Below are 128,940 nucleotides of genomic sequence, written 5' to 3'. Positions count from 1 at the left end.
TTGCAAATATGACTCTACAAAAAGATACAGGATTTTTTTAAAGAATACTTTTAAAAAACTGTTTTGAAAAGTCCCTGAAAATGAAATTGAGTTACACCGGTTCTTTGTAATTACACAAATAATAAATATCTTTGTAATAATCATGTTGGGTACATTCTGCCCCCTCAGCTTTCACTATAGGTAATGCTCTTTGGAAAGGGTGGAAAAAAACAGTGCAAACCACAGAGAAGTATATCTGTTAATCACAAGCCAATCTGTGCTGCTGTTTTTCAACCTGATTTTCCAACATACAATTTAGCATTTCTGGAAATGTCACATAGCAATGTGGCAAATAGATGGAACAAACTTTCAGATAGAGTGGGCATAATCTGATGGGATATCTCTTTTGGTTTTGGTTTTCTCTTCTCAGACTTTTGATTATACATCTACACCTTCAGACATGATCAGAATCAACAACACCCAATACTTCCACTTCCTGGAGCAGGCAGATGCCTTACGCCGCTCAGGGTCACTCTGTGATGCTATAATTTCAGTAAAGAGTCAAACTTTCAGGGCTCATCGTCTAGTACTAGCCTGTGCTAGCAGAACTTTAGCACAGCAGCTAGCCCGCGGAGACATAGACAGCCCTGTATGCTGCACTCTAGAGTATTTTTCACCTCACACCTTCCAGCAAGTTCTGGATTTCACCTACACGCAAGCTCTTGAGGTCTCTGTGGATGATCTGCAACTACTGTTGAAAGCTGCACAACTGCTGGAGATGCAGCCACTGGAGGATCAGTGCAGGAAGCAGCTGGACACTCTTGACTGCAGAGCAGAAAAGCAGGAAAAAAGAGACAAAACCACTGATGTCAAAGTAGAAAAGGAGACTCCAGAGGGACAAGATCAACATTCAAACGCAAGTCCATTTAATGAGGATAAACTGCTTATGAGGTCCTTCCCTGGGAATGAGGCAGGCACTGCCATGGAAAACCTTTCACCCTCTACTCCTACTAAGACCCACAGCAGTCCATCACCCCCAAGAAAGAAGGCCAAACTGTCCCCTATTTCAGAGCCAATTCACAGCAGAAACAGTGCTGTTGCCAAGCCTGCTAGTAGCAATTCCTCTTTCTCTTATCCATGGACTTTCTCTACAAACATGTGGGACTCTGTGAGCACCTTGCGGCGAATAGCAGAAAACTATCCAAGCTTACTTGCAGCTCACCCTCTTCAGTCACCCAACCAGTCCTCTATACCCTACCCATACTCTCTCTCCAGTCCCCAAATGTTCCCCCTACTAAGTTCTCATTTTCAAACCCCAGGTCAGAACCCCATAATGGGCTACTCAGGCTTCCACCCCCGCTATGCACAAAACATTTACACTGGTCCAACTCGAATGGGAAACATAATCAAACAGAGCCTTTTAAAAAGAAAAAGATCTAGCCAGAAAGCATTTCCTGGGACTGTTCAACCTGGTGAACCAAGGTAAGACACAGTTCGGACATGATTTTGGAAACTTGGTTGTTTTTTTTTCTAGTCATTATCTCCAAATTTTTCCTCTAATAGAGTAATTTAGAATCCCCCGATTTGCTCAATTTTTCCTTTGTGACAGCTACCACACCTGACTCACTGCTTTTTGGGTAGATATGTGTTAACAAGCCTCCTGCATTTTCCAGCTACATCAGTTTCACCTGTTAACCCTTCCTTGCCAGTCCAGGTCTGTGAAATTCATTTTTGAGAAGTTATCATCCTAGCTTACACTGCGCAAAAGGGCTAAAAAAGATATATATATATATATATATATATATATATATATATATATATATATATATATATATATATATATATAAATATATATATATATTTATATATATATATATATATATATATATATATATAGTAAGTTTCATTTATCATCAAAGTAATAACCCACTTCACCTTGTTTTGTTTTTATGTGATAATTTAGCGTATACACATTGCGCACTGTTCCTCACAGCAAAACCAAATAGAACATAACGGGGAGCCCCCTAAATTTCTCCCCTCCTTTGCAAATTCGAGAGTTTCCACACACTGAAATCTTCCTTTACTGTTTAGTCTGGTCTACCTCTTTTCAGTCTTTTCTTTAGCATTGAGCATGTACTAAACATATAAGTATATTGTGGTTGAAATTTGAGAGGAAGGAAGTTTTAAGTGTCTAAGGGACGTAATTTGTGATAACACGTAAAGCAGTAAAACGTATGCAGACTGACTTTTTTCCATGTGCCATTTTGAAGGTGTGCCTTAGAAGTCGGCACACAGAAACCTTTTTTTATATATATATATATATTTGTGGTTTGTGACTTTGGGAGACAAATGAAGGTTTACATTTTAAATTAAAGGTATAATTAGTACATTTGTTTTTTTGCAACTGTTAATTTGTGTGTCCTCAGTTACCCCGAAGTGTCCAAAACCAGCAAAGACAGAGGTCAAGACTGCCAACATTGCAGTCTACGCAATGATCCGGTGCTGCGGGAGTCAGTCTCCACACAGTTAGGTAATGATATGAGAAACACAAAACACACACTTTCAATAATCAAAACACGCTGAAGCTACATTATTATTGTAAAAGTGATCATCCTGTGTAAAAATGATAATTTTAACAAGATAAAAGTAAAAAGTTATTTTCATGACCCCTAACCTCTGCAGACTCCAGCTGTGTAGCAACGCAATGGAAAGTGATAAAAAGAGTTGTGGTTTTTGAAAGCAGGGTGCAGCAGGAGCAGTAGTGTGGTTACTAGATACAGCTAGATACATGCAGTACAGTATGTACTGCATCGCAACAGTGGTTTGTCCCATGCCAAAAAAGTCAAACATATTGATTTATTATGTCGTTCTAATATTCATTTCATCCACACAAAAATGAGTTACACCATCTGTGCGTTTGCATGTTTGTGTGGGTGAGTGTGTGCACATGAAAGTGTACAATCAGCCTGATAAATATTTTATCAGATGTTGAATATCTTTGCTCAATGGAACATTATAATCATGCTTAAACAGATTAGGCAATGGTAAAACTGTCTTACCAGCAGTTGCATCTTAAATAAAATTCAGAGTTTTCTTGCTGCTGCATAGAGTAAGGATAACAGTAAAACAATCTTTATTAGCATTATTATTTTGTAAAAGTCAACCGAGAAACACCCATATTATTTCTAGATCTTTACAAAACAGACGTGTTCAAACCTTATATGAGGTTAGGTATTTTTTAGCAAGAAGTGATATATTGGACAGGAAATGCACTAATGACAACAGGTCTCAGTAGCTTGTGTTTAGAGTGGTAAGTGTTCGATTGTTGTGGTTTATTCTTTCAATTTCCCCTACTACAGTACACCCCCTTCTCCTTTCAGCATCCTGTCTAAAACTATGAGGCCCATGTTTTTACTTGATAGACCCTAAAAAATATAAGGTAGTGTAAAGCTTCAGTGGTGCTACCTTAACCTCAAAAATCACACCTTTATAATTTTTAGAGGTGATATGCGTGCATAGTGACAGGAAGGTAAGCTTGTACCAACTGAATTTATTGTCTCGCAACAGGATGCTTAACAAAAATAGACGTGCCTTAGAAATGCAAGTGAAATGCTGTATGTCTAATGCTGTGCGACTAAAATCGGTTTTTAAAGGTCTGGCAAAAACTGTGGTTATTTATTTTGAAACAGCTGGTTGAGTTAGCAAGTCAGAGCAAGAGACTCTGCGAGCATGACTACTAACATCAGCTAAGGCGGGATTATCACTAACAGTTATCTGACAGTTATTTATCAAGAAATCGATTAACACACAATTTTGCAGAGCCAGCTGTGAACCCGTTAGATCTTCTCTTTTTTGCAAGATACAAACATGCCAGCATTAATCAAATTGTTTTCAAAATTATTTTCAGATACATTTCCTGGTTATCCACTACCTGATTGTTCAGCGTCGCAGCTCTACTATAGATTCAGCCACATTTATGCAATATCTTGTTGTTGTGTAGTTCCATTCCAGCAAGCAATGCAAGCAGCTTCTATCTGACAACATACAACTTACAACAGAAAAGGTCACCACAATATTCGCACCAAGATCTGTTTTTTATATTAAAATCTGATTGTTTTCAAAGGCAAAACCTGCACAGGATGTCGGTTCTGCGGACGAGGAGACGTTACACCGCATGAATCAGAGACCAGAGGAGACCACAGAGGAGAAAAACCCTATCAGTGCCAACATTGCCCTAAGAAGTTTAGTCTGAAACATCAGCTGGACACACACCACCGAGTACACACTGGTAAGCGCATCTCTTCAACAGCAGTGCATCAGCGTATCAGATTATTTACTTTTTTTTCAAAGATAGCTGTGAGAATTTTCGACTTATAGTGCAGCAAAGAATCCTCTGGCTTGACACTGATGGAAAATGATTACCCACAGCAATGACTAATAATTTAGAAAAAAAAAAAGAAATTAAATAAAATCTATAAACATAGGTCACAAGTGTTAACCTAGTTACAAAATGACGTCTGATAAATCTGCCCAGTATGTATTTACCAACTCTGACTTTGAAAAGCATGTTTAAAAATAACAACAGCAACAAAGGTCTAACGTTGTTTTAGTCAGTGGGACTTGGAAAATCATATCAGAGACAAGGCATGGCAGGCTACAGCCAAATTAAGGAATTTATGAATAACTGTCACAGTTATACCATTTTTAAGTATCCTCATTATAATAACTAAGAAGTTTTTGTGTTTTTCAGTACATTTAAAAAGTGTCTGCACTTTTTAAATGTACAACCGGGCCCATGTGCATTACTGCAGAACATCTTCGGTAGTAGAGAGTTTTCCACTCATTCTAATACTATGAAGTTAACCTTGCAGAATATGAAACTTGCAGACTTGAAACTTGCACGCAACAGAGAACCTAGTCAACAAAGGGCATCATGTCTGTATTTAACTGCAAAGCAATTCTATACATTGAGAAAATACTAAATAGTAAAGAAAATACATTTCCAAAACACTCCTTAAAGCTTTATTATTAAGATTACTTTGGAGACACTGACATTAGAAATATTCACCATGATGAATGTCTAGCATTTGCTCTGCATATTGGGTTTTTGGGAGTGTAGGATTCAGAAGCTTAAAGCAAAAGAAGAGAATTTAAAAATGATTTGCACTGATGGAAAGGACATGAGCTAATTTGCTTAAGTTGAGGTCTGTTTAGCTACAGAAATGGTAATGAACATGAGTCGGTCTTTCAGATAGGCCAGTGTGTTCTAGGATAGATCTGCTTCATAATAACATCTTTTAAGAGCAATTTTGATGTCTCACAAATCAACGAGTATCTGAAAGACTGAAAGAAGACACTAAAAAGAAATTCCCGGGTATATTACTTCATAAATAAGTCACTTCTTTTTCAGGCGTTCACATACTTAGATGTTTAAAAGCTCTTTGGAAAGGATTTTGTTTTAAACTTTTAACACTACCTGTTAAACCAGTAGACTTTTTTAATAAGCACAGATTTTGTCAGCACATTTTATTAATATGAAAATGTAAGTTTTTTTTCTCAGAATGACTAAGCTGATATTTATCTATTTCATTTTGTGTTGCTTTGACCTACAATCAAATAGAAAAACCGACTTAGTGGAAAGCAGATGCAAGTGGTGCAAAGCTGGATGATTTGCATAAAAGTGCCCCAGTTTACTCTACTCATGTTTACTCATTTAAGAAGTGTGTCTGTTGAGAGCGAAAGAAAAATTGACCCAATAAACAGTTTTAGGATTTGACTAAATATTAAACATTGCATGTATACCAGAATTTATGCCAATCAGTAAATTTATATGTGCAACCAGAATAGAACCAATTCAGTATTCAAATTGTGAGATGTGTTCTCACGATCTATAGTACAGACAGTCTCTTGGTCATGGCATTTAATAGTGATCAGGGGGGAAATTTTTTTTTTACAGAAAATGATAATGGCACAGTAAAATTGACCTTTGACCTTACAGATATAAAATGTAATTTTACCCTAACAGACATTTGTACAAAATATTTTATTTATCTGATGAATTCTTCAAGTAGGGCTAAAATAGGTACTTTGAGAGTTCACCGTGTGAAACTGACTTTGACAATCAAATTCATCAGTGCGTTCTTGATAACAAGTGAATGTTTGTGCAAATTATGAAGAAGGAAAAAAAATCCCTTGAGGCTTTCAAGGTCGTATGTAGCCTACATAAATACAGACAACCCAAAAAAACATAACCCCACATACTACATCTACTGGCACAGAGGCCCGTGCTAAATAGATCGTAAAACGCTGAAAATAAATATGTTTTAAACACCCTTTCTCAAGTGAGCGCTCCTCTCTTCCACCTCCTTTCTCTTCCTTCCTGTGCCCCCTACCCTGCTCTTTCTTCTCTCTGCTTCAAGGCGAAAAACCATTCGAGTGTCGCCTCTGTGGTCAACGTTCACGGGACTACTCGGCCATGATCAAGCACCTGCGGACTCACGGCGGGGCCGCACCGTACCAGTGCACAGTGTGCCTGGAGTTCTGCAGCAGCCTGGTCGCCATGCAAAGACACATCAAGAGCCACGCAGTGCAAGACTTCCCCCCTGACTGGAGCATCAACAGCACCTACCTGTATATCTCCCACATCTGAGCCACGCCTCACAATCCAACTGCCTCCATCGACGCGAAGTTCTCAAGAGTGTAGCTGTAATGTGCCCCTCTCAGCTATAATCATTACATAGCCTACACACAGCTAAGCATCAATTATATTTCTAAAGATAAAATTTAAAAAAAAAAGTATGTATGGTAATGTTTGAGAAATCTAGAGGGCCATTAAACACTTACCCCTAAGTGAAATGCAAGATTACAAACTGGAGTGTAGCAATAACTTGTATACAAACTGCAACTGTTCTGTATTCGCCGTCAAAACTACAGATCAGATCAATACAGCACTAATTTCCAGTGATATGTCAGAAAAAGATATTGAAAGTGTTTACCATGCATTAAAGCCACATCAACAGCTTATCCTCATCGAATGACGCAGGCATCTTCTCTCCGACTTTCATTATCACTTGACTGTTGTATACCGTAATCTTTGTGTGTCTGACTTAGGTTTACAGCACCCTCTTGAGGAGAACCACAGTAACATTATGACAAATTTCAACTGAAATATGCAACATAGTGTCCACATCTATCTTATTCTGGACAGAAAGAAAGGCGATTTCTCCAGAAACAATTAAGATGAGTTTAAGCTGTAGCAGTACTGGTGAGAGAACTGGCAGCAAAAATGTTAATATACAAAAAACAGTTTAAAGGAGGCTAAAATTTAGCAAAGATGACACCTGTCCTCTCATTAATAATGACTAGTTAGCTTATATCATCAGTATTATCACAGAGCTTTTGCATCTATCCCAAGCTTGATAGTGAGAATAGTTGAGCGCTTTCTTTTCTTTATTTGGACGTGCTGTAGTAAAAGTCACTCAGAGGTAGGCCTGCCAACTTAAATACCTCCATAAAAGCTCCATACAAGGTTCAGGATTGAAATTATTACATACATATTATGTATGTTTGCACACTGCTTCCTGGAATGAGCTTTCAGTGAAACTCTTGGGTCTGTTTCCATCAAAATGTATTTGTTGATTTGTACAGCATTATCCTAAATGTGTATTAGCTGTGAAATAAATAAATAAACATTATTCATCTTTCACTCTAATTTTTTTTCATACAGATGTTGATGTAAATACACATAGATATAAACATAAAATGCAAAGTGCAAAATCTTTACATTAATTACACATAGCAAGTATCCTTATTTTTCACCTTATTTTTTAAAAATACATAAATACATATGTTGACGTAAATACACATAGATATGAAGAAAAAAGGCAAAGTGCATATATATATATATATATATGTGTGTGTGTGTGTGTGTGTGTGTATATATATACACGTGTGAGTGAGAGTGTACATAGCTTTGAAGTCACTATAATAAGATGAGAGGTCCCATTAACTAAACACATCAGAATCTGAGAATTTGTGTCACATTATTTTATGATATAATGTGATTATATTATAGTATAATTTAGATATAATATATTTAAATGTTCAGTTAGCCATTAGAACCTCACACAGGATGCGTCCAATTGTGATCAATGCGGTGGTAGTACATGTTATAAAGACAAGCAGTTGTTTTCCTGGTCCCCTTTTCAAGGTTTGGTTCCAATCGGTCTGTTTGGTATTGGTTAAAGTCAATATAATGGCCTTATAAGTCACATATTGTGTGTTTGTGTGGCGGTGTGTTCCGTGTCCTCTTATATTTAGTACATGTACGGTGCATCTCACAAAGGCTGTAATTCATCCAAAACAGCGGTGCAGCACCTCGCAGCAAAAAAAAAAAGATTACGTTTGTTAAAAGTCGCGCCGCTTAGTTCCGTCCTTGCACGGTTTCACAGAGGGCGTAATAGAAGACGTCTGCACGTACAAAAGTGGTCGGATTCTCGGCGCCGCTCCTGTGTCTGACTTCCTTCACTGCTCGGTGCAGCTTCACGCTGCTTCCGTTAAAAAAAAAGAGAGGGGGGACTATTTTAAGCGATACGAGGCGGAGATACACTAGTACGCTTCTGAAACGCGTTGCGGCGCGTCTGGTTATTTTTTTTTTTTTTTTTTTTTGTGAGTGGGCGCTATCAGCTCCGACTGCTGCGTAGGAGCCGGAAAGTGACGCAGTCGCAAGTGGGTATTCCCGGGCAATTGGAGGGCGGTGGGGATGGGGGGGGGGGGGTACGAGAACCAAGTCCGTAGGTACAATAGCAGTCACAGATCAGTGACATGTCGAATTTCGTTTGTGTAAATAAAACGTACCAAAATAACACAACCGCTGTGAAATTTGACATTTTGATGTACTCATTTACATTTATGCATCATATTCTTACCAAGCTCGTTTTTCCCAACCACTTTTACAAAACTACTTTTTTCTTTAAAGGGAAATGCGTGAACCATACTACTGAGTATTCATATGCTGCAGATTTTTGTGCCAAATTACAACAAAAGAATTTGAAACATGTTGCAAGCCCGACTCTTTTGGGCCTCTGTCGAAGCCAGTGGCTGAAACTGTAATAATGGGCCAATTGTAGCAGTAAAAGCACAAAAGTAGAAATATGTTGCATGTGTCATGTTAGCAAAGTACCTTGGCTAACTATGCACAGTACAAGAGCAGAATTATTAGGGAGGCTGGCTAAGGCCTTATTGGCTCCCTGCTCTAATCTGCTATCTTAAAAGCTCCATTTACCACTTGCATAGTACAGTCTGCTGTAATGTTCCCTCTAAGCTGCGCACGTGCGCAATTGCGCACTGCTGGCACGGTCTCTGCGCACAAAAAAAATCCAACCTGAATTAAAATTAAAACTTTAACAATTCTGTTTTGCAGTGTTAGTCAGTAAGTGACTGGCTGCTCCCGTATGGAATTAGAACGATCCCATCTTATCCCACAATCCAGCCAATAATGCGATTCACATTCGTATATATGGAGCTAATCAACGTCCTTATGTGCCGACACCAGTGTTAGCTAGCAAAGCGGCGTGGCTGATGTGGAGTGAAGCCACGTTAATGACAATGTGTACAACCATTGGAGATGTGAGCAGGACAGTCGGAAAAATTGATGGAAAAAGTGTGGACTTTATACCAGTTTTTAAATTGTGTTGATAGGTCACGTAAAACCAGAGTTATGATAAAAATAAATTTGAATTTGAATATATGCAATGTTTGGTTTTCTTCCTGAATACTATTGTTGTTTATATTTACTGCGGGAAGAAACGGTAAAAACTGCATTTTATAAGGAAAGCGCTCGAAAGCACTCTCCGCCTGTGAGCATAGCTGGAGTGGCCATCGGCCCACCAGGCAAATGGTAATGTTTCGTTTTAAATGGGCCGATGTTTTTTTTGTTGTTGTCTTTTTTCCCGTAACGGTGTAAACAGTGAAAGGTGGCGGATTGGACAGATGCTGGCAGACGTGTAAAAATAACTCAATTGTTTGGTAGTGGCTATGGTGGAGCTTTCACAGATTCAGTAAAATTAGCAAGTGGTGGAGGCCAGCAGATAGATGAGGGAAAGGGGAGGCGGAGGAGGAGAGACACAAGGCGGCCGCCGGTCCGACTGTCAGGTGAACTGAGCTTCGGGTGAGAAGTTATGACCTGCAGTCTATCTGGGTCAGATATAAACCAAGTTTAGGTGTAGTTTATTTTCGTTGTGCTAACTTTTTACAGTCAGTTACAATAACTCGTACTGCGTGCTAGTACGAGTTATACACCCACCCACCCTATACAGCTGGGTGGGTGCTATGATGTGACTGGTGAACTTATTCACTTATTCATAAGCTTAGTAGAGTCAGTGTTGCCAACTCCTCAGTAAGGAAAATCGCTATTGGTTGTCCTAAAAGTCGCTACCAGTCGCTAAATGACGTCATTGCCTAATTTGCATAATTGGTCATGCTAATCTAATTGTAACCTATGTTGTTGGAGAGAGAAATAACATCGTGGAAGAGACATAAAGTGAGTAAAAACGTCCTAAATGCATTTAGAGTTTATTTAGATCTACAAATTAAATTTCTTTTAGCAATTATTGTTTTTTTTAATGTCACAATTCCAACCCTGCTCCTTTACCCGGGCTTGGACCGGCAAAAGTGACCCGAAATAGGCACTCTGGTGGAGTTACTTTGTGTGTGTGTTTATAAGTAGTTTTAAACCTTGTGATCCACAAAACAGCATAAGAGTAAAAGAGTAAAAGAAGAACTGACTGCGTCACAGCACCCGCTGCTTGTTGAGAGTAAAAGCGATAGAGCTTTCACGTCTTTTTTTAGGGGTCTGAAAACTCGCTAAATATAGCGACAAAGTCGCTAAGTTGGCAACACTGAGTAGAGTTGCCTACCGTCCTGTAAAAAACGGAATCCTCTGGTATTCAGAGTCAGGGGCGATTTTAGCCCATTTTTGGGGGTGCTGAAATGAATCAAAGCACCCCCAAAGATTTCTTACTTTTTTTGACAATATTTGTTGTTTGTGTGACACACTACTAAAAATATAAAAAGCGTTCAGTACTTGTTTGAGATGGAACATTTTAACAACAAAAGTATAGATACCCCCCCCCCCCCCCCCCCCTCCCAAAATGGTTTGTTCGAGCTCGCCTCTCCCCTGCTGCTCTGACTCTAGTGCTGTTGCTGCCAGAGCGATAGTAGCTGAGACGCAGCAGAGCGGAGGTGTAAGTGCCTGGTTTAAAACAGGACATATTAGCTGCGTTTAACCTTCAGTTACTCTTTATATAGTTAGGTAGGAGTCAGGCCATGTTTGTTTTTAGCTGAAAAACATTACACCCAGGTAACCTGCTGTGTCGAAAACGCGTTTCTCGAGTGTGTTTGCTACCCTACAATCCGTCCTGCTCTGTAGTAAAATCAGCGATTTTTGACCGTTCTGTTGCTCCCATTGAAATGTATACAGCCTATTTAAAATATATAACTTAACATTATCCATAGCCTGCTGTTGTTACCACTGTCCTGTTTGAAATGTAATGAGAGAAACTGGTTATTTTGTCATATGTGCCGATATTGAACCCAAGGTACTAACTAGCTGACTGGATGCCCATTAACCTTATAACGGTTAGTTATGTCTATAACTTCTGTTCCCTGAAGGAGAGGAACGAGGTACAACACATAAGTATGGGATATCACGCCCTCGCGTGTCCTGGCTGAAGAAACCTTTATTCACGCCTTTACGGCAGATGACGTGTGATGACACGCGCAAGGCCCCGCCCGCACATATAGCCGCTGCCATCACCGTCATCCCTCAGTTCGATAGCCGCTCTTCACCGAGCCAACTGCTCAGTGGGGCCACCCTGTGTTGTACCTCGTTCCTCTCCTTCAGGGAACAGAAGTTATAGACATAACTAACCGTTCCCTTTCAGTCGATTCACTCGGTACAACACATAAGTATGGGACCTATATACACGCCCCGCAGAGCAGCCACCGAACCGGAACGGGACCACCACATCCTCAGTGAGTGGTAGACCCAGCAGAAAGGACAGCATGAGCCACCGAAGGGGCTGTAACGTCCAACCGATAAAACCGCACAAAAGTGTGCGGCGACGCCCAATTAGCCGCTGCACAAATATCAGCCACAGGCACCCCTCTAAAAAGAGCCCATGAGGTCGCCATCCCCCTGGTGGAATGAGCTCCCACCCCGTGGGGCAACGCAAAACCTCCGGTGCTGTATGCCAGCGAGATAGCTTCTACAATCCAGTGGGACAGCCTCTGTCTGGACAGAGCTCTACCTCTATTCGGATTAGCGAAGCAGACAAACAACTGGTCACACAAACGCACATCCCGAGTGCGCTCAATGTAGGTGCGTAGCGCACGCACCGGACAAAGAGAATGCACCCTCCTCTGCTCCTCAGATTCAAAAGGAGGGGAGCAAAAGCTCAGCAACTCAAACTCCATTGAACTATAAGATGCAGGCATGACCTTGGGAAGATAGGCGGCATTCGGACGCAATACGACCTTGCGGCCATCAGGAGAAAACTGTGTGCAGGCAGGATGCACAGACAGCGCATGAAGGTCCCCCACTCGCTTCGCCGAGGCCAAAGCGAGAAGTAATGCGGTCTTATACGAAAGAAGTTTCATATCTACCGACTCAACGGGTTCAAACGGAGGGCCACAAAGGGCCTCCAGCACCAAAGACAAGTCCCAAGCAGGGACACTGGACTTAAGCACGGGCCTCAGCCGGCGAACCCCTTTCAGAAAACGCACGGCGAGGGGATGCGCACCTGGTGTCACCCCGTCAAAACCGATATGACAAGCAGATATAGCCGCTAAATAAACCTTGATCGTCGAAAACGAAAGGCCTTTATCCAACAGCTCCTGCAGGAATGTCAAAACATCCACAATAGAGCACTGAAATGGGAGAGTGTGGCGGTCCTGGCACCATCGCTCGAAGGCTCGCCATTCGTAAGCGTACAAGCCTCTAGTAGACGAGGCCCTGGCGCTCAGAATCGTCGCTACCACACTAGGTGGCAGACCCTTAGCAACCAAGTTTAACCTCTCAGCAGGTAAGCATGAAGGTGCCACAGATCCGGGCGCGGATGAAACACTTCCCCCCCCGCCTGAGAGAGGAGATCCCTGCGGAGAGGAAGCTGCCAAGGACTTGCTGCAAGCAGGCTGATTATCTCTGCATACCACGACTTCGCGGGCCACCAAGGGGCCACCAGGATCAGAGAGAGGGAATGCCGACGCACCCTCTCCAGAATTGGAGATATCATTTCCACTGGGGGAAATGCATACAGGAGCACGTCTGGCCATTGGTGCGCTAGCGCGTCCAAGCCCAAGGGTGCATCGTGGTCGATTATGGAGAAGTACAGGGGGCAGTGAGCATTCACCCTGGAAGCAAAAAGATCTATTTGCGCCTCGCCAAATAGATCCCAAATCTGAGCCACTATTGAAGGGTGTAACCTCCATTCTCTCACCAGAGGACCCCCCCTGGAGAGAAGGTCCGGCCCCAGGTTCAGGTGGCCCGGGACATGGGTGGCTCTTAGAGTCAGAAAATGAACACTGCACCATAACAGCAGAGAGCGAGACAGCTGCAACAGGGGAAGAGAGCGTGTTCCTCCCTGCCTGTTTATATAAGACACCACTGTTGAATTGTCCGTCCTGACTAAGACATGCTGGCCCTGCAGGACTGGACGGAAACGCTTTAGAGCTAAGAACACTGCTAACAGCTCTAAGTGGTTGATGTGCAGCTGGCGCTGAGCCGCGGACCAGATCCCTCTCACTGACGCACCCTCGCACAGTGCTCCCCACCCACTTAGGGAAGCATCTGTGGACACCACCTTGCGAAACAACACCCTCCCAATCCGAGAGCCCTGGTGCAGTAGCCCGGGCTCCCTCCAAGGACGGAGAGCTAGCATGCAAGACGCAGTTACCGGCAGCCTCCTCCGGAGGTGACGCGAAGCACACAAACGGTGAGAGAGAGTCCAGCGTTGAAACGCTCTCATTTTCAACAGCCCAAGCGGCACTACGGCGATCATAGATGCCATCATGCCCAACAAGCGCAATATCGTCTGGAAACGCAGTCTGCGTCCCAGCTGAAATTGAGCGAGGCAGCGATGAAACGCGGCCACTCTGTGCTCTGACAACCGTGCGCGGCTGGAAAGAGAGCATATTTCCAGACCGAGAAAAGCGATCTGTTGACCTGGGATTAGCGAGCTCTTCTGAAAGTTCACAGAGAACCCCAGTGTCTGAATGTGTGACAGAACCCGCGACAGCTGCGTCTCCGCCTGTTCTCTGGAGCAAGCCACGAGAGCCCAGTCGTCCAGGTAGGCCAAGATGCGGATGCCCCTCTTCCTGAGGGGCGCTAGCGCTGCCTCGGCACATTTCGTAAAGGTGCGGGGAGCGAGCGACAGCCCGAACGGCAGCACTAGGTATTCGTAGGCTACGCCCTCGAATGCAAACCTCAGAAACTGCCTGTGTTTCGGGTGTATAGCGACATGAAAATAAGCATCTGTTAGATCGATTGTCGCAAACCAATCTCCCGGGCCGACTGCACTCAGGAGCTGTCTGAGTGTTAGCATCTTGAACCTGTACGTTCGCAGGTACGTGTTCAAGACTCGCAGGTCGAGGATGGGACGAAGCCCTCCCCCTTTCTTCGGAATGACAAAATAACGGCTGTACCAACCTTTATCCGTCTCCGAAGCGGGGACCACCCGTATTGCTCTCTTCTGTAATAGCGCCTGTATTTCCTCTCTGAGTACCAAGGCTGCCTCGGGGTTGACAATCGTGTTCACGACTCTTTGGAAACGAGGCGGCTTGACCCGGAACTGCAACCGGTAACCCATGGCAACGGTTTGCAGCACCCACGGAGAGGGGGCGCAAGCGCGCCACTGAGGGAAGTGAGCAGCCAGCCGGCTGGCCTGCAGCACTGACGGCGGGGCGCCGTCGCCCCCCAGTGTGTCTGCAGGGGACTGCATCCCCTGCCTGACCTGGCTCATTTCGCCTGCAGGTTGAGCATTTGAGATTGTTTGAGAGTAAACCACACTCTTTATTGATTGCAACATGGGAACATGTACATTTATACATTTTGTTGGGTGCACCTTTTCCGGGGCATAACAATGAAAAACAGCGGGAACACTCGATGTGGTCGCTTGAACATTCAACACATCTGAACCGTGTGCAGGGGTTATGTGCTTGGGAGACCGCGATAGGGAAGTGCAGCGCCTTCTGGGGCTGACAACCTGAACAGAACTTAAGCGGCACCTCTTGTGCGGCAACAGAGGGGTAAGAGCAGCGTCTCCCTGCTGCCGGATCCCTTCCCCACTCGCAATCACAGCTAGGAGGGCTGAGGCTTCTTCCTCCTGGGCGTCGGGTCCCGTCGGGGGCCCGGGGGAGGGCCTTTGCCCCAGGCCGACTGGCGTGGAGCTCGGGCCGGAGTACGTGCTCTCGCCGGCGGCCCTCCCACTCCAGCAGTGGGCGCCGGTCTCTTGCCAGCTGTCAGAGGAGCGGCGGGCCTGTGAGAGCTAGCAGTGGGCTTGGGCTGGGGCTGGCGTCTGGGGATGATGTCGCGCAGAGCTTCCGTCTGCTTCTTCCTCAGATCGAATCTAGCCTGAATGGCTTCAAGTGAATGTCCGAATAACCCAGCCGCAGACACTGGTGCGTCCAGATACACAGCTCTGTCTCTATCAGGGACGTCGGAGAGGGTCAGCCACAGGTGCCTCTGCGCCACCACTGTCGAAGCCATCCCTCTGCCCAGGGAGAGCGCTGCACAGCGAGACGCACGGAGGATGTAATCCGTGGTGACTCTAACCTCGTTAAGAAGAGGTGACAGCGGGCTGTCCTCCGGAACCAGCGATCCAAGCTCCGCCAGGCACATTGCTTGGTACGTCTGGAGCATGGTGATGGAGCTCATGGCTCGAGCGGTGCCGGCCTGAGCCTGATAAATCTTCTCCAGCTGCGAGGCCGAGAATCTGCAGTGCTTGGACGGCAGAGTTGCGGGGCCACCGACACCATGGTTATGGGACGGGGCCAGATAAGCAGCCAGAGACGGCTCCATAGGGGGTGGGTTAGCTAAACCAGCTCCCTCGGCGCCGTCCAATTCTATGTACTGTCCATAGCCGGGCACAGTGACGCGGGTAGACAGAGGTTTGTCCCATGACGCTGTTAGCTCGCAGAGAAAGTCTGGGAACATGGGGAGGCAGTTTTTGGCCGTTGCGGGCTCCGGTGGAAGGAAAAAACCTGCAAACCGCGACGGCTTCCGAGCTGGTGGAGGAGAGGGCCAGTCCACCTGCAGCTTCTCAGCGGCACGGCGAAACAGGGAGAAAAGAGAGGTGTCATCGTGGCCGACCGGCGCAGCAGCGGCGGCATATTGGGTCGACAATGAGCTCTCCTGCTCATCCTCCGACAAACCATGGATGTCCAGGCCGATGTCCAGCACGTCATCGTCTTCCTGGGGAGCGCTGGCGGGCTTCAACCCAGGCTGAAGCGCTCCTGCATGGTTCCGGTCCGTCATCGGCTAACCCGTCAACGTATTCCATGTGGTCAGCCCAGCTAATCGCGGGGACATCGACCTGAAAATTTTCGTCTTCGGACTCGGACGAAGCCGGGGCTCCAGACTCGGAAAAAAGAGGGTCATGCCGTGCGACAGCCGAGCGTCCCAGCACTCTTTCCACAAACGTCACCCGTCTTTCCAGGGTCGAGCGTCGGAGCTGGCGACAAAACGCACAAGCTTCGGGCTCCGTCAACGCTCTCCTAGCGTGGACGATCCCCAGGCAGACAGGGCAGGCATCGTGCTGGTCGCTGTCGTGCAAAGAGAAACCACATCCCTGAGGACAGGGGCGAACAGAAGATTTCTGCTTTGCTCGCTTCGGTTTGGAGTCCATTCCCAAAACGCAAAGCGAAACGCTGCACAAGAAAAACTTGAAAATAGCGCTCCGCGGGCAGCCTACGCACCAGCTGGGCGGTGGAGGCTAACACCAACAGGGGCAGTTAAGCTAGGTTCAAGTTGGCAGACAACGGAGCTAACTAGCAGTAGCTAGCTAGCCCAACTCAGCAGAGGTGTTCTCAGCGAGGTGAAGAGCGTAAGAACTGAGGGATGACGGTGATGGCAGCGGCTATATGTGCGGGCGGGGCCTTGCGCGTGTCATCACACGTCATCTGCCGTAAAGGCGTGAATAAAGGTTTCTTCAGCCAGGACACGCGAGGGCGTGATATCCCATACTTATGTGTTGTACCGAGTGAATCGACTGAAAGGGAACTCCTGTTGTGTGTGTGTGTGTGTGTGTGTGTGTGTGTGTGTGTGTGTGTGTGTGTTTGTGTACAGAGAGACAGCCAGGTTCATAATGGATATAAGGAATTTTTTTCAAAAAAAGGAGCAACATTCAGGTAAAAGTGTAAGATCAAATGATCCATCAATAAAGGATAATTTTGGATCAGTGTTTCAATATTTATATCCTTTATTAGATGTACATGTGGCTTGGTTATTTGCCCTTTGGTTGAAAGTACACTGAGATAGGACTTTTTTATTAGTGCTCTTAATAGTATTTTTTTTTAATCTAATTGAATACAATCTATTTATGTATGAATGTCAGTACAAAGAGGGAGAGAGGAAAGAGGGGAATATGAGGAGAAAGTACATGATCAGGAAGAACCAGGTAAGAAAACAGACAGGGAGTACTAACAGGCAAAACAGAAACTGTTAAACTAATTTTACTCGTACAATCTGGAAGTTGTGTTCTCCCTATATTAAAGCTGCTGTACAGAATCTGCAAAACAAACTGGGTTGTCAGCCCTGGCACTGCATTACCATATTGAGCTTTAGTCAGAGGAAGTCACGGTTGCCAAAAACTTTTTGAAGCTCAAGAATGAGGCTGGTGCCATCCCAGATATGTTTACATTGTACAATCTTCTGGATAATCAGATCGTCCCCACACTGAAAACTGTTATTCAGGTTGCCCTAACAAACCCAGCTAGCAGCTGTAGCTGTGAAAGGTCTTTTAGTGTCTTGAGTCAGCTCCATACCTGGCTGAGAAGGACCATGGGTCAAAGCAAACTCCAGCACCTGGCTGTGATGTCAGTTGAGAAATGCTTGAGCAGACAGAACACCAAAATGTGATAGACAGATTTACCAACCTCAAGGTGAGGCGACATAGGATAAAAGAAAAGAACAAATCTGCAGAGCCATAGTAGTATCTGCAGTAAAGATCTTTTCATACATTGTATACATTGTACCAGAGGCCAAGGTGTCTCAATTTTTCTAATTTTGTAATAATATTTTGTACATTTCAAGGACTCATCTATTTTTGGAGTTACAGACTTTTCAAAAAAGTGTTTTGCTTTTCTTTCACAAATGTGGGGATTCAATTGTGTTAAAATGTACAAAACAGTGATGTCATGTTTTTTGACGAGGACCCAGGGACAGAGAGACTTGATGAATTTAAGAATCTTATGATTTAATAAAGAAATTTGCAGACTTGCACAGAGAGGGTACAATTATGATGAGTGATAATGGAGATGAAGACAACAGACGATGAGGACAGGGAGGAACAGGGGTTTAAATGCACCAAGGAGACAGTCAGAGGGAACTCGGGACAACTGGAGACATTTAAGGATGCAGGGACTGACAGAGACGGGGAAGAAGTCTCATTATGACGAGTAAAGTTTACCTTGCCTGGCAGGGCAGCTCTCTGGGTGCTCAGCACCCCCAAAGCTCTGATCCTAGAATTGCCCCTGTTCAGAGTTACTATTATGCGTTTCGTATTAAGCTGAAAATAAACGCGATTTGTCCCGTACTTCAGCTACAAAAAAAAAAAAAAAAAAAGACAAAAAGCTGGAGTTATTCTGCGTCTTTATGCTGTCAGCTGCCTCTTCTTCTCTCATTCTCCTCCCACCCTATCATGCTGCTACTTTAATCACGAAACTGATCAATGATCAGCTGATCGGCATTTCTGCCGCAAGTCCCGTCTCTCTTGTTTGTTTATCTCCCACTTTGCGCCAGAAAGAGGAAACTAGCGGAGGTCGCATTAAACAGCAGAAGCGCTGTTGTTAGAATTTATTTAATATTACTTTCTAGGATCAGCTGATGTTTGCTGGAGCCACAGCTGTAAAGCTGCTGGTCATGATATCGGTTTGGTTTTCTGGTGAGAGGGAAACATGAAGATGAAACCAGGAGATGTCCTTACTGAATCATCAGAGCTGAACAGGTGATGGAGAAACAGGTTTACCCTTTAGGTGACATGAATGAGTTGAAGGAAAGTTATGAACTGTTTCTGAGAGACAAATAACACCAAATTTCTAGCTTTTAACAAATAATTATCCGAATCTTACAAAGTTTTCATCTGATGTCAAATGTATAGAAATCCATTATTGTACATAGTAATTTTTTTCAGGGTCCCAACATAATTCCTTCAGGAGAAAATACTGTACACGATGCCAGTATTTTCCCACATTTTCTAGATACTGTACCAGTACTTTGTGTAAAATGCCATCAAAAAGTCAATTAAGTTTTATTCTTTCTCACCTGTTTTTCTGTCTCCTTTCACTTTTTAAAGGTTCCCATGTTAGAAAAAATATTTTGTCCTGCCATGCTGTTTATTGATGTGGTAAATAGTTTATGAAAATGTCACTAAATCTGTCATTTATTATTTTTAATATTCAGTAATGATCATGTCTCACCTCTAGTCTTCTCTGTCTTAATTTCAGGTTTCCACCATATGTTGTAGATAGTTCAGGAGGTTAACTCAACCAAGCAGTCTTTGGGTTTCAGCTAAGTACTGTTTAGAATACCAGAATAGGGAGGATGGTGTAGGTTTAAGTTTATTAGTTTGATACACATATACCAACAAGACAGTGTACATCACTGTGACAACAGCGTTTGTTTTCATTCAAAGGCTTTATGGTTTTTCCTGTCCGGTTGTTCAGTGATGACGCGACGAATCCTACTTCCGGGCCTAAAGTAGTCTGCGTTTACAGTTTTTTACAGTCGCTAACAAGCGCCTACCCATACTTCAGATACTTTTTCTAAACTCTTAACACAGACCCACACCTACAAAACACAATTGGCCAAATGGATAATATCCTTCCCAAAAATACACTTTGTTAAATATATACTAACTCCTCATTTCAAAATTAGAACACATCTTTCTCTGCACACACTAACTGTACAAAAACACTATAAATCTGACTCAAAATGAAATTAGTCTGTCAAAGAATAACACTTGTTTTCACTTCACAAGGTACATGCAGTCAATCAAAGTACACCAGGTTTCAAAATACTGGCTATTATTGACATTACAAAAACTGCATAGACGTTTATGTTTCAGTTTCACAGGTATTTGCATGCGAAACATGCAATCCACCATATTGACACCAGAAATGTCTTGGTTGGTAACTGTATGTCCACATGTACAGTAATGTTCACATTCAAAAGCATTCCAGTAAAAAGCAAACAAGTTTATGTTTCTTTACTGTTTACTACAGGAGGTACAGTAGAAACACGGTATGATAGGACAGAGAAAGTTTTACAGTATTGCTTACAGTGAACAAAATATCCATGAAACACACAAGAGCATTCTGAACAAAAAAACAACAGCAAAAAGCCAAGATAAAAAGGGGGGGAGGGGGGCTAAAAAAAGGCAAAAAATTTGCATCTAATCTCTGCGATCTTCAGGGTTAGGCCACATGTTTTCATCAACATCACATCTGATGTCAGCCAAGTCGATGCACCTGGGATAAAACCGCCTGGTATGTCGGATCCACCCTTGGCAATCGTCAACTGTGATGTCCCTGGAGCCAGCATCCATGGCTTCAAGGAGGGACATCTGGTCATGTGGCTGATGGTCATAAACCTTCCACCGCCATGCAGAAAAGAACTCCTCTATGGGGTTGAGGAAAGGTGAATAGGGTGGAAGGAAGAGACTCACCAGTCTTGGGTGGACTTCAAACCATGTTGTTATTGCTTGCGAGTGATGGAAAGCCACATTGTCCCAGGTAATTACAAAGGTCCTCATGTTTTCACCCTCCTGACCCTGCTCTGGAACCAGGCGCTGGTGGAGATCATTGAGAAAGGCAAGCAAGCGCTCTGTATTATAGGGTCCAACCTGACATCTGTGAAGGAGTAATCCTGCATTTGCAATTGCTGCACACATGGTAATGTTTGCCCCTCTCTGTCCTGGCACATCAACTGTGGCCCTTTTTCCAATTACATTCCGTCCACGTCGACGCCTTTTGGCCAGATTGAATCCTGCCTCATCGATGTATATGAATTCATGAGGGGCCTGGTTGGCCTCCAATTCCATAACTCTCTGAAACAAAGTTTATGTAAGTCATGTTAGTACTGTATACCATACTGTACTGTAACCTAGTATTGTGTAGGTTACCTACTTGCAAAGTGCAAAGCTTATAGAACTGGACATTGGATTGAATATACACTGTACCTGGACATATTGTTGTCGTAGCTCCTTGACCCTCTCACTGTTCCTCTCAAAGGGAACAGTGTAGAGCTGCTTCATCCGCACTCTATGTTTGGACAATGTCCGCGAAATGGTTGTGAGGCTGATTCTATCGATATTGTCAAATATCTCATGGTCCGCCACAATTCTGGTTTGTATTTCACGCAGTTTTATTGCATTATTTGCAGTAACCATTTCCACAATGGCAAGCTCCTGATCATTACTGAGGAGCTTTCCTCTTCCCCCAGAGGGTGGAAGACGTTGCATTCTTTAGAAAGACAGACAATTCAACATATGCATTACTGTATGACCATATTGACATGTCAAGTGAGAATAGAAACAATCCATGTAAAATGCAATACTTACCTGTTGGTTTGTTGAAAGATGTGTATAATGGAGGCAACCGTTGACCGCCTCAAATTGGGCTGCACTCTTTCACCAGCCTCTCTTAGTGAAAGACCATGGTTGATTACATGGTCAATGATAGTGGCACGAATTTCATCACTGACTACTGTTCTTGCAGCCCTTGGAATGCCACCACCACGCATTCTTACACCTCTACCTTGCCCTCTCCTTGGGCCTGCTCTTCTCCCTGGGCCCCTTGCTCTTACTCCTCCTCGACCAGACATTACAGTGTTTGTCTTTTTTTTGTTTCCAAAAACATCACTCCTCAAGGTCTTGCCTTATGAACCCCACTGAGTCTAAGCCAGAATGGAAGAAGGTGTGGTTGGCCCAATTTACCCAACATAAATCAGCTGTGTCTCAATTATTCAGTTGTTTGTTTGTTTACAGCTGAGATATATTTTTGATATTGATATTGTTTTTGTACTGATATCATTGCAGGGGCAGAGGTTTTTATACTGTATCTAAGGTTTGGAATATTGTTTTTGCTATTGTGGGATGTTGTGTGTTAACATTCGTAGATACTACAAGAACAGTCCATAGTTTTGTTGGGAGGTATAACTTGTCTGTTAAGAAAATGTAAGCATTGTGGAAATGTGTTCACTGACTGCATATTGGGTGAACACGACATGAAATGTGTGAATGGTATGGCCACAACAGACCGATCCTGTGCTAATTGTGTTTAGAGTTTTGCAAATGTGACAACTGTTTGGACAAACGCTTGTTAGCGACTGTAAAAAACTGTAATATGGCTTTTGTGTTGTTAACATTTTCAATGTTATGTATTTTCTTCTATTTGATCTCAAAAAGCTCCTAAAACAGTCAGTGATCACTGTTGACCTCCCTCGGCTTTTATTACCGCTAATCATTTATTTAAGCTCAGTTTTTAAAACCTTAGGATGTAACTACAGCCCAGCCCATGCAGCAGTATATGAATGACTAACCTCGTATTGTGGATGGATTATCTCAGTTGTTCTCCTGGCTGAAGTTTGGTCCTTTTACAGCATCCAGCCATGCGATTACATTTGTTCCTGACCACAGAGAACACTCACGTTAACTTTTATTGAGTGGAAAAAAGTTAGCTTGTTTATATTATGCTAACATAGCTGTGTCGCTAGCGGTCACGTAGCACATCATTATGTACCAGCTAGCCCAACTTCAGTAACCCTACAAACGTCACTGCTGTTTAGTTTTCTGTCTTCATTTATGCTGGAAGTGATAACAGAGCTGTACGTTTTAATTTGTTTCCAAAACCCTGCAGTCAGGACATATTATATTGTATTTAGATAGAAGCTAGCAAGCTAACTCCCTGCTAACTTCTAACTCCGTTAAATGTCATAAATTCCGTTTTCATGGATGCCTGGATGTTAAACTCAGTTGTTACACCTGGTAGAGCAGAACGCTGATCATTTTATTAAAGATGAAAGACTTTAGACAGTTTTTCAACTCTCAGTAATGCCATAGTGATCGTTTGATATATGGACCTGTAGCAGAGTTTAGGTCCAGACACGGCTAGTGACGTCAGACTGAACAACCGGATAATACCTGGTGGGCCGGTCTCTAGTCAAAATGCCCGGGCTGATTTTTTTGTCCACGTCCAGCCCTGCCTGTGAGCAAAAACAAACCAAAAAAACCCCCCACCCTTTCGTATTGGTGGAAAAATGTACCATGTCGACCAATCAGAAATGATATGGCAACATGCCATTTAGTTGTTTAGGAAGAGGGAAGTTTTAGGAGTGACAGCGGTGTTTTGAGATGTGAGAGATTTGCGACATTTAGCGCAAATCTTGTGTAGTTAGTGTGTAGTGTAGTCAATAGTTTTGTTGTGTGCGTCAGAACAATGAGGTGACTAAATGTTACAGGTGTTACAGGAGTGATACATCTCCTGTTGTCAGGCCTGCAGGTATCAGGCTGTTGTTCTCCTTTATCTCATAGTGGACAGAAATTATTTTTTGGAGTGGCACAAATAATTTGTGTGGCATCAAATTGACTATGTGCACGTTAGCATATGCTACTTCCGGTGCGGAAACTCCTGTGGGGAGCTTTGTTTCCGGTGTCCTATTTGCGCCCTGTTTACGGTCCAAAACAAGTTAAGCAAATGAATGCATCAAGCGGCGATTTACATTTCTATAGATGTCTTGGGCATTTACCCAATATATCTGTAAATGATGTTCATCGACTTGTCAATATTTTTTCCCCGCGCCTCAGGGCAAAAGAGAAAATGGATTCAAATGTTATATTTCTCAGCTGTCCCTCGTTTATCGCGGGTGTTATGTTCTAGAAATAACCAGCGATAGGTGAAATCAAGTAGCCAATTTTATCTTTTGACGGTGCAAAACGTTTCGTGGACATCGTGGACATACAGTACTGCACTTCAGAGTCACACTGCTAGCGATCGATGCAGCGATTCTGTACTGTACAGGAGAGACGTCACGGAGGAGATCGTCTGCAGCGATCAGGACGCAGGACACAATGTGACGTAAGAAATAAAAAAAAACATGCAAACTTGCACTAAAAAATCTGCGAAACAGCGAGGTGAAAGGTGAACCGCGTTATAGCGAGGGACCACTGTAATTTTTAAGGTAAGTCACAACGTACGCTTCGTACATACTAATGTATAGAAACCGTTACCAGCAGTCATTAATTTTTTGTGTGGCTTTTTTTCACGGTTTGTTAACATGCTGTGTGGGTGTGTACTTGACTAGCTGATATCGACATAACAGGAAACATCTGGTTTGACTATTCTTCACCTGTAGTTTGAATGCTGAACATTTGCCTGTTTAAATCATAAGACCAGTCACTATACAGAGATGTGCTTCTGAATGTGGACGAGGTGTCTTCTGCATGCAGTAATGCAGTTCTGCTTGTGTTGAGTGATGTAAACAACTGATCGATCTAAACTCTTTAAACGTCAAAATTGATCATTAGATTTTTTATGACACAACAGTAGTGAGTGTTCCCACCGTTTTCGGTGGATCTTTCCGTTTTCGAGTTTTGGACATGATTTTGGAGTATATCTTCGCAGTAGCGATTGACCGCAAAGTAAAGCTACCGGAAATGTATAACCCCACATCCGGTCTCAAACCAGGAAGTTAGCATTTTCTCGTGCACAGGGTCAATTTGATGCAGAACATCTGATTGTTCTGTAAATAGTTTGAAATGTTTATTTAAAAAACGCCTTGGCTGCATTTTTAGGTACACAGCTGCAAAAAACTTTGTTTGAATTACTCAGTTACTTTTTTGATGAAGTAACTATATAATTAATTGCCCAGCATTGCTCATTATATACTGTATTTTGCAGACAGAGAGTTACAGGACTCTCTCCCAGACCACAGACTCATAATACAAGTCAGAGCTTTATTAAAAATTAAAAAAAATTGGAGTTCAAGTTATTTTTACTTCCAATAACAAGGTCATGAACAAGATTTTTTTTTTAAAATTTTCATAAGCAGTTAATTAAAAGTAGTCTAACATAAATGTAAATGCTGTAATTTTAATAAACCATGTAACTTGCACAGTGCACACGTCTAATTTTGCTCACAGTGGTCCAAGGGACCGCTGAGGGAGTTTGTGTGTTCTCTCAGACACATGAAAAATTAGAGGGAACATTGGTCTGCTCTTGCCCTTTCCTCCGAAACCACAGGGAGTGATTAACACAACATTGCAATGCTGAAATACAGTGCTGCTATTTATTTAGTTGCATGAGATTAAACGCAGGTTTGTTTTGGACATGCCATAGACGAGGAAAAAAGACATTTTGGTAACAACTAAAATCAAGAATCTGCTGGTACTTCAACTTTACTAAGAATAGTAAATCTGCAAGCATTTATGCTGTAAAATTCTATGTGTATTGCTATAGTTTAAAGCTGGACCTGTGTGCCAACAATACTTTGGGATAAAGTTTAGCAAATAGTCAATTCAAAATATTTATTATGTATATTTACACCTGCCCTTCTTCTACAGTGAAATGCTGGTATCATCTTTTAAAAAAAAGAAAAAAAGCTTCATACTGAGAAAGTGTTTATGACCAATTCAGCTTTAAAAAAGTTAAAATGTCTTATGGCGTGCTTTTTTCGGTACCCTCTTCACTTTCATTGCCTTCTGATGCTCTCTCCTCCTGAATGTTAGCAATAGTGAATCCTCCATGGGATGGTTGCTTGTCTTTGTCTTCTTCGGTCATTCCCTCTGCCCAGCTTTCCCAGTTTTGGCTGGTTCTGTGGTTTTGGACTTTGCAGTCAGCCAGAGCCATTAGCTGGTGTGCCTGGCTGGCACTGCAGTTAGGTAGTGGTACCTTGTAGGTGGTGTGGAACCGACGCAGGTCCACTCTGAATGAGCCCTTCTCCAGCGTCATGCATGGTTCAAAGCGAGCGCCCCACTCAATCTCTGTTTCAATATAGGATGTTTTGGCTTGGCACATCATCCCTGTGTTTAAAATAATGACATGGAAGTGCCTGTTAGTTTTGAAGTGAAGTGAAATCACCGTCTTAAACTGAAGTACGCATCATTTGCCACAAGATGTCTCTGGTGTGTTTGAATCCATTCGAACTTACCAAAATAAGAAAGTAGGAACTTGTCATTAAAAGTATCAACTGGCCAAATTTAGATGAGTGATACTGATTTTTTTTTTTTTTTTTTTTGCAATAATTTTTTTTTAATTCTTGAGCTTTATTTTGACATTGACATTAACAATTTCCAACAGCAAAAGTATTGGGGGGAAAAGGAAGGTTTTGATTTTACTAGAAATATCTATGTACAAATTATTTAGTTTGTTTGTTGTTCCTAAAGAGTTTCACCATAAGAAATTATATTTTCTTTTAAACTGAGATTGGAAACACTTTAGCCGGAAGAACAGTTTCTATTTGAACTTGATGCTATCTTGTAAAGATAGCATCACTGAAAGGTTTGAATACCTACTGTACAGTCATGTGAAAAAGAAAGCACACTTTCTTTCAAGTCTAAGGTTTGACACATTATAATTAGAAAAATGGTCTATTCCTTCCAGAATAAAGGAAAATATGATGATTTATTGCAGTGTGTCATTATTTATGTGACAAAAAATGAGCCAAAATGCAGAAGTAGTGGGTGAAAAATATAGTACCAGCTGTCTGACAGCTAAAGCTTTACCCATATTAGGTAATGCAAGAAGATCAGGGTGTTAAGCCCAGCAGCCAAATCTGAAACAGAATAGAAAAAAAAAAAACCCACAGTATTGCAGTGGCCCTTCACTATGCAACTTATTTTGTCTGGACCTTAACATGTTTGAAATGTTGTGCTTGAGCTCTGCAAGAGCTGTGTTTAAACACGTACCTGCAGTCCTAGCTTCAATTTTTCACACACTGCTTCTAGATTTTGCTTCAGTTTTTGTTAAATAAACAATGACACAGCATGATACCATGTGATATGTGTCTGTTGTTATTCGTCTTAATTGATTGATTTTTATTATGGACTAGTATATAAAAAGAGCGGGCACTTTATTTTTCACAGTTGCTGAAGAATGTATGAAACAAACCACAAGGTCATAATTTGCTGCAAGAAAACTATCTAGAATCTTTAGGAACCACGTCAAAAAAAAGCAGTATCAGAAGTTTGGGTTTTTGGTGTGTTATTTTTCACTTTTTTCCACAACGGAAAGTCTAAAATTAAGAAGAAAAAAAAGGGTTTCAAAAAAACCAATAGAAATAAAACTTTTTTTGTTTTTTGTTTTTTAAAAAGCCTAAAAAACATCTGTGGTGACAATACCAGATATTGTCACCACTCTAATAGTTTCAGAATGATGCAGTTGAGCTTGAGCACTACATGGGAAAGGAAACTCAGATGTAGATATGTGATTTTTTTTTTCTATAAAAAACCTTCTGCAAGGTTTGTTTTCCTGCTTTCCATACCAAAAAGATGCCAAATAAGCTGTTAAATATTTACATTCTGACTGCATTGTGGAAAGACAGTTTTCCCATCATTTACCCAGGAAACTGAATGACTTGTTGGCCTTCTCATAAATATAAATATTCCAAGATTTAGAACTTGGCAGACAGACTTGCTCTTGATAAACAATCATAGTTTTAGGGAATTGCACAGTTTACTCATCAGATGCTTCATCAAAGTCTGTTATCTTTTGTGACACTCAACCTCGGTGTGCTTTTACAGCTCAGAAGGCTGGAAATTAAATAAGGGAAAGCTTGTTGTTGCTGTTTCAGTGGAAATTGCTTTTTAAAAACCTTTTAACCTATAAATAAACCTTCTTAATACTTACTAACTCTTAACCATTTATACACAGCAAACCATGACCCAAATGAAGAGTTCTTTAAACATTATAACATTTATCTATTTGACCTGATTATCCACATTCAATAACAACTGTGCAGCCAGCACCAAGGACATTTTTGTGGAGAAACAGTAAACAAAGAATAAGAAACATCTGCAAGTGTTTAACTTCCAGAGGAGGAGGAAACGAACACTATCGCAAATAACCCTCACATGGGCCCCTGAAGTTTCTGCAGCAACATTCTAGGCTGTGTCTGCAAAATCGTAGGGGTATCCAAGGTTTCTGTGTGTCAAAGAGTGCACACAGTATGTGAATACACAGCAAAAGAGCAGGGTAAAACTGAACTGTAATGACTGCATGAGAACCATGGGGTTGGGTGTAGTCAACAGCTGTAAATAATGAGCATAAACCTTAGTTATAGCCAAGTTCAAGTATTACAGAATTTTACCAAGCCCTCTTCCAGAAAAAGTGGTGGGTGAGATTTTTTCAGGTGTGGTTTTTTTGGCAACCATTAAATGTCTGGTCCACAAAAAAAAATCCTTCTTCTGTAGCCCTACAGTGAAGGGAAAAAATCAATGACTGAGAGAATATTGCATCCCAGTTTCCTAATTCTTGAAAACTATTATTAATGAGGCTACTAACTGGCAGTGCAGGGGTAAATGGTTAGCACTGCAGCCTCAGATTGAGAGGGTTGCTCTGGATGGAGTTTTAATAATTTCTCTGTACTTGCACAGCTTTTATGTGGAAATCCCATGCTTCCTCTCACTGAACATGCTTTCTCTCACCTCCTATGACATTCTTGCAAAAAAAAACCCATCTTATTCTCAAAAACAAAGTCAAAGTAAAGTTTTTTGCAGTTGTTTTATATTAAAATGAGACTTTTGGAGGTACGAGTAGTTTCTTTTTGAATGTCAATTACTCACCTGTGGCCTCAACAATTCCTTCTAAAATAACGATGATCTCAAACTGCTGTCTTCTGAGTTGCTCTGGACCCAGCTCCCACAGCGGACTGTCGCAGTCAATATTGTGCCGAATGACTTGAGGCTCCACCAGGAAAAGTCGGTCTCAGCCAGTTTCATAACCAAGGTTAATCTCTGTCTGCTCGAGAGGCAAGAACTCTCCCTCTGCTGTTTTCCGGGACTTGATTAACTTTGCACGAACCTTTGCGTCCACCATGTGACTTTCTCTGAGGTCTCCCAGGCGGAACATCAAGCAGAGCTGGTCATCCCGGTTAGCAATGACACAAGTGCGACTAAAAAGAAGTGTCTCCGCTTGCTTCTTGGGTCGGGATATTTTAACAAACATGCAGCCTACCATGAGAGCATCTATCATGGACCCAACAATGCATTGCGTCATGACCAGCACCACACCCTCGTGGCAGCTGGGAGACACTGTGCTGGGAGACACCATTGATACATAACCAATGGTGCGCTGTGTCTCCACTGAGAAAAGAAGAGCAGAGATAAAATCATCTACACCCAAATAGCAGGGTGCGTGGTCTATGAGGTTTTCTTCAGGGGTGGTGAGTGGCTTCTCCTTTTCTAGGTCACCTCTAAAGAAAGCATTCAAGAAGTAGAGCACAGCAAAGAAAAACCAGGTGACAATGTAGCACATCATGAAGACAAATAAGAACCATCTGTACTGGAGGTCCACAAAAGAAGTAAAGATATCAGACAGGAAACGGCCCCTTTCTGAAATATGACAAAGGTTGACTCGGCACTTTCCATCTTTGGCGACATAGCGAAGTTGTTCTCTTGTTTCTGGAGTGATGGTAGGGGTTTGGTTACTTTCACTCTCTAGAAGTTTACTCCTGGCCTTTGCAAGCTTCTCCATCTCTCTAGCAGGGCTGGATATGTTGCTTTTTGCCGGTGAGAGCGACGTGCTGTGGAGCGGACTGTGGGTAATGACATGAAGGGGACTAATGCAGCCGATTTCAGGCACGCTGAGGGCATGGCGAGGGTAGCGTGAAAGACTCTTGGTCTCCCCGAGTGAGCAACGACGCAAGAGGTCTTGTTCTCTATCTATAAGACAATGAGTATAAGAGGGAAGCAAAGAAATGTTGCTTTGGTGAGGAAAGTCTGTTGTGCTTTTGTGGCGTTGCCTTGCTGTTTTAAGGTCAGAAAAAGTCCCTAGCATGATATCTGAGAGGAAGCATCATGTCTGTATCTGGCTGGAAGGGGAAAGAAAAGTGCATTTTTAGTGTGCTTGCAAATTCATGAAGGTCATTTCAGTTCACTGGGATAGACTCCAGCTTCACTGAGGCTAAATTAGGTCATGGCTGAATGGTGGGAAAAACACAGGAGGAAAAGCAGCTACATGGTAAATCTTGGGGGAGCAAACATTTTTTTGAACTTGTTGACTTAGCTTTTAGTGACTTTTGTTGACTAAAAGCTTACATGACATTTTTTATTTCACCATTCATTAACCGCACAGAGAAGGCATTGTTTAAATATGTTAACGTTTTCTTTAAGCAAACAGTATTATTAAAGTTCTTCATGACTGGGCCAAGTGTCCTTTTTTTTGGAAATCAAAATATGAATCACCCTATTAAATCAGTACTTCGTAATACAGCCCACAAGTACAGGGATAATGTAAATATGGTCTCCTGAGAACTGAGAAAAAACTTTCAGTTTAACTAACTTTTGTGATTCCCTGCCTCACTGGGGCTAAAAGAGACCACCAAAACACATGAGACATCATTGGAAAGGCCACATCAGGACTTAGTCAAAATAAGAATACGGTTGATTGGTCAAAGACTATTTTGTTCTGGGAGTAAGTGCTCGGAAAAATGTCACATTCATAATATTATCACACAAGGGCAGACTGGAAAAGACTGTGTGTGACCAACTTGTAAGATTTTTTTTATCACAAAACTTTCAGGTTTGACTTTACAAAGACATTTGGGGGGGAAAAAGTTTGGAAAACAAAACTCACTGTCTTAAATTTATTGAATAACTCTTGCACCTAACCTCGTCCCCCGAAGGTGTGGAATGGACAACCATGACAGATTTCCGTTGACAGGGCATAGATGTTCGCCGTCCCCTCGTCTCATTCTGGGTGGTTGTGGGAGGTCCCATGGCTACCGTACTAATTTATGTTAACTTGGAGCCAGGACAGCATGTCCTCTTCAGATTATAGTCTTTTCTTCCAGTAGATCACATCAAAGAAATCCAAAAGCAAAAAACACTTGCAGCAGATAATTGTGATCGAGTGCAAAGTCTTCCCATTGATTGTAAATACTAGAACAAAAGACCAGATTTTCAACAGGGTTTGAACTTTTAAACATGCAATAATAGAGTTAACACTATTATTCTTGCTAGCACCATCGTGACTGGCAATAAAATTCCGAGGTATTTCTGGATGACTCACAGAGTAAATTAATCCAGTGCTTACTTCCAGAATGAGCTATTCTCTGAGTCACTCTGTGGCGGCCAGATTCAAAGCATTTCCCTTTAAAGCAATGTTTCTAAAGAAAAAAAAGGAACACTGACGAGCAAAACACACTCAAACAGAAAGCATTAGCTAGATAAGCTGGACTAAGCCTAATCATGCTGTCTCAGCCTTCTGCAGAGTAGGGTAGAGTGGACTCAGCTACTGTCTAGTTCAAATAATCCTAAAAAGGCTAAAAATCTAAAAATGACTAACGCGACAGAAAGTTTGGAAATGTGCCGGAGGTCACATAGGCCTATAGGCCTATGTGACCTCCTTTATATATAACTTAATATATATATATTATATATATTAAGTTACCAGGGCGGCGGGGGATTCTGTGGCTGGCTGGAGCAGCATCTAATAACCAACTCAAAAAATAAAACAAAATAAAAACAAACCAACAAACACGAAAACACGAGACCTTATGAGACAGACTTATAATTTGCACCGATGTTTTTTCGAAATTCTATACGCGAAAAGTGAGCGCGAGAGCCCTCGGTGCCCCTGCGCGCTGCTGAAGTCAAAGTAAACTTTATTGTCATCTCCGCTACATACAGTCCAGTATATAGAGAGACGAGACGACGAGGCTCCAGTTACAGCAGTGCAAGTAAACAAACAACAAATATAAGAAGAGTAAGAAAATAAATACACACTTTAGGACTCGGGGTAAAGGGATCAATAACAATTTAAAATTTATAATTTACAGTTTGATGATCTCACACACAACCTGTCGACAGGGGAGGGAGGCCGGCTGCTTCCAGATAGAGCACATTTCATTCATAATGATGTAAATCCAAGCCCATTATGTATTCATGATCTGAATCCTGGCTTGTGTGAAATCCCAGAAATGACCCTAGAGAAAGTGAATCTGTGAACTAGGTGTAGGTCTATTAGGTTATGTTGTGGTGATCTTCGAGTTGGGGGATTTGTGTTCATACTGGAGTGCAAAATTAAAATCAATGGAAGATGGACAAGAAAAGTTCAAAGCCAGGTGCTCAGTTTAGAAAAAAGAGAAAAGAAGAGGAGGAGAAACGAGCAAAAGATGCAGGTAAGCAGATGTGTCATTGGATAATGGCAGGTATCCTGAAAGAATCAGAATACTTCATTAATCCCTAGGGAAATAATGTGGGTTACAGTTGCTCCAAAGAGAAATGGTAAAAAACAGTAACAGTAACAGACTAAACTCCAAACAATACATTATGTTACAGATTTTAATATTAATTAGTCAGTGTCAATTGTTGATTTGTCCTGTTCTCATTGTATGACGAATTATGATGGGTGTTTGGTAGCCGTTTGCATACAATGCATACTCTCTTCATATGTGTGTTTGTGTCTCTGGTGAAATTCAGTATGGTTCTGACAACAGTTTTATGTTAATGTACAATCCTTAATATGTTTTGTGTGTGTGTGGGGGGGCGCCAGAGGGAGTGTTCGCCCGGGGCGCCAAACAGGCTAGGACCGCCACTGCTCACACAAGTGAGTTACATGTCACACCGTGACAAGTCACTTACCATTGCAACACACAAAGGTAGTCATTTGGCTGTCAGCAGTTGTGAAAGTCATCTGACCTTGTATAAAAAATTCCTTAAAATGTTTTTTTTTTCTCTCCCCACTGACTCATCCCTGGCCAGGGTACTCCAGTCAGATTAGTACACCACCTGCTTTGTCTCACAAAGGGAGGAAGGGAGGCGCATCCGTGATATCGGTTCCAAAGCAAACACGCAGACAGGCGACCCCCTAAGAAAACAACTCCCCTACCTTTACTTTGCCTCAGTAAAGGGTAAGGGCATTTTAAACTCTACACCATGGCTATTCAACTACGAAGTTAGTTGGGCCAGATTTTCAAACCGAGGAATTTATCTGGGCCAGATTTTTTTTTTTTTTTTTTTTGAAGCCAGTAAGCAGCAGATCATGATCAATTTCAAACCCACACAACTGTATTGAAAAACAAGTATTTTTTTTTATTCCTTTTCCCCTGTAAATCTGGTGACCTCTCACAAATGCACACCAAAAGGTCCGTTGAAAAAAAGGGAGCTATAACTAAACTATTTTTTGCACATTTGAAATAATAATAATAATAATAACAAAAAACATTTTGATAATTCCTTTTCAAATTAAAATAAATATTTCGCTGACCACTCGCTTTTCCTGCCATGGATGGAGCCCCATCCGTCACAAGTATACAGACACGCTTCATATCCAGACCATTTTCCTCAAAAAGAGCTTAAATCTTCTCAAACATTATTTCGCCAGCTGTGTGTCCCTCTAAGCCGAGCAATTTCCCATCCAAAAAACGGACATATACGCACAACTGTGCATTATCAGTTCTGTCTGTGATCTCCTGCTATAGACATTACATCAGTTTTCTTCAGGTCATCTAACAGCATTTCAAACTCGTCTGACGCCAGAGCTTCAACTCTACGAATATTTGAACTGTCCTACAGGGGTACGTTTTTAATAGCAGATGTCACACTCACTTTTCACCGCATCCACCACGACCAGCATGCAGTATTTCACTGTTTCAGAATCTGTGAAAGGCCTTTTCTTCTTCGCCAAGAAGCAAACACGAAGGGAAGATGCTGCAGCTCTCTCTTGGGCTGTACAGGACCCTCACCATGGTCGTACAACTCCGGTTGTAAGATTATTAAACTCGGTAAAATGAATAAGTATTTGTCAGTCCAGGCAGGGTTAAACCGACAGTTTTCATTGTCAATTTTGCGCTTTTGGAGTGAGAAAGACATGCTGTTGTTGCATCATATATTACGATGATTGTTTAATATGTTTACATCACGGTGCATTGTGGGTTAAATATTGCTAGGCTACTAGGAGTGTTGCATTCACAGTCTACACTACGCTGTAGGAATTTTTTAATTTTTTTAAAATTAATTAATGAATTAATTTTTTGCGTTTTCTCTGTGTTTCTGCCAGGACCACGGGCAGGGCCACTCGCAGGTTGCTTCTGGGCCGCATTTGGCCCGCGGGCCGCCATTTGAATAGGCTTGCTCTACACCGTCACTTTATAGCCCAATAACGGAGTGAGTTTAAATATTTCGATTTCGCTCCGAAATAGTTTGTATGATTTGTCCCTTGCTTGCATATTAAACTGGTCTAACATTTGACCAGCTTTCATTAAAAGAACAAACAAACAAACAAAAGCATATCAGAACATTTGGGTCAGCGAGAAAGAAGAAACGATGACATGTACTACGGAACTCTAACCGCACTTATGTAGAAGAAGGGGTGGTGCTATGGGGCTGTTATAGAGACAGAATCTTTGCTCTAAAGCTCAGTTCAGTAACGATGAGTAACACTGGACACTCAGTAAAATGCCACGATCTAACAACCATCTGGGATAAGGCGCAACAAACATGCATCCCGTGTGCGAAAACCCCTATAAAGCCAGGTAGGTCAAATATTATATTATATTATATTATATTATATTATATTATATTATATTATATTATATTATATTATATTATATTATATTATTATTCATGTAGGTCATGAAATTACCCCCAACTGTGGGTTTGATGATGACGGAGGGCGACACGAGGCACCAACAAAACCGTGCAAGACAAACACTTTTAACAATGGCAGCAGCTTCCACTGCACACTCTGTAGCCTGTGTCCGTTTCAGACTGAGAGACCTTGCAACACAACAGCTGACACCGTTTGCGGCAAGGTGCCTGTTACGCAAAGGTAAGACAACAAGCACATCACCGTGAGAAACAGGTAAACAGCTGAGGGGATGTGATGGTCTCTCTGAACCGCAGGGGATTTTCATCAAAGTGTGTGTGTGTGTGTTTCACTATCTCTTTTAAGGCTTAATAAGCAGGCACAATAAGAGCGCTTTCCTCTTAAAACTCTCGCTGTTTTATCTACAGACTTTCATTCCTCCCCACCCCTTTTCTGTTTTTCTGCAGAATCCCGACAACAGATTTCCCTGTCACAGTGAGTAGGCTTTTTGCATTTAGTGTAAATTGTAAATTTTACCAGTAATAAATAAATATATAGGGGTTGCCTGTCTGTGGCAGTAGTGGTACTAAAAATATGAAACACAACAGAAAGAAGCAACAGAAGATATTTGTGGAGAGCTGGTTAAGAAGGAGTTTCTTCCTCATCAGCAACAGCCAAAACATCCATTCTGTTTTCATTCCAGACTCTGGCATATCAAGGACCTAACTTGACACCAACCTCACCACCATCACGTTCTCACAATGTGTCAAGGGCAGCCTGTAAGTTACGCGTGCACTTCACTGTACACCTGAGACACCTTTCTTGACAGTTACATTTAAATGTAACCTTGACTTTTTCCTGTGTCTGCAGGGGCAGTACCATTAGCCATTTTAATTTCCATTGTGCTCGTTGCCTTGTCTGCTTATGTGTTTGGTCTTAAACGGAAAAGAGGTATGTATACCGAAACTAGACGATCGAAGATAAACAAATGTGCACACATCAAGGTCTTGGGAACTTAAGAAACGACATAAAAGCTGACCACTGGGTTTATAAAGAGAAGTTGCCATAAAATGTTACAGAATGTAATTTTACAACCAATATAGTAGGGTTATTTTTAAAATAACTTTAAAATACCCTCTAGCTTCAAGCTGGTGAATATGATTCTGACACTCTCTCTCCTCTGCCTTATGTAAACAGCAAAGGCTTTTTGCAGGCAACCCTCATATATAAATGACGGATTCGCCCCCCTGACAGGTTCATCTAATGGCAGTGACGTAGAGGACATACTTTGTGAGTCGAACTTAATGTTATCTCAAAATATACAACACCTATCCAAACCACTGTCTAGTGAGGGATAAAAGTGGGCGGAAACTGCCATTTTGTGTTCCTGTTGACGAATGAAAGTCTGTTTCATTAACCTACTGACATCATTCATTGATGCTCTTTTTCCCCTTTCAAAATGCAGGTGCAGACATCCTGTCTGCACCTCTACAGACCGTGCTGGACAACTTGGATGTTTTGGAAGAGCTGGTGATTTTGCTGGATCCAGAGAGCCATGTAAGAAAGAGCACAAAACATCTGGCGTCGCACTGCGCCTTCCCCTCCACCTGGATTACTTACACCTACTCTATGAAGGACAGCAAAAGCCCCCTAAAAGCTGTGCTGGAGGGGGTGACCTGCAAGAACCCCGACTGGACTGTAGGGCACCTGGCTAAACTGCTCAAACAAATGGAGCGTAATGACGCCATAGCTGCTCTTGCAAAACTTAAAACAAATAAGACTGAAGTGTAGCGACTGTTTAGCCCGACTCCCAAAAAGGCTGCTACGAGCACGGAGAGAAGCGGAGCGATAAAAGGCATGCCTTATGCGTCCAAGTTGATGACGGGGGAAGTCAAGCATTCCATAAAAAATTAAATAGCTTCTTCCATATTTGCAGCTTCATTTGTTATTACGTTTGAATAATTAATGTATTATTACCTACCTCCTGGAAAACATTTAACCTCGACTGCTGTATCCCATATAAACTGCTTAACACGTGCATGAAGGACAAAGCACAGAATCAGAATTTTAGCCAGGCTTTATCTTTACCCATCCAGCTAACGAGATGCCTTTTCCTCCAGTGAACTCAACCAAAATTCCACAGTTCCTGTTTTCCCCACCATCATATTTACCGCGACAGTATTCTTGTCAAAATAGAACAAATGAGTAATGTTTTTTTTAAATGTTAATCTGTTTCCAATTGTTGTTGCCTTTATAATACTATTGACCTATGCAAATAAAATCATTCACTCAGTCATTTCATCAAACATCTTAACATCTTTATTAAGCAAATAACATTATAAATAAAAAAAGTGCATAGAAAAATTAAACAGGTTTAGAAATATGTATACAAATATTTACAAACTCAGGGTTTATTTGTACATGGTAACAAAGACGTAAATTTAAAGAGCACATATTTTCTCATTTTGATGTCTTTTACACTTACGTTAAAATAACCCTACTATATATATATTTATATGTATATTTATATATATGTGTATATAGAACATACAGCTTTCTTAACAGATTCTGGGCGAGATGGTCATGATAACTTCAGGTTTTGACTAGTGCCTTGCATCCTTCATGGCACGCACGCACGCACACATACATAGAAATGACAAACATTTCCAAATACACACACACACACACACACACCTGGATATTAAAACCAAGCTATTTTTTTTAAATCATCATCCTCTCTTTTTGCATCAGTATTCCCAAACATCTGTCTAAACAGCTGAGGTAGAATCCTTGCAAGGAGTTGGGAGTGACTCTGCTCTTGTTATCAGCTAGGTGATTGACACAAGTTAACCTGGGCTCCATCCCAGTGATTGGACATGCAAGGTGGGGGGAGGGGTGGGTGGGTGATAAAAGACAAAACATGACATAATTTTGGAAAACATAATTATGGGCTTGAGTAGGCAAACAGTGCTCACTTTACTCCTGTGGCTGATTCTAAGACCATCAGTAATCTACATTAAAAAAAATAAAAGTAAAATAAAATAAAGATTCTTTAAAAATACCTGCTTTAGAACAATCTGTCATAAAGGCTTAATCGCACACCACAACTGCCCCAAAGAGAGAAAAAAAATTCAAGTAAGTTAGTGAAACAAAAGACATGATGTGTAAACAAAGCATACATATGGGAAAGGGGAAAGGGGAAGGGGGGGTTCACTAGACCGCCACCAATTTATACACAGCACAACCTTTAACCATTTAAAATAGAAATCAAAACATGAATAAATATAACTACCAATTTGAACAGTGTGTGAATTCAATTAGCCTCACCAATGACACCACTGAACATCCACCTACAACAATCATTATTTTAAAGGCAGCAATACCTAGAAAAGTCACGCACCTACACTGTCTTCTCGACCATCGCGGTGCAGGAGCTCAATGTACATGCTCAGTAGCAATGCCTTACACCAGTGCCCTCCCTGATCAAGAGAAACTGCAGAAGATTTCACGAAGATGAAGATAATTTGGATGTTTGATGGGTAATTATGTGCAACTGCAGGGCAGCAAAGTCTTATTGCAATAGGTAACAATGAGCATCTGCCATGAGAGTATTAAAATATATATATTTTTAAAAAAAGAAAGAAAGAAAGAAAAAGGAAGGAAATCTTCAATTTTGGCTTGGGTAGTGTTTTGCTACATACACTTTACATGAAAAAAAAAAACAACCAAAGAAAGAAAGAAAAAAAAAATACCAAGAGGACGTTTCTATGACACTGTTTTTCTGCTCTGAAACCAGACACTAATTTTACACTCAAGACAGGAAGAAAGTGGGTGACGAATAGCAGGTTTTGAATGTGAGATTTTACAGATAACAACAGGAGGACTTATAAGAGTGCATAAATTTAAGATCTCAGCAGGGTAAAGAAAGAGCTAAACAATTCCTGATTCGCAAGACATCTTAGTCCAACTAAAGACAAAGCTTTTAAAAAGCTTAGCACCATGTTTTTGTTTTGATTTTCTGTTATTCACAAAAAAGACAGAAAAAGGAAAAAAAAAGGGAAAGCGTTAACATAAGAAGTACTGAATCGTACAAATAAAGGTCTGGGTGATGTATGGCTTGAGAACTGACTTCACAACTACAGGGATGGAGCTGTAATGTAATGTGACAGATAAGGCTTGATCTGAGGTTATCTGCTCAAATCCAGAAACTCTCCACACTTTGAAATCTCCAGTTGTCACGAGCACCCAAAACTACTTCCTCTGATTTAATTACAGCTGCAATTACATTATTCGGGGAGCCATACCTTTTAGTACACTGTGAGGCAAGAAACTCTGCAAAGTTTGTTTTTTGTGCTGGTTCTCATCCTCTTCCGCTTGAACCCCCCCCCCAAAAACAAAAAAAAACCAAAAAATGTCCTCACTTCTCACTAGCCATGTTTCTGGCCAGTCTCATAGTGGCTTAATCCCCCTGCTGGGCAGACTGACCGCAGCCTCCTCAAGCCCCAATCCAGTGTCACCACAATTTAAGGCTTACTAGTAAACAGGATCCTCCCCCTTTTTGTATCCAAGAGATTTCTTAGTTGAGGAAACGACGACATCTCCGGGCCCCACAGTTACAGTTGAGTTTGTTGCTGGCGTCTTCGATGGGGAACTTGTAGTCGTAGGTGAGCTCCTCCCCCCTGTAGATTTTCCTAAGAGCGAAGATGACGATGTGCTTCCGACCTTCCACGTTGATCACTCGAGAGTAGCAGTTAGGTTCACATGAGTGGTTGATAAACCTCGCCGCGTTGCCATGCATAGTCGCATCCACTACGTCGAAGTCATCGATGCGGAACATGTAACAACCGATACCCTGCAGGGAGCAGAAATGAAACCTGTTGGTGTTTTTCATGAAATCTCTCAGCATGAACCGCCAGTTGCTATGAAATACCTGACCAAAACTAGAATGACAATGATGAAGATGCACAAACCTTCCCATCATAGTACTTCTCCCTTTTATCAGTGAGCACGGAGCGAATGACGATGCCCGCGTATTCGATAACCATCTCTCCTGCTTCAATGTTCCTCTTGCAGAAAAGACCACGGCCGTGGATAGCAGACCTACAGGAAGTGTTATCAAGATGAAAACTGATTGTAAAGCAATAGGAAGATATTTAAAAAAATCTATACAATAACACATTTGTATATTATATTGCTGATACAGGCCAAACTTTAATGTGTCCACTTTTTTAGTTTACAATCTTTTACCTTTGCATGAATGTTGGCACACAAGCACTAACATGGTAAATACAGGAGCTAGGGCTATACCCAAAATATATACCCAAATTCAGCCACTTTGATGTTTTTTCATTTTATTGGGTTTTTTTTTTGTCTTATTTTAATATAAATGGTAAATGGACCAGCTCTTATATAGCTTTTGCTACTCAAGCACTCAAAGCACATTATGTGCCTCATTCACCAATTCACATACATTCTTACAAGCACTTTTCTCTATGCTTTGTCTACTTAAGTACTTTCTATCTAACATTCACACAAATTCAAACTCCAGTGGATGCACCGGAGGCAAGTTCCTGTTGCATGTGATGAACTCAGACATCTAATTGTTTCATCGTGTGTCTCTTTAAAACCAACACAGGATATGACTTGTCTCTCTTTGGAATCTTATCATTTCCACACTTCGTTTGATTCCCAAAAAAATCCCATATTTTTGGAAAATACGGTACACTTAAAATCAATCCTTTGATCTTTCTAAAAATCAACAGTGCCCCTTATAACCCCGTGTGCCTTATGTATGAATTCTGGTTGTGTTTACTGACCTCGAAACGATTTTATGTGCTACACGGCGCTCGAAAATCTATCAAATGTTTTAGTACGACTTTGCTGAGCTACGAATCCGCACCGCTTGATGGATTGTCGGAGCATTACGGCTATCATAGTCAGGAGCCTCGTGGAGTGATACGTACTGTGCTTTAACATAATATTACCGTATTGTGTGTGTATAACCTCTGTGGATATTATACATGGTTATGCTGAGGATATGTTATTGTTATCGCAAATTTTCTAATGTATATCGTGATAAATATTTTTGGTCATATCGCCCTGCTCTACCCTACATGCTCTTTGTCACTAGATTTTGACACTTTTCTCAGGATTGCCCCCACCCCTACCACTTCTCCTTTTGTGCTTCCTGGGTAGCAGTGACATTACAGAGTGACAAAGCTGTATTGTGCAGTGAAAAAAAAGTTTTCTGTTTAACAAGACCTTCTTTCTTAGAAATTGAGTGAGGTCACAGTGCAGCCAATGTCTTGCAGAAGTACTTGCAAAACGTGTTAAATGCGGCCAAAGTATAAACAAAGAGTGGGAATGTTTTTGTAGTTTTTTAAAAAAGCTCTCGTTGAACAGGCTGTCTCCGTAATGTCTGGCCAAGGCACTGTTTCATTTCCCAACGGCTGCTTTTTCTTCAGCCTCACTAGGATTAACATGAAACAGATGTTTGAACAGCTGTTAGCAAAAGCAGAATTGTTGTGCATGTATGCTAGCTATGATTCATTGTGTGGAATAATGGTTTTGTGTGACTCTGTTGTCTGGCTAGCAATAATGACACATTACTGCCAAAGAGCTGTTACTTGCATTCAAATGACTATCTATGTATCACCCTTGTTTTATGAAAGCTAATGCCATTTAAGTCATGTGGTTCTCATCACCACAGGATGGTAAGAGCTTTATATTGTAAGGAAAAGACCCTACAATAATAGAGAGGAAACCCCACTTGGTGACAGGGGGAAAGAAAAACTCCTTTTTAATATACCTCTGGTAGAGCTAAAGGCTAAAATGTTTTCTCCAACTTGTTTTTCCATTAACATGATCACAGATACAATTCTATACTACACTGTAAAAAATAGTCATACATATTAAACTTAGACAGGTAAACTGAACAGAAAATGTTTTAAAGAGTCATCCATACTGGAACAAAATAAAACAAACTGGACTTCAATGCTGAATATTCATTGAACATCACTGAAGGATGCTTTTTTCAGTTTTGAATCCTCCTGCTCACGCTGCTCTTGACAGGGAATGCTTTGGTTTTCTCTGTTAATCTTATAAATAGGCAAACCAAAGTGTGAAAATGATAAAAGATTCCAAAGAGAGACAAGTCATATCCTGTGTTGGTTTTAAAGAGATGGAAGATGACACAGTTAGAGCTCTGAGTTCATTACATGCAACAGGAACTTAAATGCCATGCTGGCATTAAGATTAAGAAGTGAACCCAATTCTGAGGTTTTTTTTTAAATATTTGTGGCTTTTGCAGCCAAGGCTATGAACTTTAAAAGCCTTAAAACTATGATGTTGTCAACTGAGTATTTTAAGCATCGTATAGCAATGCATTTTACTATTTCATGTAGCAATGATGAATTGCAAATGTAACTCGCCTGTACACTCCTACTGCCTCCTTGGAAGTCTTTTTCAGATGTCTGAAGCGCATGGCCATGGGCAACTCCAAACTGGTGGCTCGTCTGATAAAGGGAGCAGAAATTAATTGACCCAAAACTTCAACAACACTGTTTTGCAACATACTAAAAAAAATGACAATAGTCAATATATTTATGAAAAAGTATATTTTAGTTTTGAAAAAAAAGTGGTGTGCAGTTACAATATGAAGCTGCACAACATATTTCAGAGAAAAGCAGTTTGAAAGTCCTAATATGGCATTACAATCCAGGAAATATAAACTAAAGCCTGACCTCGTGGACTTCAAAAGAACCTCGTCTTCCTCATCGTCGTAAGGCCCAATGTCAGGAAGCTGTCTGTGCTGAGAAGCCAGGAAGTTGAACATATCAAATGTAGACTTCCTGTTGGAGCAAATAAACTGCTGTTAGTTCTAGAAGAGTTATATCTTTCTGACTCACTCTCTCCAGGATGAATCCAACAACCCTTTTCCATTAGTACCTACTCTGGGTGGCTTTACATGAGGTGACAGTACCAGTACTGTCAATTGAAGTGACAGTACCAGTACCTGGTACTGTCACCCACCTAATTGATAGTACTGGTACCCTGAGTTTGGATTCTTCTTCCAAAAATCAAAACCGCCATTTTTGAAACCCGGCGATGAGGGAAATGGCACAGAAACAACACCATGGTGCCACAGGCTGAGCAGCAGGAATTGCATCGCCTTGACGTCCATCTTTGTTGTAGCGTTTGTGTTGCATACAAATGACGCCACAGGAGGGCCGGGCGTGTTGCTATAACAACCCCACGCACATTGGTGCTGCTCAACTGTAATGGAAAATGAGTCAAGCCGAGTTGTACTGCCTCAAGTCACAAGCAGGTACTAACGGAAAAAAGGCTAAAGGGCAAACATACCTAAGGTAAAGCTCCGAACGGGCACAGCCACTGGGGTTGACGGGCAGATCATCCTCCTGGCTGAACTGTTTGAAGAAACGGAAACTATGGCGCTGGCAACGGTGAGCTCCTTCAAGCTGCTCCAGCAAGAACACTAATGCGTCATGGACCAGACCCAGCATACGGGGACCGCTGAGCCACTGAAACGTCAGTGGCCTCAACCTTGCAATTGCTCGAGCCTCCTGCACCCCATCTGTGACTGCTTTCCAAGCCACTGAAGGAAGAGTTGACAATTAGATGGGATTAGCACAAAGCAATGAGCATAAAAAACGAGAACATTACGATGCTAATTTTTTAAAATGTAACACTGGCCTTACCTTCAATGGTGTCTGCCTCTACACTAAAGCCGTCATCGCTGGTTATCTCGAATCGTAAGTGTGGCTGGTCTCTATTCGTTGGACATCCCTCATCATCAGATGGAGGTGGTTCGTCATCTGAGGCAGAAGCAGCGCCTAACAAAACACAATCCGTAGAGCTCCTTTTTCACATTGTTCTTAAACAATTCAACACATTTAAAGGACGCAGAAGCGAAAAGGTACCATTTATTAATCAGTGATATATTAAATGTGGCTGGTATTTTTAAACTCTTGAAATTACACAGTTTTAACTCAAGAATACCAGAATATTTCTTCCAGTCAGTCAGTGTGCTGTGTCCCACTGGTTCCCAGGCCTGCTGTTTGCCTTGTTCACTCACAGACATGAAACTCCAAGGCTCTGATCTGGGAAAAGCAAGTGGAAACAATTATTTTGTTTTTAAAAATGACTTCATATACATAAATATTTGTTTCTCAGGCTCTCTGACGCAAAATCATTGTTTTTCTATGAGAGAGAAGAACAATCATCAGACCTATTATCCACAAACTCCATGAAAGCCATAATTTGAGATAGTACAAGGCCTCATTAGTACTAACTGCGTGGGTAAATTGCACATCTACGAAGGCACCCTTTAAAGCTGAATAAAATACTGCATAAGGTATACAGGATTTGTAGGTTTTGTCTTTGGGCTGCTGAAATACGGTATCAAGCAAGATTGTGAAAACATTTCACTTTCAAAACTACAGCAATGTGGTCTCAGTTTCCAAACGCTACTTCAAAGAACAGGTGACGCGGCACAGTGATAAACTCACTGCTGTCCCAGATATTTCAAACATGCTGGTGGCAAAGAATTCAGAATGAGCCTGTGTAAAACAATGAACATTTCATGACTCCTTTGTACTTTTTTTCAGTTAAGCAATGGACTGAAATAATTTAAAAGTCACTGAAATGCTTTATTTACATTTTACACAACGTTCCAACTTCTTTGAAGTGGACTGTATTTAAAAATCGAAAAGACATCAATTCGTTGAGTAATGGAAACATATACCACCAATAGCCAATAGCCACCAATTGCTTGACTACGTGAATTTTTCTTTCTTTTGTCAGCCTAAATGATCACTGACACAATAACCAGCAGGGCAGCTAAAAAAATGAATTCAGATAGGTAAAAACTTACCCTGAGCTATCAGAATCACTTAGATGCTCCTCTTTTAACTCGTCCAAGTTCAGTACTCCTTTCACTGTGGGGGTCTTGATTCGGACTCCTGAGGCCCTGCTGGAGATGCTTGGAAAAGCTGGTTTGCGACGCTCCTCATCCTCGATGACGGGCTCTGGTTGCAGGAAGTCAACCTTAGATTTCTTTGTGACGATGCGGTCTGAAAGTGAAGACACTCTTTTCATGCGGACATGGGTGCGAGGGCGGGGTGGGGGAACTGGTTTAGGTTGTGGTGATGGAGAGCGGGGTGACTCTGGAGGATCTGGTTCAATTAACAGGCCGGGTGGCAAAACTAGTGAGGAAGGGCTCATTGTTCGAAGCCCACTCCACTTGGGGGTGTAGTTACTCGCCATTGCTTGATTAATAATTGCTTGGGCACTTTCAGCAGGACTCATGGGAGGATTCTCAGATGGCAGAGCAGGCTGCCCTGAGGCCGTGGAGGACTTAGATTTCTTTGACGCGCTGGAATCCTTCTTCTTCTTTGGTTTTCTTGAATCTGGAGCAGTTTCATCTTTTGGTGTTTTTGAAGTTTTTCTTGATTTCTTCACATTGGACATTACCATTGTGTCATTGTTTTTGTGTGTGAGCAGTTGTGTGACAGCAGATGGATTCTGAACTGCAGGCGTGACTAGTGGAGGAGGTACTGTCGTCACATTGGCCACAGATGGTGGTGCAGTCATATTACCAGCTGCAGCTAGTGTGGCTGACAGTGCGTTGCTCTGCAAAAGGCTAGCAATCTGAGTGACACAGTTGTAGGATGGGGAGTTGGGAGTAGGCAGCTGGAAAGTGTTGCTTTCAGGGTTTTTCACAAAGATCTGCCCAAGGCGGTTCACCAGTAGTACATGTGGTGTAGGGTCTACATTTGGACCTCCCACCTCCTTCACAGTAAGAATGGCATGACCCGGTAATGCCTGGGGTACCACTGGTTGCTGAGGTTCGATAGTTGGCCTGGGTGTAGCGAAATTGATGGAGATTGTATGGCCAGCTGTAGCTTCCTTCTGGACAGAAGAACTGTAACCATTTAGGATCATCGGAGCTGAGGTGGTTTGTACCTGTGTGGGAGCAGCTGAACAGTGTGTTGACAGTCCAGACAGAGGCGATATTGCTGCAGAGGAGGAAACAATGCTGACAGCTGTAGAGCCTAGTGGCTGTGTTTGTGTGGCATACACCGGTAGAGAAACAGTAGCTGATAAGCTTGGATCATTCTGAGGCACGACATTTAGTAGTGTCTGTGTCATATCTCCAACGGGACTAAGAGTTGTCAGTTTAGCAGGTTCCAGGGACGGTAAAGTTGTTGACTCTTGTACAGCGGTCACTGGTTGCAATGTAATACTTGTTAAGGGAGGCTGACTGAAAGTAGGCAAAGAATACATCTGGAGAGGGTCTACTAGTCCTTGAGAGGGGTTTGGTACATCTGTTGACATTAAAGGGGAAGGCTGAAGAAGACTCAACAGAGAGCATTGACTGTTATCAGCAGAACCTGCTACTGGGGCCTCTGTTGCAGTAGATGATAAGTCATTCATCAACACACTAGCCCCCTCAGCTGGTGATATAAACCTGCTGCAGTCAGGTGATGAGTTCAGGGCTTTACAAGGTTCGGGGGTCTCAAGTGGTGTGTCTTGCAGCACGGGAAGCATTTCGGTGAACTGTGGGTTAGTGTCACATCTCTCAAGAAGAAGAGGTGTTTCAGAGGACAACCCTGAACTGGAACCTGGCAATAACCCCTCTGAATATGGGATTTCAGGCACATTTGTAGTTAGGTTAGGCAGAATGTTATCAACTGGAGAAGAAAGCATGGGCTCTTGGTTTACTAAAGGGGTTTCAGAGGTTTGACTGGTATCAAAAGATTTAGGTGCATCTTGGGTTGAACCATCAGCGGGATCTTTTGTGGCTTCTGAAATCGTGACTGGAGAAGAATCTGTTCGCTTATCATCAGATGATTCTTTGGAAGGTTGTGTGCTGCTAGCGGTTTCAAAGTCGGGAAGATTTTTATCATTTAGTTTTTTGGCTTGTATCTGAGTTTGACTGTTAACTTTTTGAGCATCATCACTGGTTGCTATACTTGCATCACTCTCTGTGCCGTCATCTACCCCATCCAGTTGAGCCATAGGTCGAGAGGAAGGCGAGGATGGAGACTTCGAGTGATCTTTTGATCCCGGGCAGCTGACTATTGTGCGAGAGAAGTCAAAATAGTGCTCCATATCTTCATCTGAGGATGTGTTACCCAGGTCATCCCTGGCTGAGGCTGCAGACCGTGGCAAACTGGCAACAAGGGTCTTCTTCTTCTGTACTTCTTGGGCTGCTCCCCAAAATTCCTCTTGATCATCACCTTCCACCACTATTTGCTCCCCACAATTCATTGCCACCCCCTCATTTAAGAGGGTTTCTTCAATTTCAAGTTCTGTCCGCATCTCTTGGCCCAGACTCAAGTTGGGGTCCTTGTGGAATGAACTGTAGGGAAACTCTTCTTCATCTTTCTGTTGGTCCAAGTCCTCCTGGGGTGATGTACCATTTGCTGGAGAGACATCCTCTGGCTCTGGTGAAGCTAAGAAGTTGTGTGGCACCTCGACTGAGTCCGACTGGCTTAGATCAAACGACAGTCGACTTCTGGGTAAATGTTGTACAGGTGAAGAGAAGGGTAGACTTTGAGAGGGAAAATTTCCAGCACCTTCCTGCCAGGGAGACTGGGGAAAGAATAACGAGTTACAGTGGGCTGTATTCCCAGAGGATCGTACAGAGGAAGAACCTCTACTTCCAACTGGGCGGGATGACGTAGAATTTATCAGGCTGTCTGTTGCACCAAGTGGGAACAAGGGGGAGGTAGGGAGGGAATTTTTTCCAGTGCGGAGAGTGACTGGTCCAGTTACAGGACCCAGAGGAGGGGGGGACCTGTGACTGCGCAGACCTGTTGTCTGTGAGTGTGGGCCGTGGCGACGAACTCCTCGAGTCTCTTCTAGATCACTAATGGTCAGTATGTGGTGGGGCTGGGCTACTCCTAAGAGGAAAACAGAAATAATCAGTTATATTTACATTCTGTGATGGCTTATTTATTATGTTTCTAAATAAGAACAGGTTACAATTTCTATCATACCTGGGGAAGGCAGAGGTCTTGACATTCCTCCAGCTGGTCTCCTGGGTTGGGGAATCTTTGGCCTTGCACCGTGATCTGACTTTGGGTGGATACCTGGAATCGAGGTTTCCTCCATTGTGGGGTGGCACTCTGATATATAAGTGTCTTGAGTTTTTGATACTGAAGAGTGATAGAAATGATTTATGAATACAGCGAATCACTTGTTAAGGCAATCTAGTTTTCAGAAGTAAAGAAAACCCCCAAAACAAACAAACAAATCAACACACCAGGTATTGGACGGGGGCTGTGAGCAATGGTGTGATTATCTCCCTGGTTCGGCATCTCCTCAACTGGCTTCTCTGGGACAATTGGCCGGACCTCTCGGACTGTACATGTGTATTTGCACCGCCGCAATGGGTTAACCGTACTCCAATACCACCGAGAACACCTTATTATGGAAGAGGGAAATTCATTCAATGTTGCAAATATAATTTCTTTATATAATCAAGTGTTATCAAGTATAATTAATGTTAAAAGCAGAATATACAACTCACTGAAAACCAACAGGAAACAATTTTCCTTTGTTCGCTGAAAGTTCTGTCAGCACACCTAGATTTTCAATCTGTAGGGAACCTGTGCCGTAACAATGTGGAGACCAATTCTGAGTTTAACAAAAGCAGATTCTAATGAACACCTTTAAGGGCCCAAACAAGCAACCAACTAAAACAAAACAGCTTACCGATCATCACGTTGATAAGGTCTGGCTCCAACCCAGTCAAGAACTTTCTGCGGAGACTGATCCCCTCAAAATCAACATACACTCTGCGGTTTACTTCAAATTCCTGACCAGTTATCATCTGTAAAACAAAGGTACATAACTAAAATTAGGGTTTAAATAAAAATATTCTTTTTTCTTTTTTTTAAAATGTACTTCAAACTTGTTTAAATCCTGAAAGAGGCGAGGTGGGAGAGGAGAATTTACCCTGCCACTGATGAGATGTCGGTGTTTATAGCAGTAGACCTTTTTATCATCCTGGAAGACACACTGACGGGAGCGGGCGCACATGAAGTGGTAGTTGCTTTGACAAGATGTCAGACAGCAGCCCACAGTGGCACCCGACTGATTGCAACGTTCACATCGCTGAAGACGATTGGGGTTAATGACAGTGAAGAGTGAAGAATAAAGTTTGGGTTAACGTAATTACAATAAAAAGACTGATCTGGTTCAACTCTACAGATTTTAAGCAATTTTCAGTTTATCAGGGTGATAACAACTAACCATCAAACGTCCCCTTGTGACAGCGCTGTGTACATGCAGCAGAGAGCCATTGTCCTCTTCAAAAACTTCTGCAGACCACAGGCAGCAGTTGACATGAGCCCATTCATTCTGGCCCAAATACAGTAACCTGCCTGCTTCCTGAGAAAGGAAACAACACAATCCAACATGAAATTAATCAAAGAGAATGGAGAATTTACAAAAATAAGTGAATTGTGTTTGCATTCTTCTGTGAACCACTCAATTTTAATGTTTTGGGAATTATTTACATTCGATTTGAGGTCTCCATATTTTTGACACAAAGAGCACTGTCTCTCATCATCTTTAGACCATCCAGTGTCTAGATCAGCTTTTGAAAGCCGACCTCTTTTTCCTAAGTAAACACACAAAAGTAAATATTTAGTGGAAGAGAAAAAACAGAAAAAAAAAGAACATTTTCTCATAAACTAAATCCGTCACCTTTGAATTTGAGTCTGCTGCTTTTAAAATGGTTCAGGCTTGAAGATTCCCTAGACATTGGAGAAAGAGCCTCTTCTTCCTTTATATCCAAGCTTTGTCCATTGTCTTCCTGCAGGAGTCCCAGTGGAGTTCTAGATGAAAGATCCTCTCTCTCCTGCCACTGAGCATAAACATGCTCTGTTGTAGGAGGATGAACAGCCTGGGACAACATCCCCCTGAAGAGAGAGTTCAGAAGTTCAAAAATTGAAGCAGCACAAAAACAGAATGGTGCTTTCCCTTTTCATTATACAGCATGCATCAGAAGTGAAGAAACCCACATAAATTTACCTACTTGATAAAAATATTTAACACTTAAAATATTTACAGTTCTATATAATGTCTTGTATCTCAATAACTGCAGGCTTAAACTAATAATAAAGCCTCAAAATTAGAAACTAAAGCAAATACTCTAGCGATGAAGTTAGAAAACCTATTGTCATTGAAACAAATTTAGCAGAGCTGTGATTTCCAGACAGTTATTAAATGAACACCAGACATTTCACAGGGTTGGACATACATGTAAAAGAACTGAAAGACTATGATCCAATCACTTGACATGAATCTAACAGAAGACGTTTGGATCATTTTATGAAGAAAGAAAGAAAAATGCACCATCTCTAGCCAAGAGCACCGCCCGAGTAGAGACATATTTTCTGACCAAAGACAGATTGTCTTTCTGCTGTGCAACACTAGCAGTGAAGATGCTGACAAAGTATGCCATCAAAGAAAGGTGGACATATTGATTAAAAAAAAAAATCAAAGATTTCAGTTTTGGTTAAAAAAAACCCTCAGTGGTTGTAGGATATTCCTACATTCCTATTCACAATAGTTGAAATGTGCAATTCCCTGGTATTCCTATTCCTATTTATCCCTATTATATACTCTGTATTTATATAGGTCTCTGTATTTATATATAAATATATATGGTATATTTCTGCTCATATTCTGCAACTTCTGTTGGTGCAGTGCTACCAGAAACTGAATTTCCCGGAGGAACCCATCCGAGGGATTAATAATATCTAATCAACAGTGAAGTCTGTACTTCTAATATAGTAAATCTAAACTGTTTGTTTTTTGTTTTGTATTTTACTGTAAGGAGACATGACTTTAGCTAATTTTATAGTTAGTTATAGTGATGCTTTACACAGATGTGCTCATTTCTGTTGTATCTATTGTGAAAAGGGGTGCTTGAGGGAAATGTGATTATGGACTCGTGTTTTTATATTTTCACTGTAGGTAGCGAAGATTAGAGAGCTACATGTAAATTTAGGATTTTGTTTGTAGTGCTGAGGTGGGGAAGACCGGAGGCAGGACAGCTCAAGGGGACGGTACAATGGGCGGGACACCGAACCCATAAGATTGTGTTGATTTCCAGTTGTGAGCCAGACCTCGCTAGACGTAGCGGAAGTAGGCTAGGTCTCCGGATGCATCTGTATTTTATTGTAAAGCGCAAATAAAAAGATGTCTGATTTTGGAAGTAAGAGTCTCCGCCTGATCACTACCATTAAAATAATCAGTGAAATCGGTGTACTTCAACACTATCTAGGTACATAACTTTAATGGAGTATTTCTTAAACTTATAAAATGTTAAAAATGTAATACTCACACTGGCAAGTCTTTGGTACAAGGGTCCCACACCTTTGGGTCTTGGCTGTTGAACCAATTAAATACCTCCTCGAGCAGCTAAAAGAGAAAAATCACTCAATAATTATAAATGTTATAAAACTGAAAACAAACAAACAAAAAGATAAATCATGCTTAAAGCCAATCATGCATAACTTCAGGAGACTTTGTGTTTTCAGCCATACAGCACCTTTAAGTAGTAGGATCGTGCCAAGGCAGTAGGTCTCCGCTCCTCTGGAAGATCTTCTTCTTGCTCTAGCCTCTTTCGCACCACCTGGACCACATCCTCATGGAACATTTTCTATTAAAAAAAAGAAAGAAAAAATATTTTGGTGTCCTTGAGATGTTCAATCTTGTGCTGATAGGGCAGCTGCATTTCCAACAAAAGAATGTAACTACAGTAGTCCCTCGTTTATCGCGGTAGTTGCGTTCTAAAAATAACCATAACCGATATGTGAAATCCACAAAGTAGTCAACTTTATGTTTTACAATTATTATAGATGTTTTATGGCTTTAAATGCCGTGACTACACACTTTATACACTTTTCTCTGACAGGCTTGAACATTTTACACTTATCTCTCTTGTTTAAACACCCTCAAAGTTCAATCCTTTGTAGAAAAAAAAGTCCAGTATTACAGAATAAAACCAAAGGCACCTGCGGTTTCCTTTGATGGTGCAAAACGTTTCATCGACATTACAGGATGACACACGGCACGATATTGATTGACAATAGTCTACAGCCAATCAGAACGCAGAACACAATGCGCTGTAAAAAACAAACAAACACAAAAAAAAAGCATGCAAAATTGCACCAAAAAAATCTGCCAAACAGCGAGACCGAAAGGTGAACTGCGTTATAGTGAGGGACCACTGTACCATTCTATATCACATAATAGGGCTGTACATTCATTGAATTTGAATCTAGACGACAATTTTGGCATTACACAATTAAATTGAGCAATATTTAAAATGCATGTTTTGCTAATTAAAATGCAAAAGCAAATGAAGCGTTTCTTTTTTTTTTTTTTTGCCTGTCCCGTTTGGCTCTTTTGCCATCAGAATTATTGTCTAAAGGCGAAGAAAGATGCCCAACAGATTTACTTTACCAAATTGACCATCCCAGCCTTGCCGTAATGGTCTATTTGATTCACCTTTTATTGTTTATTTTATTTTATTTTTACTTGCTAAATACGGGACAGATTTGACTGGGGTAAAGGAAGGGGAGAAAGAAAGAGGGAAAGAAAAACAGCGGGGAAGAGGGACGGGGATAAAGGGCAAAAAACAAAAACCAACAAAATAAGCAGAAAAAAAATACATATATCAATCACCTGGATCACATGTTGAGAAAGAAAAAAGAAAACAAGCAGAAGAAAAAAAAAGAGCAACATAATAAACAACATCACGATGATATATGGGAATATAACAGTAAATACTAAATATTAAACATTATTGTGCAGCACGCAAGATCGACAGCGCACAGCGTGTGTCGTTTGTGTGTGTGTGAGCACCCGTGTGTACAACTGTCAGCATGAACGCGCTTGTATTAAAAGGTTCCTTCATGTAATGATCTGCTAGAGGGTGTGGGGGAGCCACAGCCCCGTCCTCAAGGGCATGAAGCAGGGCATGAGATCAAAACTCCAGACATCCAGAGGCCCTCAAAACACAAGAGACCAAGGAAGACCAACAGAGGGGCAGCCGCGCCACTGTCCCAGAAAGAGCTGAGGAGAGCCCTGCGGAGCAGAAGCCAGGGGGGGTTGCAGTGACGTGCCCGTGAGCTCAGCCAGCTGTGCCAGAGTGACCGAGCCCCAGGCCGAGAGGCCGAGGGCACCCCACCCCTGAAGGGGCCCGAGCGAGCCCCAGGCTCCAGACCCCAACAAGCAGCCACCAAGGAGTGAGCCGGTGTGTACCTGGACGCCCACCCCCGGACACAAAGACCCACCAACGCACCGATGTCTGAGGGCGTCTGCCACTGGCAGGGAAAGTGGTGGTAGGGGGAGATAAGCCTCCATACCTTGGAGGGCCTGAGATGTCCCCAGAGAGGTGGCGTCTGATACCCAACCTGACATATAGACACAGACAAACAGGCACACACAGATACAGACATCCATTCCCACCCTCTGCTCTCATATGCACTTACTCAACACTCACCCAACGTGGAGACAGACACAAAGAGACACTGTACACACGATCACACTTCCCAAGCGTACTCTATACCCCAGGTCAAGGTACCCTTGCCCCTGGAGGGGGAAACTGCACCCAGACCCAGGTGTTACCCTTTTCCCTGGGGTGGAGAGAAGCAGACCGCCCCGACTCGGCAGCAGCAGGGAGGCCCCACATTCCAGACCCCAGTCGGACGGCCAACTCCTCCTCCTAGCCCCCCCCCCCCCCCCGCTCCAGCAGGCTGCAGAGAACGGGCGTGTGTGAAGACTCCGAACCTCCCTCCGCCCGCTCATAATGTAGTGTTGATGCATGTGTGTTCTAAGGTGCATTTAAAACCCAGGAGGGCATGGAGCTACCTGCCAGAGAGCAGCAGGTAAGCACATAGCCCCTCCTGCTAGCCCTCAATGTCTACGTGTATTTAAAATTGAGAGGTGGGCAACGACGCCAGGGGTGAGGTGCACACCCTGATGGTAATTTGGATTCCGTGTATCGTGCCCACCCCCAAGATCCTATATGTATGTGTAATGGGTGTGAGTAATGTGAATGTCTAAGTTGTGAGATAAAATTGAGGCACAGGCAGCCAGAAGGGGACGGGGGATGGGGGTAGCAAGGCCCTGCACGTTTGGGTGATTGTGGTGGAGCGGGAAGAGGGAGGCAGCTGGAGATGGGGAGGCAAAGAAGGGAGGGGCAAATGACCCCTCCCTGGGGCCAGCTCCCCCGCTGACCCCAGTAGGCACCCCCATACTCTGCAACCTGCCAGGGAAAGGGGGCCCAGGCCCATTAGGACCGGGGCCCAGTTCGGCAGCGCCGCCTGGCCCCAAAGAGACCGGGACAGCCCACCCGACCCCACCACAGAGAAACCGGCACCCACCCCACCATCCACTCATCTTCCAGATTACACAAGACAATAGACACCCAGGCTGAGATCTTCCTCTCCTGTATCTCCCTCTCCTGCAGAGTGAGTTCCTGAAGAGAGGAGACCCCCTGCAAGATGTAACAGCCTCCCCGAACAGTTGAAGAGCCCCCCAGGTGGCTCGATGCACTGGCGGCACCCTGCGCCAGGGCTGGGCCCCCATACACCCACAACCCCGGCAACACACCAACCAGGACCCAAGCCCCCAAGGCCCAGCCAGGGGCCCAGCCCAGAGATGGAGCACCCCCAGAACCCCACGCCCGTCCCAGACCCACCCAGGGGCAGCCAGGCTACCAGGTCAGTAACCCACGTCCGTCAACGAAGGCTTCATGAAAATGGTCAACATATTAGACAAACACAGGTCGAGCTCGAGCAATTCTTTATCAAAAGTGGCAAAACTTGCACTGTTTTATTTGCATACATCATACAGGTATAAAGAAAGGAGTGAAAAACATAAGGAGAATAAAGAAGACCGATTTAACTTTCACTTATATTTTCGTACATATATGAAAATGTGAAAGCAATGTTCGGTTTACAATTTGCAATAAAAACTGAACGATCATGATCATCATTTTTACTATGATGGTACAGACCTAATGTTTAAATGGAAGCACAATGTTTTATACCAGTTAATCTACTTGAGCTGATTATGTGACATTAAATAAGGGGCCGTGTACTCACCAGTGTAGTATAAAGGCCTTTGTCAAACTTCTTTCCTACAGCTCGGAGGTCACAGGCTGGCTTTCCTTCTATGCCACTGTCAGGGTCGACCGATCTTTCACACTACAACAGAAGTCGAAGAAAATTAAACATCATGCAATTTGAGTGGTTTACTAAAATAAAATAATAATAATACAGTAAACGGAAATATTTTGTTAGCTATATTCAATGATATGTAGCATAAAAACCAACATTTGAGTCATAAAAATTAGAGATGAACCGACTGCAATGTGTGACCAGCCTATACCGATTTTTCCTGGTTATGATTTTTTTTCTAAGAACTACAATTGACAGCATATACAAACAAGAATCATGTATTTTATGTTCATAATAAAAAAAAAACAACTTATTAAACTTCACAATTTATCCCAATATGCAGTAAGTTACAGGAACTTCTCTCACTTTAACAACTGAAAATAAAGTGCTCTACTGCTGTAAAGAGGAACACATACATGAAAACGTGTTTCTGTGCACCCACCTTTAACTGACATATTTCACCTTACCTTTAGCAAACAAAAGCAAGTGCAGCATATTCATATAACAAAAAAACAAACAAAAACGAGTCAGGGACTTGCATCATTTTCCAGTATGTGTAGAACTTCAACAGATAACAGGACATTGATTCTTTTTTCTTTTTCACTTGTCTCCATAAGTTTTCCTGTAACTGCTTTGATCTTTTGCTCATGCCAAGGCTTCTTTAAGCTTTAGTTATCTTTACCACTTTTCTTTTGTTAGCTTCTGTAAAAATGTCCATGTTCAGCTGGATAAGTTTGAGTTAAGCATCTGATTAAGTTTTCGGCAAAAGTTTTCGTAGTGCTTTCCCTTGCAGGTTACTTTACCAAACTTTACTCACAACATGTTAACATATGGCTGTGAGTGGGTGCATGAGTACTTGTGCATGTTGTGCATGCATGAAATGGACCAGCTCATAACGGCACATATATCAGGCTGGTCACCGGTTGGTGTTGAGAACACCGAAAATCATCCGATTCCAGTCCCTGGCAAGTCAATCATTGCATCACTAATAAAAATAGAAGCAAAGTCTCCTACCTGTGAGCAGGTAACAAGGTGCTGGGTGAGGGTGGATGAAAGCAAGCATGCTAGCACCTTCTCCACCCCAGCCCTGAGCTCAATGTAGAGAAGCTCTCTCCAGGCACTGGGTTGGGTCACACTACATGGTCGACATGAATACACTACACTCTCTGGCAGGCTGGACAGGATCTCATACAGCTCATCTGAAATTATTTTACAGGAGAGATATTTTGGATGGAGGCAGAGAAATCCACTCATAATCAAAATTCACAAATGCAATCTAAGAAAAATATTCATGCTCAGCTGACAGTAGCAGATAACATTTAAGTTTGATAATGCTGTTCCAGTATTAAGAAGCTTCAAAACTGTATACCATCAATGTTTACAGAGTCAATAATAAAAATCACCTGTTAGATCCTCACACTTGGCATGAACCCAATGGTTGCAGGTGCCACACTGCATCATTTGACTATCATAGTCATTGTCCTCATAACACTTGAAGCAGATTGGACAGTAGTTACCTAAAAAAAGAGACATTCAGACAAGTTAAAGAAGCTGAAAATTCACCAAATGATAAACGTATTGTTAAGGTTAAACTGTCGCCTCACCCTGGTCATAGAGTTTTGAACAATCTGGACATAGTCCTTTGTCATGGTTCCACTCAGTGTCCCAACTCTTCCCTGGTGTGACGCCACAACTTTTGCACCTAGTGCATGTCATACACACCTGCACAAAATATTACTATGAGAAATCGGCAGGTTGTAGTAAATATCCCTAAAATTGTGTTTTTTTGAGTAACCTACCCAGGCTTTCCTCTTCTTGTTTTGTTTTGGGTAGTTTGGTCCCAAACAGGAGGCATGATAGCAGTTCTGGCATCGTTCACACTCTAATAAAGGCTGAGGAAGACATGGAAGCAAACAGATTAAGTACATACCAATAAGAAAGCTAAACAAGACAAATAAAATGTTTTAACCTTTGAGAGCCTGTTTTTCCTTCCGCACACATGGCAAAACTTGCAGCGTCTGCAGCACCAGTTTTCTTTGTTCTCCTCTGAGGGGCGCTCCGCTGGCTCAAGGCAAAATTTGTGGAAAGGTTCACAGCACACTTGGCAATACAGCATCTGTAAAATGAGGGTCAGAGAAAAAAAAAAAGAACATGTAAATAACAAAAAAGGACACTTTGATATCTGAATCATGTAGTGTTTAATGTTTATCTAAACTTGTTGAAAATACAAGGTGGTAAGCAGGAGACTGAATATTTAAATTAAAATTGAGTAGAAATTATCAGTTACCTCATGTTGCCCTTTACTGGCACAAAGGAAGCAGACATAGGGTGGCATGGGAGGCGCAGAGGTCAGTATACTTAATCCACTCATATTCCAGACATTCTCCAAAGCACAGTCCTCCTGAAAATGAGACAAAAATTGAAAAAGATAAATAAATTAAAAAAAATTAAAGATTTTCACAGTAGTTACCATTACCCTACTCTTTCCATTAATCAATGCCCATATAGATATTTACACTATGTTGTTGATTGAACTGTGGATTAACTTTGTGTATTAAATTTAATGCAAGTTGTAATTTGCATTTTCACACATGTAAAACTTTCATTCATAGATTAAAAAAAATAATTCGACAGATCAGAAGGAACAAAACTCTAATGAATGATGTATGGAACGCTGCACATGTGGGAACTTAGATTAACACCGACCCCTGCTGGGCAAAACATTATACTAACGTGAAAACATGAAATGCATTTTAAATTATTACAGGTGTTAGCTGTGTGTACATCTTCTGTGGAGTAAATAATATTTGAGGAAGGCAAATAAGAAACCAAGTATGTCTCCAAATACATAACTCTAGTTATTACTTTCCGACAGGGAATACAACTCTGGAATTTAGGAATATATGAAACAAAGACAAAACAAACAAAAAAACCCTACCTTAAAATCAACCCTGATTTTGTGAGTAGGTTTAGAAGATTCGACAGTTCGCTGCTCAAATCCATGGGCCAATGCAGCCAGGACACTGGGAGGAGTCTGCTCCAAAGGACCCTGAGACTGGAGACCCTGAGAGACCACCGCAACCTACAGACATGCATAATAGTTAATTAAACTGCTGATTGCTAAAATTCACTGCATTAAATTAGCAAAAGAAAGGGAATGTAAGAAAATCCTGAGACAGTTTGTGCAGAAACGTCTGGTTTGTTTGATCAGTAACAGTAACGAGTGTGATGTTAAGCACAGCGTGCCAGAGCTGGACATTTTTTTGTCCTTGTTGGCCAAACATCAATATACTTCTATACAATTGCCACAAATTTCCATTATATAAGTTAAGTACAGTTTAAGCACCAATTAAATCCAGAATTACCCACCTTCTCAGGTTTACGTCGAGCTGACGGCACACGGTGAGAACTGGACTTTCGATGCCTGACCTCATCATCTGATATGTCTCCCAAGAATCCTTCCAGCGACACAAAGTCTTGAGAACATCATGGAAAAAACAATTTACTTTATTACAGGCTTTGTAATCATAATAGTACACAATATCCAAACTTAAATGACTACACAGCTACTTGCTATTCTTAAAAAACAAAACAAGCAACTAGACTGTGTCAAGCAGTCGCTGAGTATTAATTTACCTTGACTGAAACGGGGTCCGACACCTCTTCTCCTTGCTGGTGAGGCAGAGCTCGAGAGAGCTTTATCATCTAGATCTGAGTCGTAATCCACCAGGTCAAAATAGACACGGGGTTTAACAACACGCTTCGGCTGCTTTCTCAATGATGGACTGTGGCCGTCACTCTGGAGACCAGACGGTGAGTCATTCCCTTCGTCGTTACTTGAATGACCCCCACTGAGAGAGGATCGCCTTCGCTTAGAGGAACCTAAAAGAAAACAGTGGTGACACTGATATGTAAGAACTACTACAACATGAAGTGTGCACAGAAGGGGAAAAATTACCTTTAGGTGCCGTTCTCCCACTTAATCTGCGTGCTTTCCTCTCCTCAATTTGGTCACATCTCTTATACCTTGTAATTAAAATAAAATAAATACAAATTTTTAGAATAAATCAGAATTCACCACATTGTCCTATGTGCCACAAAAACTACCAAACATAACTTACACACAACACTGCCGCTTGGTATTGGGACCACCAAACTTGGGTTTGTCCAGGCAGTTAATGCACTTGCCACAATCATCTTCGTGGTTGCAGCCTTTACATACGCCACACCTTCTAGATCGGTACCCAAACGGTCCAAGTCCTTTCCGCTTTACAAAATTTGATGGTTTCTTGACCTTGGTGACCTTTGGATCTGACAGCCCAGGACTGTCAGATTCAGATGGAGAACCAACATCTGCAAGAACAAAAATGCAATAAGAATGGGAAAATAATGCACGATTATCTGAACAGCAGCTCTTGTTCTCTTTCCCAAATGCATTCTCAGCTACATCAAACAGCAGCGGTATAGATAAAAATAGTAAAGATGCAATGATGAGGCACTAAATATATAAATGATCAAGGAAAGTCTGGTTACAGTGAATATCAAATAAAAACTAATCAGTTGTACAACTGATTGCTGGAAGTTAGATAGCGTTACTTATGTTTGAGTTAGGAAACAAATTTGTTTATAGGAACTGTTCAGACAAGCAGTGTAATGTCATTGGTCATATCTACCTTTAGTGACCGCTGATGGGGAAATGCCAGATCTTTCATGCAGTGGCAAGGCACTAAGTCTGGGAATATCATCTGGTACCATGGCACGTGGCTGCCCGAGGACCACGGATGCAGCACGGCACACGTGCTTGATACGTGGACCTCCTGCTCTACGGAACTCCTGGCACAGTGGGGAGATGACTTGCGGCTGAGGAAGGAAATAAAAGTGTCATGAGGCTTTAGTTTACACGGGATGAGCTTCCCTGTTTATATTATTGTTCAATTTCAGCTCAACAAAAGGGGTTTTTTTATCCGCTTGGTACAACCACAGACAGAAACAAGATTTTTAGTGAGATCAATGCTCGCTCCCCTCGAGCCTATTGATTTCTTACTTGTACTTGAGGCGGTTCTGTCTTGACTGGAACGTCAGAATGAAGCTGCACCCTCTGCTTCCTCCTTTGTCTTTTAGAGGTCATATCTTGAGACCTGGCTCCAACCGGGCCAGATAACAGCTGCAAGGTTAATTTGAAAAGATAAAAAAAAAAAAAAAAAACACTGATCCATAATGTATCACTCAAAACAACTGTCTTTATATGATGTGTTCTTCCTCTATGACATGTTATTAAGCCAGGTTAAGCTACTAAAAAACAGTCAATGTATACAATGAATTGAAAACACGCTTGTGGTGACGGTGACCTTACCCCAGACGACTTAAGCTGTTTCTGCTGGTCAATTTTAATAAGCTGAACCTTGGCTTTCCTGAGGAGATTGAACATTCTTTTATTTGCACCAGTGAGTCGTGCTCTTTGTGGTACTCCCTTCTCCACAGACCCAAGAGAAATGCCCCCACATCTGCCTGAGTTCTGTACTGACTGCAACTCTCCTGTGGAAGCAATACAAGCCATTTTCAGGTCTATGGTATAGTCTTGTTTGCACGATTGTGTAAGTGATGAATCGAAAGTTGCTTAACATTAGTATGGTGTTACCTGAGTGAGGCTGGGCAGTGTCTTTTGCAGCTATATCTTCCACTTGGCCATGTTGCAATGTGAGTGACTTTGGGTTAGTAGTCCTAACACAGACAGAAACTTTTCTCACTACTCCAGGCGTATCTAGGTCTTCGATCTTAAGCTTGGACTTGTCTTTCTCTAAGCTTGTATCCCGTTGCCTAAGACTAATGCTCATGGCTTCATCATCAAGTCCTTCTGCTAAATCAACAGGAGGCTGGAGTGGTTTGCTCGCACCATCGGGCTCTGTTGGGTTTTTGCTTTTAAGTCCCAGTTGTGGCTTCTTCAGCCTCTGATATATCTTGAGGTGAGTCGTTTGCTTAGTGAACTTAGGGCAGCTTTTCTTTTTCTGAACATCAAGGAGGTCAGTAGATAGTTCTGTAGGCTTATCAACTGGTGTCAGTGAAAACAGATCCTCGCCTTTGTTTTCTGGAGATTTGTCCAGTGTATTCACTTCCTTGCCTGCCTTTTCTGGAAGATGAGACTTAAAACTTGAGTTCTTTAGAAGAGACCTGTTCTTATCATTTTTGACACTTTTTCTCTCAGAAAACAGGCTATCGGCGAGATCAATACTTTCATCGAGGTCCTGAGCTGAAAACAGATCGACATCCAGTTGAGCTTCACTCAATATGTCCTCCTCATCAATAGGCAGGATTGGAGATATTGCTCTGTCTGCCCCATCATCTCGCCTCTTTCCTGGACGTATTTGCAAGCCCAGTTGTAAACCCTTTTTTGGGGAGTTTCTCCGAGGCAGTACAGACATTCCTGCATCATCCATAAACCTCTGCGGGGTCTTGATCACCCGAGAGGATCTGGCACTTACCACAGGCATTATGAAGTGCTTAATGTTTTTTATGAACTTTGACTTACTGCGCTGAGCCTCTGCAACATCTGCCTGCCCCCCATCAACTAATGTGTCTGTTTCCTCCTGCTTCAAACTATCTTTGTCAAGTCCTGTATCTATCAGCTTGGAAATGACTTTAGGTTTTGGTCTCTTAGAGCCAATAAACTGAAGACTTGACTGCTTCTTTTTGTACTTTTTATGTACCCCAATAAGTTTGAAGCTTGGGGATGGTGCGTTAGCTGCCAGTGGGGTAGAACTGTCACCATCTCCCTCTTCAGTTTGTTCACTTTCAGGTAATTTGAGTGGGGCAAATTTTCCATCTTTGCTCCTGTGTCTGTGTTTCTGGCGCTGACCAATCAAGTTTTTACGTTTCTTTTTTCCTTTTTTCTGAGATGCCATTGATGCATTTAGATCACTCGTTTGACATTCCAGTGACAAAGATTGCTGACTTTCAATTGACTGAATGTCCATTTCTTCCTTTACTGATGGCTGTATCTGCTCTTCCTCCACTGACACAGGGTCCTGTTTGGTCTCTGGCGGAGGGCAATCTTTTGTTTCCGGCTGGCTTACCTCTGTTACTAAAGGCTGAGTGTCTTCCTCTTGAACAGGCTCCGTGTTAGTAGTGTCAACTGTAACAGGCTCTGTGTTGACAGCAGTTTCAGTGGAAACGACAGCCTTCTTCCTGGGAAGAGACTTCTTTTTCCCTAGTTTGTTATTCCTACATCTTCTAGGCTTGGAAGGCACAGGCAATGGTTTGGCCTCACTAAACTGTGGTTCGGCCTCATTAATCTGTGGTTCTACCTCATTCTCCACCTTTGGTGGGGAAGCGTCACCTGGCAACTGTGAGGGGTCTTCAGCAATATTTGAGGTATCCTTGTCAACAATTTCAGAGGAGTTTACAAAGGTCGTTTGCGATGGCTCCTCAGTCAAATCAAGACAAGGGTTTTCGGGAAGAACTTGTGAACTGGAATCTTCAGTTGAAACCTGAGAAGAATCTTCAACATGAACCTGTGGGGCATCTTCATCCTGTACACTTGCTCTAAGCTTTCGTTTTGGAGTGTTCACCGGCTTCTGACTGACAGACTTTGTTGGTGACGAATCAAGGCTTGATGTTCTCCTCCTAAGCCTTCTTGTTGGTGTGACATCAACATCCAGACATGCTGATTTATCCTCATTAGTTTCATTCTGATCTATTAAAACATCCTCTTTCTCCTCTCTTTCCAACATCTTTTCAGCCACAGGGCTGACCTGCTGAATTAAAAAAGAAGGCTTTGAACTTTTATGTTTGCCAGGAGAGGAGACCTTTTTAATTTGAAGAGGGGGGACAACTTTCCCACAGTCCGTTTTAGTGATTTCTTGTGGAGATGCTTCAGCCGTGTGTTCCACTGCAACTTCAACTTGTAAAGAGGTCTTTTCCTCCAACGGCTCCTCGGCGTTGTTTTGGGAATCTTTCTGATTACTCTCATTTTTCTCAGTGTTTTCACTCTCCTGTGGAACTGTGTCATCAAGTTTGGATTCATCATCAATTCCCTTTAAATTTTCACTGACACTGGTATCACAAAGAGCGGGCTGATCAACCTCACTTACAGCATTAGGTGTTACTGTGAAAGTGTTTTCAGCGCATGGCGTCTGACTTCCTCCCTTTACTAACGTCAAAGTCCAGATAAATTTTCTTCGTTTTTTCTTTCGAGACGTATTCTTCCCCGCGGACTGCGCATTGTATTTAGGGTTTCTGATCTTTATTAACTTTAAGCTTGGGACCCTCGTGTCCTCATTTTTCAAAGGCAAACTGTCACTGGGTTGCACAGCTGAGTTATCAGTCTCTGACAATGACAGACCTTGGTTTTCTGGCACTGTATCGTTTTTATTCAGCCTCCTGCTTTGCCTTCGTCTGTTACTTCCCGCTAATGGTTTGGCCTCTGCTGTCCGCGAAGCTTCTGACTTGGACGCTGCTACAACAGCATCACTTGTACTCAAACTTTCCGCTGCAGGTGCACTCACCGTGGCTCTTTTAGAGAGTGGGTTTGTGACTCTATTGCTCCTACGAGTCACTAGTTGATTAACTTCAGGACCCTGGCCAGCAGCAGTTTCCTTATGCTTTAATTTCTTTGCATGTGATTTTGGCTCTACAGTCCCGCTCTCTTTTACAGAATCAGGTTGATCAACAGATTCTTTCTCCTTTGATTTTTGGTCACTAACCACAACTTTGGCGCTAGTCTGGCATACAGGCTCTGTTGTTTTTAAAGCAGATCTCCCACGCCTTCTCACAGGTACCGTCCCCCCTCCTTTATCTTCTGTGCCATGCTCATCCTCTTGTGGTTCAGCTTTTAATTTGACATGAGCACTTAAAATCTGGTCACCCTCAATGTCCTTGGTTTTAGGCTCATCCTGATCTCCTTTCATCTTCAACTTCTTTGCAGATTTTTTCTGAGGCTCCTTTACAGTTTTGATTTTCTTTTTGGCCACCAACTTTATAGTAATCCTCGGTGCTGCTGATGAAGCTCTGCTCTTGGCGGGCTGTCGATCCAGGGTGCTTTTTCCTTTCGAACCTTTCTTGCAATCTTTTGCTGGTTTTGCTTCGAGGGACACGCCGTGCATTTGCTCCGAAGACTTTACATCTTTTATCGGGTCAGGTGGTGCAGCTGCCTTCACTGCTGGCGTTTTAAGCGGTAGCTTCTCACTTTGACGTTTCGATTTTGTGTTGGCAGCATCACCTGCAAAACAAAGGTATTAAATGAACACAAAATCATCTGACAAAACTATATAGAAAAAATATATTATATTGCATTTCGTGCTTAATTCATTTCCTAACTTTGGTGTTATTTACAAATAACACCAAATATTTCATGAGATTAAATAACAGCTTGGTCTTTACCTTTGGAAGAATTTTGTTGAGACAATATGGGTCCCTTGGAACCTTTTGTCTCAGCTTCAAATCCTTTGAAATCATCCCCCTTGAAAAATAAAACCGCAATTAACACTTGAAGCCACTTTGCACTTTGCTGGAAACTGTTAAACCATCAGGATAAACAATAACTAAAGTTTTAGGTCCGAGTGCAGAAAAAAAAATCCTTTGCATGCACATGCTTTTAACACGTAACACATTAACAAATCAATATATGTGGATCATAGCATATCTGAACAAGGGCTTTTCTAACAATATAGCAAACAAGTCTGACTTTTTAAAATGAAACTCATCAATAGTACATGACTGTTTTGCTCTTTCTAAGTAAAGGTTGAAACCAACTACTGTCATTCATCATGGGTTGTTATACAGATATCATAAATGCGTTGTGCATTAGTAACAGCAACAACAAAAAAGAAAAAAAAAACATGTGGCTGAGTAGGAAAACTTCCTATAATGTTATTACATAATATAGACCGTTTACTACCTAATGCAACACGATTTAACAACAGGTTTAATATGAATGTCAAATGAGCAGCTACGAAAAAAAAACTGCTGGTAAATCTTGCTATAATTACTATTCTCTTTGTACTGTACATCCCCATACCCACAACTGGGATCTTAACTCATAAAACAGCGCCACTCTTACGAGCTGGCATTTTACTTAAACTTTATGAGGTGAGTTTGAACGCTTTCGATTCCAACAAGGTTGCATTTGACTTTGGCATACTTCTGCACCACCATTTAAACCTGACGTGTTTGGTGACATTAGCTAGCGGTTAGCAAACCCAGCCCTCCATAAAGCATTCAACCTAATTTGTGAAAGTTATCTATGTGGTACAAATAAGCTCCGACGTATGTGCGGTTTTATTTAAAGTAACTACTCTGCCCGAGTCTATGCAGCGTGTTACCAGTTAGCCACTGTGCGGGGTACGAAGGCGCTATCCTTCCCCTTCTTTGTGTTCACTATTAGCTAGCTAGCTGCTACTCTGGCCCTATAACGAGTGGGCCATACATGAAATAACTGAGACTCCTGATCACAAACTCGCGTTCCCGCATAATGTGTTTTTTAACAATTAAAACTCTTGCAGTTATGCATGCTATGACCCTTTAAATGTTTAAAATTTCTAGGAGCAAATTAAGCAACAGTGCTGCGGTGACTTGAACAGCTTTGCTGCTTTTGCTGAAGTGCTTATTTTGTGTTACGACTGTTCATTAAATGTAATGGAGAGCTCCACTGTGCTAACACTTAGCATACAGTTTTAGCTTAGCAAGCTTGAAGCTGAAGCTAAAGTTAACGCTAGCCTGAAGGATGTTGACATTTCTCCATGGTACTAAGCAGTCACACTGTTGTGCCTTGCTCTCTTTCTGGTGCATTAACGATCACACAAAATGTGAGAAGATGAAATAAAGATACTAACTCCTGGGTGGGTGTGGGACCTCACCTCTTCACTCCCACTAGAGCTGTATCCAGCCTGGCCAAGGATCTTGTGGCTTTCCTGTATTCCAAGCAAGCGCAAGTGAGACTGGTCTTCGTTTAACGATAGAACCAGGTTTGCGGGCCTTGGCCCTCCGTTAGTCACATCATCAGCTTCTAAGCCCGATCGCCCGAGTTGCCAACGCTTCTCAGAGCGCAAACGACTGCGTGATGACCAAGGCCGACCGGGAAAACGACCTCTGGCCGTAGCGGTTCCACCTTGGCCTCCTACGGCAGCCGCGGTTGCTGATCCGCATCCCGCTGCCGCCATCATTGCTTCAACAACAACACACACCGACGGCTAGCAGCTCGAGGAGAGACAAGAGGGAAGGCGCGAGATGGGAGGGGGGAGCCGCAGTGCTGCACGGGAAATTGAGTTCATTTTCCCACTTAGCGAGGGGAAAGTGACGTGTACATGTGCGGTTGTACGTCAAATTGTTATTTGACACAACTGGCTATGGTTTAAAATTTAAAGGTTGCTTAGCTGTATATACTATTAAAACATAAAAAATAATTAAATCTCAAAAAATGGTCAAATGTTGTGTCTTTTTGCGTTTGAAGACAATTGGGATAATTAAATGGAACCTAACAGCGTTCAAGATCATCTTCAAAGCAGAGATGGCAACTTAGCACAATATTGTGAGTTTCGTGTTCATTTATTAGAGCAGTGACCGTCTTTTTTTAATCGCTCCATTTAACAGTATTGACAGAGGTAGCACTGAAATGAAATTTAATTGAAGGAGAACTGCTTTAAGGCTGCATAACTGAATGAATGTTTTGATAATTAAATGCGTTACATCTACCAGCATTCTTGACTATACACATAGTCAAACACTAGGTGGCAGTATGAATCCTTATTGCGATAATGAAAGGCTAACGATGAAGGTGTTTAAACCTTCATTCACTTAGTTTATTTATTGTTAATTAGGGATTAATTAACGGAGTTGCAGATCATGCCATATATAAGAGGACCTGGTTGATCAGGGTAAGAAATATAATATAATAATATAATAATATATATTATGCAAATATTCAGGTAACATCAGCGTTTTAAAAAAAGGGTAAAAGTTGGTTAGTTCCGTTATCAGGGCTATATTTTTTTGTTTTTTATTTTGTATTACTATTTCCAAAAGTAGGTATTTTACATCCAACCCATGAACAAACAGTGCAATCACAATCACACCACCACACAGTACTGACCCACACATATGGTTCTTACACACACACTGGACTTTCTGGACTTTGTTTTTGCACAACACTGGTCACTATATTCTTCATTTCCGGTTAATACTTGTACAGCTGCTGTTATTGTGTATATATTTATTTATATTTAGATTTCTTCATACATTCTTATATAGTTCTATATTGTGTATTTTGTTGTACAATTATTTTATTTTCAACTTAATTTATATATTTTATCTTATTCTTCCCAGTTAAATTTACCCTTCATTCTAATTTGTGTTGTACAGTTATTTCATTTTTAACCTTAATTTATATTTTATTCCTTCCTAGTTAAATTTACCCTTTTTAATTTTTCATATTTATTTCCTATCTTATTCATAGCCTTTCCTTTTTTGTTTTCTTTAGGTCACGAGCAGTTGTCCAAGCATTTCACTACATATCGTACTGTGTATGACTGTGTACGTGACAAATAAAATTTGAATTTGAATTTGAATTTTTGAACAGAGAGCTGAATGAAATTAAACTCTTAAGTAAGTTGTTAAAACTTGCAAATGATAAGAAGGCTGTAAAATGAATTGCATTATTTGATCATTTTTTACTTATTTTGACATCAGCCCAATTTTGTTTCTACGATAAATTTGTATTTGAGTATCTATTTTCTCTTCTTAATATCTTATACTTTCTCTCTTTTTCTATTTCAATTTTATACTTATATTTTGAAGAAAAGGATTGTCAGTGTTATTTTTCTGAAATGGCAGACACTGGGGCTAAACTAGTCACTTAAACAGGACAGTGTAGAGGTGGCACTTTTTAAAATGGGAGCAAAAGCACCAACAGTGCTCAGAATAAAGAAAACATAATGCAGGGCAAATTGGAAAATGTCAAGAAAAGGATACACTGGAACAGATACTCTGAATTGAGCGCCTGTTCATTTCTCAGTTTACTGCAAGGGGTACTAATAGTGGCACTGCAGTACTCTGAGTTGTTGATTTTTTTTAAAGGGACACGGGACTAGTAAATAAAATGTAGAGAAATAATAATAATAATAATAATAATAATAATAATAATAATAATAATAATAATAATAATAATAATAATAATAATAATAATAACTACCAGTGACCGTCTACAGGTTCTTTGTGGGATGGGAGCAGTCTCAAATTCTGTGATTGCAGAATCTGCAATCTGATGCACAGCCTAGTAGGTGGCGCTGAAACACCTCAGTCTTGGCGTTAGCCTTCGAAGAAGAAGAAGCTAGCGCTTGTGAAGAAGGAGGAGGAAGTGTTGATTGTTTTGTTTTTCTTTAACTTTTGGCTGTGAAACGATAAGGTAAGATATTACATTATTACCTTAATGTACGATATTCATAATTTTGGATACACTCTATAACGACATTTACCCAATCTGGAGAGTTAGTCTGGAAACTTACAGCAAGCGATTTTGTAACGCCTTTTTGTTACGTTGCTAAGCTAATGATTGCTAACTTTAGCCTGAGGTGAATTTTTCAGTCATCTGAGGAACTAGCTCAGCGGTCAAGCAGTAAAAAGCGGATTTATTATCGTCTCAGAATCAGCGGAAGAGCGTGTTTTAAATGTCTGTATAACAAGCATTCCTTTATTTGTAAAAAAAAAAAAAAAAAAAAAAAAAAAAAAAAATATATATATATATATATATAAATATATATATATATATATATATATTCTTTTTGGATGCTGGACAGAGCTAGTCCAGCACTGTAATCTGTTTTGTTTTCTTTCTGTGTGCAGGAACGTACAATATCACTATGAACCTGGAGCGACTGCCCAATGAGGAGAAGCTCAGCCTTTGCCGAAAATATTATCTAGGTGAGAGTATTAATATTAATCCTCATGTTCCTTTTTTATACAGTTGTACTTCCTATTCCTGTTTTGTATATTCTAGGTTAGTTACACTGGCTGTGAGTCTTTTTTTTTTAAGTTAAGGCGAAATTTTGAACTAATGCGCCTAAAAATATTTCAGTGGTTAGTAAATGATTAGTTCTGTCAAATATTTTTTATTTATTTCTCCAGGTGGCTTTGCGTTTCTCCCCTTCCTGTGGCTTGTCAATGTTGTTTGGTTTTTTCGGGAGGCCTTCTTAAAGCCAGCCTACACTGAACAGCTACAGATAAAAGCATGTGAGTTTCAGAACCTTTTAAAAATGTATTTAGTATTCAGTTTTGCACTCTGTATTCAGTCTTGTAGTTTTTTGTCAGTAGCTGTTCTTTGGATGTCACTCTTGTAGGATTCAATTTGTTTCCTCAATAAACATTCAGTCATGACATATGATATTGACAAAGGTTGTCAGTGTGAATTCCATGTTCATTTTACATGCTTGCACATTACCAAGTGTGTCTTCATCCTATTTAAAGAGTTTTGGGTAATACTGCACTTTTCATAAGCTTGAGAAAATGAAATAGTTTGTTTTTGTAGGAAAAGTTGACCAAGTAACTTTTTAGATCTGGTTGTTTTTTTTGTTTTTTTACAGAAGTTGTATTCATCAATATACATGATCTCTTACCTAAAAGGGGAAAAAAGGATTTTAAAAATAAATTAGTTTTTAATAATATAGTAAGTACTTTTGCTATATTTATACAAATATAATTCTTATGATAATGTGGCCTTGTATAGAATAATTTGGGCTTAAATTCTAATTTTCTGATAAGAACTTGAGAAAGGTTTTACCCACTTTAAAAAAAAAACAAAACACTGCCCTATAACCATGTACGTATTGTTTGTTTTTAAAGCAATGCTTTAAGCAGCCAACTTGATACTGTACTGTGTTGTTTTGACCACTGTTGGACAGTAACTAATTTTATTGCTTGTTTTTCTGTCTGTCTGTCTAGATGTGAAGCGTTCGGCACTAGGGTTACTGTTATGGGTAGCAGTGCTCACCACGTGGATCACCATATACCAGCACTTCAGAGCAGAGTGGGGGGAGGTGGGAGATTACCTCTCCTTTACCATTCCCCTAGGTATCCCTTGAGGTTGTTTCCCCCCCCCCCCCCTCATTTCAACTGATTAGTCTTCTCAGTAAAACTAATGATCCACTGTAATGGGCCAAAAAATTTTTCTCCCTGAACAACAGTGAATGATTTTTGGCAGTTGTTTTCCTGGTTTTTGGTCAACTAAATCCAACTAAATGGAAGAGTAAATGTTACCTATCTTCAAGAGATAAACAATGTAGGACCCAAAACCATTTCTGTGCTCACCAAGACATTTGAGTAAGTTATTTGGCTTTAGAGAAGGGTAATTCATCTTTTGAAATAGGCAATGTTTCTGATCATGGAAATTTTGTAATGATAAGATAATGAACAACTCACTAATGTTTTTGTTTTTTTTGTCTTTGAACTGTTTATTGTGGTATGGTATGATTGTGCACTATTTTTACTTCTGTGTGAATAAATAAAAAGTATCCACAATGCTGCCAAGTTACAATCTTACTCAGTTGAATTTGGAAGTTGTTAGAATATTGTTATACCACTGAATGCACAAACCTGTATAGTTGTGTTTTGTTTTTTTGTCATATGTGATCAGTGAACTGTTTTGTCTCCTTATAGAATGTATATACCTCTCATTGTCACATATGCCAAATCTCCCAAAGCCCAGACGACCACTGGCGCCTGTTGTGAAATCCAATAAGTTAAGCCCTCCAAATGTCTCCACTTCCCTGTCATCCTTTATGAGTCATAACATTGAGAGCCAATTTTAGTCACAGTCCAAGCTTAAATGACACTGCTAACAGGGGGAAACGCGGCAACCATATATGACAGTTGGCTTCACTGAACTGCACTAAAAACAAAAAGCATTAACACAGAGGGTAGACTAAGTAAAGCAGGCAGTCCATTTATAAAACTGACTCATTAAATCTGATGTATTAGGACTGAAGTGGTTGAAAAGAACTAGTAAGTAGGTAAAATGTATTTATTCAGCACTTTTCACAGGTAAAAATTGTTTCACATTAAAAAACCAGAAATAAAAATAAAATAATAATATAAAACAATAAAATAAAAACATAAAGCAACAAGTTCATTAAAAGATTGTATAGAAATGTCTTCAGCTGCTTTTTAAAAGAGTCAGTGGAGTCTGTACAGATGGTGGAAGAGAATCCCACAACCTCTGTGCCACTGCCTGCAAAGCCCGATCACCACGAATTTTGAAACTAGTACATGTGACCTACAGCAACCTCTGACCTGAAGACCTAAGTGTTTGGGAAGAAGAACGAGCTTTCAACAGGTCAGAGATATACCGGGGAACTGACCATGTAGAGCTAAAAGTTAAGTTAAAATGAAAATTTTAAAGTGAAATCTAAAATTTTACTGGCAGTCAATAAAAATAAGCCAAAACTCGAGTAATATGCAATCTAAATGTATTTTATGATGTCTACATTATATTGCTAAAGGTCTAAAAAACCTCATAACTATGGGGAAGGACAGTGGTTTACTGGTAGTACACGTGCTGTAGCATGTGTTTAGCACGCCCCTGCTGTCACTGTCCGTCTGGTGTCAACCAACAAGGGTTAACGTCGTCTTTTGAATTTATTTTTGGACAAACCTTCCTTGACAACCAACCTTAGGCATACAGCTCTTAACAGCTTTGATAATTACACATGAATAGTCCGCATTGGTGCCACTGACCGTGTAAAAAGGCTGCATGCTGTAACTTTGATAATGGCCAATAACAACGTTAATTAACAATAAGCCTGCAACAGCTGTGTCACTCTCAAAATAATAGGCCTACACGTTTATCTGTGACCATGCCGGAACACCCAAGGGTACGCAGTCCAGAACATAACAGAAGCAAGGTGTCCCAGGATGAATTCCCAACTTATTATGCAACTCCACTATAAAACACGCGGCACGCAACAAGTCAGTCTCATCCAGGAGCCGAGAGAGGAGAGAAGCACAGAGAACACAAGCGCTGTAACTAGAGCTCTTCTTTCCACTCCAGAGAATTTAAGCAAAGGTAACTGCTCAGTGCTTTATGTCTTGTAGCCTCGGGTGCTGTAGGCTTAACTGCTGTTTAGTCAGCTCTTGATTTTTCAAACTTTGTGCCTACTAGAAATGGACTTCATCCTGCCACCCACTATGCCAGCTGGTGGTATCCCCTGGGAGAAGGTTTTACCACCTCTTATTCCACGGCTCAACGGGACTTATGGACAATATAATTGGTCCCCAAAATTAATCATTCCAGAGACTGATAATGCCAGCTCTGCAGAGGTAGGTCACTTAATTTATTTACATTTTATACTAACATATGTTAGTATAAATTGTCCATGGTTCTCATTTTACACTGTGAACCACATACCCACTTAAGGTCAGGCTGTGGTGTAAAACCTTTGAAACTCCCCTTTCTGTCAATGTAAAGAGGTTTAACCAGCAGATATCCCTGATTTATCTTAGTATAAGAAAAAAAAAGAATTTAAACAATACATCTGATAAAGAAATCCTGCTGTAGTAAATGTAAGACATCTGTCATCAAGGCTCTTAAATTGTAAAAATTTAATGTGTAAAATTACAGAAAGAGTCCTGGTTGCTCATTGCACAGACTGTCCTGTAATAGTAACACTTTTTGCTTATTCATAGATTTATCTATTTTTAATACTTTAGTGGAGAAATAATGGCCACGGGGGAGGTATTTATCAGGAGTAAAAGCTGTTAAACCACCAAAAATAGAGGTAAAAGTACACAAAAAAAGTGTCCCCTCCACATTTTCAAAAGAAGTTCAGTGGATCAGACTGGAGTCTTTGTCAGGCCAATTCTGGCCCCTGGACATGTTTGACAACCCCTGGCTTAAAGTAAAAGGGAAAAAAAGGAGTCCTTTACATTTTTCTGAGCTTTCAGTCAGATCCACGTCTTATTGAAAAGCTGTTTTCAGTTTCCCCACACTGAAATATGGTTAAGGATATCTACTGAGTGCAGGCTGCTGTAAGGAACTTTATGTCTTGTTTAATCATGCAGAAGTGTTGACTCCTGTTGTTAGGTAACCTGTGATGACAGCGGATTTACAGTTCAAGTTGATGTGAAACATTTCAACCCAGAGGATCTGATCGTCAAAGTCATAGGAGACTTTGTAGAAGTGCAAGGAAAGCATGAAGAGAGAAAGGTTGGTATGCTGAGGTACATGGATATTTTTTCTCCATTTTTGTGCTACACATCTCACTTCTCATCTCTTTTGTGTTAGAAGGACGGTCCTGGATTTACAACACGGCAGTTTAACCGTCGCTACCGCATTCCAAAGGGAGTGGACACCATGGCTTTGGAGTCAGCGGTCTCTCCAGATGGGATCCTTATCATATCTGCACCTATGCTGCACACTCAGAGCTACACACCTCTTACTTAAATTGCATTAACAGACGACACTAAAACCTCTGCCATCCTTACCGTACACAAAAATAAATCAGCGGAAGCCTTTATGGTCACACTGACAAAAATGGCAATAACTTCAAGCTCCTGCACTCGCAGCAGAACTTGGTATGTGCCAAAGCACACATCTGCTCTGTTCCTGGCACAGTTCTAATGTTCCCTGCACTCCAAGGTTTGTATATACTGCTCTGCTAATACTCAATGTTACATAATGTTTCAAGTAACCACTCTACTTTGTAAATATTCTCTGTTAGCATTTCCAACTCCTGCTTTTTGTGTGCAACTTTTGTACATGCACAGTGTTGTGAATAATAATCCACCGAGACACATCTCCAACCTTTATTGTAGAAAAATGTCCTCAAAAATATAAATTAACTTTATTTCTTTATAAAATAAAAAATAAATAAATGTGACTACACAAACTGTCTCTTGATGTTCTTCAAGTAACTTGTTGCTCTTCCACAAATTCATTTAAGATGGAGTCCACCTCACTAACAAAAAACAAACAAACAAAACAACAACAACAACAACATAAAAAAAAATCATTCTTTTTCTGGCAATCGACTCTATTTACATGACTGTCAATTGATTCCAATAGATTATAAGAAAAAATTAATGCTAGAAATATAAACAGGAAAGGATTCTAATCATTACAGTAATGGTGATAATCTAATTCAGTTTTACCTGATCTGCTCCTTCACCCATTTTCTCTGTTTGCGAAGAACTTGTAACAGAGGATCATCTCCAAACTCTTTTTCATCTGAATCTAAAACAAAAAGTTTAATCTGAGTGAGAGGACAGATACTACAATATTATAAGCTTATCCTTAAAAAAGGAATGAGATAACAGGTTTTTTTCTATGTTAATTCCCATAACACACACAAAAAAAAAACAACACCAACAAAAAAAAACTGTTGTAGGGTTTTTGAACTAAAAAGTTAAAATATGGGAAAAAGCATCTATTTATGTAATCACCGCAGCTGTTTACGGGCTAAAGATTGGTGCCTTTTGCCACCATAAGCTTACCTTCGGCCTCTTGCAGCAGCTGTGAAATGACCTCCATAGAGTTCAGGGCATTGCTTGGAGGAATTGGCGGTGGTGAAGGTGCAGAGACGGTGCAGGAAGGAGAATCAGATGAAACAGGAATCTTTTTTGGAGAAGAGGAATCCACCGTAGGAAACAGTACCTCTGAAACTACCTGTTAAGGTCAAATGAAAACACCCCAGTTAATGCATATTAATTACCTTGATCACATTGAACCTTATGACTAGTGTGGCATCTAAAAAAGATGTGCGGACATGCATAGTGAAGGTAGACCTGTAATTATATTCAATAAAAACTTGTGTGTATTTTATTTAAATACTTCATATACAGTCTTCTAAAGACCAGATCTGTCAGTGGCCTTTACAAATGATTAATTAAGATTTGTAAACAATCATAAATTGCCAAAGTCTGAGAACAAACAGACAGCTTTCTTTCACTTTATCAAATATACTGCAGAGATGTCACAAATGTGGGAGAAGAGAAAAACCAGAAAAGACCAAATATGCACACAGCCTCTGTGGCTTCAAATAAAGAAATAACACTGAACATTTGCATGTTTACCTGTCCTAATGCATTGCGGATAGGAGATGGTGGTGGTTCATGATCACCAGCACAGCTTTCACTGGGAAGCTCCTGTCTTCTCTCTGGTTGCTGCTGCTCTTTACACGATGTGACCTTTTTGGGAAGCTTTTGATGTAATGAATTCCTGTTTGTGAAGAATAAATCCCACAAAATGTTAACGGTATCAAACACATATTTTTTTTTATCACTAAGACTTTTAAACAGTGCCCATATTTCAATAATTCACCTTGCTGATTTCTTTTGCTGTCTAGCGAGTGCTGCTTCCTCCTTCCCATTTACCTCTGATTGCTTCATCCCCATTTTCTTTTTCTTGTTCTTCTCAGACATTTTTTGGTGATCAGGCCACTCTCTCTCAGATGGCGCAGGTAGAGTGAGTGACACGCGTTCACAAAGAGTTAATTCTCCAAGGCTTTCGGGGACTTGGGTCTTTTTGTGAAGAACTTTGGTTTGTGACTCGTCTAACCTTTGTGAAATGCTCTGGTGCACTTTGGCATGAGATGACTGGATGGGACATGGCAAGACGTCACAGAGAAAATGCATGTGGGAAGGAACATGGGCAATGCTCTGCAGCTGAGGGACTGAACCAGAAACATTGATGGTGGGGAATAGCGAAGGGCCTGGAGCTGGGGGACAGAACCTCTGGGCCTCAGTGGTTTCTGGCTGGGCAGCAGTGATGTGTGAATGAGTATCTCTTTGTGAGAATTGAGGGGGTTGGGTACCCTGCTGTTCCTGAAGAGCAAATTAATGTTATTCTGTAAATTTGTGCAAAGAATATGGATAATGTAACAAACAGTTTGATTCCAACCTTGTAAGCTTGTTCACTGATGGAGGGATAGCTTAACCTCATGGACTGCCAACCAAATGCATGAGGACTGGAGGCTTGCACAGACAGGGGCCTCTCTCTGGCTTGTTCCATTTTCCTCCTTAAACGCCACTGGAACAATATGTCTTCCTCTGGACGGGTAGGAGGCACCAAAGAAGGCATGACAGATTTTTGGAAGGACACACCATGAGCTGAGTCTGAGCTGGCCTTTGCTGTAAATGTTAACACACAGTTTAAAACACAGCAGCACGCAAAATAGAATCTGTCTATAAATAACAAAAGGTATTCTAGTCCACACTCTTCCCCTACCAGTAGTATTTTTGAATAAACTGGGAATCAAAGGTTGCTTCACTGGCTCATCTATACTGATGGGAGAGGAGAAATCTGAGCATCCCAGCCCCTCTGAGCTGACAGGGACAGATCCATCACTCACAGAACATTCACTGTTAGAAAAAAAAAAAGTTACTACAACTGAAGTCATTTATCTTTAATATTGCTCAACAGTTTTTATACCCCCTCAGAAGAAGTCTGCTGGCCTTTTCTTGAAGGTGCAGGATCTCCCTGTCATCAAATTCACCCTGTGATGTGTCGGACAAAAGCTGGGAAACAAAAAACATGTTTTTTCATATAAAGACTTGCAATACCGTGTAAATAAATCCTCCCAAATAAATAAACACGTTTGCAGGATTTTAATTAAAAGGGTAATGCATTTGTTCTTAGCAGGCTGAACAACGTGTCAAATCTGGTTGCATAAACGGCGACTTCCCAGGCATTTAATAAACACATAGACTTCCAAATGGAGTGTGGTGCTGAAATGGAAATGTTTATATGCAAACTTAGTCGAAATAAAGTGTTGCTTCTGCAGACAATCAGAATCCCAGGCACTTTGGACATGTGTGGTGTAAATCAAGGGACAATGTAAACCCTATAATCCACTGTGACAGCATACACAAACAATAAAAACTGAATAATTGGTGGTGCCTTTCCCCCCCATCTTATGGATCTGTTTTTTTTTTTTCAAGAAACAGAAGCAGATTTGCTACAAAAATTGATACATTATGGCTTATTTCTTCTTAGCTTATAAATACAACTCACACTATTGGATCCTCTGTAGGGAGAAGGGGATCTGTTATGGTCACGCCGTGCAGATGGATCATAAAGAGCAGCATCCTGGTCCTCTTTCAGAAGTTGGATAACATCTTTTCAGAGAAATACAGTACACAGAAGGATTCGATAGAATTAAGCAGCTGGTAACGGGGAATAAAATACACCAATGACTGTAAATATAGTGCACCTTCGTCTGTTGTTTTAGTTGGTGTTGAACTGCTGAGAGATGAATGTGACATCCACCAAAAAGGTGCCTGCTCTTCTCCACTGGCAGAGGCCACCTGATGGCGCTCCTCTCGACTCTGTGGCTGACCATGGCGAAAACGCTCTACATATCTGACAAAGCAAAGGTCAGATTTAGTTAAAAGAAGTCACATGCAAAATGAAATAAAAATAATCTGGGTCACTATGACATTGTCATCTAATCATGAAAAATTGTCACTGTGAAACTATTTTTTAGTTCTGTTTAAGAAAATTACAGAAGGCATTAAAACATACTTTGCCAGCAAAGAATCCTCCTGGCATCCTTGAACTTGGGAAACACTGGAATTCCCCCTTTTTCCAGATTTTTTGGGTTCGTCCATGTCAGATAAGGCAGTATTTCTATCAGGAGAGAATTCAAAGACAGTGGAGGCCTGGGACTCTTTAAGAACAGGTTGTCCATCAATGGAGGAAAAACGGTCATGCTTCTTAGACAGCTGCTGGCTCTCTTGGTTTAGATTATGTAACTTTGTTCTGGATTGCTGGTTTAAACGTACAGGACTTAGTGTCTGCAAGAAGAACAAAAAGGATAGATAGATAGATAGATAGATAGATATCACAATGAGAATCTGTTTTTCTTGCAGTATATTAACTGTTTTTGAAAATAAAACGTACAGTTTTTTTCTCTTTCTTTGAAAGGGGTTGGTTGCTGGATGGGTGGTAGTGTGCCGTCCTCACTTTCGGTGCTGGTGGGAAGGGATTCTGCTTTGTGAGCACAGGTCCACTGTAAGAAGAACACATATTACCAACTATAACTTCTTCTGTTTAGGGTGCTACAAAATGTGTCATTAGATCCTCACCTGGAATTCATAGCAACCTTTGGAGGTGACCGATGAGACATCAACGACCACAAGAAAGCACACACAGTTTCAACGTGGGCTTGGTTTACCTCGGGCACCCCAAATCATATCTGGACTGAGGTGTTAATCTGAGTGGGTTACTTAGCTAACAAAAAGACGATGCCCCCATTACTGAACTCTTCCGAGTTTACTTGTCTACACACAAAGTTACTTCAAATGCCAGAAATTCCCTTTAAGAATATAAATTACGCTTCTCCGTTAGGCTCTATGAACATCTATTTATCATTCAAATTTCACGTTCTGACTAAAAACATAGTAACTTCGCGTTTATTTTACAAACCCACCACATTCTCGATGAAAGTGGAAGAGAGCTTTTGTTGTGTATCCCGAACGTTATTTACTACACGACATACAGCCAATAGGGAACGAATTAAAAATGATTGATATAACATTTGACCAATCATATAGGCGGCCCGGTTTGCACAGGCACCAATCAGCTAATAGGAAATTGGCAGCGCGCGGAAGAGGAAAGTCTAGTAAGGGTATGCGTTTGTCAAAAATAAGCTAAGTTAGCAACAGTAGTTTGGCCATTACTCCACAAACCTTGGTATAAATCATAAACGACTATTGTGCTGTATCTTTCTATTAACTATATGGAAGTCGATAGGGATAACCGTTATTTGCTTAATGGTTTTAATAGCTAAACGTAAATAACGTTATATAGCTTAACTGTTAACCAGTGGTTACGGCTAATGCAGCTAACTGTTTGTAAACGGTACTACACAGCTAGCTTGGCTAACGGCGCCGTTAGCAAGGAATCAAACATAATTTATTGTAAATCTAAATAATCGAAACAGCAAAAGTGTGGTTTTAAAAGTCCGTCAGTTCCCACGGGGTGTTTATAGAAAGGCGGACACAATGCAACACGTCAAGATCAAGACGGAAAGGCCAGGTACCAGCAACTGTCAATATTTTCTTTCCTTTTCCGTTTCAGATTTTCCAAATTTTTGTGTGGTATAAATTCTTGTGATTGTTTTGGAGTACATTCGCTTGTAAGCTTGAGTGGTTCGGATTATACAGGATTATACAGGATTCTTAAAAGCTAAGTAATACAGGTGGCGAGTGTCACCTAAAGTGAGTATTGTTGTTGTCATTAATTATTTCATTATTACTTTTGCAGACTTAGACGGGGCTGGTGCACGCAGCAAATTAGAAGCGGTCTTAAAGGGACTGGTAGAGAAGAGTGAAAATGAAAGGTTAGCAAAATTAATTGTTTAGCATATAATTATTACAGAATCGATTTATTCTTAATAACAAAACTAATATAAAGATGTTTTCAGCAGAGAACAAAATGAAGGTGACCCAGGAAAATTGTCAGCAGACTCTTTGAACAAGTATGGACCAGTGATTTTGGTTTTATTTAGTTTTTAATGATCTGCTAATATAATATTTTACAATTGGGTGTGCTGATTCAATGATTTTATTTAAACATTTATTTTTTAATTGCAATTTATGCATATTCCACCTGTTGTCTCTAGGGATTTATCGCCAACATCGGCTGGAAAAAGGCAAGTGTTTATGTTTTAATTAAACTCGACTTGTCAGTAACTTTTTTCTATTTAGTAAGTAAAATTTTATTTATATAGCACCTTCCAAAACAAAGATCACAAAGTGCTTCACAAAGAAATACCAGGGCATTCAAAACAGGGTATATTTAGACTTTTTTTTTATCTGTCTGTCTGGAAATGAAAATATAATTTTACGTAAATTGTATGAGAAATTACTTTGAATCTCTTTTAAGCTCCAAAAATATATTTCTTAAAAAAACATTTCTTTTGCAGACCGTCGGCTCGATTTCCACAGCACCGGAGAAAGAAGCGAAAAGAGATGGATGAGAGCATTCCAGAAAGCAATCAGCATAAGCAAAGTAAATGAATGAAAAATTATTGGAATTTTTCTTTGATGTACCTTGGTTACTGTGTAACCATCTTGTCTGTTGCACTTGTGACCATTTTCTTACCTTTAATTAATTTCTCTCTTGTTCTGCCTTTACTAGATGCTTACGTTATTAAGTTGTTTGACCGCAGTGTAGATCTGGCTCAGTTCAACACCGCCACCCCACTGTATCCTATCTGCCGTGCATGGATGAGGAATAATCCTTCTGTTCGAGAACCAGCTGCTTCCCCCAGCTCCCCACAGGGCATGGTAGAGGAAGAGGTGGGGTCATAAATGGACAAGATGCTGGAGGTTTTATTCAAATGTGCAACCAACAAATGCACAAAAAAACACAGGGGCACATTGATTTAAATTTAAACTTATCTCTTACATCTACGGTAACTTAAAATGAGGTCTTTTAAATTTTGCTAATGTGGAACTTTGCAGGGTAGAGTGTAAGGGCCCTTTCTCATAGGATGTGGCACGCGCAGCTCTGCGCTCTTAACCCAAGGTCTAATGTAATTAAATTAATTGTTTTCAAAGTAACTGCAGTACGCTGTGTGCCAAACTATTGTCTCCTTTTGTTTTCCCTAGTGCAAATGTAACTGACTTGTTACACATGTTTTAATCAACGTTATCTGAATAAGACATAATGAAACTGTTTTTAATGGATGATCCCTACAGTGACAATATTTTTGAGTGAGGTTGTTTGTGAGACGAAATGGTGCATAAAATGTATTTGAAACCTGATTGAATCTGATTGTGTACTCGTACTTTTGTTTTAGTCAATGCCTCCCCAAAAACAAAATGGCATGTTATGGCATCAATAAGTATTGTTATTGGAAATAAGGGTTTAGCAGTAATCTTTTTTTTTTTTTGCCCTAGGTTACAGACACAATCAACGGTAAAGGTCAGAATGTGTACCGACTTCCTCCTCCGACCGCCTGTCCAGTCAACTCCTCTGGTGAACCCACCAATCTCAGGATCCCGCCTACTGAAAAACCAACTGTTACCAAGGTTCTTGTATAATATGCCTTTCACCAAAGTTATTATTGCATTGTGATTTGTTTAATTTTACAGATCTGTTCATACATGAAGGTCTTCAGGTAGTAAGACAAAACCATGAATTTTAACTACCTCTCTTTTCACAGTTGACAGATGTTGCTGTGTCAGGTTCTCTCATATGTGACCACATGGAACGTTGGAAAAAGATAAGGCAAAAGTATGTTTTTCTTGAAAAGTCATTTATGACAAAAAATAATATGTTCTTGGTTTGAAATGATTTAGTCACACACTGTAAACAACTAACTTTGTTCAAGGCTTCACCTCTGGACGTACTTATTCAGATGTTATTAATTTCACCAACTCTTTAGGGAGAAAGGGGTGTAACACTAATGACCAGGTACAAATGAGTGAAGGCAAACGTCAAATCTTTTAATGGATAATGAAAAGTTTTTACAGTGTGATTTACCACAAGAGGACAGCAACAGGCTGAATAGAGCTAACAAAGAAATGAATAAATGAGGCTCTGAGCTGTTTTGACTAACTGTGGAAATCCAAATTATAAGATTAATAGATTATGTAATACATGTTTAAAATAATAAATTAATATTTAATCGTCTAAACATAAACATAAATAGCATTTTTTTTTAAACAAAAAACTATTTTTTCCTTGTTATGTCAAGGTGTCAGCTCAGCATAGAGCTGTGTGTGGTACTGTGGTACAACCAATGTGCCTGTGAAGTAAAACTGCCTCACAAAAACAACATTTGTCAATAACAGACAGTGTAGTTATTCTATGCATTTTTTTAATATAAAGGATTTGAAGTATTCCTGAAAGACACCTATATGTTATCTGATCATATTTGGGCTCAAACAGGTGGATTTGTGAAGTTAGTCATTGCACCTTTCACAGTTTGATTTCACAGCTTGTGCAAAGCCAGCCAGTCAGCATGTTCAGTGACTCTAGAAAGTCAAAAGAAAGAAAGAAAAGATAAAACAAGGGCACAGGTTTTACAATAGACTGAGCCATGGATATTGAAATGTAAAAATATGACCTTCAATAATGCTCAGACTTAAAGTTCATCTGCCAGTGTTTACTCTGTTCAGTGTCTTTGGTGATTGACGAGCTGTCGTCTTGTGGGTATGAAGTAGTCTTTGTCATGGGACCCAAAATATAGCTTTGCAAAGTTTGATCCTCCATGAGTGCCACCTGCTGTTTAATAACTTTATTGAATTAAGAAGGGAGACTAAACAGTAAAATTTAGTATGTGCCTGTTTCATTTGGAAACAGCTGGACAAAAGGAGCGATCACAGTTGAGCAGTTGTATTAAAATTACTTCAAAAGGCTGGCTCATAAAAATTGAACATTTAGCCCACCTCTGAACTACCATTCCTCCTCCTTCTAATATTGTTATTGCTGGATGAAAACTGTGTATGTATGACTTTTCAGTTAGAAATGTTCAAAATCAGATTTTGTTATGTAGCAAGCATCATGTATGAAAGTTTTTATGAATCTTTTAAGAAGGAAAATAATATAATTTCAGTTTATTTCAAGGAAAAGGTAAAAGGTGCACAATTGAACTATTTCTTTTTTCTTTTCTTTTTTTCCATAGATGGAAGGAGTGCTCCAACAAGAATCAATTAAGATACAGTGAGAGCATAAAGGTCCTTAAGGAAATGAAGGAGCTCTATGATCACTGACTGGCTACTCTGTAGCTCTCCAGTACAGAGAGGACTTTGTTGGAAAGAAGCAGTCAGTGCTTGAATACACCTGTTTCTACACAGTCTGACTCATAGAAAAGCGTGTACATTTTTTTTTTTTATTAATTTGTAAAAATCTAGTGTATACATCTAACTGTTTCATCAGTAGTACTTTCCAGACACAATGACTTGTAAAATCTCAAGATTAATGAAATGTGTATTAAAGTGCTTTAATATAAATCTCTTCCACTTTTAGTTTTACTTCTTTAATCTTGGCATGTGTTAACGCGCATCCTGCAGGTAATGAGGTATATATCATGACTCATTCTTTCATTTGTATTCACGTCACACTTATAATAGTCATTGATGAAGTACCAAAACCTGCTTATGTCTTAAAATTTGCATGTCATTTTGTATAGAGTAAAATACACAAGTGTGCAAAATTCTTGAGCCACTTTTCATAAACTTTATATTTCGGACTCTCTTAGGCAAGCTTTCTTGTCATTTCTTTAAGTAGTCTCCAGGTGTAGTTCTCCAGGCTTCTTGAAGAACATTCAAATCTCTACTTGGGATGTTAGTTGTCTTTTTCATCTGTTCACTGTCAAGATGATCCCACATTGCTTCAATATTGCTGAGATCTGAGTTCTGGTGAGGCCAGTTCCAATGCCAACAGTTTTTTTTCTATCCAGATATGCTTTTACTGATACTTTTATCATGCTGAAAAATAACGCTATGAGAATTGCATGCTTTCCAGGTGATATTGCAAGGCGGATCAAAATTTCATGGCACATTTCTGCGTTCATGTTTCAGTTTTGACAAGATCGTCACGGCTACTGGTGGTAATGCAGCACCAAGCCATGGCGGGGCCTCCACTGTGTTTTCTATGCTGAGTGGCTAGAAACACTGTTGTGAGACTCTAGGCCCCCGTCCATGAATATTGACGACCATTTGAACATAAAATGTTCAAATTTGGATTCTTTACTTCGTAAGACCTGTTGTCACTGTTGTTGCTTTTCAGTCTAGTTCTTGTCTAATTTGGCATACCTCTGCCTTTTATCCCTACTTCCCTTCCTTAAGGACGGCTTCTGACAGCTACCCTTACACTGAGACCATTTCTGATGAAGTTTCAGTGAACAGTAGATGGATCAACTGAAGGGTCCAATACATCTCTCAGGTCCTGTGTCAGGTGTCCTGTGTCCTGCTCGATGTTTTCCACCAGTTTTTTAAAGACATGACTGTTCATCTTCTGCAAATAGCCTATTTACACCTGCCAATTCATTATTTTTTATTTTTACTTTTAAGGACAAATAATATCACATCTATAGTTCAGAATATCTTAGTTCAGAATATCTTGCCAGCTACAGTTCTTTTGCAAGACTTTGGCACTCACAAGCACAATTACAGGGACACCTGAGAGGGGTGAATGGGAAGAATAGCGTGTTTGTTCTGAATCAGTGTGGTGCTTTATTATTATGTGTTAAGCAGGTTAACCAGTTAACCAGGTTCAAGCACAAGGTTGCTTATAAGTGTGCTTGGTGTCAGTGCCCCTTTAGGCCAAAGGTCAATGATTGACTTTATAGTTCTGTCATCTGAGGCCTTGTCTTGTGGATACTTGGGTAATGTGACTAGCAATGGTGAACTGGATTACATGATGGTGAAGGCTGTCTGGGCAGACCTGGAAAACCTAAATGGGAAAATTTAGGAGTGTCTGGCAGATGCCCCAGTCCATAGGGTTTTTCACTCCATGTTTAAGACCTCTATTGCAGAGCCAGCAAGCAGAGGTTGTATTTATAAAGTTATTGGTGCCTGTTGTGGTGGCAACCTAAGGATGAGATGTACTGCTAGGTACTAGTGGTTTACACTGGTCAGGGTAAAGGAGGATTTCTAGGCCTGGTTGACCCTTGGATCTTCTGAAGCAGCAGATGGGTAGTGAAGGGCCAAAAGGGCTGTGGTTTCTGAATTAACAGAAGTAAAAACTTGTGTGAGTAGGTCAGGAGGACTTTCAGCTTACCTCTCAAGGAGATTCTGACAAACTGTTGGGTTAATACCACAAGAAAAAAAAGGGCTTTATTCAGGTCATGTATGGTCAGTAAGGACAGTTGCTGACAAAGACTGTGGAAAGATAACTTTAAGGAACTCCAATTCCCAATCAAGATATCCTCTATGAAGAGGGCCGAGGTTGCTGAGAAGCTCCCCAGTGGCAAGGTGCAAGGTTTGGATTGAGATTCCTCTCGGGATGTTAAAGGCTCTGTGCATTGTCGGTTCTTGAGATCACTTGTGACTTTGGTCACAAGGTGGCAGCATTGTGAAATACAGTAGTTAGAATGTGCACATTGGTCTATTCGGGGCTGGGGCATTTTTGGTCTAGGCAGCCTATCATGATTGTATTTTGTAACTTTGTAATATAGTGTGTTATTTAATTTACTTTAGTTACTGTTCTTACTGACTTGGAGCAACTGTGACCAGTGATTCCTCTGGGATTAATAAAGTACTCTGATTCTGATAGATTAAAATGAAAATTTTCCAATTTCAATTATATTGATGAAAAGACAGTGAGGGCTTCTAGTACTACTGTTGTTGGTGCATCCCGAACAGCTAACTTCGCATAATCGGACACATTTTTCTTCATCTACTTTTAATTTTGTTTTCTTGTTTGCATTTTTACTGATACCTTTTCACTTTAAAATTTTTTTTCCATCTTTATCAACTACTTCTTCCACACTAAGTTCTGTTCTACCAGGTGTTCTACACGGATTATATATTTATTCATATTTGTGTGTGGACTGGATCATGTGCTTGGGAGTCTTCAAAAGTTACACACACATCACTGCACACATTTGTCAAGCTTAGTTTATCTTGTGGATTATATTGTACACATTCTTCTCCTTTCTTAAAGGATGGTCCAGTGTATCCCATGCTAAAGGAAGCAATCAAGAGAGCGATGAAGTTCATCCCACAGTAAAAATACATGCAATTAGTAGGGTTATGTTAATTGGTGGCTCTAAATTGCCCATAGGTGTGAATGTGAGTGCAAATGGTTTGTGTTAGCCCTGTGAAAGACTGGCCATATACCAACGGTGTACCCTGCCTCTGTGTGTTACAGTTCAGTATTGATTCTCTTGTTAGGCAAATGCTCTTTAAAACTCTTTTTTTTAGCAAAAACATTTCAATGTTTTTTATCTTTTAGTCTTAGAGTGGTAATGAAACTGACGAGTATCTTTTTATTTACAGTGTTAAAAAAGTGCAATAAGTGTTAATAAATCTATTATTACAGTTTAATGGAAAGTGTTGGGAAGTAACAGAATACATGTACCAATGTTACATATTTAAATAAAAAAATATGAGTAACTGTATTCTGCTACAGTTACCGTTTAAAAAGATTATAAGATTATAATTAGAATACAGTTACTTTGTTGAAATAAATTGATTACACAGTGGTCTTTTCTTGTTTCATATGTTAGCCTATCCCCTCTTTAATTTTGGTAATTCCACGCTTTGTTAGAAACCCAAACAAACACGCAATAAGATGCTCTAATGTAAGCGTCCTGTTAATGTTGCCGGAGTCCGTAACACAATTGACCCGGAGCCAGCACAACAAAGCCAGCAGTGCACGGGCAGGAATGCATTCTCTACTTGGAAATTCCGACACAATGTCACATTTAAGGAAGAAAGGGATGGGCGAAATCTGACTGTTCAATGCAAACTGTGTTTGCCAGCAACCAAGCTGCTCTCAGGGTCAAAAGACTCCAACTTAAAGACACATCTGGAAGCAAGTTCTTTAAAAAAACAAAAACAACATTAGTTTACTGCAACTACCTTGTTTTAGTTGTGGTAGCCACCTGGTTATGAGCCACCTCAGTATCTTCGATGTAGTATTGCTGTGTGATTTATTACTATTACTGAAGGCTACTCGGCACTGAGCTAACATTATTAGTTGGCTTTAGCTGAGGTTAGTTCATAATAGACTGCAGACTGTTAGACTTGATGGATAACTTTAACAACCTGGTAGCTGCAAATAAGCACGTGCAGTTCTGAAAGCAGACAAAAAGAAAACATATTACTGATACAGAAATAGTTTTCTACGCCCACCCTACTGTTGCTCATTTTATATTAATTAATTATATAAATTAATCTGTTACTCATATTATATTATATTATTTAAAAATCTAGTTGGTATTGGTATGACGAGTAGCCTTCAGTAATATTAATAAATCACACATCAATAGTACATTCATGTAGTTGTAAAAAGCATGATAATGTATTAAACAATACAAAATATTCAGGATGCGTTATACTCTCATTGAGTAACTTAACAGAATACGTTACAAATTACATTCTGGGGCATGTATTCTGTAATCAATAGTTTAATAAATTTTTAAAAGTAACCTTCCCAACACTGGAAATGGATGCTGATACTAATAAACATGGCCTAATAAGCTCAAACATGAAAAAGTTATGTACACAAATAGAAAACTTATTAAATGTAATCTTGAAAGTCTAAAAAAATTCACATAAAAGTCACATTGGTTTTTTAATCAATAAATTAATAATTACAACCCAAAGCTGCAGCACTTTCACATAGTTTTTCTGGTACTAAGATTGATCAGAGAAGTAGTAACTTTTCTTTCTTACACTTGAAGAGAGTACAGTGAGAGTACTCCCTGCAATAGTAAGAGCAGTTAAAAGTAAATCTGTGCTTTAACATGAAGTAACGTATTAACACAGTTCTGTGCATGAGTGCACGATTTAACTCAGTTTGATATGAAATAATGTATTTCAGTTTACATTGGCTGATGTTGAAATCTTATTCAGTGTTCGGTGTCTCCTCTGTGATCACTTTGCTTTCTGTGAAGGATTTCAAATCAGCCGTGTCCGTCCTATTTGAAGTTGCTGCAGCGTCTGACTTTTGGAAAGTCTTTAACAAAGTTAATGACATGGAGTGAGTGGACATAAATGATATGTGGTCCTCTGCCAGAGCACTCTCAAGTACAAAACATATGGACTGCCCAAGCTTCTTCATGAATTCTTCACACATGAAAACATAGAGGATGGGGTTCAGGCAGCTGTTCAGAAAAGCCAGACTCACAGTCAGAGGACCCATGATTCTAACAATGTTCCTGAGATCTGGGTTAGTTGAAGCTGGTTCTATGAAGTTGAAAACGTGGAAGGGTAACCAGCAGATGAAGAATGTAAAAATGATGGCGAAAATGATTCGACAGGATCTCTGTCGCCTTGTTCTCGGCATGCGCATTGCACGGATGCCTATGGCTACATAAGTCACAAGTATTACCAGGAATGGAATCACAAAGCCCATAAGAAAGCGAAAAGTATATAGACTCCATGTTGATTCCTTGCTTGTAAAATTATAGTGACAATAATGACTCCCATTGCTTTCTGAAACAGTGCGAAAAGTGGCATAAGGAGTGCTGCAGACCGCAGCAATCACCCAGATACCAACACATATGAGCTGAGCTTTGCAGACTGTGCGCTTGTTGTGGGCCCACACCACCATCCAGATGGACAAATAACGATCCAAACTCATCACCATCAGAGTAAAGATACTGGCAAACATGTTGACTACACTCACAAAGGTGTTGAGCTTGCACATGAATTGTCCAAAAGGCCACTGGTGACTCTGAGAGAGAGAAATGATCGAGAAAATCAGGAAGGCTGTGAAGAGAAAGTCAGCTATGGCCAGGTTGAGAAACCAAACTGTCTCCACTGTTTTCTGCATTTTGAAGCCTGTCACGTAGATAACCAAACCATTGCCCAGAGTGCCAACTATAAATATCACACAGTAGATGACAATAGAGGCTGTTTGTATGTGTCTGGAAGCTGCCTCCAGCCCAGAGGATTGATATGCAGCTGAACTGATGTTACCTAAAAACAAAACAAAAAAGTTCGTGAAATCATATCACCTTTCACCTGATGACATTTAAAAGAAATGCTAATATGTGTTTAAACGATCTCACCATTCCCCATGTTCCTTTTAGCTGAGAGAGTCTGTGTTTATTCAATGTTGAACTTGATCTTTTGCTGCTTTTATTTGCTCTTGTTACTCCTCCCCCTCAGATTATGCACCAGAGAACAGAAACACCTTTATGTTTCTCCACCACACCTCTACCCATTTTTCTAATTACACTAAAAAGGTTGGACAAACCTTAAAAGAGTAGCATTTATTGCAGTGCATTGTGTCTATGTTACATTTTCATTTAGTAACTCTTTGAGGATTTCAACACAAGATATCCAACAGATAGAAGCATCAGGTGAAATATCAATGCTCTGTGGAAGGTGTGAAACTTGTAATCATGTGTTTTTGTCTTTTATAGGATCCCTATTAGCTGTGCTCTAAAGTAGAGTAATCCTTCTTGCATGCATTTGCTGCAGATTTTACATGTGTTTGCACATTAGTGATAAGCAATAGTTTCGTTTATCCAGTTTTGCAGGTAGGACTCACTTATGGATCAGCATGGATTGGCTTGCTGGGACTGTGATGAAGAAAAATTCTAGTTTATTCTAACATTCGGATTTAGGTGGTTTGAAATTCACCATAGAGTTTTGCATAGCCTTTATTTGAAGGTCAATATGACATGGTGTAGCATGCTCAACTATGTTATCTGCTGACTATATGAAAATTCCCAGGGAGGCCAGCGCCAGGTGCTTCTTAGAGAAAGATACTGGGAGTGGCTCTCTGCCCAGCAGCAACGCGGGTGGGAAAGAAACTCTAAGGTACAGGAGTTGTGTGTGTGAAGGTATAAAAGACGAGCTGCAATGTCCCAAAGACAGAGCTGTCGTGACTGTAGAACTGTGATGTTTGATTTGTGTCAGCTCTCCTGCATGCAATAATTCAAAAAGCTGGGCCACAGCTGATCATGTTGCAGACTTTATTAACAGAAAATTCCATCACAGGACCAAGAATGAAGTGGGAAGAGTCTGATGGCATATTATGTTTTTTTTTTACATTTATTTATTTTATTATGATTATTTTTAGCATTTCATTTGTGTAAGCAAAACTGTGCAAATGTTCATGTAAATGTACCTGCAGTTTAGTCTAGCCTCATCCACTGATGAGGAAATACCAGAGAAAATACTGATAGACGACAGCAGGCAAACAAGTGACACACAGTCATGGCCTGAATAAAGATGTGGTAATAAACCGTACATAAAATACTCCCATTCTGCAATAAAGAAGATGGACAGGTAGCTGGTGGGTAGTAAATACATTCAGACAAGGGCTCGCATTTTAAGAGAGCTTTAATTCGTCTGGTGTTGTTGCTAAACCTGAAAATATACTTTATCTGAATTGACTCTTCATTGTAGGGGTGATCATATTCTTCCAGGATCCCACAGTGGACTGAAGAAAACAAAGAAGGTGTATTGTTATGGGACACTATAAGTGACTTACAATAGTCTGTATCAACTGCCATCCTGCAATAAAGAAGATGCATAAGCATCCAGAGGGCAAACACATAATTTTATAGTTTAATTTCTGAGTAATGTGAAAGATTTATTCTGTTTGCTTTAAGGTTGGCAGTGAATTGATTGTTGTGAGGTACATTTCCAGAGTGCTGTAGGGGTTCACCTGAAATTATGGACTTTGACCAGAAGGTGGCAAAATTGTAAAAGGCAGTGATTACTCCACGAAGATGTTGACAGGTATTGTTTTAGTTTTACCTTTGTTGTAGGTTGGGTTTGTGCTTGCTTTGTGTTTGCTTTGTGTCAAACTAGAGATTAATGGAGAATGAGGATGGTTGCTGTGTAGTAGTTACTAAATGTGTATGTAATTTGCTGAAATTTGCTCATGTACACAATTTAAAGTTACCATTCCATATTATAACAAGATGATGCATGTCTTGATTACTCTTCTCTTTGAGCTGTTGATGTTAATAGCCTATATTTGATGTGTGGGCTAGAGGCTGCCATCAGACACACTGCTCACCATCAGGCGAGGCAGGCAAATGCTTGGGGCACCAGACCACTGACAGGTCCTTGAGGGCTGACAAACTTTAAAGCACAGCAATGACAGTCCCCCCGGACCTGACAGCTGTCTGTAGCCCCAGGCAGATCCTCAAGGGCAGCATTTTACTGCCTTGCCTGATGGCAGGTACTTCAGAGCTAACAAACTTTAAAGTACAGCATTACCAGAATGCATGTTGTTCTGAAGAATGCGTTCTTCAGATGAACACATTTGACAAAAGTAACCCAAAGGTAATTGTGCATTTTTGTTTCAATGTTAGGATCCCCGTTAACTGTGATGTAGTACAGATGCTACAGATTCGTTTGCACATTAGTTGTAAGCCACAGGAGCTGTATTTCCCTTGGGCAACAGGCTTTGGTATGAGTTCCAATTGCAAATTGGTCCCAGCAGTGACCATACTAAAATGATGAAATGGAAAATTGGAGTTGTGTAACGTCACTTGAAATGGGAAACCCGGACCCCCCCCTTGAGGCAGCCCTAGGATAGAAACTCAAAGACAATTATAATTTTTTTTAGGGCTAGGCAAAATTACCTGGTGACCTACCAATTGCTGGGAAAAGCATCAGGCTCAGCTGCATGGGAGGGGTCTTGCAGTGAGCCCAAGGGGCACTTAATCAGCATGTTTTATTCACAGGTTAAAATCTGTATAAAGGCAGTGTAGTGGATTCCAGTACTAATAAACATGGTTTAAAAAGCTTGAGGATGAAAAGTTACATTTGCAAATAAAAAAAATTATCAGCTAAAAACCTAAAAGTTTTTTTTTTTAAATCACATTGTTTGTCACATTGATTGTTGTAGTCAAGAAATCAATAATTATAACCCAAAGCTTCAGCACAGTGTGGTACACTTTGCCCACTTTCAAAAATCCTCACAGACACTGGATATGAAAAACAACAAACCAAGACAGCTGTTTATAGTGTTTTTAGTGTGCTGTTTATCATACATATAACATACATTGAGAGATGGTAAATATGTAACCACGTGTTTTTGTTAGGCTCCTCCTTAGTTGTGCCATAAAGCACAGTATTCCTTCTTGCATGCATGTGTTGGAGATTTTGTATTTGTTTGCACATTGCACGTTATAAGCAATAGTGTGGTTAATCCAGTGTTGCAGGTAGGACACACTGATGATGGATCAGGACTGAGCAGGGGTGCATCAGTTTGTTTTACATAGCGAGGGCTTGCTAGGACGCACAATTAATGAGTCTAATGGAAAATGATGCCCCCCCTCCCATTTTTCTCTGGGAGATATTCTGGTTATGTAGAAGTGTTGGTTTTTTTGGTTTTGGGGTTGTTGTTTTTTTACATTTGTGTAGGCAAAACTGTGCAAATATTTATGCAAATTTAACTTTGGAAATAAAGTCACAGGTTTGTTCAGTCCAGCTCCAGCCAGTGACCACACATTTGGTTCAGTGGATGCTGCTGTTGGATAAGAGTAGACAAACAGATGAAGCACAGTATACCTGTGCTGAGGAGGACAGCTTTAGAAGTATGATGACACTGTTACACTTCTGGGAGTTGCAGTAGGGATCAAAGATGGCCTGAATGGGAGTTGGGGATAAACCACACATAAACCAGTCCTGTACTCTGATACATAAATGTATATAATTTGTGGTAATGACATTACTGATAAACAGAGCTTTGTGTTGTATTGTTGTTTACCCTGAAAATGTACTTGATCTGAACTGAATTTGATGTTTTAATGTACATTTCAAGTGTACTGTAGAAGTTCACCTGAAGTTTTAGACTTTGCTCACAAGGTGGCAGCACTGTAAAAGAGAGTGGGTACTCTGCCAAGATTTTGACATGTGCACACCACTCTATGTTAACTTCATGTTTGCTATAAGAGCTTGTGTTTGCTTTGGGTAAAGCTGCAGATGGTGGTGAAGTAAGATTGCTGTGTAAAGTAACTGGTAAATATGAATATAACTTTATGAATATAAATTTTATACATATCTCTGTACAATTTTATTTAGGCATAAGAACTTCGGTTGCTTATGTTTATAGGACCACTTTATGTCTATATTCCTCTTGCTATAAGAGCTGTGTAACACCCAAATTTCTCATTCATGGGATAATAAAGGTTTATTCTATTCTAATCTATTCTATAGTTTCCTGATATCCTAGTTTCCTGAAAAGTGCATAATTTATCAAGATTTTTCTTTAGCTCCTGGTGCTAATACACTGCATTTGACACTTGTACTAGAGGCCTGCCATGTCCTTACATGTGTATCACTATGATATAAGTGATTGTAAAACAAACTAGTGTCCTTTTCGACACTACAGCAAGAAATCCAGTCATTATGCCCTGTTTTTAACAATAGATACTAAATATTAAATGTTATTGTGCACCACGCAAGATAGAGAGCGCACAATGTGCTTTGCCAAGAAAGGTGTAGTTTGTGTCTGTGAACACCTGTGTGTACACCTGTGTGGATCAGCACGCTTGTATTCAAAAGGTTTCTCCATGTAACAATCTGCTAGGGAGTGTGGGGAGCCATAGCCCCGTCCCCCAGGGCATGAAGCAGGTATGGAGGAGATCAAAACTCCAGACATCCAGAGGACCCAGAGTATGAGGACCCAAGGAGGACCACCAAAGGGGCAACTGTGCCACCCTCCTGGGAAGAGCTGAGGAAAGCCCCAGACGAGGGGTCACCCAGCAGCCACAGAGCAGAGGCCAGAAGGGGTTGCAGTGACATGTCCGTGGGCTCTGCTGGCAGCCAGTGTGGAAACACACAAAAAACTGGAAACTGGAAAACTGGAAATGTGTTTGGTAAAAAAAAAACAGTGTTTAGGCATTTGAAATACAAATGGGGGAAAAAAGAAGCAAGCATGGCAGCCTGGCAGCCAGCTGTGCCAGAGAGGACCGAGCCCCAGGCCCAGAGGCCTGAGGGTGCCCCACCCCCAGAAGGGGCCCAGCCGGGCCACAGGCACCAGGCCCCGCCAAGCCGCCAACAGGAGTGAGCCGGTACATACATGAGCTCCCAGCCCCAGACACCAAGAACCACCGACGTCTGAGGGCATCAGCCACCGGCAGGGAGTGTGGTGAGGGGAGATAGGTCTCCATACCTCGAAGAGCTGGAGATGTTCCCAGAGAGGTGGAGTCTAAGACCCGACCTGACATATAGACACAGACAAACAGGCACACACAGGCACAAACGTGCATTCCCATATACACATAAGCAAACATTCAGCACTCACCCGACGTGGAGACAGACAGAAACAGACACTGTACACACAATCACACTCCCCAAACATACTCTATATCCCAGGTCCAGGAGTTATTGTAGTTTTTGTCTTTAGTAACATCACATTGAATGTGAGACTAAATTGGGCTACCTGAACCGGGACCTGCCAAATCTGTGCTGCGTGCATGCCATCATTCTGTCAGTATGTAATCCACTGAAATTGGCTTACAGCCACCAAGATCTTCAACGTCAGTTTAATGATTTATTGGTTAAAAACTGACCAAAAAAAGTGCTTTAACTTAGAAACTATGACTCTTACAAGTGTGGTGTACATTGTCTATATATGCAGAAACAAAACATTTACGCTGCCTGTCTGCACTCTACATGGACATCTTCGCCATTCTGCACTTATTCCTGGCTGAATACTTGTAAAATATTATGACTTCTATAGTTAAATAAACATCAACTATATTACCAAAAATTATTTAGTATTAGCTGAAACTGACAATGGGATGGATACATTTTTCAAACTATTCCTCAAAAAAAACAACAAAAAAAACCCAACCAAAAAACAAGAAGCAGTAATAACTGTTGTACTGGAAAACTGTGCATAAAATATCAAAAGTAAAAAATACTTTATATTGTGATTGACATCAAGCATACTTTATAAATCATATGCTTGTAGTGGCCTTTCTGTTTAAGGTCACTTACCTCTGGAAAAAAAGGTTAATGAGCTCATAAACACAGACCTACATCATGATTTTTCAAAAAGCATATTAAAAATGATTATAACAAAACGATAAAAGGCTCAACAGGCTAATCTGAAACTTCTGCTGAGTCTTCTCTGTGTCTGTTTTAACAGACTGAACATGCTCCAAGCTGTCGATCCCTCTTCTTCATCATCACCCCTTTCCTTGTTAATGTAGTAGAAGCTTTAGAAACTTTTTCACGCTCCATCTTCTCTACATCTAAAATGTTGGCAATCGTGGTTAGCAAGAGAAAACTCATCTGTTAAATGGTACATGAATTACATTTTTTTTTTACTTATTAATGCTAACTGTATTTCCACACGAAGCACAATTTCCAGCTGGTCTCAGAGCAGTGAAAGCAGAGCCAGCTTGCCTGTCAGTTACCATCAAGGGTCAGCTGTTTATCCACAATGTGCATGCACAAACTACCAGAAGCTGCTGTCCTCTCCGCTCACCCAGCTCCAGCCATTGTGGCACGGCCTTAAAAAAAAGAGCTGCAGATTGAAAGTGCAGCTGTCAGCCACAAGATGGCAGTAATGTAAAGGCTACATGCACATAACTGACAAGCAGGGAGCTTTGTGACAGTACTGTCTGAGATGAAATGAAAATCTATCAATATATCACATGACATTTGATCCTTGACCTCTACCTTAAGATCAGTAGATTGATCTGAAGGCAAATATGATGATAATGTTATTTAGAGCTATTTAAACCCATGTTTCTTACTGCATATGAAGCAAGAAGCAAGATAACTAGAACCAGCTGAGGGACTCATTTCCTGCTCTCCATACTTTAATAACCTACAAATAATGCTAAGGAGTTAATGTGGTGAGGGACATTTTTCAAGGAGTTATTTTCCTTTTTGCTTTTAATTTCAAAGTGATGTGATGTAGTCAGATTTACATAGTGTGTTCCATTGTGCAAATGGAACAAGTCTATAGTATATAGCGTTGTGATATTCTGTTGGATCAACAGGGTGTAAGTCAGGTGTGTAATGCAGACGGACAAATGTGGCATGTTTTTATTCACAGCTTTAAAAATGCATAAAGATCAATAAATGTTCAGTCTTTGGCTGTGAAATGGATGCTGGGAATAATAAACATGTTATACACTACCAGTCAAAAGTTTGGACACACCTTCTCATTTACTTGCTTTTCTTTATTCTCACAACTGATGGTCCCGACTGCATTAAGAAGGCGAAAGATTCCACAAATGAAACCTGACAAGATACACCTGTGAAGTGAAAACCATTTCAGGTGACTACATCATGAAGCTCATTGAGAGAAAGTCAAGGGTTTGCAGCGCTGTCAACAAAGCAAAGGGAGGCTGCTTTGAGGAATCTAAAATATAAAACATATTTAGAGCTCTTTATCTGTTTTTTCTTTGCTACATAATTTCATATATCTTGCCTCATATATTTGAAGCCTTCAGTATGTATTTACAATGTAGAAAGTAGTAAAAATAAAGAATATTATTTGTGTTTATCGGGGGCAATTTTAGCCCATTTTTGGGGGTGCTTCAGCTTCAGCACCCCCAAAGATTTCTTACTTTTTTTGACAATATTTGCTGTTTGTGTGACACACTACTAAAAATATAAAAAGCATACAGTACTTAATTGAGATGGAACATTTTAACAACAAAAGTATAGTTTTAAGCCAGGCACTTATGCCTGGCTTAAAACAGGACATATTAGCTGCATTTAACCTTCAGTTACTCTTTATATAGTTAGGTAGGAGTCAGACCATGTTTGTTTTTAGCTGAAAAACATTACACCAGGTAACCTGCTGTGTTGAAAACGTGTTTCCCGACTATGTTTGCTACCCTACAATCCATCCTACTCTGTAGTAAATTCAGTGATATTTGACCGTCCTTTTGGTAAATGGCCTGTATTTATATAGCGCTTTACTAGTCCCTAAGGACTCCAAAGCGCTTTACATATCCAGTCATCCACCCATTCACATTCACACACTAGTGATGGCAAGCTACATTGTAGCACTGGGGCGCACTGACAGAGGCGAGGCTGCCGGACACTGGCGCCACCAGGCCCTCTGACCACCACCAGTAGGCAACGGGTGAAGTGTCTTGCCCAAGGACACAACGACTGAGACTGTCCGAGCCGGGGCTCGAACCGGCAACCTTCCGATTACAAGGCGAACTCCCAACTCTTGAGCCACGATCGCCCCATTGAAATGTATACAGCCTATTTAAAATCTAAAACTTAACATTATCCGTAGCCTGCTGCTGTTACCACTGTCTTGTTTGAAATATAATGAGAGAAACTGGTTATTTTATCATATGTGCCGATATTGAACCCAAGGTACTAACTAGCTAACTGACTGGATGCGCATTAACCTTATAACTCCTGTTGTGTGTGTGTGTGTGTGTGTGTGTGTGTGTGTGTGTGTGTGTGTGTACAGAGAGACAGCCAGGTTCATATTGGATATGAGGGAGTTTTTTCAAAAACAGGAGCAACATTCAGGTAAAAGTGTAAGATCAAATGATCCGTCAATAAAGGATAATGTTGGATCAGTGTTTCAATATTTATATCCTTTATTAGTTGTACATGTGCTTTGGTTATTTGCCTTTTGGTTGAAAGTACAGTGAGAGAGGACTTTTTTTTATTAGTGATCTTGATATTTTTTTTAAAATCTAATTGAATACAATCTGTAGTGGCTATCTTTGTTTCTTCTTGGAGTTCTCTATTTCTCTTATATCTAAAATAAGAGTCTGGATGGACAAGAGGCTGTTTTACGCGTCGGTTTGTGCAACAACGACGGTAAAACCATCGTGTCGCTCCGCCATTCGCTTACTTTATTTCTCACAAAACTTTCACAACAAAAGCACCATATCCTTTTCAGGCTTTTCAAAATAAAACATGTAATAACTATAAATGGCGCTAACATTCCGGCCCCTAATTGTTACTGCTAAGGCATAACAATTACATATTAACACAATAAAGCGTCATTTAATATCAACACTCATAATCTAACTGGCTTAACCAAACATTATATGAAACATAAGTCATATGTGTTGAACATATATCTGTTACACATGAGGCTGATATTCAAACTGTTGCCTCCATTTCAAGCAACAAACATAACTTGTCGATAGGCCTCTCCAAAACGCTAGTTTTGGTTTTGACAAACACACGTCTGACAAGTCCATGTGAGTCTGGAACTGTTCTCTCAACCTTTCCCATTAACCAGGAACTTCTTGGTGCACTGTCATCAACTATGAGAACAACATCTCCTGGTCTCAGATTTCTCCTAGTCACTAACCACTTCTGTCTTTCTTGTAGAAGCGGCAAATACTCTTTAGTCCAACGCTTCCAAAAAATGTCTGACAGGTACTGCACCTGTCTCCACCTTTTTTTTTGCATACAAGTCCTCTCTTTGAAACAATCCAGGTGGCAGTACTGGCTTCCCTTTAAGAAGAAGTAGATGATTAGGTGTAAGTGCGTCTAAATCATTGGGGTCATTAGACGCTCTTGTTATTGGCCTGCCGTTGACAATTGCTTCAACTTCACATAGCAATGTCCGCAAGCATTCATCATCCAGAGGTTGCTGCTTTAGGATCTGGTTAAGAATTCTTCTAACTGAGCGAATTTGTCTCTCCCAGATTCCTCCAAAATGTGACCCTGCTGGGGGGTTAAATATCCAGGTGATGCCCTTTTGCATGAGCATTTCTGAGATTTTTGAATGATTCCATCCCTTGATTGCTTCACGCATTTCCCTTTCTGCACCCACAAGGTTAGTGCCATTGTCTGATCTCATGACAGACACTTGACCTCGTCTTGCAATAAACCTCCTGAATGCATTTATGCAAGAATCAGTCTCAAGTGAGTGGGCAACTTCTATGTGTATTGCTCTAACAGCAAGACATGTAAACAATACACCATATCGCTTAACTCTGCTGCGCCCATGCTTGACCTCAAAAGGTCCAAAATAGTCTACGCCCACATTTGTGAATGGAGGTTTGTCAGGAATCAGGCGATCTTGTGGCAAGTTTGCCATTCTTTGTTCACCAGGTTTCGCAGATGTCCTTCTACATGTTACACACTTTGACAGGATCTTTCTTATTGCTGAATCTGCCTGTGGAATCCAGAATCTTTCTCTCAGCCTGGATAATATGTAATTCCTTCCTCCATGGCCTGTTTCTTGGTGAATGTGTCTCAGAATCAAAGTAGAAACATGATGACTTTTAGGGAGAATCACTTGATGCTTAACATCGGCTGGTAGTGCAGACTCATGCAACCTACCGCCAACCCTTAAAACTCCATCCTGGACAAAAGGATCCAGCTTCACAATGTGACTGCTCCTTTTAAGCTTGTCACCCTTTTGAAGACTTGCAATTTCTTCTGCGAAGCTTTGATTTTGACAAAACTTAACAATCTCAGTTTCTCCCTTTGCAACATCTGCAGTGGTAAGTGAAGATCCCTTAATACATGTTTTGAACTGCTGCATTTGACCTGCAACCCTTTCAGATTTCCTTTTACTGCTGTCACAGCCACTTGCTTGTGACGTGAGAAGCTTCCGATGCGCACTTAACCTGCCAAGCAGCTGCTTGAACGTAAGTATCCAGGAAACTGCCTTTTTTAGACGGTACCAGTCTGAATAGTGAGAGATCAGTTTGTTCACTGGATTTTCATGTAATTTTGTAACATCCACACTCATCACCTCTTTGACTTCGACATCATTTTTTGGTATTTCTTTAATGTCCGGTGGAATTGGCCAGTTTTTCTTATCTTTTGTCAAAAACTCTGGCCCAGCAATCCAGTTTGAACACTTCATGAATGTCTCTGTGTTCATTCCTCTTGAAGCGTGGTCAGCAGGGTTTAATTAAGAGTTTACATACATCCACTGACTTGGTTTTGTGTTGTCTCTAATAAGTGACACTCTATTTGCTACAAATGTCTTAAATCTGATGTTCTCGCTGGAAATGTACTTCAAAACAGTGCTACTGTCAGACCAAAACACAGATTCTTCTTGTGGCATTTGCAGCTCCTTTCTCATGAGCTTGTCCATTTTTACAGCAACTGCAGCTGCTGTCAACTCCAGACGTGGAATTGTTATCTGCTTCAGAGGAGACACTCTGGACTTGCCCATAATGAATGAGCAGTGAGTTTCTCTTTTCTGGTTTGTGATACGGAGGTAAGTAACGACTCCGTAACCTCTCTCACTGGCATCAGCGAAGTGGTGCAATTGTGTAGATATGACCACTCCAAATCCAGCAGGTTTCAAACACCTGTTGACGGTAAAGCCATGAAGTTTTGAAAGCTCTGAATGCCAAACTTGTGACCTTTGAGCCAGTTCAGCTGGGATTTCCTCATCCCATGAAATCTTCCTGCCACATAGCTCTCGCAGGATGATTTTTGCTGTCAGAATGACAGGAGACAAAAAGCCCAATGGGTCATATATTGCACTTACAAATGAGAGGATGCCTCGCCTAGTCTTTGGCACAGATTTTTCAGTTATCCTGATCTTGAATACATCTGTCTCTGTGCACCAGTTCACTCCTAGGACTCTTTCATCTGGTAGTGCATTATGTCTCAAATCCAAATCTTTCATTTCTTTTGCTCTTTCCTTTTCAGGAATGGAAGCAAGGACAACTCTGCTGTTGCTCATCCACTTTGTTAAGTGAAATCCTCCACTCTCACACAATGCAGTCAGGTCCCTGACCATAGTACATGCCTCTGTTTCATCTGAAACTGACAGAAGACAATCATCTACATAAAAATTGTTCAGAACAGCATTAACTGCTGCTAGTGGCATTTTTTCTTTAGCATCTTCTGCTGCCTTTTTTAGTGCATAGTTTGCACAGCTTGGGGAGGATGTTGCCCCAAACAAGTGCACCATCATTTTGTATTCTTGCAGAGGTTCATTCAAGTTCCCATTTGGCCACCAGAGAAAACGCAAAAGATCACTGTCCTCTGGAGGTACTCGCACCTGGTGATACATAGCTTCTATGTCTGACATCAAGGCAATGTGATCCCACCTAAACCTTGTTAGTACCCCAATCAGTGTGTTCGTTAGGTCTGGCCCTTGCAAGAGTTCTTCGTTCAGTGATTTCCCTTGAAAGGATGCTGCACAGTCAAAAACTACACGGAGTTTTCTTTTCTGAGGGTGGTACACCCCATGGTGTGGTATGTACCAAACTCTCTCATTTTCAGGGGTAGTCTTTGTGTTTGGTACCTGAACTGCGTAGCCTTTATTCAGCAAGTCAGACATGAAGCTCTGATACTCCTTGTGAAACTCTGTGTTTCTGATTAATTTTCTTTTCAGATTCTCTGCCCTCTGCATTACTGCACTGCGGTTGTTTGGCATTTTGACAGCTTTGTTTCTCAAAGGAAGACCTATGCTATAATGACCATTAATCCTTTCAGCTGTGCCATTGACAGAATCCATAAACATGATGTCTTCTCGTGACATTTCCTGTTTTTCCTCAGAAGCTTTCTCTGGAAAATCATAGTTGAGCTGTTGCATCAAAAGATTCTCAACATTAGTGACAGAGATGCGATTTACTGAAACACTCAGCTCTCTGTCAGAAGGAGTAGAGCAAGAATCTCTCTTGAGAGGGCCATTGATAACCCAACCCAGGACTGTTCGAACAGCATATGGACCGTTATCGTTACTATGAATAATCTCCCATGGTTCCATAGCCTTGTGCACATCACATCCTATCAAAAGTCCAATGTCTGCGTCTGAATGTGGGAACTTGATTTGCCGAAGATGTGGCCACCTTTTTAAGTCATCCTGTGTAGGGATGTTCTCTCTAGACACTGGAATGTCTGCATGAGTGTAAATGTCAGGAAGATCTATATAGGTGTTCTCATTTAAACCACACACTTCTAATCCTGACAGGTGGTAACTTGTCACCATCTTTTCTTGTCCCATTGTGCGAAGCATGAATTTTGTCTTCTTACCTTCTACACCCAGTTGTCTCATCAGTTTTTCTGAACAAAACGTGGCTTGGCTCCCATTGTCCATGAATGCATAAGTCTCAATCAACTTATTGCCTTTCTTCAACTTAACCCACACAGGAACGATCGATAACACATGAATGCCTTTTCCGGCCCCCGTGGCTCCACAAATTCTGCCTGAAGTGTGTGTTTCATCACTTGTTGTGGGAATGTCTGAGACATTTCTCTGGATGCAATCGTCTGCCTTACTGTCCTCCTCCTTTGTCCAATGAAGCATACTTGGATGTCTCTTAGAGCAGTACTCACACAATGATCTTTTCTTACAGTCCTTACTCAGATGACCTTGTGTCAGACATGCAAAGCACAGACCCTTTGCTTTAAGGAACTCTAGTCTTTCTTTGTAAGGCTGGTTTCTGACCTTTTGACATTCTGCCAGTGTATGGAGTTTTTCACAGTATATGCATGGTTTCTGGAAGGCATTGCTAGTGTGACAAGAAGCACTTTTATTAATTTCAGGTGACCTTTCATTTGCAGCTTGTGTTACACTTGTAGCAAATGTGCTTCCCCTTTGCCTGGATGATCTAGTCATTCTCACATTTGCAGATGACTTTGCTTTGTCTTCAGCATCCTTAATGTCACCATACAAAGGATCTGCAGCTATTTTTGCTTGTCTGTTTATGAATCTAACCAGATCTGAGAACTTTGCTCTCCTTCCACTTGTTTCTTGAATGTCAAAAGCAGAGACTCTCCACATTTCTCTCATTTTGTATGGCAGTTTAGAGACAATAACTCTGAGGTTCGTGGGGATCTCCATCTCTTGCAGTTGACTGATGTCTTGCATTGCATTGTTACAACCAGTGAGAAACAGTGAATAGCTATGAAGAGCCTTTGCATCATCTGTTTTGATTTGTGGCCAATTGAATGCTCTGTTCATGTAGACAGTTGCAATTCTCAGTTCATTACCATAATGACAAAACAGCAACTTCCTTGCCTCACTGTAGCCTTGTTGAGGATTCATGTGCTGACAACTTCTTACCAAATCTCTGGGCTCACCTCTGGTGAACTGTTCAAGGTAATATAACCTGTCACTGTCACTGTCAGTTTTGTCATGAATTGTATGGTCAAAGGCTCTTGTAAATGGTATGAACTCAAGTGGATCACCACTAAAAATGGGAATGTCTCTTTGAGGCAAATGTGACAGTCTATGTTGTTTGACTAACATCTCAGTGATATCATTTTGTTTCAACATGACTTCACATAGATTCATTGGAATAACACTGGCATCAGTTTGGTGCAAGTCATCTTCTTGTTTTACACTGTGACTGTTTACCTTTGAATGCCCATCATGTTCACCTTGTACCTTTGGCTCTTGGAAGCTGAAGTGCTTAACAGCCGATTCACACTGTTCCACATCATTTTTACAGCTGTCATATTCACAGTCCTCTAACACTTTTATTTTGGCTGTAGAAGCAGCAATAGCTGTCTCGATCTCAAGCTGTTCTCTTCTTGCTTTTAACTTACATTCTTCAATGTCCAAGGCTTGTCTCTGTTTCAAGGATGCGGCTCGTGCGAGCAGAGCAGCGCGCTCTGCTTCTTCTTTCTGCCGTACAGATGATACCGAAGAAGCTCTGGACGATCTTGATGAGCGGCTACTGACTAAGCTTCTTCCAACGCTGGTACCTGATTTCTTTGCAATTAGTCTAGCAGTCACTGACACGCTGTCATCTGGGCTCACGTCGTCTTGATGCTGATGTCTTGTTACAATGATCCATTTCTCAACTTCAGTCATAAACGCACTGAACTGCTCCTTTTTTGGATTGAACCAGAGCATCTGGTCCACATTCCTTTCATCTTCTGGCAACAGTGACAGTACATCATCATTTGCCCGTAAGAATTCTTCATGCAGCTTTGAAAAGTTACTTAAATGTTCATCAACAATGTCAAGGCTTTCATTCTCTTTCATCAGTCCACTAATTTTATTCATTTTTGAAGTTAATTGTGACAGCTTGGACCTTCTTGCGTTTATGTGCCTGCCGAGCTGTTCTTCCAAACCTCTTTCGGTGTACTTTTGCGCCCTCTTGTGGCCAGTCCCGCTACTGCAGCTCTGTGCCCTGGGCCTGCAACCTTGCGGGTCTTTATCTGCCATCTCTGCCCCTTTTACACAACTTCTTATTCAACAAGTGTTCATGAAACAAAATGGTCTATGACACAAAGCTGAGGCTTTCGTAGTTAGTGTCATCTTCTTAAGACCAAAAACACTGTCACTGACTTATTTGTAAGAAGTTGAGAATCGCAATTGTTCAGTTTTAACACGACTTGTAGCTTAGCAGCATATCATAGTCCAAAACTTTATCCATGAAAGCTTATTTCTTCTTTTCTTAGATTCTTCATGCATACAGCTCTGTGCACTTAACTGACTTGCTGTATCAAACTTTGCACGATCTCATAGCGATGCAGTCGTCTTGCTCGGGAGCATGATGGTTTTACTTAATGTAGTGGCTATCTTTGTTTCTTCTTGGAGTTCTCTATTTCTCTTATATCTAAAATAAGAGTCTGGATGGACAAGAGGCTGTTTTACGCGTCGGTTTGTGCAACAACGACGGTAAAACCATCGTGTCGCTCCGCCATTCGCTTACTTTATTTCTCACAAAACTTTCACAACAAAAGCACCATATCCTTTTCAGGCTTTTCAAAATAAAACATGTAATAACTATAAATGGCGCTAACACAATCTATTTGTGTATGATTGTCAGTCCAAAGAGGGAGAGAGGAAAGAGGAGAACATGAGGAGAAAGTACAAGATCAGGAAGAACAAGGTAAGAAAACAGACAGGGAGTACTAACAGGTGTGGAGATACAGAAATTATTTTACTGCAACAATATAACCTGCATTATTAACATTGCATTAATAATATACCTTACAGCATTGATATTGCATTAAAACCTTTCTGTCATTGTTGTATTTTTACTCAGTTGTATATAGTATTTGTATTTGTATTTGTATTCTATTTTTATCTTATTGTATATTTATTTTATTTTATTCTACTGTATATAGTATTTTATTTTATTCTATTCTGTACAGTTGTGTACTGTATTTATTCTTATTGTATTCTAATTTTTGCCTCATAACTTTTGCACTTTCCACTTCCTGCTGTGACAAAACAAATTTCCCACGTGTGGGACTAATAAAGGTTATCTTATCTTATCTTAAAGATGTTTATGAAACTTACTGCTATTAACCTTTTTCTTACAGGTGCAGCCCTAGTCAGTTTATACACACATTGCATGTCTGTGCTTTATTCAGAGTTGATGCTCAGTCTCAGTCTATTGAAGGTTTCAAGCTTCGATAAGCGCGATGTCTCAGTCGATATATTGTGGGTGACTTGGAGCATAGAAGGATAGACACATACACGCTTACAAACACATATAATCCAAAAACCTGCCAGACCAAAGGCCTGAAACTCATTTAGCTTCTGACTGCATTTTAGTCTACTTGGTAACAGATGACAGAAGACCCGTCAAGAAGAGGACAAGCCCTCAGGGACCATGTAGGCTTGAAATTTATTGCCATGTATGGAAGGTGTTATAGAAAAGGGAACTTTGGTGTCTGTTTTTAGCCATTTAAGATGTACCATTTACTGCAAATCGATGTATCTGATCTGTAATCGAAGCGAGAAGGGGCGTGAACCCTGATGTTATAAAACACTTCCACGTGTATTCTTAGCAGGAGACGTTTTGCTGGTGTGGTGCTGTATACTTCTCCTCCTGCGTGTGTTTAATAAACTCCTTGTCTGATTGCACTCTCCTGAGCCTCTGTTGGTTTGTTCTGTTGCTCAACATTTTCGAATTCGGGACACAGGCAAAACAGAAACTGTTAAACTAATTTTACTCGTACAATCTGGAAGTTGTGTTCTCCCTATATTAAAGCTGCTGTACAGAATCTGCAAAACAAACTGGGTTGTCAGCCCTGGCACTGCATTACCATATTGAGCTTTAGTCAGAGGAAGTCACGGTTGCCAAAAACTTTTTGAAGCTCAAGAATGAGGCTGGTGCCATCCCAGATATGTTAACATTGTACAATCTTCTGGATAATCAGATCGTCCCCACACTGAAAACTGTTATTCAGGTTGCCCTAACAAACCCAGCTAGCAGCTGTAGCTGTGAAAGGTCTTTTAGTGTCTTGAGTCAGCTCCATACCTGGCTGAGAAGGACCATGGGTCAAAGCAGACTCCAGCACCTGGCTGTGATGTCAGTTGAGAAATGCTTGAGAAACTTGACCACCAAAATGTGATAGACAGATTTACCAACCTCAAGGTGAGGCGACATAGGATAAAAGAAAAGAAAAAATCTGCAGAGCCATAGTAGTATCTGCAGTAAAGATCTTTTCATACATTGTATACATTGTACCAGAGGCCAAGGTGTCTCAATTTTTCTAATTTTGTAATAATATTTTGTACATTTCAAGGACTCTTCTATTTTTGGAGTGTATTTTTATGTATCTGTATTATATTATACATACACATTAAAAGTGAATCTCTGTCCAAAAAATGCACTGAAGTTTACTTTTTACTCACTGTGAGCATCATTCATTATTTTCCCGCAGTAATTAATGTTAGGATGTGTATTTTTTAAAATTCAAATCCATTCTTCTTTGGCAGCATTTAAATAACCTTTATCAGATTTGATGGTTTTGTTACAAACTTTTCAAAAAAGTGTTTTGCTTTTCTTTCACAAATGTGGGGATTCAATTGTGTTAAAATGTACAAAACAGTGATGTCATGTTTTGTGACGAGGACCCAGGCACAGAGAGACTTGATGAATTTAAGAATCTCATGATTTAACAAAGAAATTTGCAGACTTGCACAGAGAGGGTACAATTATGATGACTGATAATGGAGATGAAGACAACAGACGATGAGGACAGGGAGGAACAGGGGTTTAAATACACCAAGGAGACAGTCAGAGGGAACTCGGGACAACTGGAGACATTTAAGGATGCAGGGACTGACAGAGACGGGGAAGAAGTCTCATTATGACGACTAAAGTTTACCTTGCCTGGCTGGGCAGCTCTCTGGGTGCTCAGCACCCCCAAAACTCTGATCCTAGAATCACCCCTCGTGTCTATGTACATTTTCTTTTCCTGGAAAGTGCCCACTTCCACACCTTCTCAGAGACTCTTTGTCAGTCTCTGACTTAGAAGATATACATGAAAAACAACAAATCAACACTAATTGCTTACCAGTTAACTTTCTTTAGAGGCTTTGTCAGCAGCACACGGTGAGGCTGCTACAATGAAATGTCAATACAAACAGAAACATCTGATAAATATCAATGCTGTATGGAAGTACTCATGGATGAAGAGGTGGGAAATATATAATCATGTTTTTTTCTTTGTTAGGAGCAAACAATGAACAGAGGGAGACTCAGACAATACATAGTCACAAGATAATGAGGGGAAAAGAAACACCTGGGGAACAGAGGCAAAGCTCGATGACTAAAACAAGGGACAGAATACAAACAACTTAAACTAGTACATAACCCAGAATCACTGAAACTAGGAATACTATTTTAAGTTTATAAACACTAAACATGGAGTGAAAAATGAGGATATCAAGAACAAAGGGATAACCACAGAGAAATTACAACTAACTTGATACAAAGGGATATTATATACAACACAAAAATGGCAACAGACCAGACACGGGAACATAAGGGAGACAAGAATTCATAGGGACAATACAGGATGGATAGGAAACCGAAATCTGGGAATATAAATATAAAGAAACAAACGAGGAAATGATGAAATCAGACGAAACTCAAAACACTGGACCCAAAGACCATAATAAAAACCAGCTTAGTAATTTGTATCATTGTTACATCTGCCATTTTGTGCAAGTTAAGGCTCATGGTTAACTTAAGGCTTAAGATGGCTTAAGCAAACAAAAACATATGTTTATGGTTTTAAAAAAAATTACACTGATGGTGTATATAAGTGTCAAAAATGCATTAAGTTGAAGGTAGCGCGGGCTTGCTGAGAACATAAAGAGATCAAGCCTAGCAGCCCCTGATCTGAATTGGTTCTGAATTGTAGGGCCGATCATATCAAGACAGGAGAGTTACTAAAATGACATAGAGATCAATGATTTGCAGCCTTGTTACATTCTGATTAGGAAAGTTCTCATTGAAAAATGTTACCAGTTTTAATGGTACCTTCAGAAATAACCATCTCCCTCTGGGTCGTGCAGATTTTTTATTTTTTTTTATTTTGTAAAACCGGGTAACCTGTTTTCTGTTGCATGTAATCAGAGGACTACCTGTTAGTGATGTGTCGATTGCGAACAAAACGGCTGTTAGAGCCGACTCTTTGAAGTGAACGACATGTTTTTTCTTTCTCTCACCCTCTCTCGTGCACTTTTTTCCCGCTTCACTCCGCATGCGAGCCTTGTGCTTGCTATGGGCAGAGGGGGGAGGGGCGGTAGTTACACTCGCAGTAGCACAGGAAGAGAGCGGGAGGGAAAGACAAAGAATGAGAGCTGGGGACAACAACGTCACATTAGAAAGGTATAGTAATCATGCACAACTATTTTCAGTTGCCGATGATAGAGGATTCAGAAAGTTTACTCATGCAGGCCCATATGACAGAGAATGTACATCTTCTTTTTGTTTTGCACGTTTTAATTTATATTTAATTGTGTTGTGGTTTGCAGTGTTTTCTGTTGTTTCACTTTAAATTTGTTTAAAAAGAAAACGCTGAAAATTTAAATACTTAAAAGTTGAAATGTAAATAGTTGGTCTTTGTATTATATGATTTATTTATTACATTTTATGTGGAGTGAATAAACAAAAGTATATTTACGGTGGCCCCTAGAGACAAAGCATGTACAAACTCCAAAACACGTACAAACTTCGAAGCATGTGAAACCTCCAAAACACGTAGAAACTCCAAAACACGTAGAAACTCCAAAACACGACAGAAGTGCTCAAGGATGCTAGGGACAGTGTTGAGCTTTTGCTACCTAGTGGCTACACAAGCCAGGAAGTACCAACGACCGGATTTGGTGTGTGGGAGTAACAGGTAAATGAACTCTTTTTTTAAAAGTTATCTGAATATATATGAGTGCTTGTGTATAAATACACAAACAATTGTGTAATTTAAGTGATCTAGGTAGCTCTGTTTTGGAAGTTCAGTTAACGCTAGCAATGTGTTTTGGAGTTTGGACATGCTTCGGAGCTTGTACGTGCTTTTTGGAGTTTGTGCGTGTTTTGGCGTTTGTACGTGCTTTGTCTCTGGAGGCCACCGTATATATTTATATATAAACATGTATAAATAAAACCACATTTTTTTTTACATTAGTAATTTCCTTTGTGCATAATTTTATATTGTTGTTGATAATAAATAAATTAAAGCAACAAAACAACCTGAAGAGCCGGTTGGGTGCGGAAAGAGCCAGCTCTTTTTAGTGCCGGAATTCCCATCAATACTACCTGTTTGGTTGTTGTGGGCTGCCTTGACTTGAGCTCTGACATGAAATCAAACTCTAAGCTGGTGTGTGTGTTTGTGTGTACGGGTTCTTACTATCTTGATGGGGACCAAAATCTGAAATTTACTATACTGGTGGGACCAAGAGCCCTCGTGGGGACCAAAATCCATGTCCTCATGAAGTTGAAGGCATTTTTGACAGTCAAAATGTGGTTTTAGTGTCAGGGTTACAGTTGGGTTCTGGTTAGGTTTGGGGTAAGGGTTAGTATTAATTTTTGATGGTTAGGGTTAGAGTAAGCGGCTAGGGGAAGCATTATTTTAATGGGATATCCCCACAAGGATAGCAAACAAGACGAGTGTGTGTGTGTGTGTGTGTATGTCTGTGTTTGTGTGTAAATTCGTCTGAATAATTTGCCTTCCAGATATTATAATGCCTAAAATCTTATGTTCTGATGTCTGTCCTTCCTCCACATCATCCCCTGACAGTAGGAAGATGCTTTCTTTCTGTTCTCGGATTCCTAAAGCATGGACATGTGAGGCAGTTAGTCCTTCTATCTATGTCTGTTCTTAATATCATCCTCATGAAAGGCAAATGCTTTTAGCAAAAAATATTTAAATCTTTTTAGTTTTCAGTTATAGGGTGAATAGTGTAGTAGGTACTCTGCTGGCTGTTGTGATACTGAAACAACAACAAGTCCCAGAGTTAGAAAGGCATGCACAGTATATGTTTGCAGCAAGATAGCTAGAACTAGCTGAGGGACTCTGTGGTTCATTTGCTGCATTTCAATATGCTGAGGAGATTTTTCCGTTATCTATTTTCCTATTTGCTTTTAAAAGAGATGTTTTGTAGTTTGTGTGTAGTCTGATTTACTTAGTGTGTTCCAAGTCAGATATCCACAGTATTTCTGATTTCGCGCCATTACCCCGATTCATAGCGGAAGCCGTTTTTTTTTACTTCCGCTTGCGCTGTTGTTGACAGTTGCGGGGTTACACCTTCACTGTTGATAAAGATTTCTCTCACTGCAGTTTCTTTTACCTGGAGTAAATGGCAACACATCGAAGGTGGATACACAGTAGAGATGTTTTAAAAAGCAGCGAGGACAGTTCAGTTGCAGTGCCTCACCCGTCACTTCTCACGGAGTGGGTAGATGACATGAAACTATGGCCCGATGTTAGCTACATCGACATTATTAATTACCTTGTATTTTCCGAAGGCGTTGATGGCGAGGAATTACGTAATTACAAGAGCACCGAGGCGTATAATTACCTGCACAGCAACAAAATTGATAAAGTACTGCTCAACAAACAAGGCGACTTTATTTTTCTTAAAGCAGCTGTAGAGCCGAGCCAGAGTATTAATCAAGCGAAACACTTAGCATGGGTAATGCTAAGAGAAAGTGGAGTAGTGGAGACAGTCGGCTGTTCCTGTATCGCCGGATTAGGGAGATCATGTAGTCATGCGGCTGCTATTCTGTGGAAGGTATATCACTTATCTGGATATCACAATGTTTAAATCACTGAAACAGAAACACTGGACTGGTCAAAGGCTGTGATTAAGGAGTCACGCTACTGCCATCTAGCCAAGTATTACGTGGAGCACTGTTTACATGTGAAAGCCACTCGTTAACTTTGTGTGGGCTGTATGCTGTACAATCACATGAAGATAAAATATTAAAAAAATAAAAGACTGCACATTAAGGTCAAATTTACAAGACAAGAAAAACTATAGTTATAAGAAGTGACACAGGGTAGTATAATACATGTTTGTTTATATATATGTATATTTGTACACACACACTACTTTGAAAAAAATTAGACTGTGGATGTATATTTCTGCATCAAAAAGTAACTGACTATTAATATGAAATGGATAATATGGGTGACTTTGCCAGTGTTTATATCTGTTTTGGATATGATTCAGGTGTATTGACCCAGGGTCATATCTATAACATGCAGGACACCGACCGTGTACTGCTTTTGTTAGTGTAAACTTCCTCATTATGTTAAATCTTGAGTATTGACAGTGAGAAAAAAATATTAATGTTTGTTACAGGTGCAGAATGCTGCGATCAGTGGAAAGACAGGGCTTGCGTGTACAGACGAGCAGCGCAGGTGGAATGCAGGGACAGCAAAGAACCTTGAACCTAACCGTCTAAGCCAGATAAACTTCAGACATCACAGGGCAGAGCAGCAGTACGATGTGAACTCCCGGACTGCAGTGACACAATCTTTCCCTAACACACCATATCACCTTACACATCAAGACTTTATTGACAGTGTTAGCAAAGCACCAGTGAAGCCACTTTTCCTCCTCAAGAATACATTGATTGGAAAGTGTTACAATGCCTCGCCATCTGCAGGTCCTCACCGCAACAGTAAAGTTGATGAGCAATTTTTTCAGCCACACCAAGCACACAGTTACAAACTAAGCTGTAATCCATGCAGGGCATTCTACCAGGCATACATTCAAGTTTCTGAAGAGCAAGCAGAACAATTACAAGAAGAAACAAAAGAGCAAAGTGCATCTGATTTGTGGCACAACTGCAGGAAAATCAGACTTACAGCAAGCTCTGCTAAAAAAGTTCCAGTACGTGCCACCACAAAAAATGACAAATTTTTATCTGAGCACATGTACCCTTCCCTTAATTATGAAACAAACTATGGTAAAGAAAATGAAGTTAGAGCTTGTCTTCAGCTGAAAGAACAGGGTATGAGCCAGTCGGCTCAGGGGGTTGGGAATCGCATCTGTAACCGGAAGGTCACCGGTTTGATCCCTGGGCTCTCTGTCCTGGTCGTTGTGTCCCTGGGCAAGACACTTTACCCTACTTGCCTACTGGTGTTGGCCAGAGGGGGCGATGGCGCGATATGGCAGCCTCGCTTCTGTCAGTCTGCCCCAGGGCAGCTGTGGCTACAACTGTAGCTTGCCTCCACCAGTGTATGAATGTGAGAGTAAATGAATAGTGGTATTGTAAAGCGCTTTGGGTGCCTTGAAAAGTGCTATATAAATCCAATCCATTATTATTATTATGAACATCCTTCACATGGGTAGTGTTATCAGCATCCAGGAGCCATGGCTCTCTGCGAGTCCTGACGGGGTCATTGACTCAGATGTGCTTCTAGAAATAAAATGTCCTGTGCAGACTTATCCTTCACTCACAGAGCAGCTTACCCAGAAATGCAGCGATATCAAACTGGTAGATGAGGAACTGCAGCTGCAGAAAACTGGCAGCAGAGGCTATTACATGCAAGTGCAACTTACAATGTTTTGCACAGGGCTCAAGACTGCCACACTTGTGATCTGGACACCTACTGAGCATGTTTCATTTACAGTGCAATATGATGAAGCATTTGTAAAGGAACAAGTAAAACACTTGAGAGGGTTTTACTTCTCATATTTCTTACCTCGACTTGTAGAGGAGTATGCAGCAGGACGGTTTCAGTTAAATGAGAGATACTTGAAGATAATGGGCAAGGTTTAATACATGTTACAACTATAAATGGGACAGTCAGACACCAACATGTCTGCAGAGTTTGGTCTCTGTCTTGTGAATGAAAGGAGACATTCAATATGAAATCTGTTAAATATTTCAATACAACTAAAATGTACGTAGTTGTAACATATGGTGGGAAATGAATGACAAACTGACAACATTAAATGTTGTGAATAGTTCTGTATTTCTGTAATCTTCCAACACAAAAAAATGTCAAGAATGCACAACTAATTATTGTAGATTTGAGAAAAACATTTTTTTTTTTCATTTAAGAAATTTATCACATTGTGGTTGAATAAAAAAGTAATAATTGTTCAATTGATTGATTGCAATTGTTTTATTTATATATATATACACGCATATGCACACACACACACTGTATCACATAACCTTTCTTCTAGAACACAAGATAAAAACGTGAGACCTGGAATTATTTACTCTCTACATATATGTACATCAAATTTTAAAATAATTACATTACACTACATTTACATAATTACATTATGTCCTGAGTAACCATCTTAATATCCCCGAGTCCACAATTGTTCATAACATACACAATTATTGTGTATCACGAATGAGATCCTCTCTTAAGTTCACTAGAGCAGCACATATTCTCAGTATCTTGTCTACTTTAGGAGCCATGCTTATAGGAACAATTTGTGAAAGTATTTTGTAGACTTTCAAGCGTCTGATTGCTCTTTCAACATGGATTCTTACATTTGCAATCCGACGTGTGTATGTTACCTGTTCCCCAGTTAGCTGTCTACGTTTTTTTGTGAAAGCGGGTATTACTAATCTAACTTTTCTCTCAAAGAGTAAGTCTTTAATTGTAAAACCTCTATCTGCCATGACTTCATCACCAGGTTATAGATATGTTAATATTCCAGAGTCCATTGTGATAAATTTGTCACTACATCGGCCGCCATATGCCGCAGACACAAACATGATTAGTCCACATGGTGCAACAGCAACCAAATATTTGACTGTGTTGTGTGAATAATAATGGCTGTATGATTCCCCTCTTGAGCCCAGATTTCTGGGTTTCTGTAAAAGGGTCTCACTGCAGTCTATAATGCATGTAGTATTTGGAAAGTTCTTCTTGAAGGCTTCAGGCATAGTTGCTTGAATAGTTTCTTTTGGCAGCCATGGAATTAATGGTCGGAGAACTTCCTCCAGCTTGTCTAACCAGTGTGTGATGATCTTGCTGGCCATGCTTTGTGATATATGAAGCTGGCGGCTTAGGTCACCTATTACACGGTTACTCTTTAATTTCATAAGTGTCATGAGGACTTGATCTCGGACAGGCATTGTAAATTCATTGTTGTCATATCCTTCCAGTGTCGACACAAGTGTGTTAAATGTTTCTAAGGCTATCCCAGTGTACAGCAAAGCGTCTGCATCATTTTGAAGAATGAAATATGCAACTTCATCACACTGAGTCATCTTATCCTGCACATCTTTTCTGCGAGACCTATTGCAGTATTGATGGTCTTGTTGCGAAGGATCCTCCCACTGTGTGTGGACTGAGTGCAGATGTGGCTCAGGGGGTTGTGTGGAGATGCTGGCCTGGTCTAATTCCACTGAACGTAACACTGTGGAGTCTGAATAAGACAAAAATATGATCAGATGTACAGTCAAACTGTTAGCATAAGAGAAACTGTAAAGTGTCACTTAGCTTATTATATTTTTATAAAATATGAAATTTCTCATTCTACATTTTTTCACACAAATGCAAAATCATAAATGTCAACATAAAATGTTCCTAAGTCCCCTAAAAATTTGTCACAATTTTATTCAATTACTGTGATTAGATTTTATTTTACATTCTAAAAAAAGTCACAACTGTTGGTATTTTTGCAAAGGTTGCCTTTAACGTTTTTACTTGAGTTTTCTCGACTTGAAAAAACATGTTCTTTATAAACACAAACCTAAGACTTTTACAGCCCTTGGAGCTAATCTTTTGGCATTATTATTATTATTATAAACTTTCGTTAAAATTGAGACTTTGCTGCTAATAACTAGAGATGGCACGATACCACTTTTTTATGTCCGATACCAATACCGATATCATAAATTTGGATATCTGCCGATACCGATATGAATCCGATATGGTGTTTTTTAATCAACAAAACTGTTTTTTAAATATCTTGCTGCATTTTGTATAAGTTCATACTCAAGTTTAAAACAACAACTACACTAAAGCTATTCTGTTATACCTGTATGCAAAAAAAAAATTTCATAGTTCAGCAATACTGATCAATCTAATAAACTTAAACCTACACCATCCTCCCTATTCTGGTATTTTAAAGAGTACTTAGCATAAATATTAAGCAACCTAACTAATAGGGTTCCAACTCCCAGCAACAACAAAAATAAATAAATAAAAAATAGGGAACCACCCCTCACGCTCCACCTCATGATGCTTAATCGACGTAATCAACCTTAATTTGATGCAGTGTGAAAAAAAATGCACAGAAATCAATTATTTTTCAAGAAATATTAAATAGATTCAACATCTTTCTTCAACAGAATTGCAGACTGCACAGATGGTACCTTCCCAAAGGAAAAAGTACTATAGCTTACTAGGGTATATATATTAGACTTAATAGTTACTATATACAGTAATGGACTTCTATTCATTTTGCATCAAATTAAAACTTTGGGTGTCAGATAATTATTTATTAAAAGCTAGTGTGACACACTAATGTGTGGTCACATCAGGAGTAGTACTTGTTAAAAGAAAGAGAGACTTGTCACCGAAGTGAACCATGTGTAATGAGGTAGTTGCACCCCCCAGCCTCCGGGTGGCGCATTGTTCAGTGAGACAGAATAGCGAGGTCATAGGTCCTCCTCTCCAATATGGCAGAAGCGAGGCAAAGAGAAACTTCACCAGTCGTCTCTGTCTCATCATTTCCCTGTTTTGCAGGTTTGTAACCGGTAAAACTATAGTAAAACGGTTGTAAAATATTGATAAGAAACATAGCTAAATGTGGGGGTATAAATCAGCGGGTAAACGCTGTTATTGGTTACGTTTTATGAAGTAGAAGGACTGAAAAAATGCCAAAGCCCAGCCAGCCGCGGGCGCCATTTTGGTTTCCTTTCTTCACTTATTTCGGGTCGTTTAGCTGAATAAGCTCCTTGTTGTGTCCTGATATTGTGAATATGAATGTTAATCTGCTGTTGGCAGTGGAAAACGACTGTTTACTGGTTCTGAAAAGTGATTTTGAGAATGTGAAAGCTAAAGCTAAGCCTGTCGACATACACATGACTCTTTCATGTATTTGTGAGCCACTAAGCTAAATTGATTTAAGACCAAGCACTGGTATGTTGGTTAAGACAATCAGAATACATAGGTATTTGGGTTAAAAGTTAAAGAGAGGTAAAAATGTATTTGAACATGCATTTCATATTGTTTTGAATTGTCATTCAGAGAGAATAACCGAATACATGTGATTGTATAAATAAATATGGCAGAAGCGAGGCAAAGAGAAACTTCACCAGTCGTCTCTGTCTCATCATTTCCCTGTTTTGCAGGAACATTTAATCTGTTTTACCGGCCCAAACTCTGGGTCGGTTACAGATTCTTGGTGGCCCGTACGGGGATTGGTTCCACATCATCAATGGAGCTGATCCTCACACATCCATAAGACCTGCTGCGGAGCTGATGGTCCAAGGAGAGTTGGTGTAAAGCGGAGGAGCTGCTATCCACTACAGAGGGAAGATCCAGTTTAGAACTACCCATCGCAGAGCAACGAGGAGGACATCATGGCTGACGGCGTAAGGAAGAGCCTGGTGTGGGACATCAGGAAGGGCCTTTTCGCGCTGATGCCGGATCAGCTTTTTGAGATTGCTGCAAAGGTGGGTCCAGTACCAGGCAAGGATCTGTCAGAGCTGTCAAGTGATGATGCAGAAGGAAGCTTCGAGTACATCAACTCCTTCATCTACAGCAAGGCAATGTTAGAAGCTGAGGACAGTGGGATGGGGGAATTGTTAGCGCTAAAGGACATGGTAGATGAACTTCTGAATCCTACCGACAACCAGACCAGTGCCGTGGAGACAGATGTGGAAACACGGACGCCAGAGCGTGCACCCCACCCTACCTCAGAGCCCAGCCAGTTCAATGCAGCTCAAGTAAACATGGATCAGTCTAACTCTAGCCTTAACATCCCACAAGAAGAACTCCTTAAAATGATTTCGGACTATGAGAAGGTTGGTAGGACATTGCAAGGTTTAGTAAAAACTCCTGCACTACAGCAAGCTCAAGAACAACTCACCTCACAAAGTAATGTTAGACCTCCCCCAGGCCCTGTAGTTTCCCTCAAAGACCTACCTTATCTTCCGAGACGTGAGTTCAAGGTTCAGGGAGGCCAAGTAGGAGATCACATGTCAGACATCAGCTACAACAGTGTGTGTAGGCAGATAGAGGAGGGTCTAAAAGAGAATTTTACAGAATCTGAGATTGTTAGAGGGGTGTTAAAAATAATTAAACCAGGCAGTTTCAAGGACATGTTAGTTAATAAAGATGACATGACAGTTGCCGGGTTAAAAGGATTCCTGCAGTCCCATCTTGGAGAAAGGAGTAGTACAGAGCTGTTCCAGGAACTGATTTGTGCCAAACAGAGAGAAAATGAAACAACACAACAATTTCTCTACCGCATAATTGGCCTAAAACAAAGAGTTCTTTTTGAGTCCAAAAAGACTGATTCTGAGATTAAATATACCCCAGAAACAGTTCAAGGTGTCTTCTTGCACACAGTTTATCAGGGGATCGGACATAAGGACAATGATATTAGAAGAGAGCTGAAGCCCTTGCTGGCGAACCAGTCAGTGACAGATGAGATGATTCTGAAACATGCAATGAAAGTGACCAGTGAAGAATCTGAGCGTCACCGGAGATTAGGTTCCACACCCCGAGCAAAACAGTTCAGTGCTCATGTTGCCCATGTGGATGAGGGGAAAGTCAAACTAACAAAGAGAGAGGTTGCAGATCAAAAGTCAACAGCCGACACAGTAAAGCAACTGGAAGAGAAGATTGATGCACTCACTAGAGTAGTAGATTCACTCGCAGAAAAAATGAAGAAAGAGTCTTCTAGCAGTACAGCTAGACCAGCTGCAACAAAGACTGAGAGACTTTATGCATGTTCTACATGTTCACAGGTGGGCTCTAAAAATTGTAACCACTGCTTCTCATGCGGCGAAGAGGGCCACAGAGCAATTGGCTGCCTCAAACGTCCAAAGCAGCCGGGAAACGAGGGCCGGTTGCTGCGGAGGGACCAGCTGTGACCGGGACAACATCGGAGTCCCACCTTGACACAGAGACTGAATCATGTGACAACACCAAAGTGCACCAAGCTAAACTCAAGAGACAGAAATCCAAGAAGAGCAAAAATGAGCCACTAAAAACCGCTGTAAGCAACAGAGAGCCAATAGTAAGACTAATAGGAAAAAAAGCAACAACAAAATGCCTTCTTAATGGGTTAACTGTGACCGCTCTTGTAGATACAGGGGCTCAGGTTAGCTTGATAGACCGAGCTTGGAAAAATAAATACATTCCAGATGTCAATGTTCGTCCGATAGCAGAGCTCATAGAGTTAACTGACTATGGGAAAGTGCCAAAGATTTATGCAGTTAATGGGGAATCTCTTCCATTTGATGGGTGGGTAATATTAACTGTAAATTTGCCAGGCAATGAAGACCCAGAGCTTTCCATGAACGTGCCGTTTCTAATTAGCTCAGTGCCCTTAGACACACCACTCATAGGGTTCAATGTGGTGGAAGTGTTAATTCAGGGAAGCCCAGCACAGGCTGCTTCTAACTTAGCTAAGCTACTTGGGGGTGCACTGTCTATTCCAGTCGATGAAGCACAGGGAATGGTACATTTCATCCAGACACATCAGGAGAACACAGCTCAGGGGCGCTTGAGGGTGGGTTACAGAGACACAGTAATTCCTGCTGGCAGCACAACCTGGGTAAAGTGTAAAGTCCCACCACAGCTTGACCCAAGTGAACGTTTAGTCTTGTTTGAGCCTGAAGAGAGTTCTGTCCAGTTGCAGCAGTTAGGATTAGGAGAGGGACTCTTAGAGATCCAGCCCGGCAAACTACCTTATGTAGCTGTGCCTGTAGAAAACCACACTAGACATGACATTGTTCTAACAAGAAAGACTGCTATTGGTAGCGTCCAGGCAATTAAGAAGGTGATAGAGACAGATTCACCCATTGAAAACGACGCTAAAGTAGAGGCAACTACTGTTTGTCAGGCAGAGACAGGTTCCCCTAGAACTTTGTGGCAGCCACCAGTAGATCTAGGCCATCTTGAGAAACAGCAGCAAGACATTGTGGAAAAGATGTTATGGGAGGAGTCAGGCGCTTTCGCTAAAGATGCTCATGACATTGGTTGTATTCCTAGTTTGCACATGTCACTCAACCTCAAAGATGACATCCCAGTGCAGAGGGCCTATTCCTCTGTCCCAAAGCCTTTGTTCTCCGAAGTGAAGGAGTACATTCAGGACCTCCTGGCCAAGGGGTGGATTGTTAAATCCAGGTCACCGTATGCTGCTCCAGTCGTCTGTGTCCGAAAAAAAGACGGCTCGTTATGCCTTTGTATAGACTACCGTCTGCTGAATCAGAAGACCATTCCGGATAAACACCCTCTTCCTCGGATCCAAGACCTGACCGACACTCTGGGGGGGCATTCATGGTTCAGTATCCTTGATCAGGGAAAGGCGTACCACCAGGGCTTCATGGCGGAGGGCTCACGTCACCTCACAGCCTTCGTCACCCCCTGGGGCCTTTATGAGTGGGTACGAATACCCTTCGGCCTCTCCAATGCACCTGCGGCTTTTCAAAGAAGCATGGAGGAGATGTTAGATTCGCTCAGGGACAATTGTTGTATCCCATACCTGGACGACATCTTATGCTATGCACCAACATTTGAAGAGCATGTTGAGGGTGTGAGACAAGTTTTAAGAGCACTCCAGAGGCACGGAGTAAAACTAAGACCCGAAAAATGCGAACTGTTTCGCAAAGAAGTGAGGTATGTTGGCCGCCTTGTATCTGCAGAAGGGGTAAGGATTGATCCAAAAGACTTAGAGGCCGTAGAATCCCTAAAAACTAAGACACCTCAAACAGTTGGTGATATAAGGCGTCTACTTGGCTTCTTAAGCTACTACAGAAGCTACGTCCAAGACTTTTCGAGGATTGCAAAACCTATCTATGAACTGTTAAAAGTAAAACCGGACATGCCAACCTTCCCATCGCGCCAACTGAAGACTAAAGGTCCCCAGTTGTCATCCAAGGCCCCCGTTGAATGGACTAGTGGACACCAGCATGTACTTGAACAGCTAATTACCATGCTTACGAGTCCCCCAGTTTTGGCCTACCCAGATTTTAACTCACCGTTCTGCCTCCACACAGATGCCTCAGAACAGGGCCTCGGTGCTGTTCTTTACCAGCGCCAGGATGGAAAATTACGGGTAATAGCGTATGGGTCCAGGACATTGTCACCAGCAGAAAAGAATTATTGTCTCCATAGCGGCAAGCTAGAATTTCTGGCACTTAAATGGGCAGTGTGTGAGCGTTTTAGAGACTATCTGTACTATGCTCCACACTTTACCGTCTATACAGATAATAATCCATTGACCTACGTTATGAGTACTGCCAAGCTTAATGCCGTGGGCCATCGCTGGGTCGGGGAACTGTCAGACTTTCACTTTGAGATCAAATACAGGCCTGGCCGGGCCAATGTTGATGCTGACACATTGTCCCGTCTCCCTCTTAACATTGACATGTATGTGGGTGAGTGCACTGAAGAGTTATCACCTGAGGTGGTCCAAGCAGCCTGGGGTGGAGCTAGAGCAGCTCGAGAAAGTGATGTTGCATGGATTGCTGCCCTAACTATCGCTGAAAATGCAGCCCGGGAGCCACATCCAGTTTTCCCTGCAATCGACCAAGATGAGCTAGCTCAAGCACAAAGAGAAGACAAAACGGTTGGAGAAATGAGGCTAAAGGAGAAAATGACAGTCTTAACAAATGACATCAGAAACACAGTGACTAAAACAACGAGGAAAATGTTGCAGGAGTGGGACAAATTACATTTCAAAAACGGACTGATGTATAGACAGACAGGTGAAAGGCAACAACTAATCCTCCCTGCAAAGTACAAAGAGACGGTGTTGAAGCACCTGCATGATAACATGGGACATATCGGCACAGAGAGAGTACTGGCACTGGTGAGAGAGAGGTTCTACTGGCCGTACATGAAACGGGACATAGAAAGCTATGTTACCAGGAAGTGCCGATGTATCATTAGCAAGAAGCCAACAACCCAAGTACGTGCTCCAATGGGCACCATCACATCCACCTCGCCTTTGGACCTGGTCTGCATCGACTATCTCCACCTGGAGCCCAGCCGGGGGGGATATGAATACATTCTTGTCGTCGTGGACCACTTCACCAGGTTTGCCCAGGCGTACCCCACCAAAAACAAGTCTGGGAAGACAGCAGCTGAGCGAATCTTTGGAGAGTTCATTCCGCGCTTTGGGTACCCAGCACGACTTCACCACGACCAAGGGCGCGAGTTTGAAAATGAACTTTTCAAGACACTGAGGGAGAAATCAGGTACTGGACACTCGAGAACATCCCCATATCATCCTCAAGGTAATCCTGCCGAGAGGTTTAACAGGACACTTTTACAAATGTTAAGAACGCTAGGTGAAAAAGAAAAGGGGAATTGGAAGGATCATTTGCCACACATAGTTCACGCTTACAACTGTACGCGCCATGAATCCACAGGTTTTTCCCCCCATTTTCTACTGTTTGGGCATCACCCGCGCCTTCCTGTAGACATTTTATTGGGTCTAGTTGGGGAGAAGCAGATAATGTCACACAAAAGCTACACAGACAGGTGGGCGAAAAGAATGACAGAAGCGTACAGGATAGCCAGTGAAAAAAGTAGGTTGTCTAGTATCAAAAACAAGTCTTTCTATGATAAAAAGCTGAGGGGTGTAGTGTTACAGCCTGGTGATAGGGTCCTCGTAAGGAACTGCAGTGAACGTGGGGGACCAGGGAAGCTGCGATCTTACTGGGAGAAAACCATTTATTTGGTTAAAGGGCAAATAGGTGATAATCCAGTTTATGCAGTCTATTCGGAGGGCAGTGATGGAAGTAAAACCAGGGTCCTACACCGTAACCTCCTATTACTGGTTAACGACCTCCCAGTTGAGGCTCCGCCTCCGAGATCTGAGCAGGCACCTAAGAAACCGATTAGACAGAGAGAAGCGGAGTTAAGTGAACAAAACAGACAGAAAAGCGATTCTAGTGACTCAGAATCTGATGAGGATGCAGGAGGGTACTGGTTTAGGTTCCCCAGAGAGGCTAGACATGTTGAAAGAGACATCCATTATAGTCAATCTGGCGTACCCCCAACAAGCCAAAGCCCTGAGGACCACAGGAACCGCTTCCAGTTACCAACTAGAGACAGTGAAAGAGAAAGAACCTCCAGCGAACATGAACAGACAGGAATAGACAGTCAGATGCCCCCTGTCCCTGAGGTACAGGCACAGCCAAATTGTCTGGAAGAAGGATGTGAAAGGTCCACTTTACCTGGCCAAGCGCTACCACAGATACCAGCAGGTGACCCACAGACTGAGTTAAGAAGGTCAGCCCGAGAAAGGAGACCTAGACAAGTGTTTACTTATGAGTCACTGGGAGAACCGGCTCTACAGCCACAGGCCATAGTATCTGCACTAGCTGCGCCATTCTTTCCATACCAGCCATGGACACTAACACCTTTTGTACCATTTAGCCCAGGGTTTGCATCTTGTGTGCCTTATCCAGTTGGGCCATATACTTACCCTGCACATATGCCATGTTGAGTATTTGACTGTATTACTTTTGAAAATGTTTGTATTTTTGAATGTCAGGAGCCATTTCCATTTGTCAGGGAGCGTGTGACACACTAATGTGTGGTCACATCAGGAGTAGTACTTGTTAAAAGAAAGAGAGACTTGTCACCGAAGTGAACCATGTGTAATGAGGTAGTTGCACCCCCCAGCCTCCGGGTGGCGCATTGTTCAGTGAGACAGAATAGCGAGGTCATAGGTCCTCCTCTCCAATATGGCAGAAGCGAGGCAAAGAGAAACTTCACCAGTCGTCTCTGTCTCATCATTTCCCTGTTTTGCAGGTTTGTAACCGGTAAAACTATAGTAAAACGGTTGTAAAATATTGATAAGAAACATAGCTAAATGTGGGGGTATAAATCAGCGGGTAAACGCTGTTATTGGTTACGTTTTATGAAGTAGAAGGACTGAAAAAATGCCAAAGCCCAGCCAGCCGCGGGCGCCATTTTGGTTTCCTTTCTTCACTTATTTCGGGTCGTTTAGCTGAATAAGCTCCTTGTTGTGTCCTGATATTGTGAATATGAATGTTAATCTGCTGTTGGCAGTGGAAAACGACTGTTTACTGGTTCTGAAAAGTGATTTTGAGAATGTGAAAGCTAAAGCTAAGCCTGTCGACATACACATGACTCTTTCATGTATTTGTGAGCCACTAAGCTAAATTGATTTAAGACCAAGCACTGGTATGTTGGTTAAGACAATCAGAATACATAGGTATTTGGGTTAAAAGTTAAAGAGAGGTAAAAATGTATTTGAACATGCATTTCATATTGTTTTGAATTGTCATTCAGAGAGAATAACCGAATACATGTGATTGTATAAATAAATATGGCAGAAGCGAGGCAAAGAGAAACTTCACCAGTCGTCTCTGTCTCATCATTTCCCTGTTTTGCAGGAACATTTAATCTGTTTTACCGGCCCAAACTCTGGGTCGGTTACACTAGACATTTTAAATGAGAATAAGAAAGAAAAGTATGTCTTTGTGCCCCCTTTTCCCTGTTAATGCCCTATCGGCCCCCCTGGCTAAACTTTGCTAGATCCGCCCCTGCACAGTTACCAGCTGTCAGCTACGTAGAAAAAGATCCTGGTGTAGAAATTAATATTAAATACATTCTAACAACAGCTTATCAAGCTTAAACGTGCTGCTGCTGTTCAGCCGCTGGTTTCCTCTTTCTGGTGCAAAGTGGGCCAAAAGCAAACTAGAGACACGGACTCGCGACAGAAAAGCCGATCAGCTGATCGTTAAGCAGTTTCATGATTGAAGTAGCAGCAGGAGAGGCAGTCGCTCCATATATCGCTTGTTAAGCTTAACGCAGGAATGCTTTACAAACATTCAGAGATGGACTTACACACTTGCTTTACTTCTCTCGGGATAACTTTGTCGGAGATGAAATGCCGGGTTGCTAGCGAAGCTCCAAATGCTATCCAGACCACCGACAGGTCCCGCATGCCACAGCCGCTCTATCACGTGATGCATACTGCTCCGACGTGCTAACGTTCTGAGGTGAGTTACGGCGTGTTGCAAGTTTTGTGAGGTGCTTTCGTGATATTTAATGGATCGGATTACATTTTTTATTTTTCTCCGATATCCGATCCAGTAATTTAGGTCAGTATCGGACCGATACCGATACGTAATATCGGATCGGTCCATCTCTACTAATAACCAGCTAGTGCTGATACTAACGCCATTCACCATAGGCTATTATTTAGTAAAAGTAAAGAATTGCGTGATTAAAATGCGAAATGGTGGCAAACCACATTTACACTTTCACTTACCGGGTACAGATTCTGTGTTTTTGTTCGTATTACTGGAAGCTGTCACACTCAAAGTGGTCCGAGTGAGCTTTCTTCTTTTCTTCGGTGGGGGTCGGTCATAGCCCAGATAAAGCTCCGGGTCGGGGTGTAGCTCTGTGGGCTTTTTATCGATAAAATGAAAGGAGCAAACATAAACTCTCTTTGGAGGGTGTTTGAGTCTTAAAGCTGCCCGCCACGCTAGTTTCCGATCCTCCTTCCGCGGCATAGAGTGCAGTGCGTAGGGCGGTGGGCACGGACAGGCCTTTCTAAGTTGTTGATGCTCAAGGCAAAATGTTTCTAATGCGTTTTTCAGTTTTCTTGAATTATTGTGGCAGCCGACGACAGCACACGTTGAACCCGAGCTCATCTTCGAACAGGTAAAGCCACTTATTACCGCACAAAGTAACTGATTTTGTTGTTAGCAACGACTGAACGCTGGGTCTCGCTTTGAGTAACCGGAAGTATAAAACCGGACAACGGAAGTAGTGGTCTGTCATGGCAGCCTACGTACGCTCTTACAGAAACCTGTGGATAGAACACTGTGACATCCTGTTAGATCAGCGGTGAAGCAGTGTGTACGTCAGGTTTGTCATGAAGACACGCAAAAGCATTTGATCGGCATGTTTTTATTCACAGGTTAAAAATACATAGAGATCAAAAAATGTTGAGTCTCTGACAGTGTAATAGATGCAGATACTAATAAACATGGTTTAACAAGCTCGAAGATGAAAAAGTTATGTACATAAATAGAAATCTTACCAAATGTAATCTTGAAAACCCTTAAAAAACACATTTCATGTAACATTGGTTGTTTTAATCAGTAAATCAATAATCACAACTTTAAGCTGAAGCAAAACCACAAAGGGTTTTATCTCTATAAAACTCCAAAATGGAAGGGCAACCAGCAGATGAAGAATGCAAAAATGAAGGGAGTGATGGAGTGAAATGATTCGGTGAGATCCTTGTTTTCTTGTTTTTGACATGTGCATTGAATGTATGCCTATGGCCACATAATACACAAATATGACCAGGAATGGGACCACAAAGCCCATAAGAAAGCGAAAAATGTGGAGACTCCATTTTTGTTCATGTGTGAATATACACAGTAATGTGTCCCATTATCTCCTGTGTTAGAGGAGTAGTCTTTATTGTAGTTCCACTTAGGTTATGTATTTCCCTTAGCAATTATTTATTGTTGAATACATTTTTCTTCTGCTGGAAAGTACCCAGGCTTCACACCTCCTTAGAGACACTTTCCTACTCGCTTACTTATCAGGTGGACGTGAAAAATATGGAGTGCCAGGACTGCCATAATGAATTAATTAAATACACCATTAAATAATTAATTAAATGTGGCAATAATTAATTAAAATTGAAAGTAATTAATTAAATAAATAGTTATGACACATTTAATTAATTAATTATTGACACATTTAATTAATTATTTATGTATTTCACATTTTAATTAATTATTGACACATTTAATTAATTATTGACACATTTAATTAATTATTTAATGATATATTTATTTATTTCATTTTGGCAGTCCTGGCTCCTGGCTCTCATCATGAAATAATTTTATCTGTCAGCCTCACCCATCAAACTCAGGGGGCGGGGTTAACGCTGATCGAGTCAAAACCATTGCTTTGGCCTGGTGGCCATTGTTTCTAGCACACAACAACCGGCATGTGGAAGCTAACAGAACTGAACTTTGAAAAACCCTGTTTGTGTGTCACCAAATACCGTTTTAATATTTTTTTTAGCCAAGAATGTAGTGGTTTAATCTTCATGTGTCTGGTCGGTTTGTCAAGATACAGCCTCTTTGCAAAAGTGCTTTGATGATTTCGGAGATGTCTGCCCAGTCTCACGGCAAAGCGTGGGATAGACCCGCTCGCCTCGCAAGCAATCCCACCGACAAAGCGAAGGCCCCGGTACACAGCTGTAGTAACCCCCGCTGACTTCTTTTACTGAGGTTATATTTATCGGTGTTTTATTTCCTGATGTTCTTATGTGTCCTACGTGTTTCAGTCGCCAATTCTGAATTATAACTAACATTAAAAACATGTTTAAGGAGGAGAGAGAGCAAATAAATCTGTTTAACATCTGATCTTTGGGTTTTTGTTCAGTAATCAGCGTGACCTGTGTATAAACGCATAAAAGAGATAACGTTGGTGTTTCCGTCATGTAGTAACTGCTGGCTTTAACTGTACAAAGGTTGTTCGACACTATGAAACACATACAGACTTCATGATGTTCGGCTAATATTTTTATTGTGAATATTAATCATGCTGACCTCGCTCTGTACACCACGCAGCGAGGTCAGCATATCCACGATATCCTCAGCTCCATGAGTTAACACAGAGTTTCCCAGCTGACTATCTAACTTCCAACTATTCCAGAGACGTGAAAATATACAGCATAAAGAAAAGTGTAAGAGACTCAGCAGCAGATTAGAATAACAGTTATACATTTAATAAATCACCAAATGAATCCAAGAAACGAGCAAACCTGTTCCGACAATTTGAGTTTGTATTCCCTCAGCTGCAGACTCGCTGCTGTTTAAATGTTTGAAAAGGAAGATTAGATATAAACAAACGTCAAACATAGATTCAGTCTGCCTTCACATTTGATATGAGGCCAGCACGTATAGTGGCTGTGTCCTGTTTTAAGATCATACATGTAAAATTTTTGTCTGACCTCCGTCGATCCAGCCGCTCAGAGTCCGTGGTTACCATGGTTACTGCATAAGCAGCTATAATGTTAACAGCTGGCACTGAGGAAACCTACCGGCAGCATGGGTGTTTATGTTTTTCATTGCAAAAGAACTGTCTGAATGGTTAACTGAAGTTAACTTGGATAAATTATAGTTAAGGAGTATCACAGATAACGCCTACGTGAGCTGTGCGACTGTTCACCACTACACTGAAATCAGCAGGCTATTACTGAAATACATGTGCTATATCATAAACTATGATATAAATAGGGGAGGTCCTATTAACATGTTTAGTTTTAAAGGACACCTTCCTGCCTTTAGTCTCCTTCATGAGCAGTATTAGTTTTCTTCTAACATCCAGAAGTCTGCACGATGTGTTTCATAGTTTGTAACAAGCCTTTGACAGGTAAACATAACATGACCGAAAAAGAAAAAAAAAAAAGAGAGAGAGAGAGTGTTGACATAAGAAGAGAAAATGCTCTCAATTATGGAGACAGGCAAATGGTTCATTTATGTTTGATGTGTGTTTATTCCTCCCTAAATATCGTCGCTGAAGTTTGCCATGCACATCAGATTTTCCTGCGCATTTTTATACCTCTGCCAACAGAGAGAGAAAAAAATCACATTCTAACAGACAGCTGGTGCTTAGAATACAGTTGAATAACTATTAAAAAACAGATGATATTTAGATGATAGTTCAGTCTAACACATGTGCCAGTGAACCATTAAACGTCTGTGAAACTATGCAGTTATGAAACGTAACTTTAACCTCAGCCAAACCGATTTGCTCAGTTGTAAATAAAACAGCGAAGTAAACGTGACCCGACAGACAGAACCTGAGTGAATGAAGTCCAGCGTTTAACCACTGAGAGCTAAAACTCAGCTGAGGTTTCAAAGCTGTGTGCCGGTGATTGGACATCAGCCGCTGATGAAGCTGTTCGCCTATAAAGTGCTCTGTAAGGAAACAAGCTCCAGCAGCTCTGCGCTCGGGGAAAACACTATATTTACTTATCTTGTGCAGAAAAATGCGTTGACATTGCTTTATATCGAGCACCGGCTGCCCAGTTAAACTGTGACTATCACCAGGTAACGTAGGCGTGTTTCTTGAATTAGCAGCAGGTGTTAAACAGCTGACAGATGAGGAGGAGGATGCATGCAGGTAAACTGAGGGTCTGTTGAGCTGATCGCTGGTTTCGTGAGAAAAATGTCAGCTCGTTCTTTATGTTACAGAAGCACAGAGACACAAGACCAGGCGGAAAGAGACGATCGTTCGGTGAAAATGAGAATCTGCGAATGCAACATATGGAACACGGAGAGTGGAATATGTAAACAAACCGGTTAACGTAACCCCCTCGGTGCACTCTGCATGCTAATTGTTAGCAGAGCTAGTGAAATCTCTGAAAACATCTGAGCACTTTTGCAAACATGTTCTATGTTGACAACCTGACCAGACATACGTCGCGACATTCGCGGCTAAAACACTGTTAAAAGTGTAGCTGGTGACAGAAAAACGGGGTATTTTAAAACTACACCACCACCATTGCTGCCTGTGATTTGATCTGCATTCTGGGATACCTGGCTGCCCCAAGTCTACACAAGCAATCGATTTTCTAGGATCGACCTGTTTTGACTTACTTTGCACGGCAACCAATCAAATGTTAGAGAAGCTGCATGGGCAGCGTTAACCCCGCCCCCTGAGTTTGATGGGTGAGGCTGACAGATAAAATTATTTCATGATGAGAGCCAGGCGCCAGGACTGCCAAAATGAAATAAATAAATATATCATTAAATAATTAATTAAATGTGTCAAT

The 128,940-nt window shown here is 40.9% G+C and overlaps 9 protein-coding genes across 16 annotated transcripts in view; 5 read left to right on the top strand and 4 right to left on the bottom strand.

Annotated features, from left to right (window-relative positions):
- zbtb32 (zinc finger and BTB domain containing 32) overlaps nucleotides 1-7,650 on the top strand; it is a 10,228-nt gene extending 2,578 nt beyond the window's left edge. Inside the window, exons 2-5 of the mRNA XM_004541557.4 lie at nucleotides 410-1,461; nucleotides 2,406-2,509; nucleotides 4,103-4,267; nucleotides 6,399-7,650. Coding sequence (XP_004541614.3) covers nucleotides 440-1,461; nucleotides 2,406-2,509; nucleotides 4,103-4,267; nucleotides 6,399-6,628 — 1,521 coding nt within the window. The 5' untranslated portion in view covers nucleotides 410-439 and the 3' untranslated portion in view covers nucleotides 6,629-7,650. The remainder of the gene's footprint in view (nucleotides 1-409; nucleotides 1,462-2,405; nucleotides 2,510-4,102; nucleotides 4,268-6,398) is intronic.
- A 12,137-nt stretch (nucleotides 7,651-19,787) lies between these two features.
- Nucleotides 19,788-31,566, bottom strand: kcnj20 (potassium inwardly rectifying channel subfamily J member 20). The gene is given in 5 exon segments (XM_076889915.1): nucleotides 19,788-21,299; nucleotides 21,432-22,879; nucleotides 25,929-26,270; nucleotides 29,031-30,277; nucleotides 31,077-31,566. Coding segments are annotated over 3 exon segments (1,620 nt in total). The 5' UTR covers nucleotides 30,244-30,277; nucleotides 31,077-31,566; the 3' UTR covers nucleotides 19,788-21,299; nucleotides 21,432-22,814.
- Nucleotides 31,567-34,539: 2,973 nt separating this feature from the next.
- On the top strand, nucleotides 34,540-37,301 carry igflr1 (IGF-like family receptor 1). The gene is made up of 7 exons (XM_014412086.4): nucleotides 34,540-34,942; nucleotides 35,040-35,238; nucleotides 35,463-35,490; nucleotides 35,699-35,774; nucleotides 35,866-35,946; nucleotides 36,193-36,285; nucleotides 36,461-37,301. The coding sequence occupies exons 1-7, from the start codon at nucleotides 34,840-34,842 to the stop codon at nucleotides 36,784-36,786; spliced, it is 906 nt and encodes a 301-aa protein (XP_014267572.2). The 5' UTR covers nucleotides 34,540-34,839; the 3' UTR covers nucleotides 36,787-37,301.
- Nucleotides 37,292-66,427, bottom strand: kmt2bb (lysine (K)-specific methyltransferase 2Bb). 2 transcript variants are annotated; one of them, XM_004541558.4, is made up of 36 exons: nucleotides 66,050-66,427; nucleotides 64,599-64,677; nucleotides 60,862-64,437; nucleotides 60,577-60,758; nucleotides 60,268-60,387; nucleotides 59,897-60,083; nucleotides 59,345-59,576; nucleotides 59,182-59,249; nucleotides 58,860-59,105; nucleotides 58,593-58,699; nucleotides 58,162-58,305; nucleotides 57,511-57,624; nucleotides 57,193-57,339; nucleotides 57,023-57,115; nucleotides 56,828-56,945; nucleotides 56,627-56,740; nucleotides 56,238-56,422; nucleotides 55,149-55,250; nucleotides 51,584-51,694; nucleotides 51,377-51,453; nucleotides 49,732-49,946; nucleotides 49,542-49,645; nucleotides 49,276-49,413; nucleotides 48,979-49,137; nucleotides 48,736-48,853; nucleotides 48,551-48,629; nucleotides 48,284-48,444; nucleotides 48,018-48,176; nucleotides 44,888-47,921; nucleotides 44,014-44,114; nucleotides 43,713-43,847; nucleotides 43,357-43,609; nucleotides 42,738-42,845; nucleotides 42,426-42,509; nucleotides 39,966-40,095; nucleotides 37,292-39,847 (listed from the first exon to the last, which is right to left on the bottom strand). In XM_004541558.4, the coding sequence occupies exons 1-36, from the start codon at nucleotides 66,377-66,379 to the stop codon at nucleotides 39,572-39,574; spliced, it is 11,586 nt and encodes a 3,861-aa protein (XP_004541615.2). In that variant the 5' UTR covers nucleotides 66,380-66,427; the 3' UTR covers nucleotides 37,292-39,571. The 2 variants fall into 2 exon arrangements, with proteins under 2 accessions (XP_004541615.2, XP_004541616.2); XM_004541559.4 differs by having other exon boundaries at nucleotides 66,074-66,427.
- A 2,037-nt stretch (nucleotides 66,428-68,464) lies between these two features.
- psenen (presenilin enhancer, gamma-secretase subunit) lies at nucleotides 68,465-70,729 on the top strand. The gene is made up of 4 exons (XM_004541560.4): nucleotides 68,465-68,616; nucleotides 69,054-69,131; nucleotides 69,336-69,440; nucleotides 70,149-70,729. Exons 2-4 carry the CDS (start codon nucleotides 69,071-69,073, stop codon nucleotides 70,286-70,288), a joined length of 306 nt encoding a protein of 101 aa, XP_004541617.1. The 5' UTR covers nucleotides 68,465-68,616; nucleotides 69,054-69,070; the 3' UTR covers nucleotides 70,289-70,729.
- Nucleotides 70,730-71,929: 1,200 nt separating this feature from the next.
- Nucleotides 71,930-74,094, top strand: hspb6 (heat shock protein, alpha-crystallin-related, b6). 2 transcript variants are annotated; one of them, XM_004541568.6, is made up of 4 exons: nucleotides 71,930-72,267; nucleotides 72,364-72,521; nucleotides 73,285-73,407; nucleotides 73,489-74,094. In XM_004541568.6, the coding sequence occupies exons 1-4, from the start codon at nucleotides 72,117-72,119 to the stop codon at nucleotides 73,642-73,644; spliced, it is 588 nt and encodes a 195-aa protein (XP_004541625.1). In that variant the 5' UTR covers nucleotides 71,930-72,116; the 3' UTR covers nucleotides 73,645-74,094. The 2 variants fall into 2 exon arrangements, with proteins under 2 accessions (XP_004541625.1, XP_004541624.1); XM_004541567.5 differs by having other exon boundaries at nucleotides 71,941-72,267; nucleotides 73,486-74,094.
- proser3 (proline and serine rich 3) lies at nucleotides 74,025-78,798 on the bottom strand. 3 transcript variants are annotated; one of them, XM_004541565.5, is made up of 14 exons: nucleotides 78,629-78,798; nucleotides 78,285-78,301; nucleotides 78,100-78,208; nucleotides 77,722-77,993; nucleotides 77,411-77,559; nucleotides 77,212-77,315; nucleotides 76,630-76,715; nucleotides 76,426-76,559; nucleotides 76,099-76,328; nucleotides 75,520-76,022; nucleotides 75,273-75,417; nucleotides 74,694-74,865; nucleotides 74,352-74,433; nucleotides 74,025-74,158 (listed from the first exon to the last, which is right to left on the bottom strand). In XM_004541565.5, the coding sequence occupies exons 1-14, from the start codon at nucleotides 78,746-78,748 to the stop codon at nucleotides 74,107-74,109; spliced, it is 2,175 nt and encodes a 724-aa protein (XP_004541622.5). In that variant the 5' UTR covers nucleotides 78,749-78,798; the 3' UTR covers nucleotides 74,025-74,106. The 3 variants fall into 3 exon arrangements, with proteins under 3 accessions (XP_004541622.5, XP_004541623.4, XP_014267616.3); XM_004541566.4 differs by having other exon boundaries at nucleotides 78,285-78,429; nucleotides 78,629-78,797; XM_014412130.3 differs by having other exon boundaries at nucleotides 78,285-78,797.
- A 34-nt stretch (nucleotides 78,799-78,832) lies between these two features.
- On the top strand, nucleotides 78,833-83,162 carry lin37 (lin-37 DREAM MuvB core complex component). Of its 4 annotated transcripts, none has more exons than XM_024800319.2 (9): nucleotides 78,833-79,236; nucleotides 79,465-79,540; nucleotides 79,628-79,678; nucleotides 79,823-79,852; nucleotides 80,126-80,211; nucleotides 80,341-80,501; nucleotides 81,105-81,236; nucleotides 81,371-81,441; nucleotides 82,835-83,162. In XM_024800319.2, exons 1-9 carry the CDS (start codon nucleotides 79,203-79,205, stop codon nucleotides 82,920-82,922), a joined length of 729 nt encoding a protein of 242 aa, XP_024656087.1. In that variant the 5' UTR covers nucleotides 78,833-79,202; the 3' UTR covers nucleotides 82,923-83,162. The 4 variants fall into 4 exon arrangements, with proteins under 4 accessions (XP_024656087.1, XP_004541621.2, XP_076746029.1 ...); XM_004541564.4 differs by having other exon boundaries at nucleotides 81,105-81,242; XM_076889914.1 differs by having other exon boundaries at nucleotides 79,625-79,678.
- A 4,337-nt stretch (nucleotides 83,163-87,499) lies between these two features.
- On the bottom strand, nucleotides 87,500-88,904 carry LOC101470267 (C3a anaphylatoxin chemotactic receptor-like). The gene is made up of 2 exons (XM_004541694.2): nucleotides 88,895-88,904; nucleotides 87,500-88,802 (listed from the first exon to the last, which is right to left on the bottom strand). The coding sequence occupies exons 1-2, from the start codon at nucleotides 88,902-88,904 to the stop codon at nucleotides 87,727-87,729; spliced, it is 1,086 nt and encodes a 361-aa protein (XP_004541751.2). The 3' UTR covers nucleotides 87,500-87,726.
- Between the last annotated feature and the right edge of the window lie 40,036 nt (nucleotides 88,905-128,940).

This window comes from Maylandia zebra, linkage group LG11, assembly GCF_041146795.1.
Source record: "Maylandia zebra isolate NMK-2024a linkage group LG11, Mzebra_GT3a, whole genome shotgun sequence".
Lineage (NCBI taxonomy): Eukaryota > Metazoa > Chordata > Actinopteri > Cichliformes > Cichlidae > Maylandia > Maylandia zebra.
This window is presented reverse-complemented; position numbering and strand designations above follow the sequence as displayed.

Excerpts from the sequence above, each read along its gene's own strand:
- igflr1 (XM_014412086.4), top strand. The coding sequence starts at position 34,840 with ATGAGTAACACTGGACACTCAGTAAAATGCCACGATCTAACAACCATC. Across the intron at positions 35,775-35,865 it reads CAATGTGTCAAGGGCAGCCT|GGGCAGTACCATTAGCCATT; the intron begins GTAAGTTACGCG and ends CTGTGTCTGCAG. Across the intron at positions 35,947-36,192 it reads TGGTCTTAAACGGAAAAGAG|CAAAGGCTTTTTGCAGGCAA; the intron begins GTATGTATACCG and ends TTATGTAAACAG.
- kmt2bb (XM_004541558.4), bottom strand. The coding sequence starts at position 66,379 with ATGATGGCGGCAGCGGGATGCGGATCAGCAACCGCGGCTGCCGTAGGA. Across the intron at positions 58,700-58,859 it reads CGGACCCCGTTTCAGTCAAG|ACTTTGTGTCGCTGGAAGGA; the intron begins GTAAATTAATAC and ends GATGTTCTCAAG. Across the intron at positions 48,177-48,283 it reads CAGCCCCCGTCCAATACCTG|TATCAAAAACTCAAGACACT; the intron begins GTGTGTTGATTT and ends ATCACTCTTCAG.
- psenen (XM_004541560.4), top strand. The coding sequence starts at position 69,071 with ATGAACCTGGAGCGACTGCCCAATGAGGAGAAGCTCAGCCTTTGCCGA. Across the intron at positions 69,132-69,335 it reads TTGCCGAAAATATTATCTAG|GTGGCTTTGCGTTTCTCCCC; the intron begins GTGAGAGTATTA and ends TTATTTCTCCAG. Across the intron at positions 69,441-70,148 it reads ACAGCTACAGATAAAAGCAT|ATGTGAAGCGTTCGGCACTA; the intron begins GTGAGTTTCAGA and ends CTGTCTGTCTAG.
- hspb6 (XM_004541567.5), top strand. The coding sequence starts at position 72,117 with ATGAATTCCCAACTTATTATGCAACTCCACTATAAAACACGCGGCACG. Across the intron at positions 72,268-72,363 it reads TCCAGAGAATTTAAGCAAAG|AAATGGACTTCATCCTGCCA; the intron begins GTAACTGCTCAG and ends TGTGCCTACTAG. Across the intron at positions 72,522-73,284 it reads ATAATGCCAGCTCTGCAGAG|GTAACCTGTGATGACAGCGG; the intron begins GTAGGTCACTTA and ends TCCTGTTGTTAG.
- proser3 (XM_004541565.5), bottom strand. The coding sequence starts at position 78,748 with ATGATTGGTCAAATGTTATATCAATCATTTTTAATTCGTTCCCTATTG. Across the intron at positions 77,316-77,410 it reads AACTAAAACAACAGACGAAG|ATGTTATCCAACTTCTGAAA; the intron begins GTGCACTATATT and ends TTCTCTGAAAAG. Across the intron at positions 76,329-76,425 it reads TTTATTCAAAAATACTACTG|CAAAGGCCAGCTCAGACTCA; the intron begins GTAGGGGAAGAG and ends TAACATTTACAG.
- lin37 (XM_004541563.4), top strand. The coding sequence starts at position 79,203 with ATGCAACACGTCAAGATCAAGACGGAAAGGCCAG. Across the intron at positions 79,679-79,822 it reads TCAGCAGACTCTTTGAACAA|GGATTTATCGCCAACATCGG; the intron begins GTATGGACCAGT and ends TGTTGTCTCTAG. Across the intron at positions 80,502-81,104 it reads AGGGCATGGTAGAGGAAGAG|GTTACAGACACAATCAACGG; the intron begins GTGGGGTCATAA and ends TTTTTGCCCTAG.